This window comes from Haliotis rufescens, unplaced genomic scaffold (genome assembly GCF_023055435.1).
Source record: "Haliotis rufescens isolate VD_foot unplaced genomic scaffold, xgHalRufe1.0.p SCAF_7, whole genome shotgun sequence".
Taxonomy (NCBI): Eukaryota; Metazoa; Mollusca; class Gastropoda; order Lepetellida; family Haliotidae; genus Haliotis; species Haliotis rufescens.
Genome location: NW_025964361.1, coordinates 52,570,554 through 52,714,732, shown reverse-complemented (window position 1 = coordinate 52,714,732; position 144,179 = coordinate 52,570,554). Strand labels below are relative to the sequence as shown.

General features: G+C 40.1%; 7 protein-coding genes across 8 annotated transcripts in view; 5 read left to right on the top strand and 2 right to left on the bottom strand.

Annotated features, from left to right (window-relative positions):
* Positions 1–9,528, top strand: part of LOC124133668 (acid-sensing ion channel 4-B-like) — a 14,371-nt gene extending 4,843 nt beyond the window's left edge. The window contains exons 2-9 of the mRNA XM_046498128.2: positions 342–510; positions 2,646–3,189; positions 3,999–4,097; positions 4,788–4,968; positions 6,706–6,762; positions 7,298–7,460; positions 8,250–8,341; positions 8,828–9,528. Coding sequence (XP_046354084.2) covers positions 347–510; positions 2,646–3,189; positions 3,999–4,097; positions 4,788–4,968; positions 6,706–6,762; positions 7,298–7,460; positions 8,250–8,341; positions 8,828–8,973 — 1,446 coding nt within the window. The 5' untranslated portion in view covers positions 342–346 and the 3' untranslated portion in view covers positions 8,974–9,528. The remainder of the gene's footprint in view (positions 1–341; positions 511–2,645; positions 3,190–3,998; positions 4,098–4,787; positions 4,969–6,705; positions 6,763–7,297; positions 7,461–8,249; positions 8,342–8,827) is intronic.
* A 20,589-nt stretch (positions 9,529–30,117) lies between these two features.
* On the top strand, positions 30,118–42,826 carry LOC124133748 (acid-sensing ion channel 4-B-like). The gene is made up of 9 exons (XM_046498271.2): positions 30,118–30,358; positions 33,009–33,177; positions 35,374–35,917; positions 36,708–36,806; positions 37,315–37,495; positions 39,273–39,329; positions 39,986–40,148; positions 40,954–41,045; positions 41,583–42,826. The coding sequence occupies exons 2-9, from the start codon at positions 33,014–33,016 to the stop codon at positions 41,726–41,728; spliced, it is 1,446 nt and encodes a 481-aa protein (XP_046354227.2). The 5' UTR covers positions 30,118–30,358; positions 33,009–33,013; the 3' UTR covers positions 41,729–42,826.
* A 13,531-nt stretch (positions 42,827–56,357) lies between these two features.
* On the top strand, positions 56,358–66,196 carry LOC124133746 (acid-sensing ion channel 1A-like). Its single transcript, XM_048388214.1, has 9 exons — positions 56,358–56,512; positions 58,938–59,500; positions 60,960–61,023; positions 61,123–61,294; positions 61,619–61,799; positions 63,203–63,259; positions 64,066–64,228; positions 65,355–65,446; positions 65,856–66,196. Exons 1-9 carry the CDS (start codon positions 56,358–56,360, stop codon positions 65,999–66,001), a joined length of 1,593 nt encoding a protein of 530 aa, XP_048244171.1. The 3' UTR covers positions 66,002–66,196.
* A 9,333-nt stretch (positions 66,197–75,529) lies between these two features.
* Positions 75,530–81,404, bottom strand: LOC124133666 (gem-associated protein 8-like). The gene is made up of 4 exons (XM_046498126.2): positions 81,295–81,404; positions 78,652–79,428; positions 76,607–76,669; positions 75,530–75,833 (listed from the first exon to the last, which is right to left on the bottom strand). Exons 2-4 carry the CDS (start codon positions 79,412–79,414, stop codon positions 75,619–75,621), a joined length of 1,041 nt encoding a protein of 346 aa, XP_046354082.2. The 5' UTR covers positions 79,415–79,428; positions 81,295–81,404; the 3' UTR covers positions 75,530–75,618.
* Positions 81,405–81,412: 8 nt separating this feature from the next.
* On the top strand, positions 81,413–118,074 carry LOC124133665 (WD repeat-containing protein 17-like). Its single transcript, XM_048387603.1, has 27 exons — positions 81,413–81,521; positions 84,673–84,838; positions 87,263–87,674; positions 88,523–88,774; positions 90,534–90,838; positions 92,599–92,712; positions 94,469–94,615; positions 96,628–96,710; positions 97,638–97,724; positions 98,143–98,231; positions 100,126–100,201; positions 100,733–100,935; positions 101,688–101,837; positions 102,317–102,447; positions 103,383–103,508; positions 105,334–105,489; positions 106,021–106,085; positions 106,826–107,056; positions 107,481–107,580; positions 108,566–108,702; positions 109,428–109,539; positions 109,912–110,053; positions 112,293–112,395; positions 112,614–112,715; positions 113,297–113,407; positions 114,935–115,088; positions 116,535–118,074. Exons 2-27 carry the CDS (start codon positions 84,722–84,724, stop codon positions 116,652–116,654), a joined length of 3,825 nt encoding a protein of 1,274 aa, XP_048243560.1. The 5' UTR covers positions 81,413–81,521; positions 84,673–84,721; the 3' UTR covers positions 116,655–118,074.
* A 4,137-nt stretch (positions 118,075–122,211) lies between these two features.
* On the bottom strand, positions 122,212–130,355 carry LOC124133664 (spermatogenesis-associated protein 4-like). Of its 2 annotated transcripts, none has more exons than XM_046498123.2 (6): positions 130,180–130,355; positions 129,199–129,328; positions 126,073–126,191; positions 124,594–124,756; positions 123,225–123,411; positions 122,212–122,835 (listed from the first exon to the last, which is right to left on the bottom strand). In XM_046498123.2, the coding sequence occupies exons 1-6, from the start codon at positions 130,329–130,331 to the stop codon at positions 122,696–122,698; spliced, it is 891 nt and encodes a 296-aa protein (XP_046354079.1). In that variant the 5' UTR covers positions 130,332–130,355; the 3' UTR covers positions 122,212–122,695. The 2 variants fall into 2 exon arrangements, with proteins under 2 accessions (XP_046354079.1, XP_046354080.1); XM_046498124.2 differs by having other exon boundaries at positions 122,212–122,811.
* Positions 130,356–130,532: 177 nt separating this feature from the next.
* On the top strand, positions 130,533–140,451 carry LOC124133663 (MIT domain-containing protein 1-like). The gene is made up of 6 exons (XM_046498122.2): positions 130,533–130,883; positions 131,848–131,949; positions 135,502–135,638; positions 136,739–136,825; positions 137,803–137,912; positions 138,288–140,451. The coding sequence occupies exons 1-6, from the start codon at positions 130,736–130,738 to the stop codon at positions 138,454–138,456; spliced, it is 753 nt and encodes a 250-aa protein (XP_046354078.2). The 5' UTR covers positions 130,533–130,735; the 3' UTR covers positions 138,457–140,451.
* The last annotated feature ends 3,728 nt before the right edge of the window (positions 140,452–144,179 follow it).

Below are 144,179 nucleotides of genomic sequence, written 5' to 3'. Positions count from 1 at the left end.
GTGACCATGTTTTCATTCATTACATCTTTGTTAGATAACTACGAAGAAATTTGGACATATTGTAATGACAAAAGTAACAGTGAATAATAATGATTACGACACGTTTAGTCAAGTCAGTTTTAAATATTGTTTCACCATCTTGTTAACAGTGAATAATAGCAGATTACATTTCTTTGTAGTCTTATGCATAACAGTTGAAAATGATAATATCAGGTGCCAGCGTTGTGAGTGAAGTTCAAGCTGTTTGAGTATGGTAAAATGAACCTACTTGTAACTATATTAATCATGAATATATCTGTATTTGATGGGGGCCTCACCACGAAATAAACTTTCGCCTACAGAAACAATGAGTATGGATGAAAAGAAGACGGAGACTGTCAAGTTTGATGCAGACCGGCGTTCGCCAAAGTACGGATTTAAAGATCTATGGATCGAATTCTGTCAATCTACAGGCCTACATGCAGTTGACAAGATTAAACCTCCATCGATCAACCCGTTTAGCATTCGTGGGTAGGTGTCGTTGTTCTTAACATATACATGTTTGTTTGTTTCTTTCTTTCTTTCCTTTTTCTTTTTTGTGTAACGCCACATCTATATAACGGTGGCCTGTAGTAATCGAGTCGGGGAAACAGAAATATTCGGATAATATTTTAATGTCCGTATTTGAATGAGACTTTATTAATCTTAAGATTACCACTACCACATACAATTGTTTTCTTAGATACACTGAATTTCCACTTCATACAGTAAAGATAACTTGTCCCCAAATTAACAGTATCAGTAGCTAAATCAGTTAAAACAGTATCCAACACATCGAACTGTCCTCATTAGAACACTAAGTGCTAGCACTCATATTCTGTACCAATGTAAAGAATTTATCTGTTGCGCTACTCCAGTTCCATACATTTTCGAATGCTTTCATAACGTCGATTAAAGCACAAAAGAGTTATTTTCTTCTTCTTAAGTTTACTAGTGCGTAGATGCATGTTATCTAACGTAATCCAACCTGTTATGATAGTTATATTGTGTCTCGTGCTCTTAGTACAAGTAAAGAACTTCCCGAGGCAACTTGTCTCCATTTTTCCTACAACTTGGTTCGAAGCATCAAGTTAGCCACTGCCCAGGCGCTGGCCCAGTTGAATGCAAAATACAAACATTCCCAAACAATCGATAATATTGTCGTTTTCACAACAATTAAGGTCTGTCGTCTGTTTTTGCTTGAATTATTTCATTACCTGTGTAATTTCGTCCGTCATGTATATTATCATAAAGATGTTACCTTTGTTCCCTTCTTCCAAATCATCACATTGTTTCATTTTGCTGTCATTCTTCTGAGTTTATGTCTTTAGGACCTTCATAGAATTTTTCGATTTTATATACTCCAACTTTCTCTTTATATGCTTTGTAGTATATTATTTTCAAATATCTTAAGTTGAGTATTCAGCATCACTTCTACATTTGTGATTTAGGGGACAGGCCGTCGACCGTTCTGAAGCTTTGATTTGTAAACAAGAGCTGATAACTCGAATCTGCCCGCCTTATGTTCTGCTCCATTGAGCACACCACATTTGTAGGACAACAACAATACAACAATCGCTAGCTCGCTGTAGGGCTTCGATGACAACAGGTGGAGGATAAGTACGCATATGAAAATAGTTGTTTTTTTATGTTTTAGGATATTTTCTCCTTGAACGTTGTTTACCTGAATATGTTGACTCATCTAAAATATAACAGATGAAAAACACATGAATGGACTGTGTAAGATTTGACGATGTGTGTAATCTGGACTTTGATTGACAATGGCTTCCTATCTAACATATCTAGCAATTCGTATTTTGTAACTCATCCATAGGAAAGACACGCGAGTCTTCTCTCCAATTTGCCTCAAATACATTTAACAAACATGACAAGCCAGTCTACTCTGCACATCGCTTAAGTTGTCAACTTCGTCGTGTGATGTCCTATTGTGTTTGTTCAAGAATTAAATGTGCATGATCAGCAAAACACACACAGAACCATCGACGAACTGTCCTTTTAAGTATGTAATTTATATGTTATGACTCCTTTATATACTTTTGAGAAGACTTGTGTATGTGTATTTGTGTGATTTGTGTATTTTTTAAACTTCCATTTTCTTGAAACGTTTTCTGGATTTTGTGTAATATTTTCTCATCTCTTGGCACAAAGGTCTATTCCAATTGCCTATTCCGTCCAAGTGAACGACTCTCTTTTGGATTGGGACTTAATCATCTTATCACTAGAATCCATGTTCTGATTTCTACACATAGGCCCACGTATACGAATCGATGAATGAGTTACGGCTATTGCAGTTCTTTGACAAAAAATGGAAGTTACGAAAACCTTTGTGTTTTAAAATTGCTTGGATTCTATATGTTGGAGAAAGGCCAACGTTACCCAAGATTATTTCATTTGGAATGACAATCAACCAGTCGCCATTTCGCATTTTATTTTTCACGTATTATATATTACAAGGTAGGGATACTACTTTGAAACTGCAAAATCCGCAGGTCGATCATTGGTGCATCTACTATAAATCGAATTACACTATGAAAGGCTCTGTGGCATACACAGGCCATACCCCAAACAACTTAACAATACTCACTCTCGTCATCTTCCATGGACAGATTGCTGTGGATGCTTGCTCTGTGTTCAAGTTTTGCGTTCCTCATCTATAACCTTGTGGGGGAGATAGGAAACTACTACAGCTACCCAACCGTCACCAAGGTCACTCCCAAAATCCAGAGCTCCATCGAGTTCCCTGCCGTCACCATTTGCAACAGATGCACTCTCAACAACACTCGTCTTGGCGTTTACCCAGAAATGGAGGACTATTTGTTCAATGTTTCTCTTGGACGGATACAAAATATCTCATTTTCTGCACCAACTTCAGAGGTGTTTCAGGAACCGTTGTCTTTAGAATGGTGGAAGAATATGTCTATGGAAGGATCCAGGATGCTGTATCAATGCGCCTTTGGTGGTGAAGTCTTTGATTGCATGACCAAGTTCCGACCCGTGTTCACTACTGAAGGATTTTGCCATACCTTCAACTACAATGCCAGTGATATTGTCGAAGTTAGGACGGCAGGTCAGGATGCGAACCTCGTCATCATTTTAAACATCAGTCAGAACGACTACACATTCATGGGCAACATGGCCGCGGGGATTAAGGTAGATCACGTCTTCTCAAAGTGACCAAGTTTAGATTTACGCCCTTTGAATATGTGCCAAACTGACAAGTAAATATCTAAGATATCCTTCAGTATGAACACAAGGTGATACATTTCACATTGAATAAACTGTCATGGTTTACACCCCCCTTATACACTGCATTAGAACTGAGTGAATCTACGTTTACACACATAACATTATGTATGTCTTCTTATCTGCAAAATTGTACATACTGGGGAGTATATTATTATTTGCTACTCGAGAAGATCCGGGGTAGAATAGGTCTACAGCAACCCATGCTTGTCCGTAAAAGGCGTCTAACAGGATCGGGTGGTGCTTGGCTGATACATGTCACCGTATCCCAGTTGCGTAGATCGATGCTCTTTGTGTCAATCCCTGGATTGTCTGTTCCAGACTCATAATTTACAGACCGCCTTCATATAGCTGGAATATTGCTGGGTGCGTTAAACAACAAATAAACCAACGTTTGTGCATGTAGTGAAGTTAGTACTTTAATAGATTGTGCAATGCAACCACACGTTTCTAAATTGTTTCGGTTCAACTCTGTAATACCCTCGACCTTTATTTAGGGAGGGCGCTTCTGGTAGGACAGGAAGTGCTCATCCATAAACTGGTTCCAGCCCTATATCTGTCTCGTTAGACAGGGGCCAAATAAAACGCACACCCTGCAAACCCTTTAGTTTGGTATGAATTTGTCTGTTGTCATGTGATAGAGATACGTGTATGAATACCCTGTGATGTATTTTGGGTGTGTGGACACAGTAAGAAAGTCCTGGCTGTATATGCAGGTTTCACTCCATAATCCACGTCTACACCCAGACGCAAGCACCACTGTCGTGATGGCCGCTCCCGGGTTCTCTACATATGTTGCCTTGCAAAAAACTCAGGTTGGTACTTCTGAATAACTACTATGAATGCAAAGTGATATGTTCTGAATAGCAGCCTTTCATCAAAGACCCATCTTTGTTATGCCCAAGAAAAAGTTGACAGCTCCAATGAAGAATGGCCACAGTGAGATACTTTTGAATATCTCTTCCTCGGTTACCGAGCTTTATTCACACTTACATTACATTCATGACCAGTCTACTGCGTGCTTTACTTGTTTTACACATGTAATGTATATATTGTCAGTTCCAATTAACGATGTATAGTAGCTCGTCTCAGGATGCTATTGTTTTATCGCAATGCTCCAAACGATTTTCAAGGACTTCTGTACAAAGTTTGATAAATGACCAAACATTAGAGTCATATGCTACAATAATAAAAATCGTTCGTATCTTAATCTCCAGAAGATCCTGAGCAAATTTCCTAAGAGAGACGTTCGAAGAAAGGCTTGTGATGAATTAACCTTTATGCCTATATCAATTATCTCAAGTGGTTATTGGTTTCATTGATAAAATCACATGATCAATATCTATGAAATTTATTTATGTCTTTATTTTGAAACGGTTTTGTTTTATCTTACTGATACATTGTCAACACACACAAATTAACATTCTTCTGACCCTTGACATAGATGCATTTGACCCCACCTTGTAAGTCGGTGATTTCAAACAAACTTGTGGCTTTGTTTGTAGTATTTGTACCAGCCCAATCCCTACACGGCATTTGATGATATTAAATGTGTGGACACAAACAGTCCCGAGTTTGTCAGCCCCCTCAAGTACTTCTCAACCTACACCTACAGACATTGCTTCATAGAGTGTGTCCAGACGAAGGCCTTCAACAAATGTGAATGTATCGGACCTTCTGACCCACGTAAGTTTTTGACTCATTTTAGAAACGTGTTGAAAGAAGGCGTAATTCATATTGAATGGGATGCTGCAGTCATTTAGTTTTATGTTATAGGATTGATACCTAGAGACAGAAATGGTACAAGAACCGTTTGAAATAATACTGTATAAGAAAACAGTCAGCAATGGTGTTAATGAGACATTGTGTTCATAAAGATACTTCCCAAGCCATATGGCATTCCAATTCTCGCACCAACATTGACATCATCACCACCATAACAAATATCATCATTATCATAATTGCAACTACCTGGTCAAAAAGTCACGTAAATTAATTGTACTCTAGTGTACACTGTGGATTCTACCTATTTACTGTCACCCCAAAAAGAAACGAATATGTGATTTTCAAGGGATTCATTCTGTGACATCTACATGACTTAAAGGCGATACGCGGACATGTGTGTGTGTGTTTGAAAGATTACATATAAAACATCAAACGTAAACGGAGAAGGGTGTGCATGTGTCGGTAACGTAGCTGTGTCAACAGCAGTTGTAAAGCTTAGTACCATGTTTGTCCACAACTGGCCTAAATTACTGCACGACTCCTCCCACCGTGGAACCAGGAAGCCTGCGGGCGATACCTTATGGAATGGCAACCCATTCGTCCTGAAGAGCTCCTCCCATTTCTCTTTGAAGAAGGGAACAGGATTCGTCATCAAACCGAACATTATGCCAAAGTATGGAAGCCTCCATTGATAATGTAATCGACACCACTGCAGCTACTGAATTAATTTGATTAATCTGAGGTCAAATATCGTCAATATAGAGCCTTCTTGCGCGGATTCTGCTGCACATGGTGACGTGGGGTCTTCCTGATCTTAGTTGTGAAATGCCCTGCCACCAATGCTTGTGATTCACTGGCTATGAGTATTATTGCATCTTGGCATGATGATTTTTAAAATTCACTTCATTAAGAGAGTGATTTGTGAAAACAATATGTGTCATAAATAGAGAATACTATAGAGAATTTTGACAAGATACAGACAAGATGCGTAGACAGCCAATTAAGTCGACTGTGATCAATTACCACTGGAGTTAATTAACTCAACACTCTAATGAGTAAATAACAGGAAATAAACGCAGAGGGCCCATCCCTAAAATAAGTCACTAGGACAATAAATTAGACGAGAATGTCAGAATACTAAACTAGTCCAATCGACTAAAGGAAATACTAAAATTCCACAAAAGCTAGACAATCATGAATGTTTATCAACGGATTAATAGAAAACCGAGTATTGGAAACCCTATTTACTACGATTAGCTCAATACAACCAGAGTAAGGCAGTACTAGATCAAAGGTGCCCCCCAATCACTTCCAAAGTTACACGTGACCACCTAGTAGCGAGACAATCGTAAACGATCTGAGGAAACATGGGGGTAACGATACAAGATCCCGACAGTACCATACATACTCCGCGAGAAACTGCGCGCCGGACTTTGCCGAGCGGTGTCGGAAATAAAGCGAGGGAGGGAGGTTCGGTCATTAGACCATGACAATGGTAGATTTACGACATGCTCACACACACACACACACACACACTCACACGCAAACACACACACCACACATACATACATCTACCCATTCGTCACATCCCATACACCCCAACACATAAACATCTCCCAAAACCAACAACTTAGGAAAAAGCTCTTTGCACACTGTGCATTGAACTTTACTAGTAGTATGTTTTGATTTTCATTGTAGGGGATGGTCCTAGGTGCTCGTTGGTGAAACTGGAAAGTTGTTACAGGCCCTTTGTTAGTGAGTATACTGGCTATTTCTACATTTTCGTAGAACCACAATTTGGTTGTATTAACTGGCATTGACTGGAGTCACAAGCATTACAGGACGGGGATCGTCTTGAAGCTTCTCCCTTTCACGTTTCAAATCTACTCTCCATCTCATTGTAGTGACATGAGAAGGGGTATCCTTCCCTAGTGTTGTGTTTGTATCGGATTGTTTTTTGTTTTTGGCTTTTGGTATTAAGACCTTTTTCTGCAAGTAATCTCTTTACATTTCTCAAGTTTGTCCATTTTCCAAAGGGTCACAGTCCACTGCTTATTTTACTGACTTGTCACAGCAACACAGTCGCCCAACTGACTTTTTGTTGGTATACCTCCATGCCATCTTGTGATGTCCACATTAGAAGGTTTCCCTATTTCGCAAATCTTTCTTTATCAACTCCCGTACCTGTAATGGAACCGACAATCAAGGGCAAGCCAAGTTGTTGGTTTGGAAATAACCGAAACGTGTTACAGGGTATAATACATTGATAAATGCTATTTTACTTTACAAGGATCAGTGTCCAAAGACGGTAACTTCGTGAAGAGTTGCAGGTGTGCCAGCGAGTGCATGTTTGACAGATACACTGCCCAGGTGTCCTCCAGCTCCTTCCCAGCCAACATCTGGGACAACACCTTCCTCAACTCCACGCAGGCTCAGACTGAGGAGAGCTTGCAGTAAGACTTCTGTACAGTATAGCCTTTATTTTCCTAAACACAAACAACCGTGGTTGTAATGTTTCTCGCCATTGATGTTCCGAACGCTATTACATTAAAATACTCACAATAAATCTTCTATCCAGTGTTTCAATTTTAATCAATTTCGCCCAAAACTAACATTCTGGACATCGAATACGCAATAACAGCTGCAAATTTGAAACACATTAATCCTATCTTAACATTAATGCCTTAATTTGTTATTATAAGGCCAGTAAAGTACAGTGGAACGTTCTTACTCAATGGTTTTCCTCATTGAATAACCAGCAACAAACGGCTTCTGTCTGAGCACAGTGAAGATCCAGGGTAGAATAGGTCTTCAGCATCCCCTGCTTGTCGTAAAAGGTGACTAACGGGATCGGATGACTTGGTTGATGCACATTATCGTATCCCAAGTGTGTAGATCGATGATTATGATGTCAAATATTGGTTTGTCTAGTCCAGACTACAATATTCACAGGCCACCGTCGTTTTGCCGGAATATTGTTGAGTGTGGCGTCACATAAACGAACAAACGTACCATATGAAAATTTACTTTCGACAATGATACAAGTTTTTGGACAAGGAATGTGCCAGAACTGTCTAAGCAAAGATGTAACTTCTTGGCGCCACGATAGCGGGTTTGAATCCCAGTTTTTTCTCGATTATGATCCTTAATCTGTCAATGCCATGCCCATGATCATGGGTTTTCAAAGTAATCGATGGCCTAACTCCCAGATATATAAGTATTTGATGTTGTTTATTATTCAGAGACAACTTACTGGAGCTGAGAGTGTTTTACGACCAGATGATGGTGACATCCATCACACAACAACCTCAATATACGGTGGCCTCGCTGTTTTGTGAGTGTTTATTGTACCCTAGTGGTATTTTTCAATTGCCTAAGGAACTCTATATCATTCTGCCTTGAACGTGTGACAATGTGGCATGAAGTGTCGCAAGGTTAAGTAGGGACTACTTTTACTGTTAACAAACAAACATGGAGTAATTCAGGGATCGAGTCAGAATTAACCATCAGGCGTCTGGAGAAACTACTGGAATAATTGATATCATTATCAAAAGAATAGTCTAATATACTGAAAACCAGTGTCTAACTGTGGCGTAGCGAAGGCATTTTACAAGTTTGGGCAACCTTGCAGAAATAAATTGCGAAACAATATTGCGAGGGCACTAGTCCTAGCCAAGCAGGATCAGTAGCCATATCTGTGTTTGTAGACCTCTACAGCTTGGAACCTTTTCCACAAATTAAAATAGTTGTATTTGACGGAAATATGTTTGAATTGTTACCTTGTTTCGTTTTTGTTATTGATGTGGGTGTTGTTTTACAGCCAATATTGGGGGTCAGACGGGTCTGTGCCTCGGAGCCAGCATCTTGACAGTCATGGAGATCACGGAGCTACTGGTGTTCATCCTCCTCTTCCTCTGTGACAAGTGTAGAGGAAGAAAAGCCCGAAACAGAATCAACAACCGGTAGACAGTGCAACTTACATGATAACAGCCATATTATATTGTATCCCCGCACATCTGGTAGACAATACAACTATTGGGTCCATACATAATTTGTAGACCAATTACTGACAAATGGATTGAGTGAAAATACATACGTCTATGGAGAACCATACGTATGATATGGATTCAGTCATGAAGTATTAACTATGTGCACACCCTCCATCGTGTTTATCAGGCGGATTTAGTACTGTACATGGAACTTTTTTTTTCAGGAAACAGCAAATGCCCTTGCTATTCATAACTTGAGGAACTTAAGATTATCTTTACAGTATGTAATCTTATAGTTCCGTGGATTCAATACTGTGTCTGGTCTGTGTTATTGAAGTCGCTCTAAACGAAAAACACTCCAAGAACATATATTAACTTTCATGCAGAATCACCTTTTGCCGCAACATACACTTTGTGGATGTGGATGTATGATACAGTAGTTCTTGGTATACGTAAAACCAACATTAGCTTGTTTTGGGGATTCTTGAGATTCTTGATTTATCAAGTCTTTGCACTACTTGATATAACACTTCATTATTGTTATAGAAGTCCAAAATAAACAGAAATTGTAATCAGAGTACATTTAGTAAACCTTGTCTATCGTAAGTGTCACCTATCTTCGTTATAACACGATCTATCTGCAAATGTCCATTCACAATTTTCATATTAAAGCAAATAATAAGATTATAGTATCATAGATAATTACCTGGAAATGAACTTCATCTATCTGAATCAACTTTGTGGGTCATGTTCACTGTTGATAGCTATGTTTATCTATCACTGAACGTTCGCGCGAGCAGCACTTGTCAGGCATGACCTGATTACCACTGTGTGTCACTACGCTATTTACATCCATGAATAATATATCTACTGTTATCATTATGCACTATTATTGTACAGGTTGATGCATTCCATGTTACCATGTTTGTTCACTGTTTGGATTCATGATGTATTTTGAGTGATAAGAACAGTGTTTGTCAGGGACTATTTCTTGTATACACTCTTGCATCGTGGCTATTTTTAGACAGTAAGTTGACATTTGATCTAGATAAACAATGACCTAATACACTGGTTATTGAAGATTTTCCAATAACTTTCTTGCTCTAAAATGTTTCAAAGTATATTTCACTTTGGATATTAATGATAATTACACTTGATCTCACTGAATAACTAATTTGATCTGTTTGACATTTCTGAGGTTACGGTGACCTGTCAATTATGTTTACGCTTGGCATAGTGACTGTTTATAACTTGGATGTCCGTTTTCACACCAAAGTCATAGATTCATGATAAAGTATTTTCCTGCAGTCTAATCTAGATTTGCAATATTCAGACACATAGAGGACAACATATACGTTCCCATATTCCTTGCATTTGTACCTGCAATATGACAGTCGTTCTGTGTTATGACATTTCATTGCTGACAGTTCTAGGCAATATTGACAATCTGTTGTCCGTTTCTCTGTTAATAATTGCCGAGTATTTTAATGAATCGTGTTACTGTCCAAATTATTAAAGGACATATAGGACTACATCAATACTTGGAATGAGGGCATATTTTCTCCTATAGGCCTATATTGTCAATGGTCTTAGCGTACGTTTGACGTCTGTCAAACTGTCCTCCCAGTCGCTTGGTCTGAACCTATCCTTGTCCTAAATATCATTGTATCAGATATTAGCACAAATTCTGTTTGTTCAACATGTTCGATCTATTCGGACACTTTGTACAGTATAAGGACAATACCAATTGATAAAAGAAACTGATGGTTTTGTAAATTTCACTTGTAACGGAGATGACCACCAACCAAGATGGCGGCCACTGACGCTACGTTGGCATAAAGATATTGTCCATTTAATTATAACAAATTGTCTCCATGTCCTGATTATTTCTACTGTGTCCTAATTGTATTCGGACAAATAGGACAAAACAAGGACATTTTGTAATCACTTACTTGTGTTGGAAATGACATTACCTATGCCATGCTTGTGATATGAAAGCCATCCAACTTGTGTTCTGATTGGCTAAGAAAGGTCACATGACCTGTTAATGATGCCTATAAATACGATCACGGGTCAAGGTCTGACACACCTCCACTTATCATTCACTACCACTAGGTACACCTTTTGATACATTTTTAGGCCAAATTTAGAAGAAATCTCTTGACATTTTATTACTTATAATAACATTTTCTCAAAACAATTAAGCTAATATAACTTAATATTATTACTTCTTTGGAGACTGAGCCCTGTTAATAAAATCTGATAGACTTAATAGTAGCTGATCAAAACTGGGGGTATTTATTGGCATCATTTTCCATCACATTGTTAATAATTTGTGTCCACATTGTTGACATTTAAAACCAAAATTAAACATAAAGTTTGTAAACGCCATTACAAACTTGGACTGCTAAACTTCATCTTTGCTTGTGTTATTTGTGTTTTCACTAGCACCCTAAGGGTGTTACAATTTTGGTGTCAGAAGTGGGATACTAATTTTCTTAATTAGTATCCAGTGGTCCGAATCCACGGGTTGGTCGATTCCTGAGACGATGTCAGAGTCACCAGACCCAGATGTCCTATTCAAAACTATGGATGCTGTGGGGGAATCTCTTAGTGTAGATGATGACCAGATGTCCCAAATCTCCAGTGTCAGCCATGACTCAAGTCTTAGATCTGTATCTAATGATAGGATACCTATGAGGCAGGGAACTCCACATCCTGGGGCACAACATTTTCGCTCCGAGGGTGATGTGCTTCTTGGGTGTCCCAATTCATCTCCAAGGAGAGGACATAGGAACAATAACATAATAGCTGATGGTACAACTTACGTTCATAGCCATGGACAAATGTTTGCTCCCCCAGTTGAGGGACTGATGCCAGACTCGTCTGAGTTACCCCATGTAGATGTTCCTGACGATTACTTACTTCTCCCTAGACCCAATCACCCACGGCTAAGACCTATCACTAAAGCAAACACGCAACACATTAAACCAAAGGCAGGTCTGAACTTTCATCCTGACTCATACGATGGTCATGGTGATTGGGAGGAATACTTGTGTCACTTTGAGGCATGTGCTGAGCTTGGTAGGTGGGAAGACCAGGACAAGGTTTTGGCCCTTGCAGCTAGTTTAAGGGGTCCAGCACGTACCTTCTACATAGGTCTGTCTCCAGATGAGAGGAGGAACTATACTTACCTAGTTAGGAAAATTGGTGATAGGTTTGGTAGTTCACGTCAACAAAGTCGTTGGCTCTCCCGGTTAGAGATGAGGCAAAGACGACCTAATGAGTCAATTGCTACTTTGGGAGATGATTTGAGACAAATGGCACAACGTGCTTACTCTAATCTTGGTGCAAGGGCTCAGGAAGCCCTAGCTCTAAACCAACTATATAAGGCAATACCTCTTGAGATGAAATGTAGATGCATGGACCGTGACTGTCGCTCTGTCTCTGAAGCTGTTGATGTCATTGAACGCTATGAGGTTATTATGGATGACACGAGGGAGAAAAAGAAGCCATCTGTGCGTTACATTAGTCCAGCATCAGCTGAATCACCAGCTGATAAAGGTCAATCCCATGGTCTTGAGATGTATCTCAAGGACATTGCCTCTAGTATATCCAGGCTTGAACACAAGGAGTATGAGTCAGCCAGGTCCAATAGAGAACAACACACTGTACCTACACCGGCTGCTAGAAATTACACCGCTGAGGCTCAGAGACCTGCACGGCGTTGCCTTGTCTGCAACGAAAATGGGCATCTGCTCCGGAACTGTCCCATTTACAATCAGATGTGCCAGAGCTTTAGGCAATCTCAGTTAATGTATGCCCAAACGCCAAGGACACAAACTATGCCTCAGATGCCTATGATGCCACCTAACTCTGGGATCCAGGCTCCACAACAGAGTCAAAGGCAGGCAAACTCTAAGGGACAGGGAAACTTCAATCTGTCAAGGTAGAGGGCCGAACCTTGACAGGGGAACTAAGGCTTAGTAACAAAGCCATTCCTAGAATAGGACAGGTTAGCGAACCTATCCACAAACATGATAATGGTTTCTATGTAACTGGCATCTTAGACACAGTGGAGGTGAGGTTTCTTGTTGATTCTGGTTCCACAGTGACTATTTTGTCTAAAGCAAAGTATTATACACTGGCTTGTAAGCCAGAACTAACACCATGGACGTCAGATATCCAGGGTGTCAATGGTTCTACACTAGATGTTTCTGGGAGAGCACTTGTTCCTATTGACTTAGGGGATACGACCTATCTTCATGAGGTTTTGGTGTGTGACATAACTCCTGAAGGGATCATTGGTCAAGACTTTCTTACCAAACACATCAGTAGCATTGACTACAAGAACATGACGCTTAAAACAAACCAAGGTTCACAACTGGTCTGTGGAGCTGGAGGGGAAGCTATACTCTCTTGTAGGGTACAAGTTAAAGAGGCGGTCACACTTCCGCCTCACTCTGGGTCATTGGTTCCCGTTGTACTTCCTCATGGCCTACACATGGCTAAAAATGGCATCATCGAGGCATCCGAGGACCTGTATGAAAAACAAAGCATATGTTTAACCAGGGGTATTATTGATACAAAAGCTTCCAGTATTGCTGTTAATGTAGTTAACATGGGGGAGAAGGAGGTCATCCTACACCCAAAAATGAACTTAGGAGTATGTGAGGCTGTACTGCCAGAGACAAAGGAACCTACCTCAAGTGCACCTATTACTCCATTTGTTGATGAAATTCAGCAACAGTATCCATCTACTGTTCCTGATCACTTGAAGGAATTGTGGGAAAGAAGCTCTATACACCTTTCTCCCACAGAATCAGATTCCTTATCACGGTTACTTATCAAGTACCAAGATGTCTTCTCAAAGTCTCCTGATGACCTCGGGCGGACCGGTCTGGTTGAACACCATATTGACACAGGCAATGCTAGGCCCGTCAAGCAGCCTCCGAGGCGGTTACCATTTGGCAAGAGGGAAGCTGAAAAAGTTGAAGTTCACAAGATGTTGGAACGTGGAGTCATTGAACCTTCAAACAGTCCTTGGGCAAGCCCTATAGTGTTAGTGAGGAAGGCTGATGACAGCTGGAGATTTTGCATTGACTACAGGCGTCTGAATGAAGTCACGTTAAAAGATGCATATCCTTTACCAAGGACAGATGAGTGTCTTGATGCACTGGCCGGTTCAACATGGTTCAATTGCATGGATCTGAACTCTGGTTTCTGGCAACTGGGTGTTGAAGAAAGTGATAAACCCAAGACTGCGTTTGCCACCAGCATTGGTCTGTATCAGTTTACAGTAATGCCCTTTGGTCTCGTAAATGCTCCATCAACATTTCAAAGATTGATGGAAAATGTCTTTGTTGGCCTGCAATGGGTTGAATGACATGGATGATGTGATCGTTCCTGGAAACAGTGTTCCCCAGTGCCTTCAGAAGTTAGAACATGTTTTCCAGAGGTTGTTACAAGCTGGTTTGAAACTGAAACCTTCCAAGTGTTCATTCTTCCAGAAAAGAATAAAATTCTTGGGCCATATTGTATCTGCTCAGGGAGTAGAAACAGATCCAAAAAAGACTGAGGCAGTAAAAGACTGGCCAGCACCTACTCGAGTCAAAGAGGTTAGAAGCTTCTTGGGGCTGTGTTCCTACTATCGGAGGTTTGTGAAAGGGTTTGCTGACATTGCCAGACCGCTTCATAGGTTGACTGACAAGAAAGCACAGTTCAAGTGGACTGACGAGTGTCAAAGCGCTTTTGAAACTCTTAAGCTTGCTTTGATTTCATCTCCCATACTGTCATACCCCATCCTAGGCAAGAAGTTCATCCTGGACACCGATGCTAGTGACAATGCAATGGGGGCAGTACTGTCTCAGGAACAAGATGGGTCAGAAAAGGTTATTGCCTATATGAGCAAAGCAATGAACAATCATGAGAGGTCTTATTGCATCACCAGGAAAGAGCTTCTTGCAGTTGTTACAGCACTAAAACACTTTCACACATACCTGTATGGACAAGAAGTACTGCTTAGGACTGACAATGCTGCAGTTTCATGGATGAAGAACCTCAAGAATCCAACTGGACAAGTAGCAAGATGGCTTCAAGAGCTGGGAAATTATAACCTGTTGGTCACCCATCGCCCAGGCAGACAGCATGGGAATGCTGATGCCCTCTCAAGATCACCATGTGCCACATGCACAAGGCAGAGTTTGAATCAGAGTCCAAATGATGTTGATGGTGATGCTGAGCCAGCGCAAGGTAGCATCAAATTTGTTGCTGACAATGCTTCTACGGAAACAAGCAATTATGTCTCACGGGCTATTACAAGACAAAAATCTACAGAGAATGGATGCCTCACCAAAGCTGGTCTTCGTCTGCTCGATGGATGGCAGATAACACAACTGAGACAAGAGCAGTTACAGGACAAAAACATAGGTATTCTTCTTACTGCTAAAGAAGATGGCTTGCAAAGGCCAGAATGGGATACAATATCCCATCTTACCTCTTCTCTGAAAACTCTGTGGAGACAGTGGGAAAGACTTGAGGTTCACATGGGACTACTGTATCGCAGGTGGGGAAGTGAAGATGAGGATCAGGAAGTTCTGCAACTAATAGTACCTGAATTAAAAAGGGATGACGTCTTGAGATGTTGTCATGATGTTCCTTCCTCTGGGCATTTAGGCTCTGAAAAGACTTTGGGGAAAGTCAGACAATCATTTTATTGGCCAGCAATGAAAGATGATATATCCACATACTGTTCTGTTTGCGACCGGTGCTCTGCCAGAAAATCTCCTACCCTCCAGAGGTCTCCACTGGGTTCATACCAGGTTGGTGAACCAATGGAACGCGTAGCCATTGACATAGTAGGACCTCTACCCAAATCTCGGAATGGTAACAGATTCATTTTGGTAATGGTTGACCATTTTACAAAGTGGGTAGAAGCTGCTGCATTACCAGACCAAGAGGCAAAGACTGTCGCCAAAGCCTTCATCGACACCTTTATTAGTCGTTTTGGTGTACCACTGCAACTGCACTCTGACCAAGGGTCAAATTTTGAGTCTGCTGTTTTCAAGGAAATGTGTGACCTGTTCCGCATTGATAAGACTAGAACAACAAGTTTGCATCCACAGTCTAATGGTTGTGTGGAGCGGTTTAACCGCACCCTAAAACAGATGCTGACCATGTATGCAGAATCTGACCAACGGTCGTGGGACGAATTCCTACCTCAAGTCCTGATGGCTTACCGAGCTTCAGAGCATTCAACAACTGGTAAGACCCCAAACATGATGGTCTTAGGCAGAGAGACTACTCTTCCAGTCCAAGCTCTGATGGTACGCCCCAAAGATAAGGATCTGGAGCATGAGACCCCCGACACCTATATCAGTCATCTGAAGCAAAAGCTAGTCGACATCCACAACATTAGCAGAGAATGCATGAAGAAGAGAACAACTTACCAGAAGCGTCACTATGACCTCAGAGCAAAGAAGCGTGTTCTCACCACTGGACAACCTGTTTGGCTTCTAAATCCAATTAGGAAGGTTGGCATCTGCAGCAAACTTACCTCACCCTGGAAAGGTCCATATGTTATCCTCAGGAAGTTAGATGATCTCACTTACCTGGTGAAGAAGTCACAACATCAGATGGCTAAGGCAATCCACATTGACAGACTACTTCCCTACCTTGGAAGAAATGTGCCTAGGTGGATCATCAGACACAAACCAAGAGACTAGGCTCATGATGTTATGAGATTCTGCCGACTGTTGCTGTTAATGTTAGTTCAATAATCATTATTTTTCACGTGACCAAATTCTTACATTCGGTTGACTGATTTGCCCTGATTTACCTGGTTGTTCACATATCTGGAGATGTTCCATCCGCTATCAAAGCAAAGGAGGCTATGTCATGTTCACGTGTTCCTGACTGAGACGATGATGTTATCCTGGGCTGTATTGGAGAAGCAACTTTTTCTGTTGTTCATCTTTTTGAACATTATGGTTTAATGGCGAGTGCAACTCACTGGGACAAATATACCCCTTTTTCCCGAATATGTGAGAGGGCACCTACCAGGTTATATACATATCTGGAAGTAGAAATGGATATCATATTTGGAGCTTCTTCAGGGAACAGATATTTCTTTTTGTCAGGGATAATGTTAGGAACGGACAGATGGTGTTGGAACTATGGAACTTAAAATGGGCAAATTGAACATACTTGACAGGGCTCATCTCCATGAACATTACATGTGATGATTGTATCAACCATGGTCAACTGGTAATATTTTCCAATTTCTTTTTCAGTAATGGGGAAGTTCACATGTTGGCTATGTGATACCGCCTGTGCCTCCAGGAGGGAGCTAAAGAATCATGTCGCGCGTGATGACCATGGTGCACTGCGAGTTTTATGCGTATGGTGTGATGACGGAAGAACGTTTCGACGATCATGTGATCTGAAGCTTCATGTTCAGGCTGAACATCCTGATGAAGGAATCGAGGCAGCCCTACTCACAGAGGCCACAGGGTTTTGGTTTGCCTTACAGCCCAAGAACTACAAGCGTATAGTTGATTATACACCAGGTACAGCTCCATCAGCTATCAAAGCAAGGGAGCTTGTTCTACAGTGGCTCGAGGATGGCAATGAAGATGAGCATATGCACCGCACGAGGAGGGACTGGGAGATTGGTTGGGACCTCTCCTCTCCGGACGAAGATGTTTTGTCCATCGAAGTCGCACCGGAAGATCTTTCCATAGATGAAGACATCCGCAGGAACCCTACTGTAGAGGCTTACGATCCGGAGTCCCCAAACATTGAACGCCCAAAATACACTCTCCAGGCTCTACTTGTGGGAAAGGTCTATATAACAATGGATTATCAGGTCACCGGAAGCCAGATCAGTTGGATTCAGCTGGACTTGGATCTTACCATGTTACGGAACACATCAGTGGGAGAGGTCCTAGCAAGGAACCTTTTTAACTTGGTTGGGAAAGTAGTTCCTCCACGACCGTCAAAGCCTGGGACTCCAGTAGCTCTGATGCAGCTTGGGAAGATATTGGAAGGTTGTAGCCAGGTGATAGGGTTTGGAATTCAACAAACCATCGTTAGACGGGCTTTCTCCTGGACGTCTAACAACACTATTACCCCGCGTCCCACGAAGCGCCATGCCCAGAGAGAGAGGAGTGCCACAGGGTCAAAGAAGACCTGCACAGTGTCTTCATCAGCATCTTCAACAGTGTCTTCATCGGCATCTCCATCAGCACCTTCATCAGATATTCGACCATCAGCATCCTCAGAACCTAAGAATACCGTTGCAAGAACATCACCAACTACGATGAAGAAGGCACAAGATCTTCTGAAGACAGGAGCTATGCCACAAATCCCATCAGCCAGGCGGGAATGGACCAGGCGTGGGAATCCCCTTCACCTGGGCGAGACTTCAATCCTTTGGCCACCTAAGGGATGGACGTCCATGACGCCAGACAAGAAGCTGCTTAACTGGGAGTATGCCGCCATGAGATTTGAAGAAGAATTACAGGGGTGCCCACCTACCATAGGCAGACAGGACCTGTTGGATAGATACAACTTTCTGGGACTCCCTGGAACTGGCGATGTTAAATTGGAGTTAACAGAACTGCATAAGATGAGACTCTACCAATACAAGTTTCTCGTGATGGTAGCGCACGCTGACCAGGAGACAGACCTGCCCCCCACAGCGGCCAAGCAAGTTGACATGATGCTCTCTCTAGCCACCCTAAGGGATACTGACCTCGACCCTCTCGTGCAGCAGCTAAATGACGTTCCACTCCGCCTTGATGTTTAAGAGAAGAATTTTTCCAAATACAGGAGTATTTAAGATCTTTAGTGGGATGGGGGAAGTGTTATAGAAGTCCAAAATAAACAGAAATTGTAATCAGAGTACATTTAGTAAACCTTGTCTATCGTAAGTGTCACCTATCTTCGTTATAACACGATCTATCTGCAAATGTCCATTCACAATTTTCATATTAAAGCAAATAATAAGATTATAGTATCATAGATAATTACCTGGAAATGAACTTCATCTATCTGAATCAACTTTGTGGGTCATGTTCACTGTTGATAGCTATGTTTATCTATCACTGAACGTTCGCGCGAGCAGCACTTGTCAGGCATGACCTGATTACCACTGTGTGTCACTACGCTATTTACATCCATGAATAATATATCTACTGTTATCATTATGCACTATTATTGTACAGGTTGATGCATTCCATGTTACCATGTTTGTTCACTGTTTGGATTCATGATGTATTTTGAGTGATAAGAACAGTGTTTGTCAGGGACTATTTCTTGTATACACTCTTGCATCGTGGCTATTTTTAGACAGTAAGTTGACATTTGATCTAGATAAACAATGACCTAATACACTGGTTATTGAAGATTTTCCAATAACTTTCTTGCTCTAAAATGTTTCAAAGTATATTTCACTTTGGATATTAATGATAATTACACTTGATCTCACTGAATAACTAATTTGATCTGTTTGACATTTCTGAGGTTACGGTGACCTGTCAATTATGTTTACGCTTGGCATAGTGACTGTTTATAACTTGGATGTCCGTTTTCACACCAAAGTCATAGATTCATGATAAAGTATTTTCCTGCAGTCTAATCTAGATTTGCAATATTCAGACACATAGAGGACAACATATACGTTCCCATATTCCTTGCATTTGTACCTGCAATATGACAGTCGTTCTGTGTTATGACATTTCATTGCTGACAGTTCTAGGCAATATTGACAATCTGTTGTCCGTTTCTCTGTTAATAATTGCCGAGTATTTTAATGAATCGTGTTACTGTCCAAATTATTAAAGGACATATAGGACTACATCAATACTTGGAATGAGGGCATATTTTCTCCTATAGGCCTATATTGTCAATGGTCTTAGCGTACGTTTGACGTCTGTCAAACTGTCCTCCCAGTCGCTTGGTCTGAACCTATCCTTGTCCTAAATATCATTGTATCAGATATTAGCACAAATTCTGTTTGTTCAACATGTTCGATCTATTCGGACACTTTGTACAGTATAAGGACAATACCAATTGATAAAAGAAACTGATGGTTTTGTAAATTTCACTTGTAACGGAGATGACCACCAACCAAGATGGCGGCCACTGACGCTACGTTGGCATAAAGATATTGTCCATTTAATTATAACAAATTGTCTCCATGTCCTGATTATTTCTACTGTGTCCTAATTGTATTCGGACAAATAGGACAAAACAAGGACATTTTGTAATCACTTACTTGTGTTGGAAATGACATTACCTATGCCATGCTTGTGATATGAAAGCCATCCAACTTGTGTTCTGATTGGCTAAGAAAGGTCACATGACCTGTTAATGATGCCTATAAATACGATCACGGGTCAAGGTCTGACACACCTCCACTTATCATTCACTACCACTAGGTACACCTTTTGATACATTTTTAGGCCAAATTTAGAAGAAATCTCTTGACATTTTATTACTTATAATAACATTTTCTCAAAACAATTAAGCTAATATAACTTAATATTATTACTTCTTTGGAGACTGAGCCCTGTTAATAAAATCTGATAGACTTAATAGTAGCTGATCAAAACTGGGGGTATTTATTGGCATCATTTTCCATCACATTGTTAATAATTTGTGTCCACATTGTTGACATTTAAAACCAAAATTAAACATAAAGTTTGTAAACGCCATTACAAACTTGGACTGCTAAACTTCATCTTTGCTTGTGTTATTTGTGTTTTCACTAGCACCCTAAGGGTGTTACATTATGCTGTGGAATCTGATCTAATGCTCAAATATAAACTTCTACTGATCTGACGCATATTACGAACGCTTTTGGGGATCCGTCCATTTACTGAACATAGGGTGTACATGTGCCTATGACGAACTACGGTTATAACGTACTAAAGTATGTGGTCCCTCATCCTTGACGTCCTCAGCAGAGATGCCCAACACCCCTTACTCACCTCCTTCACATGGATGACCTTGAACTTATTGCCAATGGAGGATCCCCTCTAAGAAAACAGATTCTCCTTGTCAAGTACTTTCCTAATGATATTATCATGTCCTTTGGACTCGACATATGTAACATTCTTCATCTGAAACGTGGCAAGGTAGACGAGGTAGGATCAGTCAGTTTACTTTGAGGAGGAGTTATTGACCGTCTCGCGGAAGGTCAGGCCTATACGTACTTAAGTATGCAGGTTCGGTACAAACCCCAGAATGCCCATATCAAGGAAAAAGAAAATCTGGAGTTCAGAGCTGAACACTCGAAATAAAGTTAAAGCCACAAATACTGCTGCTGTACGTCCTTTCATATTCTTTTGATGTTCTTGACGAAACAAGACATTCAGGGTATTGACACCCTCATACAAAGGATCATGTCAGATAATAGTTTCCACCACCTTCACTCTTACCTCAATCGCTTATATTTACCAATCATAATCGAGGGCGTGGTTTGATTAACGTTGGGGCTCTTCATGATGGAATTGTTTTGTGCACTTTTGCACACATTAATTTGCCTGATGATCCTCTTGGGAAGCATGTCAAGATTCACGATGAAAACAAGGCATTCCACAGTTCACATAAACAAGCTAAGGATGTGGGACATAATCTCAATGTGAGTGTTGATTTTGTTGATGGTTCTGTACTGCTGGACGGTACAGAAATTAGTTTCAACCAAGCAAATTTCCATATCAAAAGGGCCAAGACAGTTTTTCAAGGAGAGGCTATCTGAATATATGAGTCCTTTGCCTGGATGAAGTGGCCCTAAAAGAAGCAGAAGGCTTTCTGTTTGCTGCTCAGGATCAGTCACTTCCCAGTCAAAACCGTCAATGTGTGATTTTGCGTCAAAATGTAAATATGAAATGTAGATTATGTAATGAATTAAATGAGACTGTCCAACACATTGTCCGTGGATGCACAGCTTTGGCACAAACACAGTATCTTAAGCAACATGATGGTGTATCCCGTTCATTTTATTACCGTCTTTGTCATGCTCGTGGTTTTGTCACAGAGGTCCATCCGTTTACGACGAAGAAAAAGTATGTGTCACAAATGATAAATGCAAAATCTTCAGAATAAGCCCATTTACGACCTCAGACGTATCCAGGCCAACAAACCTGATCTTGTCCTTTTTGATAAATCCAGTGAAATCATTTATATCATTGAATTTTCTAACACTTATATGATTGACAAGATTCAGGAAAAACATGGCTAATATGCGAACCTCACTTTTGAAATATCAGCTTGCATCCCAAGTACCAAGTTGTCCAACTCCCCATTGTTCTCGGTGCCTTAGGTGTGGTACCTCCTAATCTGTTGACAGACATTTGGTGACTACCTGGGTTTGCAGCCAGGATTACAGCCCTTCTGACAATCTGGGTAATGCAGAAGGCTGCAGTGTTTTTCGATTTCTCCGAATAGTTTGCTGTCTGGGCTGACTGTAGGGGGGGCAAGAGCCCTAAACTGATGATTAGCCTGACCAGCCTGACTCTGCCAGGATCACTCAAACCCTCTTTGCTGCATTTTTTGTTTTAATCTGTACAATATAAAAAATAATACGGGACCGACCACTTGATTTTCTTGACAACTTGCGCATTTTATCGATAAAAAGAATTCTCCCCAAAATTTCTTGAAGAAAAATAATTATGCTTCTGTTGAAAAAGATTGCCCACCACGAAAATTTCATTGTTTCAAGGTGTTGTTCTTAAATAAAAATTCAGCCTCATAGTTTAAAATAAAACAAATATGATTTTGTAGCTCTAGCTGAAAATACCTAATCTGGATACAAAATCCCAGTCCACCAAACCCCCACTACCACCACCCCACCTCTCCCCTCGTTATAAAGATGATATGATCCATAGTGGTCTTTGAATCAGAATGTCTGGATGTTCTTTTTTAAGGATCCGGTTGACTCCACGGTTGGAACTTTATCTCTATGTTCATAGCCTTGGAGTTTACTCTCGGATCTCAAAGAGTAAAGTTGTCTGTATTCTTCCAGAAGATCAGTCAAGTTAGCCCATCCTGATGGAAACACTTGTAGACTAGACTAAGGATATTAAAATCAATTCTGGCTGACTAAAGCATATGCAGACGGAGTAAGTTCAGCTTGTATTGTCTCATCTCAACCATCCTTGATCCAGGTTTCTGTTATGAACAGCATGTCTAAGTCTACAAGTTGGTCGTAAAACTAGGTTGTCTTGTTTTGCGCACTGCTGAAATTCATTATGCACGTTTTGAGAGTATGTATCTCATCAGTTATAATAAAACTAGGGCTCAAGTCAATACATTGTTGACCTTTCTTTTGTTTCCATCTTCAAGCTTTTTTCCACAATTTGTCTTGCATTTGTGCTGATTCAAATATGATTTTGTGAGTAAAGCAATTGGCAGACGAATAGTTTCAGTTAAGAAAGGACAACTGATTTTGATCAGAAAGAACTTCCAGGTAGGTATGTACGTAAGTAATCCATATAGCTTGGCTTGCTTCGTTGTGTAGCTATTGTTGGTCGTTGTCCTGGCTTGTGGGTGACTTGGTCATATTGAACTTACACTTGATATTTGAAAAAGTTGAGATTGATAACAAAATGGTAAAGGTAAATCAACATTTTCCAAAATATTTAAACTTCATGAAATGTGGAAAAAATGTTAAGAATTCTACCATGACATTGATAAAGGCTTGATTCTGATTGGTAAAAAAAGAGGTTTCCATTCTGCTACGGAAACCCCTTTCAAATATATTAGGCCTTTTCACCAAACAAAACATGCATGTGAATACATAGATAGCCTACATATCGATTCATAGGAAATGGCTGCCGATCAATCACCCCCATAAGAACTGTAGAACATATCTATATTTCCTCTAATACACTCTGTGTCTCCAATACCAGCTAGGTCTCTAATACACGCCGAGTCAATGGCTCTCGCGAAATTAATAGACAGCGTAGCGTCAAATAGAGGAAATACGGTAGTTTGATATCGAATGTTTGGGGCGTTCTAGGCCGCAACCCTGACTGCTTCGATGGTGACATTAAAAGATTTAACGAAGGCATATCCATTCACACAAATGAAATGTTTATGAAACTGTTGGAGAAATGTTCTATGGTCACCAGAATCGGAACAATTTAAGCTATTTCCTCATTGAAACAACCGACAATGAGAGTAAAATATAACATTATAAAAATCGTTTGAAAAAACTTTATTCATGACAACATGTTGTTTACAAACCTTTTTCTGATTGATATTCTTTGCCATGTCAGAACTGAAGTGACAGCTTATCAAAATTGATTAAATTCATTTCAGAACACGCACAATTAAGAAAATTGTATACGGTCCACTATTTCTGGGACACAAATGTCTAATTTCTGTCACTATTTGGCTTTGGATCCGTGAACGTTTAGCATTTTAAAACCTTTTTTCTGTCTGGTCCAGATTATTTTACAGACCGCCGTCATATAGCTGGAATATTGCTGAGTGCGGAGTAAAACAACAAACAAACCAACCAACCAACTATTACCCGTCACCCCTACAATAGAAATGATGGCATGTTCGATTTCAAAGAAATGACCTCTCTTACAAAATTCCGAGAAATGACAGTCAGTCCACAGTGTACAACAGTGTACAACAGTTTGGTAGAAATTATAACATCTCTCTGTGGACTAAGTTTGGAGTGTTATTGGTCATCTTCTTTTGAAAAAACTATGTGTTTTGACACTTATTATGAACTACTCACGACTATGGTGTTTTTAATCTTGAACTTTAGTAATAATTGTTACATGTATGTCTGTGGCCACTTTTTCGGAATGTTCTAAGATTGTGGACCTGTGCACCGGTGTTATAACGCGTTACAAGACAGCGCCGTTTTCAAAGCGTTGTTGCCATCATGGTAGAATGGAGATAAACCTACTGTGTTTACCTCTTTCTTTTAATTTGAACCTCGCGCTAAATTATAATAAAGAGGTATATATTCTATTCTAAAACGCTCGGTTCAAAATTATAACAAAGAGGTATCTATTCTACAGTGGGACTACATCAAATTTCAAAACTCAGTAGGTTTATCTCCGAAATGGCTTGCAAACCCTATGGCAACTTTTAGTGTCTGTAGTCTGTTGATAAATGCATGAATTTCGTGAAACACTGAGAGCTGTGAAACGAGCGTACTGCCTCTACATATAACCTAATCTACAGCAGAAACAATCTCTGCGAAAAGCAGAGTTGAGTGCATGAGATCATGAGCATGTGTTTATGGCACATGTGCATGGTTATGAGGCATGTGTACGGTGCTTCACACAACATAGAAATATCATCCACTGTTGGTATGTGACTATTGGACACATGTATTCTAGCTTTTGGTTAGACCTTGGGCATTCTGATTCAGTTAATCACAGGCTTCCAGAAAATAGGTCTGCATTGTATGTGGAGTTCCCATACTGTCATTTCCATTCGTTTCCCTTTATACCAAGTCCATGTCTTAAATGTTCTGTACAGAAAAAGACGCAGTCTACGCTAGAGTAACGCCTCACCCACTGAGAAGACGACTTGAAATTGTCAACAAGGGTCAACAGAAGATGACAAATCCCCCAGCCCCCACAAATTCGAAAGAACAAATCATCTGACTGTTACTTTGAGTCCAACTTAATGAGTGAATTTCTATCTAATCTGTCTGTCCGTATACATTCGTAGTTAGTGAGCTATCTGAACAGTACAATGGAATTAGGAATCCGAACTTTGTACTTCTTTTGTACACACCAAAGTCAAACTTAAAAATATGAATTCTAAAAATAGCTAAATAGCAAAAGTCATCAGTCGACAGTCTGGGTTTGGTCTGTGCAGTTTAAAAAAGCATACCTCTATATTTTAAAGATATGATCTGGACAAACACACCACTATGAACAGAGTCAAAATTAAACTTCTTGCCATTGAAACAGAACCAGAAACAGAAGTTTGGATGACAAATCTTGAAAAGGTCTCTAGTTCTGCTTTCGGAAACAACACCACCCTCAGCTGTCTAACTTGTTTCCGTGGAACAGGGCAAAATGAATTTTTGACAAAAGTCCAAAATAGCAAAAGGCACCAATTCAGCCTCTGGTTAATAAAAAATCATTTACGGTTTTCAAGTTATTTTCCGGAAACGAGATAGACGTATCAACAGATGGCCAGACAGACCAGATGATGACTACGAATAGCGAAAGGACGTGAGTATACAGCCTTGAGAAGACGAAAAATATATTCACATTTATGACCGATTGGTATTGATAAAGATTAACTAAACTGAAGTATAGAGATTTATTAACACTAATCAATAAACCAAGCAAAAGCATTAAATTTTTAAGTAGATAATATTTAAGCTGATACAAGGTGAACTCACACAGTCTAAAATACAGCTGCCAGGTGAATAGTCACAAGTTAGCAACACTGATAGCAAACTAGTTAGTACTAAGATACAACTGCCCTAATCTAAATACACAGAGGGAATTAAATCTAACTGGAATATACAGTTCCCAAAATGACAAAATCTGTGTCATGGACATCGGTTCAAACATCACCAGCTTATATCTTCACAGATTGGCAACAACTCCAGCCTTGGAACTTCTCCGGGGAACACACGCGGCAGTACAACTGAATTTCTCCCAGAGTCTATGTCACATAAACATTTTATAGGAGAGATGCGACAAAGCGAGGACGTTGGAGTACGCACCTCTGCTCTGCTGGGTTTTCCAACCTTTGTTATTATACTTCAATCCTCTGTTATGGATTAGCATTTCAACTAACATGAATAATAATACAATCATGAGGTGATGCAGAGTTTGCAGTTTACGAACATTTGTTCAAATAAATGCCCAAGTGGTTATTTTGTTATCGCCTAGAACGTAACTCAAACCCCACAGGAATTACATATTCCACATACAAAAGCCATAAAAATGTAGATTGGGGGTCCCTCAATCTGATCCTTGTCACAGATAGCAATAGTACAATAAATCTTTCTGACCCCCATATCAGAATAAAATACACTCGGATGCTGTGCACAGGCACTTGTAATTGAAACTTGAAACATTTCACAGAATGATCCATCTCAGGGTACTATTAGAATTATTGAAAGCCTTGGTGCTCCACATGTAGTAAAGTTTCTTCACAAAGTCCACTGGATTTCAAAATTCACAGATGTCTTCTGCACTCTGTTTATATAAAAGTCAAGTAATCTGATATAAGGCATACTTTGAATAGCATTTTGACATTCACATGGGGAAATTGAGAAGTCATCAAGTGCTTTGGCATTATTAGCTGAATAATTGGCCACTCTCAGTGTTGTGATCTGAATGTATCCTGCCCAGTCCATATGACCAAGCTCATGTTCTTCCGTATCGTCTGCACCATCACAACGTCTGAATGTGTTCCGATCAAATGTCTCCTGTCCATATGACCAAGCAGATGTTCTTCTATGCCGTCTTCACCATCACTGCGTCTGAAAGTATTCTGATCTGAATGTCTCCTGTCCATATGATCAAGCTGATGTTCTTCCATTTCATCCGTACCATTACAACGTCTGGATGTATTCTCATCTGCATTCATCCTGTTAATATGAACAAGTTCATGCTCTTCTGTTTAGTCTGTACGATTATAACGTCTGAATGTGTTCTGATCTGAACATTTCCTGTCCATATGACCAAGTTCATGCGCTTCTGTTTCGTCTGTACCATCACAACGTCTGGATGTGTTCCGATCTGAAGATTTCCTGTCCATATGACCAAGCTCATGCTCTTCTATTTCAATTTTCAATATCCAAAATTCCAAAGACCACACTTGCATGATCTCGGCCAGGACATTAAAATACTTATCAAATTACTACATTGTAGCAACAGCTTGTCAAACGGCAACTGACGCCATCGGGACTTAACTCATATTGTATCCTCCTATTTTAAGTGCTGCCAAGATAAACCATAATCCTTTATATTATCAAGAACGGATTTTCTTTATTTTCGCAGAAAGTATTTGAGAGAAGTAAAATTAATACCAGAAGGATTTGCTTGAAGTTTAGCGATTTGCCATTGGTGCAGTCTCAGAATAGAACCAAATCTGTCCAAAACCTTTGGTTTTCCACTTTGTACACTATTATCCCACACGGCAAGCTTCAGGAAAAGTTAATACCTTGATCCATGTAGCATTATCCACTCGTATCCAAGGTGTGCTTCCCTTTTAGCTGCTCTGCTTCCTTATGCATATAAATGGAGATTTCTGCTCGGATTTGCAAAAATCAACACAAGGGAAATTGGCCAAATGTTTAACAATCAAATAGCCAATTTCTTTCCACCGATTTACCTACTTGAACTAGAAGTAAAAGAAAAGAGATGCATGGGACCGCCTCATCATTTAGATCTGTGTATAAAGATTAAGAGGGACGAAAAGACTGTCAAGTGAGTTCAACTTTCCAATAGTCAACTTTCCCTCTATGTGGAACAATATTCCTGCAGCTCTAGCTTTTGATGTCTACATTTCACAATGTTTCAGGTACAAATCTGTTCTCCTTCTACGGAGGTTTCAAAGAGCATCATACGACGCTTGCTCAAAAGTTATTTGATCAAGATTTAAGGCCTCAGTAATGTTTTCAAAACGTTTCATGGTAGACACATGTGGAGGACATTTCTAAATTGACGCATCAGTGACATAAATTATGTCCTTTTTTATTTGTACCACATGTCCCCGTGTTTTTGTACGTCCAATACTTGACTTGCCTTTGCATGAAATTGTGATGGGTAGCAAAGGGGGGACAGGTAACGTTCGCTTTTCCAGGATCACCTGGTATCAGGCGTCTAATCAATGTGCAACTCGAAGTGGTTTTGTTGATTTTTTTTATTGATAATTGCTACCACAGCTTGGAGGCCACATACAAGCAAAACTCGCTTGCTTTTTTTAAATGTTTTCTCAGTAGTACTACTGCCAGTATCAAGAAGAATTTGTGTTGTGCAATCCGTGCTTGTCGTAAGAGGCGACGAACGGGCTTCAGTGGTCAGGCTCGGTGACTCAGTTTATTCAACAATGAAAACTGCCAGTACAATTGGAAACAGCACCAACATACTGATACCCTTAGTCCATCTATTCTGCACCCATTCTGTCGGCCATAGAAATTCGTCCAACGACCCCTTAAAAAATCTCTGAAACCATGGTTACCTGACGCGTCAGTAATGGTTGGTTGGTTTGTTGTTGTTTAACGCCGCACTCAGCAATATTCGAGCTACATGATGGCGGTCTGAACATAATCGAATTTGGACCAGACAATCCAGTGAGCGTCAGTATTGAAGAAATTGCCATCATAGATTATGGTCCTCGCGCATGTTCTCTTTTACTAAAAATCATAAACGTAAGAAGTTAAGATTCCTTAAAGAAATGTATCGAATATAAATTTCAGTCTCAAATTGTAATTGCTTTTCTCTGCTTTGTCTCTATTATTTGACTGTCGTTTTATGTGAACTTCGACATCATGCTTCTTAGTTTGTTCTTAATGTCATAATGATAAAGTTAAATGACCAGGCTCTCGTTGTTAATAGCTGCAAAACTGCTGATGCTGGATAATGCAGTATTAATTCAGTCAGTCAACTATGGACATCCTCTCTCTTAGACACATTTTGCTTTCAACTCAGCTTTTCAGTCAAATCCCTGCTGAAGTCCTACCGGGAATGATATGTAAAACACTGGGCGGCGATGCTAGGCCTTGCGATGACCTACACATTGAGTTTTAACTCCCCTTACAAATGATCCTTCCATATTTTATTGCTATTGGGTGAGAGGTAGGTGGAACAGGTAGAGCAGAACAGGCTCTGCTTGATCACTTCACTGATTTTCAATGATCCATTCATTTCTTTACCATCTGATTGATATTCAAAGTCAGACACTATGGACAGAGACAAATGTCAAACAGCCTTTGGGAAGCTCAATACCAATGACAAACATATTTTCTTCAATCCGTCTCCAAATTAGCTTTCATGCACGAATCATGGCCGTTGTCAGTGTTTACTTTACGCATGGGAAATTGAACCATTAGTATGCTCTTCTCATTATTGTTACAACACTCTAAATTTATGCTGGGTGTATTTGTGTTCGTAAAAATCATTTATTGGACGGTATTGTCTCTCGTTCGTTCAATATTTGTTGATCAGTAACCAGCTTCAGCCGTGACGGTTGCAAAATGCATTTGAATCTCTTGGGTCCATCCAGCACAAGTAGTTTACAGACCGGCTGTTGTAGATCTGTCAGACAACACTGGCGTCCGTGTAACATACATACCTGCATTGAAGGTCGGACTGAACTTAAGCGGAGTAGGAAGTGAAAACAGCCGAGAAAAGGTAAAGTCAATAAATTTTTAACAGAAGCAGATCCTAGTTTCATACTTAGATTAACTTTGACGGTGCAGTGGTATTCAAACACCATGTAAGTTGTCAGTCTTTACGTTATATACAAGATTGTAAGTAGTTTTATATTTACATTAACTTTGGTGGAATAATGACATTCAAACAGAAGGTAAGGTTTTCGTCTCTTTGTCATATATATGAATATATTGTTCACAGTTATTCTAGTCATATATTCACACAAATGGTGTCATGTCATATATAGATAGTAAAGGTGTCCTATTACCTACACCCATCTACACTATATGCACATAAAGCAGAATACTAGTCTTAAAGGCTACTTATTGGAACAGAGTTCGTCCATCCCTCCGTTCCTCATTGGGGACGAATTGTCTCAAAACCTAGTTATAGAAATGAATTTGTACACACTCATGTTACTGGTCACGATCTCAAACGAGTTTGAAAAGTGGTGTCTTATAGTCAATACCACAGAGTTATGGCCCTTGATAATTTTTCAACTTTGTGCATACTGAGTGAATGGGTACAAGCTTCTCAGGGACTTCTGAAGTTACATGCTTATGTAAGAGATACTTGTCAAGAATGAGCGGAAAATTGATGCGTTAACTTAGTTTTGGGCCAACAGTTTTGGGCCTTCTTATCATTTCATAGTGCATAGTATCCACAATGGGGACAAGTTTTCTCAGAACCTACTGAAGTCACAGCTGATCTAAGAGAACCCATACTTATCATGACTTGAGTTCGAAGATTGGTGCCATAAAATATTTATTCCAGAGAAGGGGCCTTGTCACAACTTCTTGTGTTCACCTAACCTTAGTGTAACTGTGGACACTAACAACTGTTAGTTGTCGTTTATGTAAGATCAAAACCGTTGCAGGAAGAGAGGAGGTCCTGGGTGAGGTTTAAGTATTTGTGGGTTTGCAAGTGAGTGGGAGTGGGAGTGTGGGTGTGGATGGGGGAGCGGGTGAAGGGTGTGGGTTGTGTAGCCAAGGGCAGTAGGATTGATATAAGGGCCCAAGGTCAAAGCCGCTTTCACTTTGGTATTTTTAGGGACATTGTTCTAACTCTCATATTGTGGTCGTAAATTGATGAAATTGGTGCTTCTTATAATATTTTCGAGCTTGGGTACGTTACTCTATCTTGGTAAAACATGTTGAGACGAGTGTTCCCAACACCCAGCAAGTTTGCCCGTTTCTCAGTTATTGACAAGAAGAGAAAAGAGAAAAATCGAACACATTGACATTCCAGTGATGGTGGTCTTCAACATTGCATGCGTCAAACGCTTTCCCTCATGACTCATATATGGTATATCATGGCCATAAACCTTGAGGTAGAGAATAAAAATGCGGCGGTGGTGGCGTATAAATCCTGTCAAAAAACATGTGCTTATTGTGGCTATTTAAATAGGACTCTTATTGTTTGATATAAAATAGTAATATCAAAAGAAGGTGTACAATCTTTTGAGATGCAGCACTACTTTACGAAAAGATGAATGGTTATGTTTTAAAATGTTATACACATTTAAAACAAAATAATCACACATTTTATAAATGTTTTTTCATATTTTAAAAGAACAAATGACGAGAGTTATTTTGGGGGTATTCTGAGCAGTGATACAAGAAATTCAAGGATTTTTTGTCAATTTTCTCAACATAGAAAGTTAATAAGTGAATTGTAATCTGCTTTATAAGGTCCAAATGTCCCGAAGACCAGTTTCACCTCTCACCTGAGAAAATGCACGATGTATGCACAGCATCAACCCTTAGTGTTCAGTAGTTAACACAAGCGGTTGCAATATCAACCCAGAGTGTTTCAGTGACACAAACAGTTGCGCATGTAATGCTAAGTATTCACGTGTTTACACTAGGGAATGCAGTTGTACCCGTTAACGTTCAAAGGTACACATAGGTTTAGGTGAACACTAGGGTTGTAGCAGGGCCTTTTGCGTGGCGTGGACACTGGTGGCCCAGTCGTCTAAGGCTCCGCAATTTGCTGTGCAAGGTTGCGTCCCTTTGGCGCGCCAGAAACCTAAAATCATGGATTGAAATCCCGGTTCGCCCAATTATGTTCCTAGGTTTGTCAGTATCATACCCGTGTCTGCGGGTTTGTCAAATGTGGTAAAACCTACATTACTTGACCTTTCCTCCGACATTAAGCTGACACGCCGTGATATAACTGGAGTAATGTTCAAAGCTGTGTAAACTCACTCACTCACTTACTTGGCGGGGGGATGGCGATAACGCTGTTTTCTTGATAGCCATGGTATTGTGCAGAATAATATATAGCATATATTCAGAAGAACGTTTGAAGTGCCCGATGAAATGTGGACATAAAATGACGAAAGTAACTGTGAATAATAATGACGATACGTTTAGTCAAGTCAGTTTTAAATATTGTTTCACCATCTTGTTAACAGTTAATTATATCTGATTACGCTTATTTGTAATCTTATGTATAACAGTTGAAAGTGATAACACCAGGCGTTGACCCTACGAGTGCCAGCGTTGAGATTGAAGGTCAAGCTCTACCTGTTTCAGTATGGTAAAAATAACCTACTTGTAACGATATAAGCCATGAATATTTCTGTAAGTGATTGGGGCCTCACCACGAAATAAACTTTCGCCTACAGAAACAATGAGTGTGGATGAGAACAAGACGGAGACTGTCAAGTTTGATGCAGACCGGCGCTCGCCAAAGTACGGATTGAAAGATCTATGGATCGAATTCAGTCAATCGACAGGCCTTCATGCAGTTGACAAGGTTAAACCTCCTTCGATCAGCCCGTTTAGCATTCGTGGGTAGGTGTCGTTGTACTTAACCTATGCATATTTGTTTCGTTGTTTCTTTCTTTTTTTCTTTCTTTTGTAACTTCACAGCTATATAACGGTGGCCTGTAGTAATCGAGTCGGGAAAACAGAAATATTTCTATAATATTTTAATGTCCGTATTTGAATGAGACTTTATTAATCTTAAGATTACCACTACCACATACAACAGTTTTGTTCATAGATACACTGAATTTCCACTTCATACAGTAAAGATAAGACATTCCCCAAATTAACAGTATCAGTAGCTGTAGTTAAAACAGTATCCAAAACATCGAACTGTTCTCATTAGAACACTAAATGCTAGCACTCATGGTTTTAAATGATCTTATTCTGTACCAGTGTAAAGAATGTATCTGTTGTACCACTCCAGCTCCATACATTTTCGATTGCTTTTAAAAAGAGTTATTTTCTTGTTCTAAAGTTTACTTGTGGGTAGATGCATGTTAACCAACGTAATCCAACCTGTAATGATGCAAAATACAAATATACCAAAACAATCGATAATATTGTCGTTTTCAACACAATGTAGGTCTGTAGTCTGTAATTTCGTCTGTCATTTATATTATCATAAAGATGTTACCCATGTTCACTTAGGGGCGGTCGGGTAGCCTAGTGGTTAAAGCGTTTGCTCGTCACGCCGAGGACCCGGGTTCGATTCCCGACAAGGGTACAATGTGTGAAGCCCATTTCTGGTGTCCCCCGCCGTGTTATTGCTGGAATATTGCTAAAAGCGGCGTAAAACCATACTCACTCACTCACTCACTATGTTCACTTATTCCAAATAATCAGTGTCTCATTTTGCTGTCTTTTATGTTTATGAGTTTATGTCTTTAAAGCCATCATAGAATTTTTCGATTTTATATGCTCGAACTTTCTCTTCATATGCTTTGTAGTTTATTATTTTCAAATATCATAAGGTGAGTATTTACCTTCACTTCTACGTTTGTGATTTAGGGGACAGGCCGTCGACCGTTCTGAAGCTTTGATTTGTAAACAAGAGCCGATAACTCGAATCTGCCCGCCTTGTTTTCTGCTCCATTGAGCACACCACATTTGTAGGACAATACAACTATACACATCAACTTGACTATCGCCAGCTCTCCGCTGGGCTTTGATGACAGCACATGGAGGATAAGTACGCAAATGAAAATAGGTTTTTTTATGTTTTAGGATTTTGTCTCATTGAACGTTTTGTTTACCTGAATGTGTTGACTCGTCCGAAATGAAACAGATGAAAAACACATGAATGGACTGTGTAAGATTTGACGATGTGACATAGAAACTTGGCTGGCTCTTAGGAACTGTGGGTGGCATATTTACAATGTAATCTAGACTTTGATTAACAATGGCTTCTAATCTAACACTTATGGCAATAGGAAAGTCACACGAGTCTTCTCTCCAATTTGCCTCAAATACATTTAAGAAACACGACAAGCCAGTGTACTCTGCACATCGCTTTCGTTGACAACTTCATTGTGTGGTGTTCTATTGTTTTCGTTCAAGAATTAAATGTGCATGATCAACAAAACACACAGAACCGTCGACGTACTGTCCTTTTAAGTATGTCATCTATATGTTATGACTATTTTATATACTGTTGCGAAGACAGAACATTCGTGTATTTTCTAAACTTCCATTTTCTTTTAAACGCTTTCAGTATTTTGTGTAATATTTTCTCATCTCTCTGCAAAAAGGTCTATTCCAATTGCCTATTCCGTCCAAGTGAACGACTCTCTTTTGGATTGGGACTTTATCATCTTATCACTAGAATCCTTGTATTGATTTCTGGACATTGGCCCATGTATACGAATCGATGAATGAGTTACGGCTATTGCAGTTCTTTGACAAACAATGGAAGTGACGAAAACCTTTGTGTTTTAAAATTGCTTGGATTCTATATGTTAGCGAAAGGCTAACGTTACCCAAGATTATTTCCTTTGGAATAACAATCAACCAATCGCCATTTCGCATTTGTCTCCTACAGCGTTGTAAGTATTAGATATTACAAGGTAGCGGTACTACTTTGCATGTGTAACTGCAAAATCCGCAGGTCGATCATTGGTGCATCTACTATAAATCGAATTACACTATGAAAGGCTCTGTGACATATACATGCCATACCCCAACAACTTAAGAATACTCACTCTCGTCTTCTTCCTTGGACAGATTGCTGTGGATGCTTGCTCTGTGTTCAAGTTTGGCGTTCCTCATCTATAACCTTGTGGGGGAGATAGGAAACTACTACAGCTACCCAACCGTCACCAAGGTCACTCCCAGTATCCAGAGCTCCATCGAGTTCCCCGCCGTCACCATCTGCAACAGATGCACTCTCAACAACACTCGTCTTGGCGTTTACCCAGAAATGGAGGCCTATTTTTTCAATGTTTCTTTTGGACGGATACAAAATATCTCATTTTCTGCACCAACTTCAGAGGTGTTTCAGGAACCATTGTCTTTAGAATGGTGGAAGAATATGTCTATGGAAGGATCCAAGATGCTGTATCAATGTATCTTTGGTGGTGAAATCTTTGATTGCATGACCAGGTTCCGACCTGTTTTCACTACTGAAGGACTGTGCCATACCTTCAACTACAATGCCAGTGATATTGTCAAAGTTAGGACGGCAGGTGAGGGTGCGAACCTCATCATCATTTTCAAGATCAGTCAGAACGACTACACATTCAGGGGAAACATGGCCGCGGGGATTAAGGTAAATCACGTCTTCTCAAAGTAACAAAGGTTAGATTTACGCCCTTTTAACATCTGCCAAACTGACAAATAAATATCTAATGTATCCTTCAGTGTTAAAACAAGGTGATACATTTCACATTGCATAAACTGTCATGGTTTACACACCCCTTATACATCGCATTAGAACTGAGTGAATCTACGTTTACATACATAAAATAATGTATTGGTCTTCAGCAACCCTTAAAAGGCAACTATGCTTGTCGTAAGATGCGACCAACTGTATAGGGTGGTGCTTGGCTGATGCATGTCATCATATCCCAGTTGCGTAGATCGATGCTCTTGGTGTCAATCACTGGATTGTCTAATCAAGACTCGATTATTTACAGACCGCCTTCATAAAGTTGGAATATTGCTGGGTGCTTTAAACAACAAACAAACAAACATTTGTGCATGTAGTGCAGTTAGTACTTTAATCGATTGTGCAATGCAACTACACGTTTCTCAGTTGGTTCAGTTCAACTCTGTAATACTCTCGACCTTTATTGAGGGAGGGTGCTTCTGGCAGGACAGGAAGTGCTCATCCATAAACTGGTTCCAGCCCTATATCCGTCTCGTTAGACAGGAGCCAAGTAAAACGCACACCCTGCAAACACTGTAGCAGTTTGGTATGAATTTGTCTCTTTTCATAGAGATACGTGTATGAATACACTGTGACGTATTTTGGGTGTGATAAAAGCAGAATAGATGTGTAGATCACAATGTAATAATGTAAAATGGACACAATAAGAAAGTCCTGTGTGAATATGCAGGTTTCACTCCATAATCCACGTCTACACCCAGACGCAAGCACCACTGTCGTGATGGCCGCTCCCGGGTTCTCTACATATGTTGCCTTGCAAAAGACTCAGGTGGGTACTTCTGAATAACTACTATGATTGCAAAGTTATATGTTTTCAATAGCAGCCTTTTCATCAAAGACGCATCTTTCTTATGCCCCGGAAAAAGTTGACAGCTCCAATGAAGAATGGCCACAGTGAGATACTTTTGAATATCTCTTCCTCTGTTACAGATATTTATACACATTTACTTTCACGTCCAGTCAACTGTGTTCTTTACTTGTTTTACACATGTAATGTATATGTTGTCAATTCCCATTGATGATGTATAGTTGCTCGTTTTAGGATGTCATTTTGTATTTAATGCCATAAACGACTTTCAAGGACTTTTGTACAAAGTTTGATAAATGACCGAACATTAGAGTCATATGGTACAATAATGAAAATCTTTCGTGACCTTATTATGAAACGGGTTTTGTTTTATCTTACTGATACAATGTCAATACTCGCACATTAACATTCTTCTGACCCTTGACATAGAAGCAAAGAAAATATGAATAACTTGTGGCTTTGTTTGTAGTATCTGTACCAGCCCTCTCCCTACACGGCATTTGATGATATTAAATGTGTGGACACAAACAGTCCCGAGTTTGTCAACCCTCTCAAGTACTACTCCCCATACACCTACAAACATTGCTTAATAGAGTGTGTTCAGATGAAGGCTTTCAATGTGTGTGGATGTGTCGGACCTGTTGACCCACGTAAGATTTTGACTCATTTTAGAAACGTTTTTATTAGTGTTCAAAGGAGACGTAGTTCATATTAAATGGAATGCTATAGTCAATTAGTTTTACCTTATAGAGTTGATACCTAGAGACAGAAATGTTTGGAGGAATTTAAGTAATACTTTATATGAAAACAGTCAACAATGTCGCAAATGAGACAATATGTTCTTAAAGATACTTCCCAAGCCTTATGGCATTCCAATTCTCGCAACAACATAAACATCATCACCACCACAATCACCGCCACAATATACATCATCATTATAATCATTGTAACTACCTAGTCCAAAAGTCGAGTATATGAATTGTTCTCTTGTGTACACTATGTATTCTACCTACTTAGGCCGTCATATAGCTGGAATATTGTTGAGTGCGGCAAACAAACAAATCTACCTATTTACTGTCACCCCACAAAGAAACGAACATGTGGTTTTAAAGGGATTCAATCTGTGACATCTACATGACTTAAAGGCCATACGCGGGATATGTATGTGTTTGAAAGATTACATAGAAAAGATCAATCTCAAATGGAGAAGTTTGTGCTATCTCAAGCACGGCAGTCGTAAAGCCTAGTACAATGCGTGTGCACTACTCGCCTGAAGAACTGCACGACTCCTCCCGCCGTGAAACAAAGAAGCCTGTGGGTGACACCTTGTGGAATGTCCGCCCATTCTACCTGAAGATTTTGGTAAAATTGCTGCACATTAACTGGCCCTCGTTGACATTGACGTACACTTCTGTCGTGCTGACATAACGCTTATTCTGTCATTGATACACAAGGATCCTCCCATCTCTCCTTGAAGGAAACATAATTCGTCATCAAACAGGATGCTATGCCAAGCCTCATTTGATGATGTAATCGACATCACTGCAACTACTGAAGTTGATTAATCTGAGGTCAAATATCGTCAATATAAACCCTTTTTGCTCGGATTCTGCTGGTGATGTAGGGGCTTCCTGATCTTGGCCGATCTCTAGTGGTGCCATGTCACCAACATTGCGCCCAAAGTCGACAAATCTTGCCTGGGCAACGATGAAATGCCATACCACCAATGCTTGTGATTCACCAGCTAAGAGTTATATTTCATCTTGGCATGACGATTTTCAAAATTCACTTCATTAACTGAATGATTGTAAAAACGATATATGTCATAAAGTTGCCCAAGAAACCTGTGACAAATTCCATGACTTTCAGTTTCAGTTCACCTTTTCGCGGACACCTTGTATCATCACTGTGTGATAGTGATTCTTAAACACATGCTCGTGATAAAGTCGGAATCGTGCAATCGACACTTTGGAAGATATTTATTATGACTATGGTGAGGCGAGGTGAAATGGGGTTTAACGTAGCATCCAAGATTATTGCACTTACATCGTGACGTGGATGCACGTGTGTTTGTTTGTGTGTGTGTGTGTGTGTGTATGTGTGCGTGCGTGCTTGTACTTATGCAGAGTAATGTCGATTCTATAGTGTTCACCCACTGAGATACCACACACACACACACACACACACACTGTCACGGCTGCGACATTATAGCGAATTAGCGGTGACCGTGCCAAGATAAGATTTAAGACACCTTGACACACATACATACATACATACTTACATACATACATACATATTTACATACATACATACATACATACATACATACATCTACCCACACACCCCAACACATAAACACTTTGGAATAAGCTCTTTGCATACTGTTCATGACACTTCACTAGCAGTATGTATTGATTTTTATTGTAGGGGATGGTCTTATGTGCTCGTTGGTGAAACTGGATAGTTGTTACAGGCCCTTTGTTGGTGAGTAGAGTGACTATTTACTGGTAACATACCAGTCTTTCTCGTACAACGAGGTCAGGCCTCTTGCATTTGAAGATTACTGTGATGCAAGCACTCAAGAACGCAGAATTCCTGCAACATGAAATCCTGGCCTTGTACATTCATCTTCATAGGATAACAATTCCGTTCAATTAATCGGCATGGCATGGGCTGGAGGTAGATGTTGCTGAAGCTGCAAGCATTACAGGACGGGGGCGTCTTAAAGCTCTCCCTTTCACTCTACTCTACTCTCCATCTCTTTAGGGTTGCATGGGAAGGGGCATCCTGCATCCTTCCCTAGTGTTGTGTTTGTATCTGATCGTGTTTTTATGGCTTTTGGTGTTGAGCCCATTTATCTGCAAGTAATCACTTTAAATTTCTAAAGTTTGTCCATTTTCCAAAGGTCACATTCCCCTGTTTATGTTACTGACTTGTCACAGCGAAACAATTGCTCAACTGACTCAAGCTTTTGTAGGCTATATACCCAGATGCCATCATGTAATGTCCACATTAGAAGGTTTAATATTAAGCAAATCTTTCTTCATCAACTCCCGTACCTGTAACAGAACCCACAATCAAGGGCTAGCCAAGTTGTTACAGGGTATAATACATTGATAAATGCTATTTTACTTTACAAGGATCAGTGTCCAAAGACGGTAACTTCGTGAGGGAATGCAGGTGTGCCAGCGAGTGCCTGTTTGACAGATACACTGCCCAGGTGTCCTCCAGCTCCTTCCCAGCCAGCATCTGGGTCAACAATTTCCTCAACACCACGAGGGCTCATACTAAGGAGAGCATGCAGTAAGACTTCCGTACAGTATAGCCTTTATTTTCCAAAACACAAACAACCTTGGTTGTTATGTTGCTCGCCATTGATGTTCTGAAAGCTATTATATCAAAATACTCACGATAAATCTTGTAACCAGTGTTTCAATTTTAATAAATTTCGCCCAAAACTACATTTCTGGAGATCGAATAACGCAATAACAGCTGCAAACTTGAAAACTCATTAATCCTATCTTAACATTAATGCCTAAATGTTGTTATTATAAGGCATGTATAGTACAGTGGAACGTTCTTACTGAATGGTTTTCCTCACTGAATAACAAACAAAAAACGACTTTCCATCTGAGCGCAGTGAAGATCCAGGATAGAATACGTCTACAGCAGCCCATGCTTGTCGTTAGAGGTGCCTAACGGCATCGGATGGTCAGGCTCACTGACTTGGTTGATGCACATCATCGTATCATAAGTGTGTAGATAGATCATCATGATGTCAATCATTGGTTTGTCTGGTCCAGACTTCAATATTCACAGGCCACCGTCGTTTTGCCGGAATATTGTTGAGTGCGGCGTCAAACAAACGATCAAACGTACCAAATGAAAATTTACTGTCGACAATGAAACAAGTTTTGGGACAAGGAAAGTGCCGGAACTGTCTTTGCAAAGATGTAACTTTTTGGCGCCACGATAGTGGGTTTGAATCCAAGTTTTTCCTCGATTATGATCCTTAGTCTGTCAATGCCATGCCCATGATCATGGGTTTTCAAAGTATCGATGGCGTAACTCCCAGATAATTAAGTATTTGATGTTGTCTGTTATTTAGAGACAACTTCCTGGAGCTGAGAGTGTTTTACGACCAGATGATGGTGACATCCATCACACAACAACCTCAATATACGGTGGCCTCGCTGTTTTGTAAGTGTTTATTGTTCCCAAGTGGTATTGCTCCATTGCGAAAGGTACTCTATATCATTAAGGCCTCGAAGGGTGACAATGTGATAATTCCTGAAGTGTCGCAATTCACTGTGTTTAGCTACGTCCCTTAGTCATGAAAGGATACACTATTAATTCTGTTAAAGCCAACTTACAAAACCAACAGTTCAAAATTTCAAAAGAGTTCTTAATCAAGAAAAATATACGTGTTTTGGTATAGCTCCAAATTACATGTACAGCAGGATTATGTCCCCCATAGTTCCATGTAACATGTCTGCAACATATGACGACCATGTAGCTCTTATGATATGTTGGAGTTTGATTGACTGAATGGTTGAGTTTGGTTTAACACTGCTTTTAGCAATATTCCAGCATTTTACAGTGGGGGACAGAACACATTGTACACCTGTAGGGTATCGACCCCAGACGTTCGACGTGACGAGCGAACGCGTTAACCACACGAGTTTAAATGATTGTTATTGATGTAGATGTCCATGCAATGTGGGTGTTGTTTTACAGCCAATATCGGGGGTCAGACGGGACTGTGCCTTGGAGCTAGCATCTTGACAATCATGGAGATCACGGAGCTACTGGTGTGCATCGTCCTCTTCCTCTGTGACAAGTGTAGAGGAAGAAAAGCCCGAAACAGAATCAACAACTGGTAGACAAAGACAACTAACATGAGAACAGCCATACTATTATATCCCCGCACATATGGTAGACAAGACAACTGACAGGACTCTGAGGAGAACAGCCAATCTATTGGGTCCTCACACAATTTGTAGACCAATTATTGACAAACGGATTGAGTGGCAAGAAAATGGTAAAGAGAACCATACGTGTGAAGGTGGGATATGGATTCAGTCATGAAGTATTAACTATGTGCACACCCTCCATCGTGTTTATCAGTCGGATTTAGTACTGTACATGAAGACATTTTTCAGGAAACAGCAACTGCCCTCGCTATTCATAACTCGATGAACTTTAGAATAAGTTTAAAGTATGTAATCTTATAGTTCTATGGATTCAATACTGTGTCTGGTCTGTGTTATTGAAGTCGCTGTAATTGAAAAACACTCAAAGAACATGTAATAACCTTCATACAGAATCTCTTTTTGACGCAGTATACATTTTGTGGATGTGGATGTATGATACAGTAGTTTCTGGTATATGTAAAACCAACATTAGCTTGTTATTGGGATTCTTGTGTTTTCGTTGCCTCAGTCATCACGTCTTTGCAATGCCTGATATGACACTTCATTATGCTGTGGAATCTGATCTATTGCTCAAATATTAACTTTTACTGAACTGTTTTGGGGACCCGTCCATTTGCTGTACATATGGTGTATATGTGCATGTGACGAACTACCGTTATAACGAACTATAATAAGTGGTCCCTCATTATTGAGGTCAGCACAGATGCCCAAAACCCCTTACTCACCTACTTTACATGGATGACCTTGAACTTATTGCCAATGGAGGATCCACTCTAAGAAAACAGATTCTCCTTGTCAATTACTTTCCTAATGATATCGGCATGTCCTTTGGCCTCGACAAATGTAACATTCGTCATCTGAAACGTAGAGGTAGAGGAGGGAGGATCAGTCAGCTTACTTGGAGGAAGAGTTACTGACCGTCTCGTGGAAGGTCAGGCCTATACGTACTTAGGGATGCAGGTTAGGGACAAACCCCAGAATGCCAATATCAAGGAAAAAATTCGGGCAGGGTACAAATGTAGGCTTAAGAAAATCTGGAGTTCAGAGCTGAGCACTCGCAATATAGTTAAAGCCACAAATACTTCTGCTGTACTTGTCCTTTCATATTCTTTTGATGTTGTTGATTGGACGAAACACCCTCACACGAAGAATCATGTCAGATAATAGATCCCACCACCCTCGCTCTTCCCTCAATCGCTTATATTTACCAATCATAATGGAGGGCGTGGTTTGATTAACGTTGGGGCTCTTCATGATAGAATTGTTTTGTGCACTTTCGCACACATTTATTTGTCTGATGATCCTCTTGTGAAGCATGTCAATACTCATGATGAAAACAAGACATTCCACAGTTCACGTAAACAAGCTAAAAATGTGAGACAATCTCAATGTCAGTGTTGATTTTGTTGATGGTTCAGTACTGCTGGACAGTACAGAAATGATTTTAAACCAAGCAAAGTGACATATCAAAATCGGCCCATACTCAGTTTTTCAAGGAGAGGCCATCGGAATATCTGAGTCCTTTGTTTGGATGAAGTCGACTGGCCCTATAAGTGAAACAGAAGCCTTTCTGTTTGCTGCTCAGGATCAGTCACTTCCAACTCGAAACCGTCAATGTCCGATTTTGCATCAAAATGTAAATATGAAATGTAGATTATGTAATGAATTAAATGAAACTGTCCAACACAATGTAAGTGGATGCCCAGCTTTGGCACAAACACAGTTTCTTAAGCGACATGATGGTGTAGCTCGATCATTTTATTTCCGTCTTTGTCATGCTTGTGGTTTTGAAACAGAGGTCCATCCATGGTACGACGCAGAATATGTAGAAGGCGTCATGGCAAATGATAAATACAAACTGCTTTTGAATAGGCCCGTTTACAGCCTCAGGCGTATCCAGGCCAAAAAAACTTGATCTTGTCCTTTTTGGATAATTTATTTGATTGAATTTTCTGACACTTATATGATTGGCAAGATTCAGGAATAACATGGCAAATATGCGGACCTAACTTTTGAAATGTCACGCTTGCATCCCAAGTACCAAGTTGTCCAACTCCCCATTGTTCTCAGTGCCTTAGGTTTGGTACCTCCAAATCTGTTGACAGACATTTTGAGAGTACCCGGGTTTGCAGCCAGGCATACAGCAATTCTGACAATCTGGGAAATGCAGAAGGCTGCAGTTGTGGGGAGTCTTCAAATTCTCTGAAACGTTCTTGGAGGATTCGACTAGACAGCGCTTCCTGGGAGAAATCCCATTCGCTCTCTGGGCTGCGTGTAGAGGGGACAAGAGCCCTGAGCTGATGATGAGCCTAACCAGCCTGACTGTGCCAGGATCACTCAAACCCTCTTTGCTGCATTTTTTAAATTTTAATCTCTACAAACTATACTGAACAACAAAAGTTCCTGTGACATTGAATAAGATTTAATGCAAAGTTATGTTTTTTACCAAATCTGAAACAATTTCGGTTTGCAACAGATAAAAGACTACTGTAAGTGTTCAAATGGTTTAATTTGCCATACTGACTTAAGAAAATGTGTGATTTCATAAAAAACATGGACATGCCAAAATGTCAATTTACAAATCAATAGCATGTATATCCACCTCTGGTTCAGATGCAAGCAGCACATCTTCGTCTAATGGAATGGACCAGGCGTTGCGGATATCCTGTCCACTTCTGCTGGAGCATGTTTCGAAGTTCCTGGAGTGTCTGTCGAACGCGTGGTTGACGTCGAAGGCACCGATCAATCTCATCCCACGTGTGCTCGATTGGTGAGAGATCAGGGGAGCGAGCCGGCCAGGGAGTCTCGGCTTGTGGGTGACTTGGTCATATAGAACTTACACTTGATATTTGAAATAGTTGAGATTGATAACAAAATAGTAAAAATAAATCCACATTTTCCAAAATGTTTAAACTTCATGACAATTTGAAAAAATGTCCAGAAATGGCTTGCAAACCCTATGGCAATTTTTAGTGTCTGTAGTCTAATGATAAAAGCATGAATTTCGTGAAAAACTGAGAGCTGTGAAACGAGCGTACTGCCTCTACATATAACCTTATCCATAGTAGAAAAATTCTCTGCGAAAAGCAGAGTCGAGTGCATGATTCTGATTGCCATGTGTTTATGGCGCATGTGCGCGGTTATGGAGCATGTGTACGGTGCTTCACAGAACATAGAAATATCATCAAATGTAGGTATGTGACTATTGGACACATGTATTTTTGGTTAGATCTTGGGCATTCTGATTCAGTTTGTAAATCACAGACTTCCAGAAAATAGGTCTGCATTGTATGTGGAGTTCCCATACTGTCAATCGTGATTTCCATTCGTTTCCCTTTATAACAAGTCCATGTCTTAAATGCTCTCTACAGAAAAAGTCGCCGTCTAACCCACTGAGACGCCGACTTGAAATTGTCACCACGAGTCATCAGACGATGACAAATCCCCCAGCCCCCACAAATTCGAAAGTACAAATCACCTGACTGTTACTTTAAGTCCAACTTAATTAGAGAATTTCTATCTAATCTGTCTATCCGTATACAAGCGTAGTTAGTGAGCTATCAAGACAATACAACGGAATTGGGAATCCGAACTTTGTACTTCTTTTGTACACACTTAAGTCAAACTTGGAACAATACGAATTCTAAAAATAGTTAAATAGCAATAGCCACCAGTCGAAAGCCTGAGTTTGGTGTGTGCAGTTTTAAAAAAGAGTACCTATTTGTTTTAGGGATATAATCAGGACAAACACACCACTATGAACTGAGTTAAAATTAAACTTCTTGCCATGGAAACAGAACATAATTATAAATGTTAAAATTCCTAAAAAGAAAAAAGCCCCACTGCAGCCCCTAATTGATACATGTCTCAAGTTTTGATGACAAATCTTGAATAAGCTTTTAGTTCTGCTTCGGAAACAACACCACCCTCGGTTCCAGCTGCCTGACTTGTTTCCATGGAACAGGGCAAAATGATATTTTGAAAAAGTCCAATATAGCAAAACGCACCAATTCAGCCTCTGGATAACACATGTACTAACTTTTCATGAAAAATCTTTCACGGTTTTCAAGTTATGTTCCGGAAACGACGTACAGACGGACGGATTGACCGATGGTCTGACAGACCAGATGATGACTACGAATAGCGAAAGGACGTGAGTATACACCCTTGAGAAGACGAAAAATATATTCACATTTATGACCGATTGGTATTGATAAAGATTAACTAAACTGAAGTATAGAGATTTATTAACACTAATCAATAAACCAAGCTAAAGCATTAAATCTTTAAGTAGATAATCTTTAAGCAGATACAAGGTGAACTCACACAACGTGAAATACAGCTGCCAGGTGAATAGTCACAACTTAGCAACACTGATAGCAAACTAGTTAGTACTAAAATACAACTGCCCTGATCTAAATACACAGAGGGTATTAAATCTAACAGGAATATACAGCTCCCACAATGACAAAATCAGTGTCATGGACATCGGTTCAAACATCACCAGCTTATATCTTCACAGATTGGCAACAACTCCAGCCTTGGAATTTCTCCGGGGAACACACGCGGCAGTACAACTGAATTTCTCACAGAATCACATAAACATTTTATAAGAGAGATGCGACAAAGCGAGGACGTTGGAGTACGCACCTCTGCTCTGCTGGGTTTTCCAACCTTTGTTATCATACTTCAATCTTTTGTTATGGATTAGCATTTCAACTAACATGAATAATAATACCATCATGAGGTGATGCAGAGTTTGCAGTTTACGAACATGTGTTAAAATAAAGGTCCAAGTGGTTATTTTGTTATCGCCTAGAACGTAACTAATAACCCACAGGAATTACATTTTCAACGTACAAAAGCCATTAAAATGCCACTTTGGGGGGGGGGGGGGGGGGGGGGCTCAATCTGATCCTTGTCACAGATAGCAATAGTACAATAAATCTCACTGACCCCGATATCAGAATAAAATACACTCGGATGTTGTGCACAGGCACTTGAAATTGAAACTTGAAACATTTCACAGAATGATCCATCTCACAGTACTGTTCAGAATTATTGAAAGCCTTGGTGCTCAGCATGTAGTAAAGTTTGATGTCGACCTTGACACAGCCTTGGTGCTCAGCATGTAGTAAAGTTTGATGTCGACCTTGACACAGCTTCCAAGTGGCCTTGAATCCACAACTCTTACTAAAACGACCTCTATCCAGGCATCTGAACACAGACCTATTGTTTTCAGAAAAGAAAGTATATCTGAATAAGGTCTCCCTGTTATATTGTCACACCTGACAAAACTTGTGCTGTTGCGCATCACAATACAAACAGGGATTCATCAATGATCGTGTTTGATAGTGGTATAAACTACAATTCCTGCCTCTCTGGTCACCAGCTGTGTGTTCATCTTGTGTCTGTTCCTCTGTATTATCTGTATTAACCTAATTAGCAGCAAAGGTATACCCAGTCTTGTTCGCAGATACTGTTTTCTTGTGCACCATTTTTCCTGTGTTCTCTCCTTGTCTGGGAGCATGTTTACCAAAGCTTGTATCATTCGCTTTTCTTGCCTCTTTCTTCACAAAGTCCACTGGATTTCAAAATTCACAGATGTCTTCCGCACTAAGAGTCAAGTAATCTGATAAAAGGCATACTTTAAATAGCATTTTGACATTCACACGGGGAAATTGAGAAATCATCAAGTGCTTTGTCATTATTGGCTTAATAATTGGCACTTCTATAAGTGTTGTGATCTGAATGTATCCTGTCCATATGACCAAGCTCATGTTCTTCTGTGTCGTATGCACCATCACAACGTCTGGATGTGTTCCGATCAAATGTCTTCTGTCCATATGACCAAGCTGATGTTTTTCTGTCCGTCTTTACAATCACAACGTCTGGATGTGTTCTGATCTGTATGCATCCTGTTCATATGACAAAGCTGATGTTCTTCAATGTCGTCTGTACCATCACAGCGTCTGAATGTGTTCCGATCAAATGTCACCTGTCCATTGACCAAGTAGATATTCTATTTCGTCTGTACCATCACAACGTCTGGATGTGTTCTGATCTGAAGATTTCCTTTCAATATGACCAAGTTCATGCTCTTCTGTTTCGTCATTTTAATCAACAGTCAAAAGCTTTGAAAACAGCAACCATAAATGTGTGTCGGAATATGTAAATGTACTTGCGCTGCGACTTCATTTGTTTGTTTGTTCAGAGCAGTGAGCAAATCGAGCAAATCAACACCTCCCTTATATGTGATATACATCCCAATAATGACTGGGCATTGTATCTGAAAATACACATTGGAAGACTTGTCCCATCTTCGTACAGGAATACCGTGGAAAGGGATGAAAAGAAGTTATTTATATTACACAAGAAATGCATCATCGCAAAGAATGCAAATAGAGTAATTCATACCGATTATTCCGTTTCCTGCTGTTCGAAATACAGGGCAGGCAGGCGGCTAACTTCTCACCAAAGACATACACCTGCCAAGGTATCCACTTTGTAACAACTATGACTGCAAAAATCTCCACAATAAATCACAGCTATATGCGCTGGTGTTAATCGTACTGTCTCGGACAAACCAACAAAAGCAAATGAATGGCAAATAAATAGGTAAATAAACAAAAAAAATACCAAAAACATAAATAAAATAGTTTGGTCTTACATTAATACAGAATCGTTATGTTGTTCTGAGTTCTAGTGTGATTAATGCGTTTCCTCAACATGGCGAATTCGAAGGACTGGGTTCGATTCCTTAGGTACAATGTGTTACATGATATTGTTGGAATATTGCTAAAAGCAGCGCAAACCCATCTCCCTAACTCATAATGAAAATAGAAATGGAAGTGTTTACTGGTCAGATATAACAGAAGATATTTTCAATTAACTGCCAAATGTTTATTGCGCTTAAGAGGTGTAAGCAATGTCAAGTCTTGTGATCTTTACAAACATTATCAGGTGTAAGGTGTTTAATCAATAGCAGTTTTGTGTAAAACCGTAAATGCAAAAAGAATACTTATAATCGACCGATTTGAAGATATCTTACGATCCACGGAAGTACCCTTGCATTGTAAATCTGTGTCTTTCCTTCAAGTGATACTTGCATATATATACATATATATAAGGTACATGGTTTAAAAAAGCAGACCTCAAAGCCCCATTGATATTCCACTGTGAAATTGTTCCCAAGTGCCACATGCTTGTCAAAAGAATCGACAAATGATTATCGTGTGTTAAAGGTTCGGTGTGATATCTTAGTGCCCCGATTGTCTGGATCGTTGCTCATAACATTTTCATAACTGGTTTGTCTGGTGGTGATTATGTGAAGGATAAAACACGTTCCGAGGTTTTGGTTGAAAATGTAAACCCGCCTGGGAGGGATTATCCTAAGGGCCGAAGCTAATGTGGACAGCTTACAGTCGAGTTTCATTTAGTGGCAAGATGTGGGAGAGAGAGGAAGGTGACGATTTATTTCTCACACAAACGAAAACTAAAAAAGCAGATGACTGTGACGAAGAACGGCCCGATGAAGATGAATTTGTAACTTCAATTAAAGTGAAGAAAATCTAGTATTGCGGGGTTTTTTTAAAATAAAGGGTGTGGAAGTCCTGGGGGCTTACTGTGAAAGACCCAGGGACTTGATCTGAAATATGTAACTTTTTATAACGATGAAATTCAAGTCCCCGGGTCTTCCACAGTAAGTCCCGGGTTTTCTACGCAAGAAAAACCTCATGTGGGTCTTTCTCAAGTTTGAAGAAACCTAACGATCAATACAAATGAACACTCTGAGGTTTATAAGTGCAGTTCCCCGTGATATCCGTGTGGCTTGAATCTTGTTTACCGGGGCGCTAGACACCACAGCCCTATAAATCGTTATAACCATTGTCTATAGTGATAAATATTTTACACCAAGGAACAACTGTTCAGTGAGCATAATGTTTGTCATTCTTCTCTTCTATTTGATGGCCCGGATCTTTTGTCTTTTACCTTGCAAACCTTGCAATGCGCTGCCTTATTCAACATTGATGATCTCCAAGTAATATTTCTTTGAAAAAAACGTTTGTTAATAGACCAACATAATGACAGATTCCACAAAGTAGGTATGTCGTGGTTTGTCAAATTGAGTTTGCATAGCGCTTATTAATATTAACTACAATTGTTTGTTTCAAGTAATATCGTTTCACCATTTCCAAAGGAGCTAGTATATCGATTTTCCAACATTACTGTGTAAACAGAGGCTATAAAATATCAGGTTAATGAAGTTGATTTACCGGTTAGTGTCAGTTTCAGTCGTCATGCATACAATATTGTCACGCTGCAAAGCTAACACGCTATTCACTATTGTTGCGTTAACCAGTCATTAAATGACCACACTTGCATGATCTCGGCCAGGACATTAAAATACTAATCAAATTACTACATTGTAGCGACAGCTTGTCAAACGGCAACTGACGCCAACAGGGCTTTACTCATATTGTATCCTCCTATTTTAAGTGCTGCCAAGATAAACCATAATCCTTAATATTATCAAAAAAGGGCTTTCTTTATATTCACAGACAAGTGAAATTAATACCAGAAGGATTTGCTTGAAGTGTAGCGATTTGCCATTGGTGCAATCTCAGAATAGAACCAGATCTGTCAAAACCTTTGATTTTTCCACTTTGTACACCATTATCCCACACGGCAAGCTTCGGGAAAACTTAATTCCTTGATCCATATAGCATTATCCCCTCGTATCCAAGTCGTGCTTCCCTTTCAGCTGCTCTGTTTTTTTATGAATATAAATTGGGATTTCTGCGCGGATTTGCAAAATCAACACAAGGGAAATTGGTCAATTGTTGAACAATGAAATAGCCAATACCCTTCCCCCGATGTATCCACCTGAACTAGAAGTAAAAGAGATGCATGGGACCGCCGGATCATTTAGATCTGTGTGTAAAGATTAGGAGTGACAAAAAACTGTCAACTGAGTTCAACTTTCAAATAGTCAACTTTCCCTTTATGTGGAGCAATATTCCAGTAGCTCTAGTTTTTGATGTTTAGATTTCACAACGTTTGAGGTACAAATCTGTTCTCTTTCTACGACGGTTTCAAAGAGCGCCATACGACGCTTGCTCAAAAGTTGTTTGATCAAGGTTACAACATTTTAGGCCTCAGTAATGTTTTTAAAACGTTTCATGGTAGACACATGTGGAGGACATTTCTAAATTTGACGCATTAGTGACAAAAATATGTCCTATTTTGATTTGTACCATATGTCCCTGTCTTTTTGTAAGTCCAATACTTGACTTGCCTTTGAATGAATTTGTCCGGTAGGACAGGTAACGCTCGCTTTTTCACGATCACCTGGTATCATCATTATTTGATTGTGATTAATAAACACATGCCCATCATACAGTCGGAATCTTACCACATGGCTCAAGGAATGAAGCTTTGTCTAATGTTTGTAGGAAGGGATAGTGGTGTATAAAGTTGAAAATTCAAATGCTTTGACCGACATTCTTTTCACAAATCGAATCCAAGGATATGTCTGTTATAATCGTCTCCCCTGGAAACCTTGTTCACAAAGACGTTGGAGAAATGTCAGAAAACATTTTGGGAAATTCACGTCATAGTGGCCATTATAGATTGCAATGTTGACATATTTGTTTTCACAGAAAATCTTATCAAGATTATAATTCTCTGAATGTTTTCAGGGAATCAGTTTAAAGCTTGTGACAATTTGCCAGCATGCATAACAAAAAAGGTAAGTGAACTGAAGATAGCAACTTTGCAGATCCTAATACTTTAGGGTATGCTAAGCTGAAATGCTTAATTTAATGAAATCCAAGAAACGTAAATAGCAAAAATAAAAAAAACAAAGATAAGGATAAACTGTCACCCAAACGAAATATCCCTCACTTGGGTTCAAACGGGTACATGGTGTTTGTTGCGCTGTCTGCCCGCTTCCACCTCGTACTTTTTAATCAAATTACGGGGATTTAATGTCTGTTACTCGTTTTGATTACCTGATCCACATCTTGTGCAAATAATTATAAGCAAGTGACAAGCATTCATTGAGTAGAATAGGACAGTAGGAAGAAGGTTGTTTATGGTTCCCAAACAGGATGCTAGTCATAAAAAGCTACTGACAGACATGATGAACACACAATGCCATTTCGGAAAGTGGTCAAATGTAACAAATGTTGGGAATAACACTTTCTGAGTAGAGTACAGATGTGGGTTCGAATCCCGGACGGATATGTACGATAATCTGTACTTTACTCAGAAAGTGTTATCCCAAGTATAACAATTTGTGACAGACATGACTTGTTATTTCAATTATTCACAATGTTAAGACCGCGGGTCGTTTCACTTACACAACAGTGTATGCAAAGTTGTTATTTTTGTAGGATTAACAGAAATAATCGTACCTTTACATGTTGTCCCAGTTGATGTTCGAGTTGCAGCTGACCACTTCCTGGTGTATCAGTATAGCTGCTAAGAATCACAAGATAGATTATATAGTAGATACATGCGTTAACCAAGTCTACATATCAGCCAAATAGGTTGGTTTGGAAGCCTATTACGTAGCATGTGATTTCAGAAATCGTTTCTTCTTGAAATACCATAATGGACAATTTGAAAAAAAGAAACAATAAACATGAACACAAGAATAGAACTAGCAATCTTCCTGTACAACAATTTTGAACCCCCACACAACTGCGCTAAATGGTTTCTCTTCACACTCTAAACCTCTAACAATGTGTAAACTGATTAACGTCAATAAGTGCTTCTTGCACATACGTTCCGAGAATTTGCATCCGGACCTCAAAGCACATAACGTCCGGGAACGCAATCTACACAAATGTACATCAGAACACAGATAATCACCTCATGGTGGACATCTACTACTCACTACTATTCTTTGCTGGTAAAAATAATTCAGACATTTTGGAATGAACTGGATTTAATAAGGGCATTCATTTTGTGAAAGAACACTAAAAGAAGTTTATCATGCTACATCACCACAACACTACTCGTTATCATCATCCAGAGAATTGATCTGAAGTGGCTGGATTATTTTATAAAATTATGAACTGGCGACTTCATTAATGTCACCATCATTAAAATGAAATTTACCTTAATGCGGTAAACATTTAAACAGTGAAAACGCTCTCATGGAGTGTAATATGTATCATTCTCTTCCATTATTTGATAGATCACGTCTATTTTCAAGTATGGAATGCACTTCTTTTTTCCGAATCGATACTACAAATAAAACCGATGAGTGTTTTTTGTTGTGTGAAAGCAACCGCAAAGTGTATTACATGTACCATTGTGTGGTTAATTTACTTAATTTAGTTTACACAGCACACATAAATGTTTACGAGAGTTGTTCTAAATCAGTTTCTTTGTTGCATCAGTTTCAAAATCCATTAACCGAGTTTCTGTTTAATGCCACACTCTCTCTCTTGGGAAATGATGGTCTGATGCATGCTGGTGGCGACTGAGGTCACCATGAATCTTGTCACAACAGTTATTATTAAAAATGCATACTTAAAGCAATAATCCTTTACAAGGTATTAAATGAAATGACGAATAATGTGTACTTGACAATGCTGAACATCCTCAACACTCTCTCTCTAAAGTTACAAACATCTGCAAAACAGTTGTCTCGAATACATTGGGATAGAAAATATATCAATGTGTCGACTTCGAGCTCATTCATGGTAACAGATTCGCGCATCAGCAGTCCAGGTCGTGAAAATTCTTGAAAATAGACATGTCCATATGTTTTCAAAATAAATCATTTCAGTATAAAAATACAACGTATAATAGGGTATCACATTAATACAAAATGTGTGCAGGGATAGTTCATGATTGTGCATGACAAATTGTTATAATGCTCCAGTTTTGTTTGTTTAACGTAGCACTCAGCAATATTCCAGCTAAATGAAGGCGGTCTGTAAATAATCGAGTCAGACAATCCAGTGACTGACGTGATGAGCATCGATCCACAATTGGGATAGGATGACATTCATCAACCAAGTCAGCGAGCCCGACCACCCGATCCCGTTAGTAGCCTTTTTGGACAAGCATTGTCGCCTTTTACGGCAAGCATTGGTTGCTGAAGACTAATGCTCCAACTTCACCTTAACTTTTTCATTTACCCAGAAATGAGACAGTTATATTTCCACTATTAATTTAGGGGAAATCACCAAGAATGTTTCGCATTATTTTACCCATGTAAGAAACAAACCCGGGGCTTTGGTGTGATGAGTGAACGTGTAAACCACTAGGCTACCATGTTGGCAAGGAGGGACTACATCATTGTTTCGCACTATTTGAATTATATCCCTTGAATTTGTCTAGAGTGGTGTCTTGGCTTTGTACTTTAGATTGCCATGAGTTGTGTCTGTACTTAACCTTTGCCAATGAAACTTTTCCCCGGTCAGAGTACTCCATCCGACCCCTCTCATGTATTGTGAATATGGAAAAGGTTCTGCCGTTTTTATTTATTAGAATGTGTGCATACAACATGCTCATTTATACTTATCATAAAAATACAAATTTAACATTCTTGAATTAAATATATCAAATATAAATTTCTTCTATTGTGGGTCTTTTTCTGTGGTTTGTCTGTGCTATTTGACTGGTGTTTCATGTCATCTTCGACATGTTGATTTCAGATTGTTCTTTATGTCCAAATGGATAAATGTTTATTAACAGGCTCACGCTGTGTGTAGCTGCAAAATTGCTGATGTGGTGTAAAGCTATATTCATTCAGTCGGTCAATCACATGATCATACCGACCGTCTCTCTAAGAACCATTTTGCTTTCAACTAAGCTTTTCAGTCAATGTTACACCATCAAAGCCCTGGTGAAGTCCTTCCAGAAGTGATATGTTAACACTCAGAGACATGATTGCTGGCGATGGCAGTGTATTGCTATTGTGTGGGTGGATGGAAGGTTCAGCCGCTACAGCAGGACATCCTTACCCTCTGCTCCATCACTTGCTGTTATCACAGATTTTCAATGTTTCTATCATACGATTTGTTATCACTACTTTGTCTTTGACCCCCAATGGAATCTATTTTGGTAGATATTCAAGACTTAGTCTTCACTGAAGTTGACGCAGCTTGTCGCAGTGTAATTGTTGAAACGTCTCCTTGCAGTCTCAATGATATTCACAATCAGAAGCAAATGGACAAAGGCAAATGTCAAACTGTGGTATGGGAAGCTCAAATCACAATCATATTTCACTTCAGTACTTCTTCAATGTAGCCTTTGTGCACAAATAATGGCTGACCGCTGCAGTCGGTTTTGATTTTACTCATGGGAAAGACAATTTGTATGCAACATTTGTGATTGTCACATCTCTTTTTTTTTAATGTGCTGTGTATCTAATTTATTGAAAGGTGCCGTCTCTTGTTCTAACGCAGTGTATTGATTGATTAGTAATCAGCTTCGGCAGCAAGTGTTGTCATTGTTTATATCTCTTGGGTAATCAACGGAACACACATACCTGCATAGAAGGTTAGACTGAAGTTCTTATCTACAGCGAAGTAGAAAGGTAAAATATCCCACAGAAGGTAACGTCAATATATTGTTAACTGAAGCAGATCCTAGTTTCATGCTTTGACGATGTAGTGGCATTCACATACACAGTAAGTTGTCAGTCTTTACTGTAGGTACAGGATTGTTACATGTATTGATTTTAATGGTATGTGGCATTCAAATAGAAGGTAAGGTTGTCAATCTCTTATATGTATATATAGATAAATTCTAGTTTTATATTTACATACATTTTCAAAGTGTGATGTCACATATATATATGGTAACGTCCTATCATCTACACCCATCCACATAGTATTCAAAATACTATGTGTAGACATGATTAATGTCCAGGGTAGTGTGCAGGATGAGATTTTTAGACTCACACCAATTCATGTTATACCATACATTCAGGAGAACGTATGACTTGCCCGTGTACTAGTACTTCATACTTTACTTCTTTGTTACGAAAATTACAATGAAAATTGTTCGTATTATAATACCCAAAGCAATTGTAAATCAAAATGATGTATTTATTCAAGTATGTTAAATATTCTTTGACCATCTTGATTACATTTATAGGTTATTGAATTACATAAAGGTATTCTAAGCATTCACCACAATTTCCAATTTCTTTCATATTGCTGCCATGTAAAGATAGTAACATTAGCAAATAAGCATGTGTATCATAATTATTTTTGCTGACTTCGGCATAAGATAAGAAACGTGAAAGAGTTTTTGTATGTCCCTACGGGAAAGATTCAATCTTCTTTGCCATTTACAACGCTAAAACTCTAATATAAGGGTATTCAAATTTGAAAAGGCTGACACTTACTTTCTTAAGCATAACAGTTGAAAGAGATGTCTCCAGGTCTTCACCCTGACAGTGCCAGAGAAGGCCAAACCCGTACCTGTTTGAGTATTGTAAATGTAACGTATTTGTAACCATACTAACCATGAACATGTTCCTACTTGTCGCTCACCCTTCGGATGTGGTCTTACCATGACATATACTTCGCCTACAGAAACATTCAGTATGGATGAGAAGACGGAGACTGTCACGTTTGATGCAGACCGGCGTACGCCAAAGTACGGATTGAAAGATCTATGGATTGAATTCAGTCAGTCTACAGGCCTTCATGCAGTTGATAAGATTAAACTTCCTTCGATGAGCCCGTTTAGCATTCGTGGGTAGGTGTGGTTGTATTTAACAGATGCATGTTTGTTTGTGTCTTTTGTAATGCCACAGTTATATGACAGGCCTGTAAATATTCCAGTCCGGGCAAGACAAACTATTCTTATAATTATATTTTTATGTAATTTAATACATAGATGTACCCATGTGACAATACCATTAACAAACAGGACATTTCCCGTCGTCGATATCTTGACACTGAGTGTCCATTTTATACAGTAATCTTAGAAGCATCTACGGATAGGTAGGTTATCTTCACATAATAATAATAATAATAATAATTAATATTTACCAATCATTATGGGAGGACGCGGTTTGATTAACGTTGGGGCTCTTCATGATAGAATTGTTTTGTGCACTTCTGCACACATTTATTTGTCTGATGATCCTCTTGTGAAGCATGACTCGCTAAGGATGTGGGTCATAATCTCAATGTCGGTGTTGATTTTGTTGATGGTTCTGTACTGCTGGACAGTACAGAAATGAGTATCAACCAAGCGAAGTGCCATATCAGGTCGGCCCAGACTCAGTTTTTAAAGGAGAGGCTATCTGAACGACCACTGCATCGAGTTTATGTGCAGTGTGTTGAGAAGATCAGCAATCCTGCAGGGTCTTTCGCTTGGAAAAAGTCGTCTGGCCTGAAAAGTGAAACAGAAGGCTTTCTGTTTGCTGCTCAGGACCAGTCACTTTCCACTCGAAACCGTCAATGTGTGATTTTGCAAAAAAATGTAAATATGAAATGTAGATTATGCAATGAATTTAATGAGACTGTTCAACACATTGTCAGTGGATGTCCAACTTTGGCACAAACACAGCATCTTAAACGACATGATGGTGTAGCTCGATCATTTTATTACCGCCTCCGCCATTCTTGTGGTTTTGACACAGAGGTCCACCCTTGGTACGAAACTGAATATGTAGAGGCCGTCATGGAAAACGATAAATACACAATTCTTTGGAATAGGCCCATTTACAGCTTCAGACGTATCCAGGCCAACAAACCTGATCTTGTCCTTTTTTGAAAAATCAAATGAAATCATTTATATCATTGAATTTTCTGTCCCCTTTGACACTTATGTGATTGACAAGATTGAGGAAAAACATAGCAAATATGCGGACCTCGCTTTCGAAATGTCACGCTTGCATCACAAGTACCAAGTTGTCCAACTCCCGATTGCTCTCGGTGCCAATCTGTTGACTGATAATAAGTGCAACAGTCATTATTAGAACAATGTATACTAACACAGTTGTATTTCCTTTCAATCAAGTAATAAATCCAGGGGATAAATTCTCATTTGCCTTATTTCTGAGTTGCTTGCTCCGGCGGAAAGGCTCTAATTTAAGTATTGTTAAGTACACTAGTTTAATGTAATATCATATATGTTCTGTGCCAATGTGAAGAATTTATCTATTTTACCACTCTTAAATAATTTATACCAGTCCATTATCGAATGGTTTGGTGAAGTCGAGTCTTAAGTTTATTATTGAGAAGTTGCATGACATTAATGTTATCTATTGTGGACAAGTGTTTATGAAATCAAACCTTTACTGGAGGTTATATGGAGGTACTGGAGGTATTTACTGAAACGAGTAATTTCGTCTCGCGTTTAAAATACTAAAAAATGATAGCTATGCGATAAATCACAAAGAACAATGTAGAACGAATCTTGTTTTATTTTACGATAAAACATTGCTCTATCGTGACGTCATTTCTGGAGATTCCAATATGCGCTCGCAACTTGATTACGCCATATATTGGATGACGTTATTTTTTAGAGGGAAGTGTCTAGTGAGTTGTCTCCCATAGATGTAGCTGGGCTACGTAGATAACGTAGTGGCCGAACGATCGTATCCAGTAGTGGGAGAGATATGACAATTGGTAATGGAGAAATTGACATGAGGATTGTGAGAATATGCGGTAAATACCAAACTTAACCCACCTGTTAACAAAATGGACTTATCCAACATTGCCGACGTGGGATTACTAGTCTGGTAGTCGGGACTCGTTTTTGGAAAGTGACTTCATCACCTAATCACCAGAATTTACTGATTTGTAGACATCGTTTACAAATCAATTTTAGAGCTGAGGCTACTGCAATTATGGACAAAAAACAGAAGTAACAAAGGCGTTAGTGTTGTAGGAGGGCCAACTATACCCAAGATTATTTCGATTGGGTGTGGTCTCTCATATTTAGGATAACAATAAACCCGACGCTATTCTGTCGTGGCATCCTGTGCATCTTTTTATTACAGAAAATTGAATAAGGATTAAGTTTACTTACATATTACTGGGTAGGGGTAATACTTTTCATGAGTAACTACCAAATTCTAATCCAGATCACGCTGAGAGGCCCCATGACATTAACAGTCCATACCCTTGACAACTTTACAATACTCATTCTAATAATCTTTATTCGACAGATTGCTATGGATTTTAGCTATGTGTTCAACTTCGGCGTTTCTCGTTTATAACCTTGTCGGGGAGATAGGGAACTACTACGACTACCCCACCGTCACCAAGGTCACACCCAAAATCCAGAACTCCATCGAGTTCCCTGCCGTCACCATCTGCAACAGATGCACCCTCAACAAATCACGTCTTGATGTTTACCCAGACATGATGAACTATTTCTTCAATAGTTCTATGTTGCGGATGAAAATAATCTCATTTTCTGCACCAACTTCAGATGTGTTTCAGGAACCATTGTCTTTAGAATGGTGGAAGAATATGTCTATGGAAGGATCCAAGATGCTGTCTCAGTGTGTCTTTCAAGGTGACATCTTTGATTGCATGACCAAGTTTCGACCTGTTTTCACTAAAGAGGGATTGTGCCATACCTTCAACTTCAATTTGAGTGAAATGGTCAAAGTGTGGACGGCAGGAGAAGACGCAAACCTCGTTCTCTCTTTCAACATTAATCAGAACGACTACACATTCAGGAAAAACATGGCTGCAGGGATTAAGGTAATAACGTCTTCCCTAAGTAACTGAGTTGGCATAAACATCACTTTGAGCATATTTCAAACTGAAAAGGAAATATCTCAATGTAGGCTCGCTGACTTGGTTGAAGCATGTCATCGATCCCAATTGCGTGGATCGATGCTCATGTGATACATCACTGGATTGTCTGGTCCAGAATCCATTATTTTCAGACCACTGTCATATAGGTGGAATATTGCTGAGTGCAGCGTAAAACAACAAACCAACAACAAGAAAGTCTCATAATGTTGAACTGTATAAGAAACCCTCAGATCTCATTAGAACAAGAGGCTAATTAACGTTCACTTAAGAATTGACCTTCATTTTGTAGGAGTTCATTGGAGTATGAACCTTCATAGAGTGAGGGCCAAACTGTATGAACGTCGGAGCTTGCGAAAGTGAAAGTCAATTCTTATAATTTTATATCACAATTTCTTACCTCAAAGGATGTAGGCCAAGATCTAAACACAATTTTATTTAGTACGTGTGACTTCAAGTTTACACTGACAGCCATACAATAACCAACTACATCGCGGATTAAAATAGTTCCTCAAAAAGAGAGGTGACATGGGCGTATGGGTGCACAACTTGCTCTTCAGAAACATCTTACGCAGCACATGTATTCAAATCATATCCTCATTAGATCAGAAAGGTCTGTAAAGAACTACCTCAGTAAGTCAGTCACAATGACAGCGCGTCGTAATACATTTACATCAAGTAGACGTCAAAATGGCCGACACGATAAACGTGACGGGAGAGATTTCCGGAGTTGTTAATGAACCTGTGGCGTTTACATGTGTTAGTCATCATTGATCAACTGGTCGATCATTGAAAGGTGACTAAAGATGCGTCAAACAGACACTAGATTGCTGGCGACGGTCAATGTCAGCCTTGACACGGATCGAGTCGATTCTACGATAGTTTAGATGTGCATTTCTTCGTTTGTTCATTAGGATAGGCCGCAGCGAGGATATTCGTGAACAATCATGCAGTCACGCTCTCTGACATTTCTCAACGTATACTGAAACGCTAAGACCAAGAATAAAGGTTCTAAATGATCAGAAAGAACGCTTATGTATGTTTTCGTGCTAGGGAATTCCGCAGGGGTTTCCCTAGAAATGTGGAAGTAGTCTGTCAGTGTTTACGTCATTTCAAGAACACGGTCTCGTGAAAAACGTATGAACGTCAAATTGTGTCGTTCATACACTTATGAACGTCAATTTCGCGGTCATGTGACTGACCTTTCGTCCAATTGAAAAGCCGTATATCGTGTAAACTTCAAATAAAAAAATTATATACATATGTATGTCTACTTACCTTACTCTAATTTTTACGAGTACGTTTGTACAAGCAGTTGATATTTTAAATAGTTTGTGCAATGCACACTTTCCTCAGCACGTAAATTGTTTCCATTCAAGTCCAAAATAACCTCGATCTTGATTTGAGTTGGACATTTCCCGCAGGACAGGAAGTGCTCACCCATAAACTGGTTCCAGTCCTTGACCTGCCTCTGAATATAGGAGCAAAGTAAAGCTCACATTCCGCAAACACAGTAGAAGTTTGGTATGAATTTGTCTCTGTTTCCATGTGATAGAGATAAGATTTTGAATACCCTGCTGTTTTTAGTTTTAGAATGGATTTCAGATCACAATGTAACAGTGTAAAGTGGGCAGTAAGAAAGTCCTGTGTGTATATGCAGGTATTACTCCATGATCCACGCGTACACCCAGACGCAAGTTCCACTGTGGTGATGGCCGCTCCCGGATTCTCTACATTTGTTGCTATGCAAAAATTTGTGGTGGGTACTTCTGTTGTCAATAGCAAAGGCTTTGCATCTAAGATCCTATTTTAAGTTTGAAGGGGAACAGTGCGATATCATTTACCTTAATACCCACAAAAATCTCATGTTGTTTAGGACTCGAAGTGTGAATCAATGAATTTTATTTGTGACCTCATTATGAAAAAGTATATTTTTTCTTCCTTTTCATGCTTCGTCCTGTATTTGCTCATTACATCTAGGGCATTGTCGACACCCATACATTAACAATCGTCTGGGCGTTTGGCCCCACATTCAGTCGGTGATTTCAAAGAAAACATCAATAACTTGTGGCTTTGTTTGTAGTATATGTACCAGCCCCATCCCTACACAGCATTTGATGACATGAAATGTGTGGACACAACCTCTTCCAAGTTTGTTAACCCTCTCAAGTACTACTCCCACTACACCTACAACCATTGCTTCATGGAGTGTGTTCAGATGAAGGCCTTCAGTGAGTGTGGATGTGTCGGACCTTCTGACCCACGTAGGTTTTTGAGTCCTGTGCATATCCAAAGTTTATAAGCAAAGGAATGTTGCAGTCAATTTGTTTTACCTTAATGGGTTCATATTTGGAGACAGAAATGGCACCAGAAATATTAGGATGAATTTAAGTCACACTGTATAGGGAAAAAGTTACTTTTCATGCCATATGACATTCCAACTGATTCATTTTTGTGATTTCTACAAGACTTAGAGGCGATCTCTTTAAAAGATTACAAAAAGTAACAGTTAATTAAACGTTGAGGGGGAGATCTGTGAATGTTGTGCTTATGTCAAGCACAGCAGTCATGAAGCATAATACCGTATGTGTCCCACACGAATCTGAATGACTGCACGACACCACCTGCCAATATAACCAAGTCTGCGGATGACACCTTGGGTAGGGGAAGCAAATTCGTCCTGAAGACCTAATGTAGCCGATTATGTAGGCCTGAGTGTCTGTCTAGCTCATAATCGTACGATCGTCCGAGATTTCTTATGAACATGGAAAGGGTAATTTTCATCCCCAAACGATCGGGTGTAAACATCTAAATGTGTCAAAAGCTGATTTTTTAAAAAGTATTTCTGCCAGTACTGTTCTTATTGAAATCCTCTGTCATTGTTTTACTCAAACAAAACGGGAAATCGTCCACCATCATCAAAACCATCACTTGCATTTATCAGTTCTCATGGCTTGAGTATTCTGAACTTGGTATAAAAATAAGTCATCGTCATCTTTATTCCACACAATCTCATTAAAAAAGATCTTAGTTCTTGTTCCAGCAAAACTAATATCTGAGGACATTCAAATACGGGTCACTTCAGAACGACCTTGCATTCGACTCATCAGAGAGTCGCTTTTATTCTGGATTGGGAAAGTGACATGCAGAATGTGTTTTCTAATCACGCAAACTTAAAAAAGGTCAACACGACAGGTAGGGATGGTACTTCTGACTGATTCCTCATTTCTCTCGCTTCAATGAGATCACTATTTAAAATACATACTTTCCATTACCGGCGGTAAGTACTGCCATACAGTCTCGACCATCTGCGAGACATTCCAATATTTTCTTTTGTTCATTTTTAAATTTTGAATCAATATTTTCAAAGCGTAGTCTAGAATGGAAGTCAAATGTTTTAAACTTGTACCAAAAAGCTTGAGGAAGCTGCTTTCTGATTGGTTAATGCTGACTTCTTCGTTTGTCGGTCGGTCAAAGTTCACGAAAGGCTCTGATGTAACCTGTAATGGGATGTCCTGAGATCGATGTTAAGTTTGCAGGCACTAGGATCTGAGTTAAACGAGATTGTATTACTCATCACCTCATGTCCAAACACCTTCAACTGGAAAAAGATCTTTGCATACTGTTCTTGACACTTCAAAAGCAGTATTTATTGATTTTATTGCAGAGGATGGTCCTAGATGCTCGCTGGCAAAACTGGATAGTTGTTACAAGCCCTTTGTCAGTAAGTATACTGTCTATATACCAATAATAGTAGAGTCCTTCTCGTACAGTGAGGCGAGGACTCTTCTGTTTTAATATTGCAATTCACACACACAAGAGGCAGATTTCATGCAACCATGAAATCCTGGTCTTGTAATTTCATCTTCGTAGGACAACAATTAGACACAATAAAAGACACGAGCTGGAGTCACAAGTCAGTGAAGAAAAGAAAGTACAAGTTAGACATTTGGGGGTTAATTGATAAGTTCTGAGCCTCACATGGAAGGAATTACATAATAGTGAAATCTTTTGTTGTGGGTGATCTTATAATGGTCTGTGTTACATGATGTCAATTGAGTCAAATGGAAAATGGACAAACTTGAGGAACATGCTTTGATCAAGTAAGCACTTGGAGATAGTTGCTTGCATATACTTTTCATCTATAGTCACAAATCTTTGCAAAAACCTTTCTGGATCCGCTTCAAACATTATCGACTTTAACGAGACACATTGTGTTAGCTGCGTTTTTCAACAGATGTCAGAAGTGTTGGAACTCAACGATGTTTTCATTGCCAAAGTTTCTGTGATAATGGTATGTACGCTTTCCTGGGAAATGCCTACTGAACTAGCAGTATGACGTTCACACATTCTCCAGTCAGTCATCACCGTGAATTCTCTGGATCATTTCTGGTGTTGCTAACGTGACAGGCCTTCCATATCAGGGGTCGTCTTCAAGGCCTCCCTACCAACTCTGTAGGAAGTACTTAATCACTGCTTATGTATCAAATATCCAAAACGTGTTACATGCATTTATTGTTTTAATACTAGGATCAATGTCTCAGGACGGTACCTTGGTGAGGGAATGTGGATGTGTCAGTGAGTGCACGTTCGACAGGTACCCTGCCCAGGTGTCCTCCAGCTCCTTCCCAGCAAACATCTGGGACAACACCTTCCTCAACATCACGAGGGCTCGGGACAAGGGCAGCATGAAGTAAGACGTCCATACAGATCATGCTCTGTTTCCCAAACATAAATGTTAACAACAAACCATGGTTATTTTATTTCCCGCCATTGATGTTCTGAATGGAGGTAAGAAATTAACGGGTAAGACATTTAGGCAAGAAGTAGGCATCCCCACTGGCACCAATTGTGTTCCCCTTCTTGCTGATGCATATTTTTCTTCATGCATATGAATAGGTATTTGTGTTCGGATTGGTGGAGTCAAAACAAAGCAATCTGGACAAGAAGTTTAACTTAAGCTCAAGTATATCGATGATCTGATATCGTTCAATAACCACTAAAAGAGCCAATTCCCTTCCACTGATTTACCCTGAACAAGAAATAAAGAAGACCAGTGAAACCACCTCATATTTCATATTCAGATCTATGCATAAACATTCAGAGTGACAAAACAGTTTCCACAAGACTGTATGACAAAAGGGATGTCTTTTTATGGTAGACATGTGGAGGACATTTCTAAATTTGACGCATCAGTGGCAAGAATGATGTCCTTATTTTGACTTGAACCATATGTTCCCATGCTTTTTCAGGTTAACAATTGGCTTGCCTTTCCATGTAATTGTGATGCATTCCACCAGAGGGGACAGATAAGCTCACCTTTTCTAATGAATACGAAAAAACTTTTATCGCTTTCATTCAAATACTCACGATAAATCTTGGTTTCAAACCAATATTTCAGTCTTAATCAATTTCGCCCGAAACAAACTTCCCTGGCGTCAAATACTCAGTAACAGATCTAAAAAAGAATGCTGTATGTTTTATTAATAATCAAGTACAGAACAATGAAAAGTTCTTTCGGGAAGGTTTTGCTCTCAGAATAACAAACGTTTGCCAGATAGCATTAAAACATGCCTCGAACCATGTGAACCGTTACTGTTGATAGTTATACAATATCTGAGTCACGAAATGCTCCGGAACTGGCGTAGCAGTTCTTTTTGCGCCAAGATCGCTGGTGACTGATTTGATTTCCAGTTTCAGCTCGATTTTTATCCTTAGTATGGAAAAACCATGTTCGTGGGTTTTAGAAATGTCGGTGGCGTTTCTTCCAACAGATTTTCAAGTAGGTGTAAAAATATTTGCTGATGTCTATTATTCAGAGAAAACTTTCTGGAGCTGAGAGTGTTTTACGACCAGATGACAGTGACATCCATTACACAACAAGCTCAATATACAGTGGCCTCGCTGTTTTGTAAGTATCATATTTTTTCATTTCCAAGTGATATTGTCTCATTGCAAAAGATTCCTTAAATCATTCAGCCTCGAACGAGTGACAATGTGGTCTGAATCGTCGCAATTCACTGTGCAGAGTTACAACCCTTAGTCACGAAAGGACAGTGGGCTCTAATATCATATTCTCGTTGTTTATTACGTTTGGTCTGTCAGCAAAATAGTATAAAACCCAAATTACATACTCAACAGAGTTCAGAGTTTAAAGAATATTTAATCGAGAAAAAGGTATTGGCGTTTTGGATATTAACGCTAGCAGTTAAATAGCTCCACATTGCAAATAGAGCAGGACTCTGTCCCCATATCCTGCAGTCCCTCGTAACAGAGGTTGTTTTCTGATTTCCATTGTCGATGGGGTATTGTTTTTACAGCTAATGTCGGGGGTCAGATGGGACTGTGCCTCGGAGCCAGCATCTTGACAGTCATGGAGATCACGGAGCTCCTGGTGTTCATCATCCTCTTCCTCTGTGACAAATGTAGAGGAAGAAAAGCCCGAAACAGAATCAACACCTGGTAGACAATGACATCTAAGAGTATAACCATTCTATTAACCAGCACCCAACTGGTAGACAATACAACTAACATAGGAATAGACATTCTGTTTTGTTTGCTTCTTGTTAAACACCGCACTCAGCAATATCCCAGCTATATGAGGGTGGTCTGTAAATAATCGAGTCTGGACAAGACAATCCAGTGATTGATATCATGAGCATCGATCCACACAATTGGGATACGATGACATATATCAACCAAATCAGCTGGCCTGTCCACTTGATCCCGTTGGTCGCCCACTTACGACAAGCATTGTCGCCTTTCATGGAAAGTATCAGTTGCTGAAGACCTATTGTACCTCAGAGAGTCACAGGTCTATAGCCATTATGTAACATCCCCACACAACTGGTAGAGAACGCAAGTAGCATGAAGATAGCCATTATGTAACGTCCCAACCCAACTGGTAGATAACACAAGTAACATGAAGATAGCCATTATGTAACGTCCCCACACAACTGGTAGACAACACAAGTAACATGAAGATAGCCATTATGTAACGCCTCCACCCAACTGGTAGACAACACAAGTAACATGAAGATAGCCATTATATAACGTCCCCACACAACTGGTAGACAACGCAAGTAACATGAAGATAGCCATTATGTAACGTCCAAACCCAACTGGTAGATAACACAAGTAACATGAAGATTGCCATTATCTAACGTCCCCACACAACTGGTAGACAACACAAGTAACATGAAGATTGCCATCATGTAACGTCCCCACCCAACTGGTAGATAACACAAGTAACATGAAGATAGCCATTATGTAACGCCGCCACCCAACTGGTAGACAACACAAGTAACATGAAGATAGCCATTATATAACGTCCCCACACAACTGGTAGACAACGCAAGTAACATGAAGATAGCCATTATGTAACGTCCCAACCCAACTGGTAGATAACACAAGTAACATGAAGATTGCCATTATGTAACGTCCCCACACAACTTGTAGATAACACAAGTAACATGAAGATTGCCATTATGTAACGTCCCCACCTAACTGGTAGTTAACACAGGTAACATGAAGATTGCCATTATGTAACGTCCCCACACAACTGGTAGATAACACAAGTAACATGAAGATAGCCATTATGTTACATCCCCACACAACTGGTAGACAACGCAAGTAGCATGAAGATAGCCATTATGTAACGTCCAAACCCAACTGGTAGATAACACAAGTAACATGAAGATAGCCATTATGTAACGTCCCCACACAACTGGTAGATAACACAAGTAACATGAAGATTGCCATCATGTAACGTCCCCACCCAACTGGTAGATAACACAAGTAACATGAAGATAGCCATTATGTAACACCTCCACCCAACTGGTAGACAACACAAGTAACATGAAGATAGCCATTATATAACGTCCCCACACAACTGGTAGACAACGCAAGTAACATGAAGATAGCCATTATGTTACGTCCCAACCCAACTGGTAGATAAAACAAGTAAAATGAAGATTGCCATTATGTAACGTCCCCACACAACTGATAGATAACACAAGTAACATGAAGATTGCCATTATGTAACGTCTCCACACAACTGGTAGATAACACAAGTAACATGAAGATTGCCATTATGTAACGTCCCCACACAACTGGTAGATAACACAAATAACATGAAGATTGCCATTATGTAACCTCCCCACACAACTGGTAGATAACACAAGTGACATGAAGATTGCCATTATGTAACGCCTCCACCCAACTGGTAGATAATACAAGTAACATGAAGATAGCCATAATGTAACGTCCCCATACAACTGGTAGATAACCCAAGTAACATGAAGATAGTCATTTTAATACCCACAAACAACTATATACATTGCTTAACTTCACTATTTGTACTTCGGTATGCATTTTTGTAATTAAGCTGTTGTGATAAGTGGAGATTATCTCTCGCTATAAAGTGTATCCTGTATATAGTCGCAACTTTGACTTGTACCATATGTTCCCGTGTTTTATGTGAACAACATACATGCCTTAGCCTATGTTTTTGACGGATGACACCTGTAAGGCAGGTGACGCTCTCCTCGTGGTATCATCACTCATTGATGAAAAAGTCGGAATCGTGTAATTGATTCTTATGATTATGGAAATGGTTTCATCACTTTTTTCATGATTTTTTTAATGATTATATATAATATTGTGTATAGGGGTGACTAAAGACGTCTATCACATTTGAAGAAAAAAAGGATCCTTAAATCAAAAGAATCTTCAGGGATCTAGCTATCAAAAGGGTAAGTGATACCTTTACCATAGTAATATCTGGCGCTTATAATTATTAACAAGCGTTTATATTCCACAGGACAATTTGTAACATATATACATTGAATAAATTGTTTCTCTACATATTGTTTTCTCCTAATTCCCACTTTCCAGTGTAAATGTGAGGTATTCATCGTGTAATTTCTTCATCTTGAGCATTAATGTTTGTGAACACAACAGGGGACATCAGTACATTAGTATGTATACGAGTAATGGAGTCAAGTAGATAGTTCAAATCATCTGATTTGAACAACACAGACAACACATCCATATATTGGTATAACCTACAATCACTGTGGTGTAGTGGACAGTGTCTGCCAGAGAGCAGGAGGTCGATGGTTCAAACCCGGTCGAGTCATACCAAAATATGTAAAAAGATGTTACTTGTTACCCCGCCAGGCGCTCGGTGTTTTCGGGAATTAAACTAGGACTGGTCGGCTTGGATTTATTATGTGCGAGTTTCCATGTTTAAAATGGGGCATGGTATCTCAGGGGGCTAGCACTATAACACCTGCATTAGTGCGGACAAGTAAAAGCTGTAGCAGACGATACACACTCTTGAAACCGACGTTACACCCAAGTTCACATTCTCTCTTGTTTATGTTCCATCCATATAAAAACCTTCAGTAGTATTCACTTCTGTGGGCAGAAATATTATATTCTTGTTTCTCATCACTGTTTAATAAACAAAGTACCTCATCACACAGCTCATGGGAACAATACAAAGCAACAATGTGACAAGACGTCTGGGAGTGCTGAATAGACAGAAGGGATTGAGAGGGGTGAGGAAGGAGTAGGATTGTTGAGGAGGAGACTGCAATACACAAGAACAGATAGCCATTGGGGAAATACATAATAAACATCTACTGCCCCATGGTATAATAAATTGATGCAAGGTGGCAGCCATGGGTTCAAAATAACAGACTGATAACATATAGCATTACACTGATCCAAGGCAGGAATCCAAGGCAGGAATATTTGAACAATGAGGCTGAGATGTGAATGTGGGAATATTACTGGTGAAATCGACATCATATGTCTTGTTCAGAACAAAAACAAATTGTCTTTCTCGCGTTAGTTGTACCGTCTCTTTATATTGACAGTAGCGTGTGATCTCGCCTAGATGAACTCCACAAAGCTTACTGTCGTTTATCTCCCGATGAACGTCAATATGTCGCGTGATTGCGTTGGCAATCGCGTCTAAAGACTTACAAGATACCGACAAATAGGAACGATATCATTATACAATTTCCTTCAGAGTGTGCGCATACAGGCAAAGCTAATGCCATAATCTAAGTATTCAAATAAAAAATGAAGTTAAATGTTCCAGAACTTACCAAATATAGCTCCAAACGGTCATGTAGGCCAATCATTGCATCGAGAAATCCGATCGCGCGGCAATCCCCGTAATCAGCAGCTTATTTTGCCTAAGTGTGACTCAAACACTAACACAAAGTTCACAGAACGTTTATATTAATCCATTTTCACCATCAACCGGGTCTGGGTTTCTTTCGAGTTCCAGCTTTACTGGTTGCAACTTCTATTTCAAGTGAACCAAGCAGCCATTTTATGACTTTCGTAAAACCAAGGAAGATAACTCCCAACGGAATTTACAAGCTCCTTAACAACGCGTGACACCTTCGTTACACTCTCGGTATAGAGAGCTCCGCGAACGGGCTATCGCTGTGAGGAGGTTGCGGAATTTCTGTGACGGATGACGTCAAAATATGGCTTCTCCCTCTGCGTTTGAAATAGTTAAAATTTGGTGTTTATAATGTATGAATCGGTATTAGATGATGAACGTCAGCAAATACAACTTTGATCCTTGAACCTTAGCTCTGCTATCAACCCTTTTATGCGTAATGTATTTAAATTAAATCCAGACAACTGCATTTAAATAAATGACACATTTGCACTTCAATATGTCCATACAATTCAATGGTGACTCCAGCATGATAATTTCTTTTTTCTTCAAATGAAAGCTTTCATAAATTCTAATACAAACAAAGGCTTATGAATGTATTTATTTCTATGATAACTCCCTTCTAAACGATGATGAACTGCATGAGTGTGAAAACTATTAGCAGCAGTTCAAGAAGACAGGTTATGAGATAAGATACCTACAATACTATAGACTAGTGCAGTAGGTATACTACGCCCGATGCCTCATTGCAAGAGGAACCAACACAGCTACGGCGAGCGCCGATGGAACGCTGGTCTGAGTAGTTTGTTTGAATTGAAGACAAAACTTATGTTCGTACGCCGCCCTTGTTGAGGGCCAATATCAGTTGATATGAATTTAAAGGAAACTGTTGGTGGACCGGCCTTGTTCAGCGCCAGCCTCAGTTGTTTATATGAATTAAAGACAAATGTTGGGGTGCAGGTCTCAACTAAAATTGTTTATATGAATTAAAGACAAATGTAGGGGTGCAGGTCTCAATTAAAATTGTTTATATGAATTAAAGACAAATGTTGGGTCGCAGGTCTCAATTAAAATTGTTTATATTAATTAAAGACAAATGTTGGGGTGCAGGTCTCAATTAAAATTGTTTATATTAATTAAAGACATGTAGGGGTGCAGGTCTCAATTAAAATTGTTTATATTAATTAAAGACAAATGTTGGGTCGCAGGTCTCAATTAAAATTGTTTATATTAATTAAAGACAAATGTTGGGGTGCAGGTCTCAATTAAAATTGTTTATATTAATTAAAGACATGTAGGGGTGCAGGTCTCAATTAAAATTGTTTATATGAATTAAAGACAAATGTAGGGGTGCAGGTCTCAATTAAAATTGTTTATATTAATTAAAGACAAATGTAGGGGTGCAGGTCTCAATTAAAATTGTTTATATTAATTAAAGACAAATGTAGGGGTGCAGGTCTCAATTAAAATTGTTTATATTAATTAAAGACAAATGTAGGGGTGCAGGTCTCAATTAAAATTGTTTATATTAATTAAAGACAAATGTAGGGGTGCAGGTCTCAATTAAAATTGTTTATATGAATTAAAGACAAATGTTGGGTCGCAGGTCTCAATTAAAATTGTTTATATTAATTAAAGACAAATGTTGGGGTGCAGGTCTCAATTAAAATTGTTTATATTAATTAAAGACATGTAGGGGTGCAGGTCTCAATTAAAATTGTTTATATGAATTAAAGACAAATGTAGGGGTGCAGGTCTCAATTAAAATTGTTTATATTAATTAAAGACAAATGTAGGGGTGCAGGTCTCAATTAAAATTGTTTATATTAATTAAAGACAAATGTAGGGGTGCAGGTCTCAATTAAAATTGTTTATATTAATTAAAGACAAATGTAGGGGTGCAGGTCTCAATTAAAATTGTTTATATTAATTAAAGACAAATGTAGGGGTGCAGGTCTCAATTAAAATTGTTTATATGAATTAAAGACAAATGTAGGGGTGCAGGTCTCAACTAAAATTGTTTATATTAATTAAAGACAAATGTAGGGGTGCAGGTCTCAATTAAAATTGTTTATATTAATTAAAGACAAATGTTGGGGTGCAGGTCTCAATTAAAATTGTTTATATGAATTAAAGACAAATGTAGGGGTGCAGGTCTCAATTAAAATTGTTTATATGAATTAAAGACAAATGTAGGGGTGCAGGTCTCAATTAAAATTGTTTATATTAATTAAAGACAAATGTAGGGGTGCAGGTCTCAATTAAAATTGTTTATATGAATTAAAGACAAATGTTGGGGTGCAGGTCTCAATTAAAATTGTTTATATTAATTAAAGACAAATGTTGGGGTGCAGGTCTCAACTAAAATTGTTTATATGAATTAAAGACAAATGTAGGGGTGCAGGTCTCAATTAAAATTGTTTATATGAATTAAAGACAAATGTAGGGGTGCAGGTCTCAATTAAAATTGTTTATATTAATTAAAGACAAATGTTGGGGTGCAGATCTCAACTTAAATTGTTTATATGAATTAAAGACAAATGTAGGGGTGCAGGTCTCAACTAAAATTGTTTATATTAATTAAAGACAAATGTTGGGGTGCAGTTCTCAATTAAAATTGTTTATATTAATTAAAGACAAATGTTGGGGTGCAGGTCTCAACTAAAATTGTTTATATGAATTAAAGACAAATGTAGGGGTGCAGGTCTCAATTAAAATTGTTTATATTAATTAAAGACAAATGTAGGGGTGCAGGTCTCAATTAAAATTGTTTATATTAATTAAAGACAAATGTTGGGGTGCAGGTCTCAACTAAAATTGTTTATATGAATTAAAGACAAATGTAGGGGTGCAGGTCTCAACTAAAATTGTTTATATGAATTAAAGACAAATGTAGGGGTGCAGGTCTCAACTAAAATTGTTTATATGAATTAAAGACAAATGTAGGGGTGCAGGTCTCAACTAAAATTGTTTATATTAATTAAAGACAAATGTTGGGGTGCAGGTCTCAACTAAAATTGTTTATATTAATTAAAGACAAATGTAGGGGTGCAGGTCTCAACTAAAATTGTTTATATTAATTAAAGACAAATGTTGGGGTGCAGATCTCAACTAAAATTGTTTATATCATTTAAAGACAAATGTTGGTGGACTGGCCTCGTTGAGGGCCGGTCTCAGTTGTTCATATAAACTGCTTCAATAGATCGAGTGAAGAGAAGAGTGGTCTGTTCATAGGTTTCTATGTTTTGTCACTAGATGCTGAGGACTACTGATCAACCCGTTAATATAGTCTGCCAATTGGCTAAAACTCATAAAATATTTTCAATATCTAGGTCTCTCCCTTAAACCTCCATATGTGTACTATTTTTTCACCGCCATCATATAGCTGGAAAATTGCTCAGTGTGGAGTTAAACAACAAACAAAGAAAGTTGGGTTTAACCCTGCTGTGAACAGTATTTCAATTGTATCACTTCTGGTTCGTTCAATGAAGGACAAATGATTTGTGATTGGTATGTGATTCGGAAATGGATGCCACCAGAAAACACTTTGGACATGTTAACAAATCAATACAAATTATTTCCCACAAGTTATACCAAAGCAATATAATAGTGTGTGTGTATATTTTATTAGTTCCAGTATATATACCTTCACAACCAATAACGTTAAAACACAACAATCGATAAACATCTCCCTCGATGTCACACTTATTTAACTCCTCAATGGTAACATAAATATTTCATCACTAATGTGCATACCAATGTCTTCAGGTACAGAAAGCCTCCAACCCCGCATCTCTGATGGACCTATCCTCTACACTGATTAAACACACAGCCAGCTACGGTCCCTAGTGAGCTCTCGGAGTTGACAGTCATTATCTGATCAACATTAGGCCTGGAATGATTCATACTGGACTCTGTTAACAACATTTAAATAGATACGATACACAACATGTTTCTCCCCCTGGAATGTGCCTCATTAAATACCAATGTTTGTTTTGTAACCTGTTCTTAACTGTCTATTATTCACTAGTTGTTAACTTGGCTACTTGTTTAGGTACAATAAGCAATCTCTATGTGGATGAACACATCGTACAAACCAATTCCCTGGGGAACAGTCATCAACCATACTCAAACTGCTTTTGTTTGAAGTGTGTTAGATGTGGGCTTATCATGCGTAGTGTAGTATTAGTTGTCACTGGGGCGAGTATGTAAATTACACTGGTGAATCTAGGTGGGAGGGGTCACGGGGACACTGGCACTCCCTCTCCATTCCCTTATAACATATGGAGCCCAATCACAAACAAGAGTGCTCTGAGGGCACAATATCCCCCACATGAATTTTTTTAACGAGTTTATATTTTCTTTGTATTTTATGACAATCCACATTTTACCACAATCAAATTTATAACGACTGCGATATGTGTATCAATAACACATGTTGTGTGTAGAGCGGCATGTGTTTAGAGCGTCAGGGATATTCCCTGAAAAATGTAGTTGACATCACAAAAACAGTACCCTCTCTCACAGTTGTGCAAATCGAGCTTCATAAACCAAGGGCAGTAACTCTCTCAACATGAAAAGAAATGAAACGTGACTGTGATATGGATATATTAAACGTGCACATTTTAACTGTAGGAGGAGTTGATTTCACAAGCTTAGTACCCTCTCTCACAATTAGGCAAATGAAGATCCGTAAAACAGGGGCAGTAACTCTGTCCAAAGACGTATACGTCCGTGCTCTGTCAAAATTTGTCGAAATGAAACGGGACTGCAGTATGCGTATCATCAACATGTCGACATCTTGTGTGTAGAGTGTCAGGGATATTCTCAGGAAACTGTAGGAGGGGTTGATTTTACAAGCTTAGTACCCTCTATGGGACGGGCGGACGGACTGGACATAATCCCCCTTCGGCCATTCTGTCCCGGCAGGGGATAACAAACCTCCTCATGTTGTTAATATACTTGAGTAGAATATTGTCCGATCATCGTATAGCGGACATCCTTTTGTGCTTATCTTATTTCTTTCCAGGGGGGGGCATGTGTGGCCCAGCTCTCTAAGGTCTGCATTTCTCTGTGCAGAGTTGCATCCCTTGGGCACACCAGAAACTTGTGATTTCGGGTTCAAATCCCAGTTCACCCGCATTATGTTTCTAGGTTTGTCAGCACCATTCCCATGGTGAGGTGAGGTGAAATGGGGTTTAACATCACGTCCAAGATTATTGCACTTATATAGCGACATGCATGCACATGTGTTTGTGTGTGTGGCTGCTTGTACTAGTCCGGACTGATGCCGATTTATAGTGCTAGATCACTGAGATACCATGCTGCAGTATTACATGAATACCCTACTCAGACACAGTATACTGACTCCGAGCCGACCAGTCCTTGTTTTAGCCTCTTAATGCTGAGCGCCAGGCAGGGTAACAACAAGTACCATCTTTTACATCTTTTGGTATGACGTGGCCCGGATCGAACCTTGGACCTTCCGCTCTCTGGGCGGACGCTCTACCACTAGACCACGAAGGGTTTCACCAAAGTGGGAGACATCTAAGACCTGCATCACTTAAGGCTTTCCTCCCAAATTACGCTGACACTCTGAGATATAACTGGAATACTGTTAGAAGCTGCATTAGAACCAACTCACTCATTCACTCACTGTATGTGGATATTTCCAAAAGATACATGGAAGATTGGGATATATGAAAAATAAGGCTGGGGTGATGCTTAACCTTTTTCCATGTGTATATACCCCTCATTGGTCTGAACAAAGTTGTTCAATCCAACACATGATGATTACAAAGATTATTTATTGGAAAAACATGTAATCCAAGTCATTTGTCAACAACTCCCGAATATAGTCACAAATGAAACATCAATTTCTAAGCATCTGAAAAGTGGACTCTCAGAGGCATATTTGGCCAATACTTGGGCTGATTGGCATCAAGGTGTCTGTCGTATGTCATCTGCAGAGCTGTCTCCATGCCGTGAATCATGGCAGCACCTTTTCCATACAACAGCTTCATTTCCGATGTACGTCGCAGGCCTGGTCTCTCACTGGGAGCTTCTGATGTCCGCTCACGCTGCTGTCCTCGCACTGTGGTAGACATTAACAAAATGCAGTAACTAGTAATGCCTGATACACATGGCTCAATTGGAAAGGTGAGCTGGTGAAATGGGGTTTAACATGTGTTTAACGTCGCGACCAAGATTATTGCACTTATATAGCGATGTGCATGCACATGTGGGTGTGCGTGCGTGCTGCCCTGCCCTGCCCTGCCCTGCCCTGCCCTGCCCTGCCTGCCTGCCAGCCTGCCCCTGCCCTGCCCTGCCCTGCCCTGCCTGCCTGCCTGCCTGCCTGTACCAGTCCGGACTAAAGATGCTTTTTTAGTGCTAGCCCACTCAAATACCGTCCCGCAGTTTAACATTGATACTCTACACATACATTACACTGACTCCGAGCCAGTTTATACCCTTGCTACCGATCGCCAGATAGGGTACCAACAAGTATCATCTTTAAATGTCTTTTCAGTTTGGTAGAAAGAGGTCAGGCTTCCAACAACTGAGCTTCTACTTTCCAGACAGCTAGTATCCATCCACTAGACAATGGAGGCGGTCTGTTCTCACAGAGTTATGCACAAATACAAACAGGAATCACTTAGAGAGTGGTATCAATCCTAGGGAGATTGAAGGATTGGCCTATCCTGTAATATTAATAGAGAGAACCACAAAACAAAATGCAAAGATTGGACATAATATTAATAATAAGTCCATTTATAATTCACCAAGTAAATGTTCATGGAATTACATTGATTTTCATTCTCAGCTCCCTGGGCAATGTACAACCCAAAATGACTGTTTTCCCCTTACCATCTTCAATGTTGATCCTTTTATCTTTCTTTTCCCTCGCTATTTCTTCCTTTTTCTCAGCTTCTGAAAGACAAACAATTATATGTAAGGATTTAGCTTCACACTTTGTTAATAAACATGGCACATGTAGCCTGCTCGTTTCACCATTTGTAAACATTGTTGGACACCTGTAGCCATTTTAAATTTGCTGTCTGCTGTATAGGTATGTAACCTACACCTAATAAGTATACAACATGACGTGCTACTCAATGTATAACTGTAATATCCTATACTGTTTTGAATAAAAAATATTTTTAAAAAACAAAAAAAACACACAAAAAAACAATTATATGTATAACTATGAACGAAATTTCTTCATGTGACAATGGTGAGTAACTTTCTAGGGTTTAAAGTTTAAATTCAACAAATTTACAATATTTTACAAAATAAAATGTATTATTTGAGGGTCAAGAATGTAAATAAAACAATAGTACATACAGTCATTGACAATTATATGTGTTCAATGACATGAAAGAATTTGTAACAAAATAATTTTTTTTAAAAATCAAATTTGGAGTAAAATTATCTAAATTCGAGTAATATGAGCCTTTTTTTTAACAGCAAATTTCACTTCACATTTTCTTTCACGTCCCTACTTCTTTCAGTCTTTAATTTTGTAGGCCTGAATGTTGTTCTGTGTCGCAGTCACCAATATCCCCAGCACTGCAGCCTCTAATGGGGTTGACTGCAAATTCAAGGCTTTTCAAGCTATTTTGGTGGTCTATTCATGGTCTTTTCAAGCCTGTACAAACCTTGCCATAAACATAGGGTAATACAGTTCTTATGTACCAAGGAAACCGATGAACATAGGGTATTGAGGGGCTATCAAGGAAAACGATGAACATAGAGTATTGAGGAGCTATCAAGGAAACCCATGAAAATAGGGTACTGAGGAGCTATCAAGGAAACCTGTGAATATAGGGTACTCGGGACCTATCAAGGAAACCCATGAGTGAGTGAGTGAGTGAGTATGGTTTTACGCCACTTTTAGCAATATTCCAGCAATATCACGGCGGGGGACACCAGAAATGGGCTTCACACATTGTACCCATGTCGGGAATCGAACCCGGGTCTTCGGCGCGAGGAAACCCATGAACATAGGGTACTGAGGAGCTATCAAGAAAACCAATGAACATTGGGTTTTGAGGAGCTATCAAGGAAACCCATGAATATAGGGTACTGAGGAGCTATCAAGGAAATCCGTGAATATAGGGTACTTGGGACCTATCAAGGAAACCCATGAACATAGGGTACTGAGGAGCTATCAAGAAAACCCATGAACATAGGGTTTTGAGGAGATATCAAGGAAACCCATGAATATAGGGTACTGACGACCCATCAAGAGAACTGTTGAACATATGGTATTGAGGAGCTATCAAGGAAACCCATGAACATAGGGTACTGGAGACCTATCAAGGAAACCCATGGACATAGGGTACTGGGGACCTAGGAAACCCATGAACATAGGGTACTGAGGAGCTATCAAGGAAACCCATGAACATAGGGTACTGGGGACCTAGGAAACCCATGAACATAGGGTACTGAGGAGCTATCAAGGAAACCCATGAACATAGAGTAGTAAGGAAATAGTAAACCCATGAACATAGGGTACTGAGGAGCTATCAAGGAAACCCATGAACATAGGGTACTGGGGACCTAGGAAACCCATGAATATAGGGTACTGAGGAGCTATCAAGGAAACCCATTAACATAGGGTGGTAAGGAAATAGTAAACCAATGAACATAGGGTATTGAGGACCTATCAAGGAAACCTATGAACATAGGGTACAAAGGACCTATCAAGGAAACCAGTGAACTTGGGGTACTGAGGTCCTATCTTACCTTTTGTGCATTCATCTCCATGACCTTCAGGAGTATGGTACAGAGGACCAGTTTTCCCCAACATCGCCATGTCATTACTAGGCTATTACTAGGTACTTTAAGCGACCAAAGCCATATCCCCTGATGTAAACACCATCACTGATCTGATTAGAAACTGTTCATACCTCTCTGTTTCCTGTGTTTTTGAGATGTTGCAAAAAAGTCCAACATTTCATCAGTGATCTCCAACTCCATCCTGCAGGCCACATTCTCCTCTCGCTCCGACGTCTGTGACACATCACATGCCACATCATCTCCTGCTTCAACTGCATCAGCAAAGTCACTGTCTACGTCCATATTCATATCTCCTTGTTTCCTCTTAACAGGCACAGACCGCTGACTCAGCACCCTAGACCTGTCTGAAGTCGCCCTCCCTCTCCCCCTTCTTGACCTGACTGGAGTCTGTCTGTGCATGTACTGAGCATGAGAGAAAGGGTAGGAGTAAGGCTGGTATGAGTAAGGCTGATAAGGATATGCTGTGTGGTATGATGGGTATGATCGATGATAGCTCAGCTTCCTTTGAAGAGACCTCTGCACATGACCGTGTTTCTTATACCAGTTCATCACATAACCATAGTGACTCCAGTATCTATTGAAACATTTGTGTGAATACCAGTCCTGGGTGTCAAATTTAGGTAGATTACTAAAGATGGTCTTCTTGTCATCCTTTGTGTCAGTAGATGCTGAGGTGGTTGATGAAGAGGTATCTTGTGTTGTCTTACAAGAATCTCTTGTGAGAGCTGCTTTGGGGATGTTTTCTCTCACTAGACTTACACTAGAAGATAATTTGTCTTCAGTGCCTGAGTCTGCTGACATATCCTCGGTGCTGCCACCTGGTGGCTGTGTTTCACCAGACATTTTGGCTGTTAAGATTTGAATTTTTTTCATCCTGAGATGGTTATCTGAAAATTACAAAATAGTACATGTATATAATTTTCATGAATGTTACTGATGTCATATCATCACTCAAAAGTCTTTGTTTGTTAGTGATGTGGGTAGAGATGAAACTCTAATACCGTATTCGACGTAATAAGCGCCCCGCTCTAATAAGCCCCCACGGCAATATTTGCTAATATATTGGCTAGTGAACAATCCCAATTAGCACCCCTTCGATTGATCAATGTAACAAGACCTATTTATTCGTGTATAATACACACTCTTGTGTAATAAGTACCCTCAATTATGGGCAATTAAATTCTGGAAAAATATATCTGTCGTATATAAACATTTCAGGCTGTCAGCATAAACCACGAAATTTATCTTTCAACTCTGTTTTTTCACCAAAATAATATTTCTAATTTTGAGAGCGCCCTGGGCGCTTATTTCATCGAATACGGCAATAATTATTATGGCACTTGAATGTTTGCAATTGACTCTTCTTTGGTTTTGTTTTTACATGCATTGATCATGACTCAATCATAAATAATTAATCAATCTATTGTGTGGATGTGCGATAAATTGCATCTAGTCTTTTGCAAGTTGTCTCCCTTAGGTGTGATTTTACAGCTTTCTTGTATTTCATCAGAGTTCCAGATAACTTTTTGAGCAAGTTTTTTACTCTAGGGTTTCCATTTTAAATGGGTTATTACATTTTTCATTGAGTAACCAATATTTTTTCACTTTTCACTCATCTAGTGATTACTATTGGGTTTCTCCCAAAATTAGTGAACATTTTAAGGTTTAAAAAAAATTGAAATGTTTCAGGTGTATATAACTGTTTTAAATATATAGGTTTGATTCGGAAAGTAAATTAGCTCATAAGCGTGTTTGGGAAAATTAGCTCCTTTGTACACATGTTGCAAAAGCTTCATTGGGTATTTACGCGTGCTGTTTTTATACATTTGAGTTTTTCATTTAATGCATGCGTTTCTGTACGCAAGTGAATTGAAAGTAATTGGGTTTTGAATATTTTGGGGGGTACTTTACACAAATACGCTGCATATCTGCAGCTCTGACTTCACACATTAAATTTTAACAGTGTAATAGGATGAAAACTTTTGCTGGGTTTGTCTCATTGAGCGCTGATTTGGAAGGGGAAAGGACACTAAAATCCAATGTACTAGTTTCTGTTCACAAGGACTATTCACCTTATTTGACACACATGAAAAGAATTGTAACTCTTACTGAACAGAATCCAATTCTTGGGAGGTAACCCATGTTGTCTTTTCAATATGGCAGTAATAGTTCGAAGGCTAGAAAATTTTAGATGCATTTTCTCTTTTAGTGACAATAAGTTGAAAAGGTTAAAAATGGAAAGCGTTAATTTCTTTTGTTATTTCTGGCATTACTACTTCTCTCATTTCAAAATGGATCTGTCTTGAATTTTAGCTTGAATACGGAAACTAGAGACCTGCTTCACTAGTGAGGTAATGATTTGACTGGTTTTCTTAACACAGCTTAATCCTGATGTTATATCTCTATGAATTGCAAATAGTGTTTAGGGGTAATGATAACTAAGATCTGATTGGCAGGTTGGGTGTTCAAATGTTTTTTTCTCAACCTTTTGATCAAAATTATTATTGTCAGAAGCTTTAAAAACAGGTCACAACTGTGTACACGTCAGGGAAGTCCAAAGCGGCGCTGTGTAGGTTTTTCAACGTGCGAAATAACCTGACATGCAAAATGTGGTACTGGTAGTATGCATGGGCCTACGGTACCACTACCAGTACCACGAAAACATGTGACGGTCATCTTTCAGACAATGTCATTATTAATGGGCAACTGATCTGATACCATTCAACATTTGGAAACAAGTATAGTTTACCAACCAACTGATCTGAATGTCTTTGATTAAAAACCAATAGGCCCGATAGCAAGTTTATCACTTCGAAGCAATACGTTTTCCGTCACCGGAAGTTAATACAAGCGGAAGTCAATGTGAACATGCGCTTTGGATATGTTTGATCACGTGATTCAAATGGTTGCGAGCAGAAAGTGTTGATTATACTCTTTGTATGAGATATCTTGGTGTTGACAGTCAGCAGTGCACAACCAGGTACATGACATTTATCTTTTGACAGCGTTTATGTCACCAATGTGTGCGATATAATACAGGTTATCACTGGTTAAAGATTCCAACAGAAACCCAGACAGCAGTCTGCTTTGCCATAGATAGATCTGTCGATCTACCTCAGTACCTGGTTAACTTTAGACATCAGCAACCTTTTTGACAGTTGTCGAACGATGTATCTCTCCAAGTATATCTTCCCTTATATCAATGTCTTTGATCACCTTCGCATTTCCATTATTCAGTTTGTGGTTATCGTGAAAGGTACACATAGGATGTGGCGATTGATTTACATTTTTTTTTATAGATTTTAATAAAAATCAAAGCAGACTATTGTGCTCTTTGATTGGCTGATGCTATCTAATCATGTAATTGTACCAATCATACCTGCTGTTGCATACAAGCAGATTTTTGTGTGACATTGATGAAATGCATTACATATACTGTGCACAGCCACAATGTGGGTAAAATGATTATATTGTTCAGCAATAGAAACTAACAGCTTAGTCCACTAGTCCAAGTCCATGACAACATACAGCAAAACTCTTAAAAAAGGGCAAGTTTCTGCTAGTCTTTATAATACCTTAACTAATGGGCAGTTTGGCAAGGACTATAGGACTAGTGCCAATTTCTAATGCTGTTTTAAAGTATCAATACATATGTGTACGATAGGATGGTCATAAAGAAATGCCAAGTATTTTTTATGTTTATGCGAATCATCCCACCCTTAATCTGCCATGCACATGTAGCGGCCATAAAATTTCTGAGTCCCGTGATGGGACAAGGTAAGGATGTCATCTGTGGGATGACTCCACGCCCTGCTACATACTCCCCCGTCAACAGAAGGCACGTCCCGGGCCGCATAGTAGGGTACTGAGGCTTATTTTGCTCAAATTTAATATGAACGTGCTCAGTCCCACGTTGGGCGCCAATGTAGCGGCCATAAAATTTCCGAGTCCCGTGATGGGATTCGAACCACGGACCTTCTGATCCGAGGTCGGACGCCTTGTCCACATGACCAAAGAGGTTAACCCCGTCAGCAAGCTGACAAGGTAAGGATGTCATCTGTGGGACGACTCCACGCCCTGCTACAGACACAGTGTAGCATAATAAAGAGTTGCAGGGATCAAGCTCTGGATTAATGATATTAATGTGCTGAGTAGATTGTTTTAAAAAGCACTTAGTTGTGGTAGGTATACCAGTACACCCATGGACTTTACCACAAACAAAGACGTGACAGTGAAAGGTTTTATCATGTTTATGTGACTTTTAGTAATATGCTAGCAAAGTAACAGAAGGGGTAACAAAAAATGTGCTTCTGTGTAACCAAACTCTCCTTTGGTTTAAAAACATGGATGAGAAGGTGCCTTATGCACAGAGGCTACCCTACCATACCTGGTGATGATTTTTAAAATTGTTTAGTTCAACTTCATTTGATACTGAGTTTTGTGTTTTCTACTCTCAAAAAATTATTCCCATTTTACTTATTTGTTCTTTTGTGTTACAAATGTTATATTTGGGATGACACTTTCTTGGTTAAAGTACAGATTCTCGTACTTTTTTGTGTTGTGATCTTTTCGAAAAATATATATCAATTTGTTGAGCATGTGGATTTTGCGTACATGATATAGTCTCCTGGTATGTCGGGCTTGAAATAATCCCACAGCCTCGGGTGATAATTTGATTATCCTACATCATGGGGATGATTATCCTCAATTTGGACTGTGGTCTCAGGCGATATATTATAAGGATCTCTTGTCATGCAATATTTGTACTTCAGTGGTCATGTCATCATGGTTATCTGTATATTAAGTTTCCATAAATGAGATGATATGTATCAAAACAGAAAATATATATTAGGTTTATTTTCTGAACACTGCTTTTCAACATGTTCAAGTAATTTAATCATGTTAATATAAGTATTAGTTTCAATTGTGTCACATTGTCAATGTAAATTTGTTAATAACAGTAAAAATACATTGGGCTATCACAGAACTATGCAGGTATAACCAATATACATTACTTATGCAGTGTTTGTTTGCCTGACAACAACAAGTCCTTCCTCGTTATTAAAAAGGCAAAAATGGTCAACATGTTTAATTAGTCAGGATATTGTATGTTGCATGAACAGAAATCTCAATAATCATGATAATGGTAGGAAGCCAATCAACGGTTGGTCGATATTCACTTAACTAAAAGTCTCACGTTCAAACTGGTGCGGTGGGGTAGCCTAGTGGTGAAAGTGTTCGCTTGTCACGCCGAAGACCCAGGTTCGATTCCCCACATGGGTACAATGTGTGAAGCTCATTTTCTGGTGTCTCCCGCCGTGATATTGCTGGAATATTGCTAAAAGCTCAACCATACTCACCCACTCACATTCAAACTATTTTCACACTCTCTATACTTTCCTTTGTGTCATGTTGCATATGGAAATACAGGTAGTTCTACTTGTTGTCCAGAGGGATTTGAGACAATCCAAACTCATTAGACATTTTGGCAGGTCCTTACACAAACATTAATGATTAGCCTGATTTGTTATTGATTAACATTATTAGTGGCCATTGCCAGTCAAGGCTCCTCCATTGAATTCATTAGTCACCTATGACTGTGATGGCTTGCAGCTCCAGGATAGCTGTGCAATTATGGCAATGAATAGGAAACTGGTGGCTTAGTTTGAGTTTGTCTTTGTTCGACATAATCAATTAATGATTAAACCATGCCATAAGTCTTGAGGTGTTATGGTTTATATTTCCATAGGTGCATGACAAAGATATTTTTTTACCCAATATGTATCGCAAATTCGCAATACAGATCACTGTATTGTGGTATTGTGATATCTTACAATACGATTTTTGTGGCATTTTGCCAACCCTAATAGCAGCAAACATCAAGGAAGTCAAGGTCTGTTGAAGAAATGAAAGCCTTGTTGTAAATTACAACTTCTTTAATTACTGTAAAGGCAACGTTCAGTATAGACCTATCCTTATACCGTTGTCAAGTTAGACTGGTAGTCCAGTCTGACAAGACCAGCTGTGCTTGACAACAGTATAAGGATCTTACCGAAACGTTGCCTTTACAGGAATTAAAGAAGTTGTTATCTATCAATTGTGTCTACTTTGACTTGAGTTGATGGTTTCAGCATGTGTGTGCCAGCCTACAGGAGGTATGTCTAGCCGGAACACAGGAAGATGGTGAAGCAGGTGGGCCTATTGTCAGCGGGCTGCCAGCCCTGGAACCACGATGTGTGTGACTCCAGCCATGACCGCTTCGCATACTGCGCTACGCTGGCTATATATGTCTACCAGGTATGTCCACACGGGGACTTCAGGGCAGAATACACACTGTGTGGTCGTGGCTCTGGGGATCAGGTGGTCACAATGTCAGCGTTAGAAATTGGCACTAGTCCTGTGGTCCTTGCCAAACTGCCCAATAGTTAAGGTATCATAAGGACTAGAAGAAATTTGCCATTTTTAAGGGTTTTTCTATAAGTTATCATTATAAGGACTAGTGGACTGAAACTGTTAGTTTCCACCTCTGAATGTAGGAATCAGGTCGGTCGATCAGATAACAGATTTGGTACCAAGACATATGTGACTCCAGCCATTTACAGCGGTAGAAACTTACAGTTTTAGTCCACCAGACCTTATAATGATAACATATAGCAAAACCCTTAAAAATGGCAAATTTCTACTAGTCCTTATAATACCTTAACTATTGGGCAGACTACAGGACGAGTGCCAATTTTTAACTCTGCTTTTAACAAAATGTAGTTTTCCCATTACGGTTAGTTACTCAGTCTTTATTAATGGATCACTGTATAATTATTATAGGTCTGTGGATCAGTTTGTGAAATGTGTAGATTTTACAGGATTTAATTTCACTATATCCAAACTGCACCAGTGCAGGTACATCATTTTTAGTGCAGGTAACTTTCAGGGATAATTCTAGGGTGGGGCCTGTTGCTTTTAGCTCCTAAATATGAAAAAAAAGTCCACATTTTAAAATGCAGTGGGCATTTTAACATTGTGCTGTATGGGCAAGTGTGGGTGTACCACTGGAATACTTGAAATTTTCACATAAAGGGCCCATGTCAGAAATTTCCTAGGGTGAACCCTGAACTTTTATTGTCAGGTTGCACCAGGTGCAGTTGACTTTTTCCTCAACAAGTGCATTTATTTGTATAACTTTCCCATGAATAATGTCTACTCCTATCGTGTGTATCAGGTTAAAATCAATTGCAAGAACTAAAAAACTGTCCTCTTACCCATAAATCAGTTACATAGACAAAATGTTGTGTTCACAATCTTGTGACGTAGAAGGTCAGATAGGTCACAGTAGTGTCTGTGGTTATTAGTTTGTGCACACAATCTTGTGACATTTCATGCAAGGTCAGAATGTCAGAAGCCAATGTGTAAAGGTCATGGGTAATGTCAGACAAGTTGAATTTGCCGACATATTTTCTCACAAATTTATGAATGAAAATGTCAGTGGAAAGCAACGATCTATCAAAACATTCTTCCAGACATCCTGTGTTTTGAGCAGCACTGGAGATAGTGAAGTTGGTCATGGATAGTGAAGTTGGTCATGACTATCCCTCTTGGTCTTCTGATAAAGAATAATGTGCTGCCTGGATATCAGTAATGATATCAAGAAGGAGGTGAAAACTAGAAATAGTTGGACTGAGAAGGATCAGCTTCATTATGAAAAAACAGACAGCTTCATCATGTTGATGTACTGTCGAATTTGGCAAAAAAGTGACAAAAGTGGAAAGCTGAGTTCTTTTAGACCTGGCTGCAAATGTTTTAGGTTTCAGGAAATAAAAATCCATGAGAACTGTGAAATACACAGGAGGTCTAAATGCAGGGAACTTGCAGAACTTTGTGCCAAGACTAATTCTTCACAATTGCCACTAGACCAATGATGCATGAGGTTACAATCACAACAAACAGACACTTTGAAACTTTTGTTTAAGGTTGTTTACTTGATGGCAAGATGTGAGTTGTCATATACTGATTTAACCGCCTTGTGGTCTTGTGGTAGAGCATCCGCCCAAAGAGCGGTAGGTCCGATCCCCAGCCACGTCATACCAAAAGATGTTAAAAGATGGTACTTGTTATTACCCTGTCTGGCGCTCGGCATTAGGGGCTAAAACAAGGACTGGTCGGCTCGGAGTCAGTATAATGTGTCTGAGTGGGGTATTCATGTTAAACTGCGGCATGGTACCTCAGTGAGCTAGCACTATAAATCGGCTTCAGTCCGGACTAGTACAAGCAGCCACATACACACACACATACACACGTGCATGCACATCGCTATATAAGTGCAATAATCTTGGACACAGCGTTAAACCCAATTTCACCTCACCTCAACATATATATATACTGATTTCCCCCAAATTCTGGAGCTCTTGTCAGTGTTTGGAATTGACACAGGTCACAGTTATGTGACAGATGAAAAAGCCAGGGAGTTTGTTAACAGCATTAATGAGGTACTAATGAATAACATGATCACAGAGTTGAAATTGCTATTGGTTTCCAGTATAAATTTTTTAATAAAATGTACTGAGAATAAAATACTGGAACACATTTTCAAGTTTCATTTCACTTTCATTTTATTTAATATACAGTACTTCAATTCATGATCATGATGATAACTTGATACAGCCTGCAAAAAATCAAATGACCTATCAACATGATCAAGCTTCATGATGTATGTTGTCAACCTTTCAGCTTGACAGACGATTCAATGAATTCAAAATGGTGTCCATCATGTCAGAACACAAGAAGACCATCACAGCCTTCAGCTGGAATCCCCGTGACCCAGACATCTTTGTCAGCACAAGCGCCGACCACAGGCTCATCGTCTGGAACGTAGCAGAACAGAAAGTAGTATCTTTACTTTCCAACACCAAAGAGGCACCTTGTTCTGTAGGCTGGTGTCCGTACGATACAGACGTCATCTCCTTCATCGCATCCCGAGGCCCCATGTACTCCTGGAACTACAAGTCAAACAGCGCGGTGACGGTGGTCAAGGAGGCTCAGAGCTTCAACTGTGATGTGTGTCAGCTCAGATGGCACCCCAAGAGTCTGGGCAAAGTCGTGTTTGGTCATGTAGATGGGAGTATATCAGTTTGTATCATAGGTAGGTTATTATCCCAGTTCATTTTCTCCATGGGGCTGAGGGCAGAAAAGGTCCTCAGTACCCATGCTTGTCTCCCCATGGGGTCCAGGGCAGAATAGGTCCCCCAGTACTCCATGTTTGTCTGCCCATAGGGTTCAGGGCAGAATAGGCCCCCAGTACTCCATGTTTGTCTGCCCATAGGTTTCAGTGCAGAATTGGTCCCTAGTACCCCTTGCTTGTCTTCACATAGGTTTCAGTGCAGAATAGACCCCAGTACCCCTTGCTTGTCTCCGTTTGTGGGTTTGGGGAGAGAATAGACCCCCAGTGCCCCATGCTTGTCTTCACATAGGGTTCAGGGCAGAATAGGCCCCCAGTACCCCACAAGTGTCTCTGTTTGTGGGTTTGGGGAGAGAATAGGCCCCCAGTACCCCTTGCTTGTCTTCCTATAGGATCTAGGGCAGAATAGGTTCCCAGTACCTCGTGCATATCTCTCTGTTGGGTTCAGGGCAGAACAGTTCCCCATTACCCCATGCTTGTCTTACCATAGGGTTCAGGGCAGAATAGACCCCCAGTACCCCTTGCTTGTCTTCCTATAGGATTCAGGGCAGAATAGGTTCCCAGTACCCCATGCTTATCTCTCTGTGGGGTTCAGGGCAGAATAGGTCCCCATTACCCCATGCTTGTATCCTTGTGTGCAAAAAAAGAATCTGAAGAGACAGTATGAGACTATGTGACTTATGAATTTAGATTTGATGGGTTTTATACAGTTTTGTTTCAGGTGTATGTGGTGGTTTAAAGGTATTTTACCTGTTTTAAAAAAAACATTATTATTATTTTTGTTATTGTTATTGTTTAACATGGTTCTTCAGGATCCAAAGGGAAGAAGCATGTGTTCAGGCCTGAAAACTTGGGGGATTCAGAAGATATGGACCCTGTCACCTCCCTGGAGTGGGACCCCTTGTCAGCAGAGTACCTGCTGATGGCTAACCTTCACTATGGGGTGCGGATGGTGGACACAGCATCCCTGGTGGTCATCATGATGTTCCAGCTCCCTAGTGCTGCAGCTCATATTCAGACTCTGTCCTGGGTCAATGGGGCACCTGGCATGTTCCTTACTGGGGGTGAGTAGCACAGGTCACCTGCTTGTTCCTCAAGGGGGAAGTAGAACAGGACACCTGGCATGCCCCTTACTGGGGGTGAGTAGCACAGGACACCTGCTTGTTCCTCAAGGGGGAAGTAGAACAGGACACCTGGCATGCCCCTTACTGGGGGTGAGTAGCACAGGACACCTGCTTGTTCCTCAAGGGGGAAGTAGAACAGGACACCTGGCATGCCCCTTACTGGGGATGAGTAGCACAGGACACCTGCTTGTTCCTTACTGGGGATGAGTAGGACAGGACACCTGCTTGTTCCTTACTGGGGATGAGTAGCACAGGACACCTGCTTGTTCTTCAAGGGGGTGAGTAGAACAGGGCACCTACTTGTTCCTAATGAGGGAAGAAGAACAGGGCACCTACATGTTCCTTACTCGGTGAGAGTAGAATGGGGCAACTGCATGTTCCTAAAGAGGGAAGTAGAACAGGGCACCTACTTGTTCCTCAAGGGGGAAGTAGAACAGGGCACCTACATGTTCCTAAAGAGGGAAGTAGAACAGGGCACCTACTTGTTCCTAAAGAGGAAAGTAGAACAGGGCACCTACTTGTTCCTAAAGAGGAAAGTAGAACAGGGCACCTACTTGTTCCTGAAGAGGGAAGTAGAACAGGGCACCTACTTGTTCCTGAAGAGGGAACAAGAACAGGGCACCTACTTGTTCCTAAAGAGGGAAGTAGAACAGGGCACCTACTTGTTCCTAAAGAGGAAAGTAGAACAGGGCACCTACTTGTTCCTAAAGAGGAAAGTAGAACAGGGCACCTACTTGTTCCTCAAGAGGGAAGTAGAACAGGGCACCTACTTGTTCCTCAAGGGGGAAGTAGAACAGGGCACCTGCTTGTTCCTAAAGAGGGAAGTAGAACAGGGTACCTACTTGTTCCTCAAGAGGGAAATAGAACAGGGCACCTACTTGTTCCTAAAGAGGGAAGTAGAACAGGGCACCTACTTGTTCCTCAAGGGGGAAGTAGAACAGGGTACCTACTTGTTCCTCAAGAGGGAAGTAGAACAGGGCACCTACTTGTTCCTAAAGAGGAAAGTAGAACAGGGCACCTACTTGTTCCTCAAGGGGGAAGTAGAACAGGGCACCTACTTGTTCCTCAAGAGGGAAGTAGAACAGGGCACCTACTTGTTCCTCAAGAGGGAAATAGAACAGGGCACCTACTTGTTCCTCAAGAGGGAAGTAGAACAGGGCACCTACTTGTTCCTCAAGAGAGAAATAGAACAGGGCACCTACTTGTTCCTAAAGAGGGAAGTAGAACAGGGCACCTACTTGTTCCTAAAGAGGGAAGTAGAACAGGGCACCTACTTGTTCCTCAAGGGGGAAGTAGAACAGGGTACCTACTTGTTCCTCAAGAGGGAAGTAGAACAGGGCACCTACTTGTTCCTAAAGAGGAAAGTAGAACAGGGCACCTGCTTGTTCCTAAAGAGGAAGTAGAACGGGGCACCTACTTGTTCCTCAAGGGGGTCGAGTTGCACAGGGCACCTACCTGTTCCTAAAGAGGAAAGTAGAACAGGGCACCTACTTGTTCCTAATGAGGGAAGTAGAACAGGGCACCTGCTGTTCCTGACTTGGTGAGAGTAGAATGGGGCAACTGCATGTTCCTTTATGGTTGAGTGCGAACAGGGCACCTGCATGTTCCTCACAGGAGTTGAGTAGAACAGAACTATCGTTGTCAGTTATATGTCATGTATATACAGCCATGAACACCTTCAGGTTAATCATGTTCTCAGATTCCCATCATGGCACATTACGGATATGGAATGTCTCCAAAAGTACCCCCATTGAAAATGTCCGCTTGAAGAAAAGCGGGTTCCATTCCCTACAAGTAATCTACAACCAGTCCACTGAAACAAGAGAAACAGTTTTTTCATCCCGAGAGAAGATTATATCATCAACCAGTCAGGCCGTGGCTCCGTCCAAGACCACCCAGTCCAACTTTGCCCTCCCCCCAGCCAGACTGGTCTGTACATTCAGGGATGGGGGGATCGGCTTGTACGACCTGGGCAAGCGGAAGTGGAACTTCTTGAAGGATCAGGTACATGGATAACAGGTTTTAACATGTTTACCAGCACAAGATTCAAATCACGCAAAGCAAAATAATGATTGAAATATATGTAGGACTCACATCTATGTGGTGGGGTGTAGTCCTCTGCACAGTGCTCAGGTCACAAATGGGTAGCCTAATGGTCAAAGCGTTCGCTCGTCACGCCAAAGACCCGGGTTCGATTCCCGACATGGGTACAATGTGTGAAGCCCATTTCTGGTGTCCCCCGCCGTGATATTGCTGGAATATTGCTAAAAGCGGCGTAAAACCATACTCACTCACTCACTCACTCAGGTCACAAATCAGGTGAATTTATGCAATGTCAGTCGTTGAGAATTACAGGGATGTGAAATCTCCGCAGAAACGCGGAAACTCACGTTTTTTAAAACAGTAGTCCTTGGAAAAAATTACCTTCCACGTAAAATATAATCAAAGGTTTGAAGAAAAAAACACTCCAAAAAAATGATCAAAAACCGACAACCGTCCTGTTTACGATCAGGAATTTCAGCAGCATAGGTTTTCGGACATCATACGTTTTCTAATCAATTAGTTGCATGGGTGACCATGTTCGTCAGCTTGACTCTTGGGAGTTTCTAGGGCTTCAGTGCTGCCCGACACGTAAGCACAGGTGGTGTCTCCTTAGGCAAGTGACTTTGTTCGAAATATGCCTCTGTTCACCCACCAATAAATTGGGTACCCGGCAAGATGATATAGTATTGTGACTGTAAACCTTCTAGTGCCTGGCAAGTCACTTGGGTTGTATACACCCCAGGGAGCTGAGAATGAAGATTGAGTGCACATTGACCAGGGTAATAATGTTAGTGCTTTGAGCATGCACCTTCTGTATGGAGCCTAGCGCAATATAAATACACATATTATTTCTCTATGTTCTAATGAATGCATATATTAGTTTATAAATAGATCCACCATGAAGATCCTCGTTAGAACTGTTTTCAGTGACCCATGCTTGTCATAAAGGCGGCAACAGGATTGGGTGGTCAGGTTCGCTAAAATGATTGATGCATGTCATCGATACAATCAGTGGATTGTCTGGTCCAGACTTGATTATTTACAGACCGCCGTCATTTAGCTGGAACATTGCTGAATGTGGTGTCAGACAACAAACAATAATAAATATATATTTTGTGCCTTGTCCATGCACGAAAGCATGCTCATGGCGCTATACAATTGCTACCTCAATGGATGTGAAGTCAAATTCTCAGCTCCAGGGGCTCTCAAAGACCCCTAGCATGTATTAACGAAAACAATCACCCCCCATTTCATTGTCCTCCCCTTCTCAGTTCTAGTTGAGGGGCGGTCGGGTAGCCTAGTGCTTAAAGCGTTCGCTCATCACGCTGAAGACCCGGGTTCAATTGCCCACATGGGTACAATGTGTGAAGCAATTTCTGGTGTCCCCGACTCTGATATTGCTGGAATATTGCTAAAAGCGGCGTAAAACCATACTCACTCACTCACTCACTCACTCACTCACTCACTCACTCACTCACTCACTCACTCACTCACTCACTCACTCACTCACTCACTCACTCACTCACTCACTCACTCACTCACTCACTTACTTGAAATTAAGAGACTTAATATTTGTGGATTCTGGTCAGAAAATTCTTTTTTACAGCTTTATTTGGCACAAGAAGGCTTGCATTCACATAATCTCATCCTGCCGTGTCCCCAATCAATGCTGGATGACCAATTGAAGCCAATTTGATTATATAAGTGCTTATTTATTCCAGGGACATATGGAGACCATTTTTGACTGCAAGTTTAAGCCAGATAATCCTGATATGTTGGCCACCGCAAGTTTTGACGGAACGATCAAAGTGTGGGACATCAATGCAATGGAAGCTGTGAGTAGGCAGTGGAGACGATGTGCACTCAGGCTCCTTGTTCAACTTAGTATCAAAACTGTTTACGATTGTACTAGGTCACTAGCATTTGTTGTGTGTCAGTGAAAGAATGTTGTTTTAGGCCGCAGTAATCCACAATGATCAATATGACAGCTTCTCTGTGATGATCCGGGGTAGAATAGGTCTTCAGCAACCCATAAAAGGCGACAATGCTTGTCGTAAGAGGCAACGAACGGGATCAGGTGGTCAGGCTTGCTGACTTGGTTGATGATGCACATCATCGTATCCCAATTGCGTGGATCGATGGTCATGATGTCAATCACTGGATTGTCTGGTCCAGACTCTATTATTTACAGACCGCCGTCATATAGCTGGAAAATTGCTTAGTGCGGCGTTAAACAACAAACAAACAAACAAACAATATGTCAGCTGTATCACGGCAGCCTGTTATTCTAGTGTGGGACAGATACACAAGTGGCAGACAACATTAGCAATAGGGCTGGGATGGGTAACTCGGGTACTCTGGACCCGGGTACCCACAGGACTACCCGGACCCGTGGTTAGTCACATGATATAGTTTTATTTGATCTAGATCTCTATGGTTACTCAACAATTCACTAATGTTTGCATTTCTTTTTGACTATGCGCCCAAGCCTTCTGACTTTCATATGTTTGAATAAAGATTAAACTTCAGTCAACTTCAGTGTATGCATGACCAGATCGTTTTATACGTGTATCTAAATACATTTTGGCAGGGCCTACCGTCAAATAATTCTCAAATGGACCATTTTGTACCTGTCTCTTGAGACCTTCAGCGGGTATCCGGGTCAGGTCGGGTCAGGTCGCGTTATTGGGGTGTGGGTACCCAGGTAGTAAATTTGGACCCGTCCCACACTAATTAGCAATGATCCATGTTGTCTGGTTACAGTGACACACACATCAACCAAGGTCGTGCATTCTAAAAAAGCCTGTTGACTTAAAATAGTCACAGAAACAGGAGCTGACAAATATTGGTATTAGAGGTTGCCAGTGGCAGATTCCCAAGAGGAGCATGTTGTCTTTTGTGACCCATCTTCTATCATCTAGTGCATTGCCGACAGGGCTTGATTGAAGGAACTTGATTTAACTTGCACCAGGTGCATGCTGACATGAAAATCTAGTAGCACCAGTTAAAATCAGATGTCACTCTGGTCTCATAAATTTGTTTAGGTGCCCATTGTATGATGACTTCAAGCCCCCAAAAGTATGACAAATTAAACATGACACCAGGATAAGTGATGTAGTATTGTACATAAAGCTTAGAGGTATTGAATATGTTCAAAGATAGATGTAGCGTGGATGTGTATGGGTTAGACACAAATTTGGATGATGATGATGATGATGATGATGATGATGATGATGATGACAAGCTCTTGGAGCATGTAGACAAAAATATTTTGTTGCTTTTTTCCATATTATGTTGCACTGGTGCATGTTTTATATCGCTAAATCAAGCCCTGACTGGTATATCTCCATTCTATTATAAGTATCCTGCACTGATTATAATGTCCTTGATAATTGAGGATGCTCATTGTGCCATTCTACCCCCTTGTCTAAAGTATAACTTGTCATCGTTGTTCCTGTACAGTGATTACAACAATTTATCATCCCTCTGAAAGGGGATTTGTTTCATTAGTAGATTCTTTGAGTAGTATCTACAATGATGCCATGAACATATTCATGTGTGCTCTGTTTGACAGAAGTGTTTGTCTGCCAGGTGTTCTCGTCAGTAGGTAATGAGGGTGTGATATATCATATATCATGGGCCCCCGGAAACCTGGACTGCATTGCAGCGTGTACTTCCAAAAACGGGGTGTTTATATGGGACATTCAGAAAAGCAAGATCATTAAGAGATTCAATGAGGTGAGTAATTGTTTGTATGTTGTTTAAAGCAACAACATTCCTGGTATGTGACTGTGTCCTGTAAGTAAGCCTGGAACAGACAATTCAGTGATTGCTAACATGCACAACGATTTATGCAGGGCTGAACAACAATCAGAAGTTATGTTATGTTGATCGAAGCTCCTTCCTCAGCCTATTCCAGAGCTGATAACTTATACTGAAAGATGTTTAATATTGACAAAATATTGCGAGTAAATATGACCCTTGCACTCACTCCTTACTTCCTAGGGAGAAACACAATCATTCAGTCTGTTTATAAATGCTTATGTCATATGACCAGTGTCTGTATGTCAGTCTGTTTATGCTTATGTCATATGACCAGTGTCTGTATGTCAGTCTGTTTATGCTGATGTCGTGTGACCTGTGTGTGTATGTCAGTCTGTTTATGTTGATGTCATATGACCTTGTGTGTGTATGTCAGTCTGTTTATGCTGATGTCATATGACCTGTGTCTGTATGTCAGTCTGTTTATGCTGATGTCCTATGACTTGTGTCCCTATATCAGTTTGTTCATGCTGATGTCATATGACCTGTGTCTGTATGTCAGTCTGTATATGCTTATGTCATGTGACCTGTGTCTGTATGTCAGTCTGTTTATGCTGATGTCATATGACCTGTGTCTGTATGTATGTCTGTTTATGCTGATGTCATATGACCTGTGTCTGTCTGTATGTATGTCTGTTTATGCTGATGTCATATGACATGTCTGTATGTCAGGCTGTTTATGCTGATGTCATATGACCTGTCTGTATGTCAGTCTGTTTATGCTGATGTCATATGACCTGTGTCTGTATGTCAGTCTGTTTATGCTGATGTCATATGACCAGTGTCTGTATGTCAGTCTGTTTATGCTGATGTCATATGACCTGTCTGTATGTCAGTCTGTTTATGCTGATGTCATATGACCTGTGTCTGTATGTCAGTCTGTTTATGTTGATGTCGTATGACCTGTGTTTGTACGTCAGTCTGTTTATGCTGATGTCATATGACCAGTGTCTGTATGTCAGTCTTATTATGCTGATGTCATATGACCTGTGTTTGTATGTCAATCTGTTTATGGTGATGTCGTATGACCTGCGTCTTTATGTCAATCTGTTTATGGTGATGTCATATGACCAGGTCTGTATGTCAGTCTGTTCATGCTAATGTCATATGACCTGTGTCTGTATGTCTGTCTGTTTATGCTGATGTCATATGACCTGTGTTTGTATGTCAGTCTGTTTATGCTTATATCATATGACCTGTGTCTGTATGTCTGTCTGTTTATGCTGATGTCATATGACCTGTGTTTGTATGTCAGTCTGTTTATGCTGATATCATATGACCTGTGTCTGTATGTCTGTCTGTTTATGCTGATATCATATGACCTGTGTTTGTATGTCAGTCTGTTTATGCTGATATCATATGACCTGTGTCTGTATGTCTGTCTGTTTATGCTGATGTCATATGACCTGTGTTTGTATGTCAGTCTGTTTATGCTGATATCATATGACCTGTGTCTGTATGTCTGTCTGTTTATGCTGATGTCATATGACCTGTGTTTGTATGTCAGTCTGTTTATGCTGATATCATATGACCTGTGTCTGTATGTCAGTCTGTTTATGCTGATGTTATATGACCTGTGTGTGTATGTCAACCTGTTTATGTGGATGTCATATGACGATGGGGTAGCCTTGTGATCAAAGCATTTGCTCGTCTCACCGAAGACGCCACATGGGTACAATGTGTGAAGCCCATTTCTGGTGTCCCCTGCCATGATACTGCTGGAGTATTGCTAAAAACGGCATAAATCCATACTCATTCACTCACGATTTGACACTGTGTTTGTATGATCTGTTTATGGTGATGTCATATGATTCTGTGTCTGTATGTCAAAGTAAAGATATAATACGCCTCTCTCAAGGAAGGTTTGTTTTGTTTATCCCTCTCCACAAATAAAGCCAGTGATGAATCTGCTGTACCTTGTGTTGCAGCATGGGAAGAGCAGCGTGTACTCTGTCAGCTGGAGCCAGAAGGACTCCAAGAGGATCATGTCCTGTGGCGCTGATGGATATTGGTAAGTTTTCTCTATACAATATCTTGTTGCATCAACAATCTTCAACATAAAGAGCAATGATAATGCTCTGTAGATACAATGCTGATCAGGGGTTCATACATCTTATTGCCTGAGGGGCAAGTAAATTTGAAGCAGGGCAAGCAAAATTTTCTGTCACTACTTGTTTGTGGGTTAGTGAGTCATTTGGAAGTTAACGGATCCACACTGTAGTCCACATTTATCCCTGTGAAGATCCGCGTTTACAAAACCCATGCTTGCCATAACAGGTGACTATGTTTGTGGTAAGAAGCAACTAAAGGGATCAGGTGATCAGGTTGATGCATGTCATCGAATCCCTATGGTCATGATGGTGTAGATCAATACTCACGATGTCAATGACTCGTTTATTTACAGACTGCTGTCATATAGCTGGAATATTGCTGAGTGCGGTGTTAAACAACAAACAAACAAAGTACACATTTTAGTCCTCTTTTTATGCTATATGGTTATAAAGATAGTTCAGTGTATATATCTGGATTGATGTTTTTAATCTAATTCATTGATTTTATTCAAAGTTGATCTGGTGGTCAGACTCAACGAAGGTGTCGATCCTTGCTCATAATATCAATGCCAGGATTGTCTGATCCAGACACGATCATATAGCTGGAATATTGCTGAGAGACCTTTAGATCAAGATTAGATATGAATACAATTGCATAGATATCAACCTGCAAGCAATGCGTGGAATAATAACCCAAGTGAACTGTTCTGGCTGTTGAGTGAGCAGAATGAAACGTCCCATAGTTGACCATGTCAACAAAACCGATAAATACATAAACAATGTCAGTTTAAAAGGTGTAACGTTAGTAGAGTCAGATGTTTTCATAGCACCGGTAAGACATTGTGACTATCCTCATCATCCATCTCTTGTTGTACCTGTGTCATCAGCATCGTGCGGCAGGTGGATGGACAGGTGGTGCAGAAGTACCGGCACCCCGGGGCCGTGTTTGGGGGAGACTGGAGCCCTAACAACAAGTACGTGTACACTCCCTAGGGAGCTGAGAATCCAATATGAATGCACACAGTGCCTGTAAAAATAAGTATTAGCATGCTTTGTGAAGATGGTGAGACTGGTGTTTTGTTGTTATTATTGAAGACTGGTGTTTTGTTGTTGTGGTAGTGAAGACTGGTGTTGTTTTTGTTGTTGTTTTTCCCCTATGTGTAATTAAAGCTATGTACCAGAGATATTCTAATGCAACACTAAGTTTTAGCTCAATAACTGCCAAGTTGACAATGCCTTTGAAATCTGATTTCCTGTGCTAGTCACTTTACTTTAGCTTTGTGGCTTTCTTCAAGCGCTTAAAGTGTACGCTTATGTCTAAATATTCTCCTAGTTTTCTTGTCAGCTAGTTATCAAGAGTATATAGGTAGTGACATGGTTCTCCTGTTCTAGAGACATCCTGGCCACGGGGTGTGAGGACAAGAATGTGAGAGTGTACTACCTGGCCACCAGCAGCGACCAGCCTCTCCGGGTCTTCACAGGTACACACACACTATACCCACACACTCATGTACTTCAGGTGGGTGGGGGGACAAGAATGTGAGAGTGTACTACCTGGCCAGCACCAGCGACCAGCCTCTCCGGGTCTTCACAGGTACACACACACACACTATACCCACACACTCATGTACTTCAGGTGGGTGGGGGTGGGGGGACAAGAATGTGAGAGTGTTCTACCTGGCCAGCACCAGCGACCAGCCTCTCCGGGTCTTCACAGGTACACACACACTATACCCACACACTCATGTACTTCAGGTGGGTGGGGGTGGGGGTGGGGGGACAAGAATGTGAGAGTGTTCTACCTGGCCACCAGCAGCGACCAGCCACTCCGGGTCTTCACAGTTACACACACACTATACCCACACACTCATGTACTTCAGGTGGGTGGGGGCGGGGGGACAAGAATGTGAGAGTGTACTACCTGGCCACCAGCAGCGACCAGCCTCTCCGGGTCTTCACAGGTACACATACACTATACCCACACACTCATGTACTTCAGGTGGGTGGGGGTGGGGGGACAAGAATGTGAGAGTGTTCTACCTGGCCAGCACCAGCGACCAGCCTCTCCGGGTCTTCACAGGTACACACACACTATACCCACACACTCATGTACTTCAGGTGGGTGGGGGTGGGGGTGGGGGGACAAGAATGTGAGAGTGTTCTACCTGGCCACCAGCAGCGACCAGCCACTCCGGGTCTTCACAGGTACACACACACTATACCCACACACTCATGTACTTCAGGTGGGTGGGGGCCGGGGGACAAGAATGTGAGAGTGTTCTACCTGGCCACCAGCAGCGACCAGCCTCTCCGGGTCTTCACAGTTACACACACACTATACCCACACACTCATGTACTTCAGGTGGGTGGGGGTGGGGGTTGGGGGACAAGAATGTGAGAGTGTACTACCTGGCCACCAGCAGCGACCAGCCTCTCCGGGTCTTCACAGGTACACACACACACACTATACCCACACACTCATGTACTTCAGGTGGGTGGGGGTGGGGGGACAAGAATGTGAGAGTGTACTACCTGGCCAGCACCAGCGACCAGCCTCTCCGGGTCTTCACAGGTACACACACACTATACCCACACACTCATGTACTTCAGGTGGGTGGGGGTGGGGGGACAAGAATGTGAGAGTGTACTACCTGGCCAGCACCAGCGACCAGCCTCTCCGGGTCTTCACAGGTACACACACACTATACCCACACACTCATGTACTTCAGGTGGGTGGGGGTGGGGGTGGGGGGACAAGAATGTGAGAGTGTTCTACCTGGCTACCAGCAGCGACCAGCCACTCCGGGTCTTCACAGGTACACACACACTATACCCACACACTCATGTACTTCAGGTGGGTGGGGGTCGGGGGACAAGAATGTGAGAGTGTACTACCTGGCCACCAGCAGCGACCAGCCTCTCCGGGTCTTCACAGGTACACACACACTATACCCACACACTCATGTGCATATAGCTCACACATGGTACATGCACGCACACAACATCTCGCTTATCGTAACTGAGACATGCATCACTAAGGTTATGCAACATGTTACTCACTTGAGGCAGCACACAAACATATGTTGGGCGGTGGGGTAGCCTAGAGGTTAAAGCATTTGCTCATCACGCCAAAGACCCGGGTTCAATTTCCACATAGGTACAATGTGTGAAGCCCATTTGTGGTGTGATATTGCTGGAATATTGCTAAAAGGACCATACTCACTCACTCACAAATATATGTAAATTATAAGTTACCTGAAACAACCTGGAATATGTTTGTGTTTAAAATATGGAGAGAGAAAAAGTTTGTTTAATCATCCTGACATTTTACTTTCTGCAGTCAAATGTATTTGCTGTGCATCTCTCCTGTCACAGGCCACACTGCTAAGGTGTTCCACGTCCGATGGTCGCCGCTCAGAGAGGGCATCCTATGCAGTGGATCTGATGATGGGTTGGTTTACTTCTGTTTGATAGAACCATCTCACTGTGTTTTGTGTGGCATCCCTTGACAGACATATATGGGGGTTATTGCTTTTAACCGGGGCGGTTGGGTAGCCTAGTGGTTAAAGCGTTCGATCGTCATGCCAAAGTCCCGGGTTCGATTCCCGACATGGGTACAATATGTGAAGCCCATTTCTGGTGTCCCCCGCCGTGATATTACTGGAATATTGCTAAAAGCTCACTCACTCATTAATTTTCTAAACTGTAAACATACACATATGATAATTCAATATTGCTTTTTGGAAGAGACTGACTGTTTATAACTGGTATTGGTAAAATACAAATATATCTTCTTAGTATACATACCAATACACATCATCATATCAGGATGATTTGCAGCCCTGTCTAACTGGACTGCTTTAGGGTTTTTTTTTAATTTGACCACCAGAGGCGGGGATTTTTCTAAGGCCAATTTCATAAATGTTATTGACCAGCAGGACATGATTTACTAAAAGTTTTTAACAAAATATCTTTGTGTCAGTACGATACGAGTGTGGGACTACACACAGGAGCAGTGTATCAACGTTCTAACGGGGCACACAAGCCCTATCCGAGGTCTGCTGTGGAACACGGAGATACCGTACATGTTGATCTCCGGCAGTTGGGACTACTCTATACGTATCTGGGACACCCGAGACGGAGCCTGTATAGACACAGTGTTGGACCACGGAGCTGACGTGTATGGTGAGTGAGTGAGTGAATGTTGTTTAAACTATCTGGGACACCCGAGACGGAGCCTGTATAGACACAGTGTTGGACCATGGAGCTGACGTGTATGGTGAGTGAGTGAGTGAATGTTGATTACCTATCTTGGACACCTGAGAAAGAGCCTATAAAGACACAGTGTTGGACCACGGAGCTGACGTGTATGGTGAGTGAGTGAGTGAATGTTGTTTAAACTATCTGGGACACCCGAGACGGAGCCTGTATAGACACAGTGTTGGACCATGGAGCTGACGTGTATGGTGAGTGAGTGAGTGAATGTTGTTTAACTATCTGGGACACCCGAGACGGAGCCTGTATAGACACAGTGTTGGACCATGGAGCTGACGTGTATGGTGAGTGAGTGAGTGAATGTTGTTTAACTATCTGGGACACCCGAGACGGAGCCTGTATAGACACAGTGTTGGACCACGGAGCTGACGTGTATGGTGAGTGAGTGAGTGAATGTTGTTTACCTATCTTGGACACCTGAGAAAGAGCCTATAAAGACACAGTGTTGGACCATGGCGCTGACGTGTAGGGTGCGTGAGTGAGTGAATGTTGTTTCAACAATATTCCAGCTATATGACGGTGTGTGTGAGTGAGTGAGTGAGTGAGTGAATGAATATTGTTTAACTATCTGGGTCACCTGAGGTGGGGCCTGTATAGGCTCGAAATGCATGTTCTTATCCTCCAGATATATGGGTTGACTTATAAGTCCTATGTGTTCACAGGTCTGACCTGTCATCCAAAGAGGCCGTTCTTGCTGGCTTCCTGTTCCAGGGATTCCACAGTGAGGCTCTGGTCCTTGACCTCCCTCATTCAGCCAATAGAATTACACATTCTAGCAGGGAAGCCAATCAGCGATGTTGTTGGTATTTCAGGTAAAATGGACTTGTAATCGTTGCAGCACTTACATTAATAAAGGCACATCAAGCAAGATAAATCTTCAAGAATGCATTCTCTTATCTCCCTTTGCTTTTTTTAGGGATAATTAAAATGGGATGAGTTTTTTAGGATAATTGAAATGGGATGATGCTAGCAATGTTTCCATTGTATTACGCAAATGACAAGAAGGACCTGTGAAGATCCGGGGTAGAATAGGTCTTCAGCAACCCAGGCTTGTCGTAAAAGGCGACTAACGGGATCGGGTGGTCAGACTCGCTGACTTGGTTGATGCATGTCATCGATCCCAATTGCATGGATCGATGCTCATGATATCATTCACTGGATTTTCTGGTCCAGACTCGATTATTTACAGACCGCCATCATATAGCTGGAATATTGCTGAGTGCAGCGTTAAACAACAAACCAACCAACCAACAAGAAGTGATTTTCTGTTTTATGCTGGCATGTGTTACAGACTCTGCCATGTCCCTGGGCACGTCCCCCATGTTGGCTGGGAAGGAATCTAAGGACCTGAAGCAGCACATAGAAAACATGCCAGGGAAGGCTCTGGCCAATCAGATCAAGTTCTTCTCCAAATTTTTTGCTGTGAGTTCAAGACATATTCAGAAATGTGCTAACATCCATGGTTACATTTAAATTGCAAGAAATTATTTTGAGGAACAGAATCAACCCTGAATCCTCCAAACACAGGGTTTATTCTAGTTGTTAACAAGTTGCCCATCAATGACAATTATAGATGGGGGGGAAGGGTGCTCAAGGAAACACAGAAAAAATCATTTTCTTGTAACAAAGTCAGTCCGAGATGAGGCTTGCTTGGCGACTATGCTTGTCGTAAAAGGCGACTATGCTTGTCGTAAAAGGCGACTAACGGGATCGGGTGGTCAGACTCGCTGACTTGGTTGATGCATGTCATCTATCCCAATTGGCTAGATCGATGCTGATGATATCAATCACTGGATTGTCTGGTCCAGACTTGATTATTTGCAGACCGCCGTCATATAGCTGGAATATTGCTGAGTGCGGCGTTAAACAACAAACAAACAAACAGTACCTCATCCCTAGTGCACTAATCTGTGAGGTTAAAGAAGGTGTCAGGCAATAGAATAGAGCTTGCTTCGTCCCCTGTCACATGTCGGGGATATTTCTTGCACCGTGCTCTCAAATGAACTCTGCAAGCAGTTGTTCGTAAGCAAAATGTTTCTTGTCTGTGTGGAAGAAACTAGATATTACAGTCAACAAAATATACACATGATTTTGAGAATTTCATTTAATCTTTGAAATAGCATTGTAATCAATTTTTAAGAAGATTAATCTCCTTCATGGCAAATTGTTTAATTGCAAAAGAGAAATGTGAAAATTTTGGGTGACAGAAAATGAGCGGACAACTGTTTGCTGTTGTATATATTAGGCAATTGAGGAAGGAACATAGATGAGATGTATAATAATGGTGACATAGAGTAAGAGAAAGAAATGTCCTCTTGAGCAAATCCACCATTGATCTTGTGTGGATGGTGTTTCAGCAACCGACCGGTACCAACAACCTGTGGGAGTTGGTGTCCGTGGTGATGGGGGCAGACAGCTCACTGCTGTCTCCGGAGTACAAGACAGGCATCTTGCATAGCAAACATGTCACCATGTATAGAGCAGTGAGTTGAGACAGGCGCCATGCATAGCAACATGTCACCATGTACAGAGCAGTGAGTTGAGACAGGTGTCATGCATAGCAAACATGTCACCATGTACAGAGCAGTGAGTTGAGACAGGTGTCATGCATAGCAACATGTCACCATGTACAGAGCAGTGAGTTGAGACAGGCGTCATGCATAGCAACATGTCACCATGTATAGAGCGGTGAGTTGAGACAGGCGCCATGCATAGCAACATGTCACCATGAACAGAGCGGTGAGTTGAGACAGGCGTCATACATAGCAACATGTCACCATGAACAGAGCGGTGAGTTGAGACAGGCATCTTGCATAGCAACATGTCACCATGTACAGAGCAGTGAGTTGAGACAGGCGTCATGCATAGCAACATGTCACCATGTACAGAGCGGTGAGTTGATACAGGCATCATGCATAGCAACATGTCACCATGTACAGAGCAGTGAGTTGAGACAGGTGTCATGCATAGCAACATGTCACCATGTACAGAGAGGTGAGTTGAGACAGGTGTCATGCATAGCAACATGTCACCATGTATAGAGCGGTGAGTTGAGACAGGTGTCATGCATAGCAACATGTCACCATGTATAGAGCGGTGAGTTGAGACAGGTGTCATGCATAGCAACATGTCACCATGTATAGAGCGGTGAGTTGAGACAGGTGTCATGCATAGTAACATGTCACCATGTACAGAGCGGTGAGTTGAGACAGGTGTCATGCATAGCAACATGTCACCATGTATAGAGCGGTGAGTTGAGACAGGTGTCATGCATAGCAACATGTCACCATGTACAGAGCGGTGAGTTGAGACAGGCGTCATGCATAGCAACATGTCGCCATGTACAGAGCGGTGAGTTGATACAGGCATCATGCATAGCAACATGTCACCATGTACAGAGCGGTGAGTTGAGACAGGTGTCATGCATAGCAACATGTCACCATGTATAGAGCGGTGAGTTGAGACAGGTGTCATGCATAGCAACATGTCACCATGAACAGAGCGGTGAGTTGAGACAGGTGTCATGCATAGCAACATGTCACCATGTACAGAGCAGTGAGTTGAGACAGGTGTCATGCATAGCAACATGTCACCATGTACAGAGCGGTGAGTTGATACAGGCATCATGCATAGCAACATGTCACCATGTACAGAGCGGTGAGTTGATACAGGCGTCATGCATAGCAACATGTCACCATGTACAGAGAGGTGAGTTGAGACAGGTGTCATGCATAGCAACATGTCATCATGAACAGAGCGGTGAGTTGAGACAGGTGTCATGCATAGCAACATGTCATCATGAACAGAGAAGTGAGTTGGAACCATCAGGAAATGGTCCACGATGTTTGAATATGCATAGATGCCTGGACAGAATGTTTGCGAAGATATGCATTTCTTAGTCCTCAATTCATCGATATTTTTTTTAAATTATTGTTGTCAAAAAGCATGTTCCACCATTGAATTTCTGCTTGTCCTCAGCACAATTTGGTAGTCTTGGGCTCTTGGACTAGCATGAATTTCAAAGGCTTCTAAGCTACCAGGATCAGTTGTCTTTGGTTCATTGCCAAATCACAATTGTGATCCTTGGCCTGTCAGGATCACCATGCCTATGGAACTCTTTCTCAGTCTTCATCACTTTCCTTTGACTCTGAACTGACTTGCCAAGTTATGAATGAAACAATGCTGTAAGCATGGTAGTGTGAAGCCAGGATATTGCTGAAATATTGCTACACGTGACAGAAAACCTAAATCACTCACTCACTTTAAGCATGGTAACTCAAACTGACTCTGTCCCCATTCTCGTGCCAGTCTGAAGCCCAGGAGCTGGAGATGGTGAAGATGTCCCGGCACGGCAGCGGTATCGGGGCCCCCAGCAAGGAGGAGTCGCTGCGGGAGGCAGCGGCCACCCACATCAAGCTGGGCAACATACAGCGCTACTGTGAAGTCATGGTGGAGGTGGGCGAGGTACGAACACGTTGACATGCAGAAAAACATAAAAGAGGAAATCAGGATAGAAATTCTTCATCAAGTGGACTTAACAGGCAGATAATTTGTTCTTTGGAATTTGTATGGGCCGGGGGATTTGTCATCGACTGATGTCTCTTGTTTAAATGGGTTCTTTCCTGTTATTCCCATTGGCTTCCATGTTGTTATCTATTGTTATCTTTGTACATTAATCCTGCCCTTTGTAAACATATCAGCATGTATATTATATTAATTTTATCTTATCCTGACTCATACTTATACTCATGTGTATCAGTCAGGATAAGTATAAATGATATTTTTACTCTCAAAAATACATTATTATATTATATTTATAAACTCAATACGCTTACTCGGTATTCACCTGTTTAAAGGGCAAGAGGTCACTCTAAAACTTTATTACAACGAAAAAATAAGTTATCTATAGAAAGTTTCATGTCTTCAGATTTGTATCTGTTGCAAGAAGTGCCTGGGTCTAGTGTGTGTATATCTCTGCTACATTGGTTGTTCCAGTGGCACAAGGCTCTCATTGTGGCTCCCGGTGTCTCCATGAAGTACTGGAAATCTCTGGCAGAAAGGTGAGATGCAGTCTGTCTCTGATAACTTGGCTGACACCCGTCAGATTCCGGGTTAGAATAGGTCCCCAGCAACCTATAGTGGTTGTAAAAGGCGACCAAATAGATTCAGTGGTCAGGCTCAGTGACTTGGTTGATTGTGTGTCATCCTACCCTGACGGCATGGATCGTTGCTCCCAATATCGATCACTGGATTGTCTGGTTCAGACTTGAATATTTATAGGCCACAAGTTGAGTGTGGCTTAAACATGTTAAACAACAAAGAAACAAAAATTGCCAAATCACAAAAGACCCGTGAAGATCCGGGGTAGAATAGGTCTTCAAGCAACCCATGCTTGCCATTAAAGGTGACTATGTTTGTCGTAAGAGGCAATTAGAGGATCAGGGCCCACTTGCACAAAGCGATCTTAGCGCTAAGACGATCGTAACTCCCATACTTTAACATAGGCTTACAATAGTCTTAGCGCTTAGATCGCTTTGTGCAAGTGGGCCCAGGTGGTCAGGCTCGCTGACTTGGTTGATGCATGTCATCGATCCCCATTGCGCGGATCGATGTTCATGATGTCAATCACTGGAATGTCTGGTCCAGACTCGATTATTTACAGACTGCCGCCATATAGCTGGAAAATTGCTGAGTGCGGCGTTAAACAACAAACAAACAAACAAATCACAAAATGTAACCATCTTTGATGTCCAAAAAACTGCATCCATGCTTTCTAATTTTCATCCATGATTCTTTCAAGATATGCACGGTCCCTGATGATTGAAGAAAAGGATGACGCAATCCCATTGCTGGTATCCACATGTAACAGTGAAGGCCTTGTAGACTACCTGTCTTCTAGAGGTCAGATGACTGATGCATTGCTGACTGCCCAGGCGGCGTGCGAGGGTTCCTACCCACAGTGTGTCGGGACGTCAGCGGCGCAAGGCTCAGCTGTCAATGGCTGTGACTCCCCCTCTGAGGAGCAGCTCAGGTAGGAGGAGATGAGACCCGTAGTAAGGCTCAGACATAGTCTAATTATGATCAATACATCCTATCTGCCGCCAGGAATCCGAGAATGGCCAACTTGAAAAAGACACTCAAGACCTGTCTCTTCAAGCAAACCTTTGACTTAATCAATACTACTGTAAGCACATTTGAGCAGTTGTTAATTTGAAATTTTAATTTTAATTTCAATTTCAATTTCAATTTTAATTTTAATTCTCAAGAATTTCTCCAGTACCCATGCTTGTTACATTGGAGCCAACGAAGAGTTGAATCATGCTGAGATATCAGGAACATTGTTTATAAATATATTTCAAAATTTTGACAGCTTGTAAGGAAGCGCAAATGATTCACTAAAAGAAATGAATCTGAGTGATGTTGATGAATGCATGTGTGAACACTGTATGTTCCAGTCTGGTCCAGCGTGCTACCACCCAGATCGCCGAGTGGTACTTTAACAACGGTCTTCCAATCCTGGCAGCCTGCTGTCATCTGGCTGTAGACGACTGCCAGGTAATGTCACATCACAACCACCTACTATGGTACTTCTTGTTTCCCTGGAGGGCACGGGGGGCCCAGTCGTCTAAGGCGCAGCGATTCGCTGCGCACAGTTGCGTCCCTTGGGCACGCCAGAAACCTATGATTGTGGGTTCGAATCCCGGTTCGCCCCGAGTATGTTTCTAGGTTTGTCAGCACCATGGGTTTCACCGAAGTGGTAAACGTCTGAGACCTGCATCACTTCAGGCTTTCCTCCCACATTAAGCTGACACGCAGTGATATAACTGGAATACTGTTAAAAGCGGCGTAAAACCCAATCCACTCACTCACTCTTGTTTCCCTGTTACCTTCTTGTGCTTGGCAGAGCCCGATTTGGCTATATAAAACATGCACCAGTGCAACCCAGAGCATGTAAAAAAAATTCATAGTTTGTGTCTGACTAACCCTTACCAAACATGGAATAGATCTTTGAATACAGTCGATACCTCTGTTTTCCATACTACATCACTAATCCCTGTGTAATTTGTCATACTTTCTTGGGCTAGATGTCATCAAATTGTGGGTACTTAAAGATTATGTGCACATGATCCCATAATGTTTTACAGCAATACATCATTAACGTATGTGACACTGGAAGAAGACCGGTCTATGTTTCAACTTTGATAAATTTATAAGACCAGGTCAGCAGAGTGCAACCTGGTTTTGTTTGGTGCAACTTGGTTTTCATGGCAACATGCATCTGGTGCAAGTTAAATCAGGTTCCTTAAATTGTGCCCTGGCTTGGCATTAAGGGGATAAAACAGTGTCTGAGTGGAGTATTCATGTTAAACTGTGGTATGGTATTTCAGTGGGCTAGCACTATAAAATCACAATACAAGCAGCCACCCCCACACACTTACACACACACATTCACACACTTGCAATAATCTTGAACACAACGTTTAACCCCATTTCACCTCACCACACCTTGTTTGTAATTTTCTCATATGCCATGTTTCAGAGTGCCATGTCAAAACTTATCCAAGGCAACGAACTAGAGCTTGCAGTCGGGGTAGGCACAGTCCTCCGTTCAACACCACAGCACCTCTCCATAGCAACAGAGCTGCTCTCACGTCGATGTGAGGCGCTCGGAAAATGGTAGGTAATTTTGGGTAGGAATCAATTGTGTTATGTTTGATCTCTTGAAAAGTTGACCTGAAAAATAGTTGATCGGGAGTAAAGCCCGCAGTGATGCACGTCTCAGACTTTTACCGCTTTGGAGAAACCCTCAAATGGGTATGGTGCTGACAAACCTGGAAACATACTCAGGCAAACTGGGATTTGAAACCGCAATTATAAGTTTCTGGCATGTCCAAAGAATGCTACTCAAAATTACTAGTGCCTCCGTGCCCAGACTTCATGCATAAATTATAAAATGGCACAATTGAATTTTATATATACAGTACCTCTTGGGCATGGTCATTTTCATTAAGGTACTAACGTTACTTTTTCTTTTTCATTTCTTTGTGAAATGAAAGAGTTTTCCCTGATAGCCTGGTTGTATGATCCACTATCGCAATAAATCCAATCAGCATTATTTGGTGATTTCCGCTGACTGTATCCTACAGACATTTTCTGAGGTGTTCAAGATTGCATGAACTACATTTGAATGTAATCGCTTCTTTCCGTATTTTGACAGAATATCGCAAATATTATGTAGATCGTGCTTTTCAAACAGAAGTGTTTATTCATGTTGTGGAGAACCTAGCAGACGATCGCTGTTTGTCAAAATAGAAGTCTAAAGAGAAAATTCCACTTTTTTTTTACCCTCCAGTTGTGGAGAGTCTGTATTTTAAATGAAGCCTTGAACTTTTCCACACAAGGGAACTTGCTGTGGAACTGTTGAAGACACTTCCAGACAGTGACCTGCTGTTGGCCAAGCTGTGTGCTCGCTGTGCAGCCAGCATGGATGAGATCAACTTCCTCCACAAAGCTGTGAGTTAACTGGACTGCAGCAGTTTGACATTATCACTGTGGAATACTGTCTTCATTAAGACCACTCTTGGCTGCTCTTCTCTGCAGAGCCACAGTGTAGATCAGATCATTTCATTTCTTGTTTTTAGAAACGAATATGAACTAAATTTAGAAAAAGTCAAAGAATTGTGTTTGAAATACCTTTTTTTAATTAGCTGAACAGAAAGATTCCAGTAATTGTGCCTCTAAGAACTGTTCACAGAAATCAGATCCAATTTTACCCATGGATGCCAAAGCAGCCATGTTGGAATCTCAACTTTGCCCTAAACCCATCAATAGTATGTTACATATCTATGGGGTCATACAGACAACACATGCGCTCCTCTTCTGCAGGCTGGCTTCCCCTCGATGGACGGCTGCCTAGGGGAGGCCGAGAAGTTGAGAACCAAGGTGGACATCTTCAACTGTATCAAGTACTTTCTCATGTCCACCACACCAGAAGTTGGACTAGATGTCGGCCTGGGCCATGTCAGAAGTAAGTACTATCTACCACACCAGAAGTTGGACTAGATGTCGGCCTGGGCCATGTCAGAAGTAAGTACTATCTACCACACCAGAAGTTGGACTAGATGTCGGTCTGGGGCATGTCAGAAGTAAGTACTATCTACCACACCAGAAGTTGGACTAGATGTCGGTCTGGGGCATGTCAGAAGTAAGTACTATCTACCACACCAGAAGTTGGACTAGATGTCGGTCTGGGGCATGTCAGAAGTAAGTACTATCTACCACACCAGAAGTTGGACTAGATGTCGGCCTGGGCCATGTCAGAAGTAAGTACTATCTACCACACCAGAAGTTGGACTAGATGTCGGTCTGGGGCATGTCAGAAGTAAGTACTATCTACCACACCAGAAGTTGGACTAGATGTCGGTCTGGGGCATGTCAGAAGTAAGTACTATCTACCACACCAGAAGTTGGACTAGATGTCGGCCTGGGCCATGTCAGAAGTAAGTACTATCTACCACACCAGAAGTTGGACTAGATGTCGGTCTGGGGCATGTCAGAAGTAAGTACTATCTACCACACCAGACGTTGGACTGGATGTCGGTCTGGGGCATGTCAGAAGTAAGTACTATCTACCACACCAGAAGTTGGACTAGATGTCGGCCTGGGCCATGTCAGAAGTAAGTACTATCTACCACACCAGAAGTTGGACTAGATGTCGGTCTGGGGCATGTCAGAAGTAAGTACTATCTACCACACCAGACGTTGGACTGGATGTCGGTCTGGGCCATGTCAGAAGTAAGTACTATCTACCACACCAGAAGTTGGACTAGATGTCGGCCTGGGCCATGTCAGAAGTAAGTACTATCTACCACACCAGAAGTTGGACTAGATGTCGGTCTGGGGCATGTCAGAAGTAAGTACTATCTACCACACCAGACGTTGGACTGGATGTCGGTCTGGGGCATGTCAGAAGTAAGTACTATCTACCACACCAGAAGTTGGACTAGATGTCGGCCTGGGCCATGTCAGAAGTAAGTACTATCTACCACACCAGAAGTTGGACTAGATGTCGGTCTGGGGCATGTCAGAAGTAAGTACTATCTACCACACCAGACGTTGGACTGGATGTCGGTCTGGGCCATGTCAGAAGTAAGTACTATCTACCACACCAGAAGTTGGACTAGATGTCGGCCTGGGCCATGTCAGAAGTAAGTACTATCTACCACACCAGAAGTTGGACTAGATGTCGGCCTGGGCCATGTCAGAAGTAAGTACTATCTACCACACCAGACGTTGGACTGGATGTCGGTCTGGGCCATGTCAGAAGTAAGTACTATCTACCACACCAGAAGTTGGACTGGATGTCGGCCTGGGCCATGTCAGAAGTAAGTACTATCTACCACACCAGACGTTGGACTGGATGTCGGCCTGGGCCATGTCAGAAGTAAGTACTATCTACCACACCAGACGTTGGACTGGATGTCGGTCTGGGCCATGTCAGAAGTAAGTACTATCTACCACACCAGAAGTTGGACTGGATGTCGGTCTGGGGCATGTCAGAAGTAAGTACTATCTACCACACCAGAAGTTGGACTGGATGTCGGTCTGGGCCATGTCAGAAGTAAGTACTATCTACCACACCAGAAGTTGGACTAGATGTCGGTCTGGGGCATGTCAGAAGTAAGTACTATCTACCACACCAGAAGTTGGACTAGATGTCGGTCTGGGGCATGTCAGAAGTAAGTACTATCTACCACACCAGAAGTTGGACTAGATGTCGGCCTGGGCCATGTCAGAAGTAAGTACTATCTACCACACCAGAAGTTGGACTAGATGTCGGCCTGGGCCATGTCAGAAGTAAGTACTATCTACCACACCAGAAGTTGGACTAGATGTCGGCCTGGGGCATGTCAGAAGTAAGTACTATCTACCACACCAGAAGTTGGACTGGATGTCGGCCTGGGGCATGTCAGAAGTAAGTACTATCTACCACACCAGAAGTTGGACTAGATGTCGGCCTGGGGCATGTCAGAAGTAAGTACTATCTACCACACCAGAAGTTGGACTAGATGTCGGTCTGGGCCATGTCAGAAGTAAGTACTATCTACCACACCAGAAGTTGGACTGGATGTCGGTCTGGGACATGTCAGAAGTAAGTACTATGTAGTTATAGGCTGTATGGGGGAGGGCAGGTTGAGGCCAATGCCTACAGTACATGTAGTATGGGGAAGATAGGTTCTGGATAATGGTGTGCCCATCTATTGCAGGTTGTATGGGGAAGCCAGACTGGACAGCCGGTGACCTGTTTGACCTCCTGCAACTGCTGGGATGTATGAAGACTGACAAGCTGCAGCAGCAGAAGTGTGAAAAGTAGGTCCTAGCTCACAGAGCAAACATAACAGTTTGTGCAGAACTAAACATCAGTAATGAGTGTGGATTGAATGACAATATGTAGTTAACATGGTATAACTTGGATCAGTTACTTCCTTCATTGGGCTGCTTTTTCCATACAAAAAATAAAGTGATTCCTCTAAAGGGGCTCATTTATACCTATGATTTGTCAAGCATATCATTGACCTTTGTTTCAGAAAGCGACTTGAACTACTGGTGTACAGTGCTTACATTGGTGGGCTGGTGGCCATGAGGAGGGAGTACAGCCCTATTGTACCAGCTCTCTTCTCCCATGCTATGTGAGTAGACCTCCCACAGGAACGGGGAGCAGTTTGCTTGGCGGAGTTGTGTACCTTATCTGTGTCAGGATCTGCTGGTTGTTGGTTCGGAAGATTCTCTGAATAGTGATCAATGGTCTGTCAGCACCATACCATTGGGTGCCGTGAAATAACTGAAATGATCTTCTTAGTGGTGGTGAACCCCACTCGCACGCTCACTCACTCATTCACTCATCCACACTCTTTCACTCACACACTCATCCACCAACCCATTCACTCACTGTCTGGGGTGGTCCGGGTTCAAAGAAGACCTGGGTTTGATTTCCAACATAGGTACAATGTTTGAAGCACATTTCAAGCTCCCCACCCCCCATGATACTGCTGGAATATTGTTGCTATAAGCGGCGTAAAATCTCTCACTCATTCACTCTCACTCACTCACTCACTCACATGAATGGCCGATGCAGACAAAGAGATTTTGTCATAATGTCTCAGTCTTTTTCCAATGATATTTGTCCATTTCCATTTTAGGTCACATAGAATATGCAACAATTTATAATGTTTATGTTAGCTTGGATTAAAGAGAGGAATTTCTTGCACAGCGATCTGATGTCGAAGGAAAGGTTGGACCTCCCCTTTACAGAGGCTGACTTGACCTCCACACTGCAGATATGGAGAGATGCTGGGTGTGTCACTGGACATACTGACCACAGGTAGACTAAGAGGGCTTGTGTTGTTTATTTTCTGTGATCCAGGTTTGCTCTGATCCTGATTCTAGTTGTATCAGCACCATACAGCACAGTACATGCCTGAGACCAACAACATTCAGGCTTTCCTCCCACACCAAGCAGAGATGCCAACCATTTACTTTTGGCGAAATAATTACGCTTTTGAAACTAAAACGTCGCTATTATGCTTATCCTCCCCAAATTTTGGGCATGCCAGAAACTGGTTGTGGGTTCGATTTCCGGTCCACCCCAATTATGTTTCTAGGTTTGTTGGCACCATACCCGTGCTCATGGATTTCACCGAAGAGGTAAACGTCTAAGACCTACATCACTTCGGGCTTTCATCCTACATTAAGCTGACACGCTGTGATATAACTGGAATACTGTTAAAAGCGGCATTAAACCGTTAAAACCGAACTCATTCACACTAGCGAACTTATCAAAATTTACATATGGATTAAAACCTGGCATGCCAGTTTTTGATGATGTCACTAACAACAGCTGTTTTATGACTCTACTTCTTGGTACTTCCCAGACATACAAAATTATACAATCTTGGCATAAAAATGCATTTGAATTATTGTGGCACTGCTCTTGGTTGTATTTGTGCTTACAGTTCAGGGCTCGTGGTAGCCATATAAAACATGCCCCAGTGCAACCTATTATTGAAAAATGCTAGCTGATATTTATGTGTACATGTGTGCATGTAAAAATCATGTTTATGTCCAACCCTTACTTGGCCACACAACATCGTTCTTTAAACTCATTCAATACTTCCAATATATATTTACCACTGTGTTATATATAAAGCTAAAAATAATAATAGTCTTGGTTCTCAGGCACCGCCCACATCATCATAAAGTCTGCCGCACGTTTCGTTTTTATTTCCATTTTTAAAAGAATTTAAGAAATCCTAATACTTTATAACAATGCGATCCAATTAGCATGCATTTACTTCCCTTTACATGCGCACTGCTTTACTGCACATCTCGTGTTATGGTCATGGTGGCAGTAGGAGTTTGTATGCTTGTTTATGTAGGAAAGCCCTTTCCCAGATTGATGGTTCACACCTGTTTATTTGGTTACATTCTAGTTTGATCAAACCAAATAAAGAAAACCACCTCCCGCCCGCCCGCACCATATTTTCCAAAGTCATTGCCTGAAAACCAATTCTTTTTCTGTTTTTATGCCTAACTTGTCATGCTTTCTTGGGTTTGATGTTTGTTAAATCAAGTTCCTTAAATTGAGCCCTACAACATGCATGTCCATCTTGATATCATCAGTAGACTGACTGTAGATTCTACTTTAAAAGGGCGGTCGGGTAGCCAAATGGTTAAAGCGTTCGCTCATCACCCCGAAGACCCTGGTTCGATTCCCGACATGGGCACAATGTGTGAAGCCCATTTCTGGTGTCCCCCGCCGTGATATTGCTGGAATATTGCTTAAAGTGGCTTAAAACCAAACTCACTCACTCACTCTACTAACATATTAAAAATTGGTCTGTGTTGACAGAAATGAGAGATCTGATGATGCGTACAAGATGTTGATGAGACGTGTTGGTACTGAGACGTACGTGATAGATCCCGGCCCTGACTGTGTTGCAAGTTCTCAACTCCCGTCTCACTCTGATGTGCATGTCTCGTGTCTCACCAGTCAAAGGGTGCAGGTCAGTACTGCAGCCACCATGTGCAATAAATGTCCCGAAACTAGGAACTCCACCCTGTGGCTGGTTCTTGAAACATTGGTCCTCCAATATCCACGGCTTGTCCTTTGCTTGCCCCCTTTTATTCCAAATTTTACTGCCTGTGAAGATCTGGGTTAGAATAGGTCTTCAGCAGCCCATGCTTGTCGTAAGAGGCAACTATGCTTGTCGTAAGAGGCGACTAACGAGATTGGGTGGTCAGGCTCGCTGACTTGGTTGATTCATGTCATCGTATCTCAATTGCATGGATCAATGCTCATGATATCGATCACTGGATTGTCTGGTCTAGACTCAATTATTTACAGACCACCGTCATATAGCTGGAATATTGCTGAATGCGGCGTTAAACAACACACAAACAACAAAATTAAACAGTGCTTTTAGATGATTTTTATCTCACATTATTTCAACATGTCTGTGTTTGATTCAAGTGTACTACTCTGTTTAATATCCATTGTCATTGCCATCGAAACTATTGTCACCTACAAGCATGCAAAGCCAAGTCTCTACCAGTATGCCAAAAGTTGAATATTGCAAGAGGTAAATGCTTGTATTTCCCTGTAGTTGTACCCTTTAGGACGTCAGTAACCTATGGTCGTGGGTTCAAATCCTGGTTAACCCTGATAATGTTTCTAGGTTTGTCAGCACCCGACCCATGCTCGTGGGTTTCACCGAAGTGGTAAACATCTGAGACCTGTATCACTCCTGGCTTTCCTCCCACATTAAGCCCACATGGCGTGATATAACTTGAATACTGCTAAAAGCAGCATTAAACTCACTTGCTCACTGTAGTTCTGACACCAAGGAGCTGTTATATAGGAATGTTACAAGCTAGTGTTAATGGTACCTTATATTGTCTTGACATCAGGAGCTGACTATTTGTTGCTGTATAAGGTCAGGGGTCACGGGTGGCCCAGTCGCCTCAGGTGCCGCGATACGCTGTGCAAAGTTTTGTCCCTTGGGCATGCCAGAAACCTATGATTGTGGGTTCGAATCTCGGTTCACCCCGATTATGTTTCTAGGTTTGTCAGCACCATACCCGTGGTTGTGGGTTTCACTGAAGTGGTAATCAACTGAGACCTGCATCATTTCGGGCTTTCCTCCCACATTAAGCTGACACGCCGTGGTATAACTGGAATACTGTAAAAGCAGCGTTAAACCCAACTCACTCACTCATTGTATAAGGTGACATTCTGCGTTAGGACATTAGTATGCTTGGCGAGATCTGTGTACATTCAGTAAACGTAATCGTTTGAGTGAGTATGGTTAAACGCCCCTTTAAGCAATATTCCAGCAATATCACGGCGTGTGACACAAGAAATAAGCTTCATGCATTGCAGTAGATGTCAGTAGACCATCTTAATGTGTTTTGTGTTTGTAACAGAATCTGTGTAACCTGTTGCTTTTCAGGGTCTTGCTTTCTTCCTGGAAGACGGGCAGTCAGCACTGTCTGTGAATGAGGCTCTCATGTGGGCCAAGGTTAACCCCTTCTCCCCTCTTGGATCGGGGATGAGGATTAACCCTTTCTGAGGGCATCACCCAGTCAAGATGTAGTTTGTGTTGATAGTTATTTTCATACAGAACAAATATTCTGAACAATAGTATGACGTTTTAACTTGCTTTGAATATGCATATTTGAGATCTACACATATATGCCAAATTATTGTTAACGTGTTAATGCATAATGTGATTCTGTACATATGTTTTTGCTTATGCATGTGTTGCTTTTGACTGCCAATATGGAACATCACTTGAAAAATGATAAAATGAAAATAAACTCAACTTGACTAAGAAAAGTTCTGCCAGATACTTCGGAGATAAACATTATGTGTTATAGAGCACTTGGGGCATTGAAATTTGAATTGGAACCAAAAGGGTTAATCTGTAATGCTATGACACCATCTTGCAATGGATGACGCCATGTGCTTTTATGATGACTGTATCCACCTGGTGAGCAGAATGTGAAAAAAAATCAATTTTTTTTAAATGAATATTTAATTATGTGGTATGCAATTCGCCGAGCCAAAGGGTATGTATTTTATACATTTGACGTTCCTTTGTACAGTGCCATGATTGTGTTTTAGGAAAATGTGTTAGTCCTATGATTTACATGTCCGTCCTATGATTTACATGTCCGTCCTATGATTTACATGTCCGTCCTATGATGTACATGTCCGTCCAAACATTTTTGTTTGAAAATATTATCATGATGTTGCTAGTTGTTATGTTTATTGACAACAGATCTGAATGTTTATTTTCATCACTACAAATACATAATAATGGCATGTTGTCAGTGTCATCCATGATAAACGTTGTCTACAAAATCTCTTTTTGAGGTGAATAATTTGGGCGATGTGAATAAGCTGTCATTTAATTTTAATGTAAGTATGTTGAAATATGGTGTGGAGTGTGATAAAAGAAATATAGCACATGTATGTGTTTTGAAAACAGAGATAATTTCAGTCTGCGACTTAAGCCGCTAGCCTGACACCAGAGTATTGTAAAATTCTGTTTGGCTTGTAAGATTAGCCAATAAAACGCTGTATCATAACAGTAACATGTACAAACAGGGATATTAAATGCCAAGTTAGGAGGCTCAAACGTTTTTGCACAGACTGCACATTTTGTCAAGTCTTTAAGTTGCATTTAGAAGTAAAACACACAAGGTAGAGAATTTATGGATGTCAGCTTCTTTATGATGAAATTTCACCTGATGAAGGAGTAGGTTTTTATACTCCGAAACATAGTGTTCCTCATAATAAAGAAGGTGACATCCATTAATTTTCTTCCTTATGCGTATTTAGTATCAATCTTCGGAACCAATATACTGGTGAAGATCCGGGGTAGAACAGGTCTCACCAACCCATGCTTGCCGTAAAAGGTGACTATGCTTGTCGTAAGAGGCGACTAACAGGGTCGGTGGTTAGGCTCGCTGACTTGGTTGAAGCATGTCATCAATCCCAATTGCGTGGATCGATGCTCATGATATCGATCACTGGATTGTCTGGTCCAGACTCGATTATTTACAGACCGCCGTCGTATAGCTGGAATATTGCTGAGTGCGGCATAAAACAACAAACCAACCAAATCTGAACTAATATTTCATCTTCAAACACCAGCTGCTATATTTTTTAACATTATGTCTCTTAAGGTTTATTTTTATCATGTTTGGGGTCTATTTGCTCTTGGGAATGTACAGATGAAAAAAGATATATCTTGATATGATGTCTCATCTTATCCAGTGCTCACAGTATTTGTACAAGGATACATATTAAACCTTCCCCAATATACGGGTCTATTTTAAGTCAGGTGGGCTACAGAGCCTTATGACTCCAGTTGATACATAGATCAAAGCCTGCATGTTTGGCCTTTCCTTGCTGTAATGAGACTTCTCATGTTTTATAGGCAGAATATCCTTTTCATCGTTTTACAGATACCTTAAATATTTCAAAATTTATAAAATATAAAATTTTGATATTTGATAAAAAAGAAATCAAAGGATGTGTTTTGAAAATATACCGAACAGAATTTTGGTTTGTTTTTGTGTTAATTATCTTCAAATTTAAATTTTGCTTCTCTGAATCAAGTTGATTTAACCAAATTATGTTTCTCTTTCTGATATATGTGTTTCTGACTTTGGTTGTTGATGTTTACTGTTATAACCTGATCAGCTAGGTTTGCTTCACACTGATTGTCACAGGGTAGTGATTGTTATACCACAATGCATGTGAATGTTGTTATTTATCAGAAATGTATTTATGTTGTTTTTTTCTATATTTCTATGAGATGTATTCATATATAATGATTATAGTGACAACACGTTTCTATTTTACAAACGAAGAGTTACAGCTGACAAGTGAATGCTCATCTTGTATAGCTCTGATTGGTAAAAGGAGTCATTATAACCATGGTGTTGTTACCTATAGGTAGAAAAATCTTATTCTATTATGATGTTTTCAAATCCTTCAATCTGATTGTTCAGAAACAGTATCCAATCGATGTTAGACCACATCTTCCCAAGGCAAGGGAGTTAACTGATTTCAAAAGTTCAGTTTCCACTTTTGCCAAACAAGGCTGGAATTATGGAGTTATATTTTGGTTGGACTAACGTTTCTAATCATAGTCCAATCAAAATCCTGTAATGATATTGACATCCGGTTTCTAAACAACATGGCAACTGCCGTGTTGAATTGGTTTTATTGCAGGATTTACAGAGCATGTATACCGTCAATTTGGAGTTATATTTATTTCCAAATCTTTTCATGTTTTTAATCAAGGTGCTCAAGTGACAAAGCCTGTTTTATTACAATAAAAGTTCTTTATTATTGATCAGATCATCATGACTGGATACTTACTGTAATATTTAGGGGAGAATTATTTGTTAGGATATGAGTGAATTACTTGTAAGTATGTCAATGTTGGGCCAGTATAAATTAATCTTTAGATTAGTGCTGCCAGCACTGCCATTCTCCATGCCCACCGTCTTATCTTTTTGGGGCCATACATTTAGGAGGGGTACAGATTTTGGGCACTGACAGTTAGGTCAGGTAAAAATAAAATAGGAATTCCAATTTCAAATATATATATTTTTATTTCGGCAAAATGTAAAGTAGCTAAGAAAAAAAGTGGGGCCAGGAGTTTTTTGACAAATTTTCAACAGGTTTTGATTATGGTATTTTGAATAATATGTTTTACTTTACCTGACGCAACATAGTGCTTTAACTTCCCTACATTTCAGAATAAATGAAATGTTTTAACCTTACAAGACGCTACACCTTTAGGCCCACCCGGGCTGCGTGTGTCCATCTCCTCCTGGTTACCGTTTTGGCACCGCTGTCTATGCTGTGCCTGCTATCATAGCATGAAGAATATGAGGTTCGAGCCAAGGTGGGGTATCAGGGCACGGGCTATAGTCTGTTTCAACTGTCTCTGTTCCAGTGCTGCCTATTTGTTAAACGTAGGGAAGCTTGTAGCTTGAAGCTATGTAGTGTCAGATAAGTATAAAAACATTGCATTATTCCCAATGCTCATATTTGAATTGATAGCGAGAGTAAATGAGTGGTGTTTCTCTTTTGTTTTTTTAATTTTACTTACATCTGATCAGTTGTTTTAAGAAAACACTTTCCATTGGTTTATTCTTTCACATTTCAAATTTTTGGAGTCAGATTTGTAAACATATGTAAAAACGTCTGGCCTCATATTAGACTCAAGTTTTGAGTAATTAGTGCCAATATTACCCAGGTGGTTGTCATGCCTTGGAACCAATTAAATGACAAATGCCTCTATCTCACTTTTAAAGAAACATGGATAATAGTCTAATAGTTTACACTGGCTGATCATATCTAAGTGTTGTGGTAGCCATTTTGAATTTTGTACACAATGAGCTCCATCCATGTAGTCTGCTCAGTGACATTCACTGAGCATTTCGATGAAGAATGTGAAAACTTATGTTAAATGTTGAAAGATTATGTTGACCATACGGGACTTATTATTAGGATGGGAAAATATGTAGGGTGGAGATGAAACAAGATGACCTTCTCAAAAGAATGTCAAGAACGTGATACAGTTGCTTGTCCAATTTGTCATGGCTTTCCCCAAGGATGCAAGAGCGCAAAATGGTTTGTGGTCATACATTTTATGTCTATGTCTAGCCGTAAGATAAATGTTCATTTCTCTATTAATTGTGTATTTTTTGTTTTGTGACCTCCATATAAGGTCAAGGTCACACGAAGAAACATGTCTCAGTCCTTAAGACATTGCTGTTAACGTCACGAAACTTCAAAGCAGTTTAACTGTACAAACCTACTTAGACCTGATAATTAATATGGAAGTGCTAATATTTCATCATCTAAAGCTGTCAGTCGCACAGCTATTGCGTCTAATGATTCACAATCTGCTTGCAAGTTAGACAGTATTTTCAGAATCAGTTCTGGATGATGTTGCATTCTCAGAATCAGTTCTGGATGATGTTGCATTCTCAGAATCAGTTCTGGATGATGTTGCATTCCCAGAATCAGTTCTGGATGATGTTGCATTCTCAGAATCAGTTCTGGATGATGTTGCATTCTCAGAATCAGTTCTGGGTGATGTTGCATTCTCAGAATCAGTTCTGGATGATGTATTCTCAGATTCAGTTCTGGGGGATGTTGTGTGGTTATAAGTTCTGGATATACTGCCACTGTACAGTTTGCATGGAACCCTTTGTATCAGATTGGTAGTGAAATATAGCTCACAGCAATCTCCATTCAAATGTTTTAGTTTTGTTTGAAGAGATTGATTGTAATCTGTGTGGTGAGCCAAAGATAATACAATTTATTGGTATTTAGATATGGATCAAGAAGAATTGATCCAATGCCGTCTATATAGTGTTTCTTATGTAAATAAACCACTTCATCACATTCCATACCGCAAGACCACAGAAAATACTGTTAACTATGTGTTTTGATTGATGTAATAAAATTATACATCAGTAATTGTTTTGTGTTCACTCATTAATCATACTCTGTTATTGACTGTCTGCTCTCTGGAAGGTTTGCGGACAACACTCTGCATCACTTTTGACTTTCTGTGATGTTTTGCTTGTTTGTTTATTTGTTGTTTAACGCTGAGCATCGATCCACCCAAATGGGATACGATGACCAAGTCAGCTAGTCTGACAACCCGATCTCGTAAGTCGCCTCTTAGGACATTAGCATTGTCGCCTTTTACGGCAAGCATGGGTTGCTGAAGATCTATTCTACCCTGGATCTTCACAGGTCCTGTGATGTATGTAAATAAGATATACATATATGCATAAGACTGTAGGATGAGAAATGTTGATGTGTATGCAGTTGTGGATAGATGTGACCAGTGTAGGGGATACATTTAAGGTTGATGTTCAGAGGTAAAGAATTCCATAGATTTGTTGCAGCATGTTGGAACCTTTTCTTGCCAACTGGAGAGGTTGGGGGATTTGGGGGACTGTAAGGATTGGTCTTGTGATCCGAGAGTTCTAGCAGGAGTGTACTGAGTAAGGATCTCGGAGAAATACTCTGGGGCTTGGTTGTGAAGACATTTGAAGACAATGCATAGAAGCTTAAAATTCTTCTTGTGTTTTACATATTTATTCAGAATCATTCAATGTACAATGTGGAACATCAATGACTGATTATCATTATTTACAATTGTCTGTCACCTACAACAATTTCATATACAGTTTCATAACATCAGCATGTCAGCCTGACCGTGAGTACGACAACCACTTGTATCTACTTATGACAAATAGATACAAAATAATGTCAATACTTGCAAAAGACAAACAAAAAAAATTATGAAATGAAACCAAAAAAATGAATGAATTAACAAAAAAACAAAAAAATTAACATACCCGCCGGTGCCAAAATACTGACAATGATTTTAAGAAATTGGATATATCATACAACTTTTTCTTACCTAATTTGTCAATAATGAACTAAAAAGTTGCAAGAGTTGATTTATTATAAACAACTGACTGCTTGTTGAATGATCATATCCCAAAGTTTGACATGCTGTTGTAGGCAGAAGCTGACAGTCTCCCCATCACAAGACTGGGACTAGTAGCCCTGGATGGGCATGTTGTAGAAGGCTGATTTGTCCACTTGATTCACTTGGACTTCCTTGAAGTGGACACTTGGCTCTCGTGGCATTGACTGGAAGTTTGAAGTATCCGCTGAAACGTCATCCAAAATAGCAACTGTAATCATAGCAGTAAATAACATGTTTGTGAAAAATTTTCTGAGGTTATTGTTTTCTTTTATGTATGAACTCATCAAAGAAAATGACTAAAAACTACTGTTTTTTACCAAAAATATCATCCAAAATCATTCTTCTAACTTTTTCAGTTTCAAACAGTAATTACCAGTGTCTTGAGTGTACAACGTACCGCCACTGGCGGTTCCAGATAGGGTGTGCACATGGTCAAGTCACACGCACATGCAATCCTGGTTTTACCTCTAACAGATAAGCAGCTTTATTTTACTAATATGTCCTGGGGGATATCGCTTGACCTCACTTAAGCTATATCTCCTATGGAAGCCAGTTTGGGATGATAATCTTATGTATTCATAAATATATTCAACCTACTGTGTTCTCTAGCAGGCATACATTCAGTGTCTTCCAAAGCTTGACTTGCGTCAGACTTTTCCTTCAGTGGAGGTGGTGGTCTGCGTAGACTTTTTTCACCAATCGTTGGTTTGACATTAAACCTTTGTGGATCTTCAAATCTTTCCACCCTTCGGTGATCGATGTGATCATTGATTATTTTCTGTGACTGGAAAGATATTAAATACCACATTCTACACATATTTCAATTGTTTCAGTTTTTAAAGTGACTGCATGAGTATGTGTTTGGGTGGTACACAATAGGGTACGCGAAGTACATGTATGTTCACAAATTAAACCCATGTCGTGACGGCGGAATCATGATGGAATTCTGGAATCACTTAGCTATTGAATGACCATACATGAACATAGAGTTTTGAACTTCAGTATTAAAGGTAACATGTCTGTGTTGTATGACAGCCTCTGTGGCCTACAACGATAGAAACTAACAGGTTTAGCCCAGTAGTCCTTGTAATGATAACATATAGCAAAACCCTTAAAATGGGCAAATTTCTACTAGTCCTTAGGATACCTTAACCATTGGGCAGTTTGGCAAGGACTATAGGACCAGTGCCAATTTCTAACACTGGCCTAGTGGTAGAGCGACTGCCTGTAGAGCGGAAGGTCCGAGTTTCATCCTCGGCTTCTTCATACCAAAAGTTAAAAGATGGTACTTGTTGTTACCCTGCTTGGTGCTTGGCATTAAGGGGCTAAGACAAGCACTGGTCGGCTCGGAGTCGGTGTACTGTGTCTGAGTAGGGTATTCATGTTAAACTGCGGCATGATATCTCAATTGGTTAGCACTATAAAATCGGCATTAGTCTGGACTAGTACAAGCAGACACACAGACACACACATGTGCATGCACATCGCAATATACGTACAAAAATCTTGCACACGATGTTAAACCCCATTTCACCTCATCTTATATCTGTGTCTTATGTTTTTAACCTTCAGCTACCAATAACATCCTATTCTTTCACGGCTTCCTCTTAATATATTAATGACAAAGAATATTAGGAAAAAATGAATTTAGACTTTGTCTTGCTTTAACATAAAAAGCAAATTTGAACCATCAGGGCAAATATGGAGAATCTAACCAGAATGTCTTTTGATATTAAATATATCAACATGAGTCGATAAAAATGTATCTCTCAGATTTGCCAATGTCACAATGGTCTGCAACTCATTGTGCTGCAAAAAACTGAAGTGAATTCTCTGAGGAGATGCCGCTTGATCTCTCCCAAGTGATATCTCCTGTGGAAGACAGTTTGATGAATCTGCTTATCTCAAAATGATTTCTGTTCACTCACTTGTTGATAAATATTTATGTAAACAAAGAGGGGCAAACCTTTTGTGCACCGAGTATGAGGTCCTGATCGGCCATGATTTCTGTGATACGTAGATTATTTTTTATCGACTTTGATGCTGTGGATCTGGCATGCATTGGCAGCTTGCTCTGGTAGGCCTTGTCAGTGAAGTCAACCTCCACCTCGGATGGGACTTTTTTTACTCTGAATATGAAAATTTAACTCTTTAACAGCTCGATTGAGTCAAACAAACTATGATTGATTGATTGATTGGTTTGTTGTTTTACACCGCACTCAGCAATATTCTAGCTATATGACGGCAGTCTGTAAATAATCGAGTCTGGACCAGACAATCCAGTGATTGATATCATGAGCATCGATCCACGCAATTGGGATCGATGACATGCATCAACCAAGTCAGCGAGCCTGACCATCCGATCCCGTTAGTCGTCTTTTACGACAAGCATAGTCACCTTTTACGGCAAGCATGGGTTGCTGAAGACCTATTCTACCCCGGATCGTCACGGGTCCAAACAAACTATGAAACTGATCCTATGATCAGGCCTGATTTCCCCAAATAAACGTAAGTTTTGACTCAAATCTCAAACTCCGTTTGCAAAAACAACTCTGCTGAGTTTTTAACTCAATAGCATTTCTTGAATCAAACTCAGCAAAATCTCAGTAGTTGGACACAAGTGACACGATATATAGAATCGTTTCCATCCGAAACCTAAATCCAAGGAATAGATTTTCATCCGACATGTATTCCAGTGGGTGTTCTCGATCAGTAAGCACCCTAGAAATAACCTGTCTCCTTCTCAATCTTTGCTTACGTCTATTAGCAATTGCTATTTTTGTCCATATCAAAATTTAAGTAACCATTTAGGCTAACCAAAGTTTTACGTGGTTTCGAATTCAGTTCGAGTAAAAAATTGAACTCAGTTTTGTTTTAGGAAGGCATTTTGTTTTGTTTTCTCAAATTTGAGTAAAAACTCAGACTTAAGTTTGTTTTTGAACCTAAGTTTGTTTCTAAAAATCGAGGCATGGTCTACAGTATATTATTGTTGAATTGACTCAAGAAGCTTGAGGTTGAGCATGCACCAGGGCCCACTTGCACAAAGCGATCTTAGTGCTAAGATGATCGTAACTCCCATACTTCAACATAGGCTTACCATAGTCTTAGCGCTAAGATCGCTTTGTGCAAGTGGGCCCAGGTGGGAGTAATACAGCATCTTCTAGAACTTGGATCGATTCCAAGTTCTACGGCAGGTAAATTTAGATTTTGAGAACCACTAGGATGGATCCAGGGGTAAGTGTAGGTTTACCGAAATGTGAGCCCTGCAGATATATAGGATGAGTTACCCAGTGGTAGAAACTAACCGTTTTAGTCCACTAGTGGATAACATACAGTAAAACCAAAAAGAACGGCAAATTTCTACTAATACTTATGCTACCTTAACTATTGGGCAATTTGGCAAGTACTACAGGACGGTGCCAATTTCTGACTGGTTACCACTTACTTCCTGTTAGTGAGGATCTCGTACATCCTCTCTGTGAGAAGATTGGCAGCTCCCTCCTTGCAGTGAATGGTGCCTTCTATGTAGTCCTCAGGGATTTCAAGGTGCTGGCGTTTGATGAACTGAAAGGAGTTGAAAAAACAATTTGATTTGTCATCCTGGGAAGCGTTTTATCGAAGTATCATAATTGTGAATACACATGATATTGTGGATCAGATACTATAAAACTATCTGAATTGCTGCAGCACATAAAAAAGGTTATCAGGAACTAAGATAATATTTATAAGTTGTAGCCGTATCACTGATAAAATCACATATGAGTGATACAGCTACAACAAATTTATCTTACCGACATGTTTTAATCTGTCATTGTAAAAGAATTAAAACAAATTCAAAATTGTTAGAAAACAGTTGTTCGATCGAGCTGAGGTCAATTTGTGCTATGTCATGTGACTTTCATTGACTCGGAAAAAACATGCTGCTTTTTGCTTTGGGTATTCTTATGATTCAGCAATTCAAATGATGTTGGAATATCTTTGAAAGGTTTTTCATTTCCAGAAGCTGTCCATTCTAGTACCAATCTCATTAAAATCAGATCTTAGTTCTCGCTATCGCTAAACAAAGATCTGAGGACATCCCATTGTATATTCTTAGGCATTCATAAGGATATTCATGGATTGGAATAACACTGTATCGCAGTAAGTAAGAAATGTATGTACTCTGAACATGAACTGTCGTCTGTAACGACGCACCGCCATTTTGAAGAATCTGTCATCGGAACTGTAATCAAAATCATTCAATCTACCAGTGTATGTGAATACTTCTCATAACAAATATCATCGTTCACAAGAACTGGATTATTGGGAACACTTTTCTTGAATTGAAGATGTATTATTTGACATTATTGGAGCTTTCATGACATCTCAGAACGTTGGTTGAAAACCCTGCAAAAAGTAACAAGCATCAGAGTAAAATGATGTCACAAGATTGCCGGATATGACATACCGGACATAAGTTCTTCTTCCGGAAAAATGTAAACAAACACACATATTCATCTGGAAACTTCATAATAGTGACATTTCATAACCTTTTGAACTTTTGACTTGATCATTGACAACAATATGGATTTTGGACCTAAGATGGACTGGTCTAACCCAGACCAAGTGGGAGCTTTCAGATTATTTTGTCAGAAATGTGAACTTTATTTTTCCGTGAAAGAAACCAAAGTTGAAAAACAAGTTGACTATATTTTACTGTATACCAGTGATGAAGGTTTGAAGATGTTCAACTCATGGTGTTTGTCAGAAGAAGAAAAGAATAATCCAGAAATAGTTTGGAACAAATTTCAGAGTCAGATAGAGCCTAAGATAAACTTTCGTGTTCAACGATTTTATCTACAGAGACACAGACAAGGAGAAAATGAGAGTATTGATGATTTTGTAACAAGAAGTAAACTACAAGCATTCAAGTGCAGATTTACGGAAGCAGAGTTAATTATCGGCACGAGATATCCTGAATTACAGAAGGAATTGCTAGGGAAGGAACATACCCTTACATTAGAAAATGCCATTGAATGTGGACGTACTCATGAAGCATCAATTCAACACATGGCACAGTTACAGGATGTTCACACTCAACAGAATGGAATTCATGCCATACAGAGAGATAGACAGCAATGTGGATCATGCGGAGGATCGCACCATATCAAACAGAAATGCCCTGCCATAGGAACTAATCAGCGATAATGGCAGACACTTTGATAGCAAAGATTACAGAAAGTTTGCTGAAGAGTGGTGTTTCGACCACACAACCAGTTCACCACATTACCCCTAGTCAAATGGCTTCATAGAAAGGTCTATCAAGACAGTGAAGAGTACCCTAATAAAGTCTAAAGAAGACCATATGGATCCTTATATGGCGCTGCTGTGTCTAAGGACCACATCTATAGATAATTACCTACCATCACCAGGAGAATTACTCAGCGGTAGAAGACTGAAGAGTAACCTACCATGCAAGATGCACAACAACAAACATGACAGAGACAACATCCAAGCTAACCTGAAAATGCGTCAAGACTCACAGAGAATGTATCATGACAGGCAAGCCCACGACTTGCCACCATTAGCAACTGGACAGAGTGTCCGTATTCAAGATCAAACAACAGGACTGTAGACTCCTGGTACTGTCAAGCAGAAGTGCACAGAGCCAAGGTCATACTTAATTGAAACTCCAAATGGTCATGTATTAAGAAGAAATCGACGACACATCTTAGACTTAATTTCTCCAAGAAAGCAGGTAACCTTTAGAGAAGAAGAAACTAATGGACATAATGAGACTATAACACCAAATGAACACAGAGAAGTAATAGCTGACACAGGAAACAAGAACCAGCTGAACAACAAAAGAGTTCCTGATAGAAGCCCACAATGTAGAAGACCATGTGAGAGATGTGTTCCAATGACATTAAGTGACAGTGTCAGTGATTGTGATAGACATCAGTATCGAACCAGGTCAGGCAGAGCTATTCGCAGACCTGATAAATTAAATCTGTGACTGTGTTGAGTGAGTGAGATGGTTTTACGTCGCTTTTAGCAATATTCCAGCAATATCACGGCGGGGGACACCAGAAATGGGCTTCACACATTGTACCCATGTCGGGAATCGAACCCGGGTCTTCAGCGTGACGAGCGAACACTTTAACCCCTAGACTACTCGACCGCCCCTTGACTGTGTTGATACTCTAAGATCAAGAGTGACTGTTTAAAGCTGATGTTGATAATTTACAAGTTAATGATAAAGTTAGAGTTGTCTTAAAAGTTACAAAGTGATTAAGCTGAAAATTGTTACTCCCTGTGAAAATATCTTGAAGAAGTGGGATGTAACAGATTGACATTAATATACCTATAATAATATATGATCCATAATTATCCGTCAGGATACTAGCATCTTAGACTATTGGCATTGTACATGTATACGCATGCGCGGCGTGAGTCCCAGTAAGCCGTCAGCCTGTACAGACAGTGATTAACCAAACCCAGCGTTCGTTATGCAGTTCTCAGCTGATACAACAACCTGGGAATATTACACTCAGGCCACCACAAAAGTGACCCAATGGTAAAATAAACTCACATTTTTCAACAAAGACCAGTTTTTCTGTTTGGGATCTAGTGATGTTCCATTGTAGTATGAATGCATCTGTATTTCTTGTGGAAAGTACCATGAAAATATCTCGGCTACGAGGTAACCATTCGTCAAGTCCCTGAAACAAATCAATATATATATTTAACTCACCTGACTGACAGGTACAATACTAGAAGAACTAGTCAATATGTTAAGGGAGCAAGAATGCTGTATACCAGACACCGTCCGCCATTTTGGTAAGGGATGTGCACGAAGTGTTTATTGCAGTCAATGACACAAATTATTGGTAGAGAGACATTAATTATTGTTATGATACTGACAGTGATGTATAATACGGTATTCGACGTAATAAACGCCCAGGGCGCTCTCAAAATTACAAATAGGGGGCTCTTATTAGAATAACATTTTGGTGGAAAAAAAACAGAGTTGAAAGATCGTAAATTTCGTGGTTTATGCTGACAGTCTGAAATAATACAAAAGAAAAGTCTATGCGTATTATACACAACATATATACATTGATCAATCGGAAGGGGTGCTAATGGGGATTGTTCACTAGCCAATATATTAGCAAATATCGCTGTGGGCGCTTATTAGAGCGGGGCGCTTATTACGGTGAATACAGTAGATCATAAATGTGCTGTTTGTACATGATAGATCTGATCGGTAATTGTCAAGTTTTCAAGAAAAAAGTAGACATGTCACCAAAATCTACGTACACAAATTACGGTGTGATAATTGATGGTACACATTAAGTTTAGGGTATTTGTAATCCTAAAAATTGGGTTTTAACAAAATATTTCTCCCCCAGATATTTAAACAATGATGAATTGCCCGCATTATCATGCACCTTTAAAAGAATTGAATTTCAAACACGATTTGGAAAAATATTCATTGGAATCGGAAATTTTGTAGACTTCAAGTATGGGTACAAACACTGAAATCGCAATTGCTAGTTATTGATTAACATACCACTTCGGTGTTTTCATTTGCCATGTCAAATCTAGACTTTGGATCCACCTCAAAACTTCTCTGGACAACCCAGACATTATTAAAGCCACCAACAACGAGGTGTTATGAATGTGTGTTCTCTCTCTGACATACACCGCATTACACTTCTCCATAAACTTCCGTCGTTGCCAATGACAACGCCATGCTCCGAAGTGAATATTACTTCATAAAATTGTTTTTATGATTTTGAATACAGATTTATTAATCTTAAACATTTCTATCGGTGTTTTCAAGTCGAGTTACCTTTTTGTATGATATATGTATGTAGACTTTAGGCTCTCTTTTAATATTCATAAATTTCGCTTTACCTCGGTACTTGCGGAAGCCAATGACTTCCGGTGTGAACAGACGATTGACTCGACGAGCTACATGATCAATGTGTTTTGACAGTCTTTTGAAACTAGCTGTCATATAAAACAAAGTTACTTCGTGGCCGTTACTTCACAACATCAGTTCGATTTTTTCGTAAGTGATGATTTAACAGTTTTTACAGTGCATTAATTTTATGTCTTGAAACATGGGTGATGCGGCGAAGTTGGCAGGAGTGGAGGCTTCTGCAATAAGTCTTTTGAAAAGAGCTGTAGAGCTTGATTCGTCCAGGAGGTTTGACGAGGCAGTTACGTGCTACCAGGAGGGACTGCAGTTGTTATTAGAAGTACTCAAAGGTAATAGTTTTAGCCTCTTGCTAGTACATTCTCACAGTAACTAAATTTTGCCGAACGAGCACCAAACAGACGAATGTTGTTGATAGCTGTAGAAAAAAACAGTTACAAGATTCATTTCACAGACTCACTGTGTTAACTGCTTAGCAACTATTACACTTTACCTGGTGCACCTTTTCCAAATCAATTTAGGGATGCGTGGAAGATCGTTTGTCATTTGTAGCTAGGCTATGTTCCTGAGACAATCTTACTAGCCAACACTTTACCATGCGACAATGGCCACATGACAAATAATTAGTGCTTGTTTACCTAGTCATCAGCACCCGATAGTTTGCCTTGATATGCAGGTGTAATAGCCATGTTTTCCTGCAAAACTTCATAATATTTTTATGGGTTTACCCAATATTACATTATGTATCCTTGTGTTTTGTGTTTTCGCCCCTTACAAGTATTTCTGATTGTCGTATGTGTCTAAAAACAATCCCAATACACTAAAATTAGGTCTTACCTTTGAGAACATTTATTTCTGTCCATACTTGGATTGTTAAATGACCATGTTTCGTTATTTTTGTTAGAGATAAGTAGATCAGATGCCATCTGTAACTGTCACATGATTCTGTGCCCCTCCATAACAGTGAAGTTATAAATAGATGCACAACATGATCAGTCACATGACATTACAGACAGGACATTTACAAACAGCAGCCGATGCATTTTCAGTGCATACGATTGTTCTGATCCGAAAATATCATCAGATCAAGTTTGACTAAGATGTGCATTAGTGAAAAAGTAAGTTTGTGGGTAAATTTTCATTATTTATCATGCTTCTTGAATATCTTACCTCATGTAGCTTAATAAGCGCATATTACGTCGAATACTGGACATATTGGATCGTGAGCAAGGTATCATGGTACATATCGGAATGCACAGTTTTGTATCATCCCAGCCCTAATGTGTTGTTATACAGGTACTCAGGATGACACAAAGAAGAAGAAATATCGTGAGAAGATATCGGAGTACATGGCTCGGGCAGAAGAACTGAAGCAGCATGTCAAAGATGAAAAAGAGGGTAGGACAGTAAACTTGTCTCAAGCAACAAGTAATCTTTCAGAGTGTTTCTTCAGCCTAAACTTTACCATTATTTGTAGTATTCCTTCTCATAATGAGCATGTCATTTACAATTCCAGTCTGTGGTCAACTGGTAAATAATGTCATTACCACTAAAACCAGGGGTAACTGTTCATTTCTTCTTGTTTTTTTTAGAACCATTGATATGTATACTACATTCCACTCAAGTCTTCTCCCCAATGTCATAAGTCCCACAAAGAAATATTTGTAACTCGACGACATGCTTGATCTGTTTGTGCTGTTGATGAATACATATTTCATTTTTGATAGAACTTCCTGTTCTCAGTCTTAGAAAATCAATATTTTCAAGACTAGTCATGAGGATTGGTATAAATCTTATTTCAGAATCTTAAGAGGGGTTATTATATAACTGAATACATAAGTAGTCTAAAACATGTTAAAATTACCTGCAAGGCAGGTGGAGAAAAATTTCATGGAGCCAGACAGACAGAAAAGTTACCAGCCACGGGCAGGCGGGCAGTCAGTTATTTCGGACGCTGTTTAGCATGCTTAAGTGATGTAACATGCTTAATAAGACATGAATTACATTTTGTCTTGTAATATTCTATGTGTACATCATCTGTATCATGCTGTATGGTGTAATTGTTTGTCTCGATGGTGTTTTCTCTGAGCATGTTCAGTTGTTGAAAATATGAAGATATATTTCAGAGCCATTGGATGACGGTAAGGCTTTGTGGGACCATCTGTGGGTCACTGGAGTTGTCACAATTGTTACCATGGTAACAAACTGATAACTATGGGACAGTTTGTGCACAACATGGCTTTTCTTTAGTCTGCAAGATTTTATGTTCATGCTGTCACAATCTCATTGAAGTCAGATATTTTACTCAGATACGATACCTCTCTGCATGAATATTATCATGATTAGAGCTATAACAAACCCTTCAGTTGAATCTTCTAATTAATGTTAACAGTAATAATCCTGATATCCTGTGTTTGGAAATTTCACCAGGATCACAGTTGACAGAAATCCCATTATCACCATGGTTACAAAGAAAGAACCATTATATTTGAAAATTGGAGTTTCTGGATTGGCTCCATTTTAATTTGATCAATACTTGTCATCCTTCCTGACTTTGATTTCTGTTGGCCTTCTCAAGCTGAAAACACTTCAATGTATGATCTAGACTCTCCCAGGTTCAGATATTTGGCAGTAAGAATGTAAAGTCTTGTTTGCGGTTGTTTATTATTTCCTAGCTCTTACATGTTTTAGGTCTGTGAAGATTCAGGTTAGAATTGGTCTTCAGCAACCCATGCTTGTGGTAAGAGGCGACTAATGGGAGCTGGTGGTCAGGCTTGATGGCTCTGTTGATGCATGTTGACTGCTGTCATATAGCAGGAACCGTGCTGAGTGTGCCATTAAACAATGAACAACCCAGTTTGGGGGTTAACATTTCCCCAAAATCTCATTACCATGTTTATTTGCCAATGAAATTTCACATCATGTTGCATAGATTTCTATGCACAGAATATAGTACTCAACATTTAATTATGGTGAAGTCCTAGACGTGCTTGATGTTTGATTTATTTGAAGAATATTATTTATCAGGTTTGCTGGTGCTTCCAAACAAAAGTGCTTGTGTCAAGTTGTGAACAGTTCTTTCTAGTTTTACGATTTGTTTATGCCAGACCAATTATATAACATGTTTTACCATTGATTATTTAGGACAATACGCATGATAAGGAAATTGGTAAAACAAATCATGTAAATGGGTTCGAGTTGGTGTGAAAAAGGTAAAAATATACAGAAACAGTGTCCTGACGACTCATCAACATTTTCCTATTTTGTCTTGTGTTACCGTGACTACTGATGGTGCTGATGAAGAATAGTGCCAGAAATAGGTGTACAATGATGATTCTGTTTCACACAATCTTTTGTTGGGTACATCTTTACCAGTGGTTATCGGGGAAATCAGAGTGAACATGGTGAATGGGTATTTCTGTATCATGTGTATGGCAGTGGCTGTCTCTGTCTTCATGACCTGTAAAGATCCAGGTTACAATTGGTTACAATTCAGCAACCCATGCTTGTCGTAAGAGGCAACTAACAGGATCAAGAGGTCAGGCTCACAGACTTGGTTGATGCATGTCATTATATTCCAATTGTGTAGATCGATGCTCATGATGTCAATCCCTGGATTGTCTGGTCCAGACTTGTTGATTTACAGACCGTCGTCATTGAACTGGATTATTGCTAAGTGCGGCGTTAAGCAACAAACAAACGGACTCTGTCTTCATAATGTTCATTGCTGAGATTTTCATGATTTGGACTTTCATGATTAACCCAGTACATGCTTATCCTTGATGAGGAATCATTGACTGGCACAATCTCTTCCACATGCAGTGTTTTGTACCACAATAGCTTCAGAACTCCAGATAAGCTGTGTATTTGCATAATATATGCAAAATAAATCTTTACAACACAATTTATCTGGAGTCGCTTGTATTCAAAGTTTTTTTTTATAAAACAATAGTATAAGCATGATAACAACACTCTTCAAAATTATGTAGCCATTTCAACTTGTGTACCTGTTTGTCTTTAAAGATTTTGTTTATGGCAGGCACCACAAATGCATACTCTACTGCAGTGTATAATGCATAAAAAGGACATTTGTCTCCCTTATTATTAATCAGACATGTATCGCTGTTGTGAGCTTATGTTACATCTGACACATTTGTGGCAGCACTTGGTGCACCGGTGGCCAAGTCATTTAAGGCGCCTCTATTTGCTGTGCAGAGTTGCGTCCCTTGGGCACCCCAGAAACATATGATTGTGGGTTCCAATCCCAGTTCGCCCGATTATGTTTCTTGGTTTGTGAGCACCATGCCCGTGCTCGTGGGTTTCACCGAAGTGGTAAACGTCTGAGACCTGCATCACTTCAGGCTTTCCTCCCACATTAAGCTGACACGGTGGATATAACTGGAATACTGAAAGTTACGTGAAAGAGCATTTTATGCAGAATTTCTTTTTCATATGTCTCCTCAATTGTATTAAAATACCAAAGATAACCTTTTCAAGGTTGCATGAAAATTATTAGAAAACACATTCCGACTGTAACTTTCCTGACCTGGCTAGCGATGCTCTGAACGGTGGGATGAAAAGTCTTTCTTACATGACCCATAATGGGATGTCCTCAGATCTGTGTTCAGCGGTTGTGAGATCTAAGATTTGATTTTAATGAGATTGAAAATTATCAGTACCCAATGTAAAGATATCATGTGAATAAATACTCAGTTGTTCAAAACATTATCTGGAGCCCTGGAGCTAACCATATGTTTGCATTGGATGCTGATTATAGTGATTTTATATTTTCATAGGAGTATACATAATCTGTCATGGCTGGTGGGCATTGCAACACACAGCCTTTAACTTGTGGGTGTTCCTGAACTTGTTTTGAGTAGTATATTTCATTGTTTTGGGTTATTATATGTATTCTTTGACTTTGACACAACTTTTGTTTGTTAATTTTAGCTGGAAAATATCATGAGCAAATCCACATTGAGGCAAATTCTACAGGTCACACTTACGAGAACTTGTTCTCTCGCTTCATCGACAAGTCTGTGTCGGAAATAGAAGTGGAAGACCCCTACATCCGATCCCCTCACCAGGTAATATCAACACCTCAATCTTACATGGAAAGGAGTCAAGGAAGTCACCAGTCAATCATGATTGTTTTGGAATCATTTAATCATAATCGCTGTGGGGAAGAAGAGGGATGATTGACAAAGGCCTGATCATGACTATCAATCTTCCTTTTGTTTCATTACCTAGAATGATAGTGTCGTAAATATTATCAATGATTCTGATATATGAATTTGTTTGTTTGTAGTTTAACTCTGCCCATCGCAATATTCCATCCATGTGATGGTGGTCTCAAAGTAATCGAGTCTGGACCAGACAATCTAGTTGACATCATGAGCATCGATCCATACAATTGAGTAATTAGTTCACCAATTTCCCATTTACAACAGTAATCATGCAAGATATTTAACTTCATTTGTCAGTTGTTGACAGTATTGCCAAACACAACAAGGTCATCTGCAAATAGAAGTAGATATGAAAATATGAATAAATTCCGGATATAACTGAACACCAAAATGACAATTTTGTTCCATTTCTGTAACCAATTCGTTTATAAATAACTGAAACAAAAAAGGACTAAGCATACACCCTTGCCTCACATCCATGAAGGAATCAAATGTACCAGATACTCTGTTGTTTGAACGAACACAAGCTTTTACATTACTGTAGATGGTTTGTAACATTTTACCCATTTTAGAACTCAAACCATGTTTGTACAATAGCTTCCATAGAAGATGATGCTGAATGGAGTTGAATGCTTTAGAGAAATCAATAAATGCTACATAACACCTCTTTTACGTGAAAAGTAACGCTGAATGAAAACAAAACAGTTATCAATAGTTGAATAACATTTTCAAAACCCTGACTAACATTCAGATATGTTGCAGCTCAGTACACCAAGAGGCGACTAATGGAATCAGGTGGTGAGGCTCGCTGACTTGGTTGATGCATGTCATCATATCCCAGTAGCATAGAATGATGCTCATGATGTCAATCACTAGATCGTCTGGTCCAGATTTGATTATTAACTGCCGTCATATAGTTTGAATATTGCGGCGTTTAACAAAAAAAAAAGTAACACACATCATAAGGAGGATGGTCAGAGGTTGATTGTGTGTCTGTACAGGTGTACAACTTCCTGCGGTTCTGTGAGCTGGTTGTGAAACGTGGCCCCAATGTGAAGAAGATGAAGCTAATCACTGGAGCTGATAATGTGAGTTAACAGCGGTAGAAACAGTTTTAGCCCACTAGTCCTTATAATGACAACATATAGCAAAACCCTTAAAAATGGAAAATTTCTACTAGTCCTTATGATACCTTAACTATTGGGCAATTTGGCAAAGACTACAGGACAAGTCCAACTTCTACCGATGGTTAATCAGAGTACCAGTAGAAACTCAATAACCTTTGGGACACTGGTGGCCCAGTCGTTTAAGGTGCTGCAAGCCAAATTGTTGTTTCAGAAACCTATGAACGTGTGTTCGAATCCCAGTTTGCCCCAATTAGGCTAAACAAAATAATAGTCTTGGTTCTCAGGCACCGTCTGCATCTTCATTAAGCGCATGGCACGTTTCATTTTTATTTCCATTTTTTTTAAATTTAAGAAATCCTCAAATATTCTGCGTCTCAAACACATGACCCAAGCTACAATATAGCATGCAGTTACTTCCCTTTACATGCACATTGCTGTAGTGCGTATCTTGTATTATGGTCATGGCAGCAATAAGGGGTTGTATGCTTGTTTTGCCATTTGTAAAGTTGGTCAATGAAAACATGAAATTTACGATAAATCATCACTAGACATGATGATTACAAATTTAGTGGTATTTGGGTGCTGTATGCTGAACAGTGTTTCATATGCAGAGAATAAGATCACATGTGTATTTGTCTCGGGAATGGCAATCAGCTGTCGACACATTATCTATGCATGCTATGGGTGATTTAGTTCAAGCAATACTGGTACTTAATGTCTGCAGTACATTTCCTCCCACTTTAAGCTGTCATAGTGTGATCACTGAAATATTTGTTGCAGTGTTTTGCTAAACGTCCCTCACGTCCGTTCACCAATGATAGTGACAGAAAGCTGTGAAGCAAAAGATAAATATTTGTTTTCTTTTACCATATTTTTCAATGTGACAACTAGCAATATGATGTCAGCAATAATCGGAAGCTTTGGTTTCCTTGTTGCAGGAGGGCCAGGGGCAGCAGCAGCGACTACACCAGGTAGGGCAGAGTCTACACCAACATGGCATACAGCTGGAGGTAGACTTCTCCACAACACTACATGACAGGGAGATCAGGTATGACCTTGACCAACACTAACTTTGACCTTGACCAACACTAACTTTGACCTTGCTTAATTGTTTATACTTACTCAGGAATAATCTGGAGTTTTCATGGATCCTTGACCCATACTGTAACTCTCCTCTTGACTGATAGTTCAACATTTACTATGTTCACTCAAAGGATAATGTGAAATTTTCATTGATCATGTGTCAATGTACCAATTCATAATTTTTTTTTTTTTAAATGATGTTCAATTCCTTGCTTTTTTATTATTATTTTTGTTGTTGTTGATGTGAAACTGAAAGGAATTCAATATTACCATGATCACAACTTTAATCCATGGTACATGGCCTACCAACCTCACTAGCGACAACCTCTTGTGGTTTCAGATTCAACAACGGCTGGGTGATCAAGATTGGACGAGGGCTAGACTTGTATAAGGCCACAGAGAACAAGTTCTCTATAGGATTCTGTGACTTTGAACTGAGACACTGCCATGAAACAACTGTTGATATTTTCCATAGGAAGCATGTGAAATCTGAGCCTTCTGAAAGCTGACATGTGAGAGACCTGACCCTCTGACCCTGTCATGTGCAGTGTCAAGGTCGTTGCGTCTGTGATACTCAGAATTACAGCTTCCATAATTCAGTGATGGCGTGATGCAATGGCTGTTTTCTGCATATTTGTACACCATGAGTGTTGTGCGATGAATGACATGATATCTTGTATTCTTGTAAAAGTTTCAATTACAAACTTTATATCTCATATTCTAGAAAAGGTTTCAAATTTCAAGCTTTTAGCAACCAGAATTTTTAAATGATGTCAGTGCTTACATCTGTTAGCTGCCATGATCTCCTGCAGAGACCATATACCGGTATATGGTCTCTGTCTCCTGGTAGCGGTTTCTTCACAACATCAACATCATGATCATACCGGTGCAGCACATGGCTTTAGCCGACATTAATGCTGTGATAGAAATGAAACACCAATTGACAGTTATATCTTTTTCAAAAAGAACAAAATAGATTTTACCATTATTTAGGGTAGAGACTGGTAATTTATTAGGGGGGGGGGGGGGGGGTCATGAAATAATGTAGACCAATCTCGATCCTCTCTAATACACTGCTCTAATAAATGACCCAGTCTCTTATAACATGGTATAAAGCTCTCAATCTTGAGCCCGTCGAGATAAGATTTTAGGGTTTGATTCCCCACGAGTAAACATACTTGCCGTAAAAGGTGACTATGCTTGTCGTAAAAGGCGACTAACGGGGGGATCGGGTGGTCAGGCTCGCTGACTTGGTTGATGCATGTCATCGATCCCAATTGCGTGGATCGATGCTCATGATATTAATTACTGGATTGTCTGGTCCAGACTCGATTATTAACAGACCGCCGTCATATAGCTGGAATATTGCTGAGTGCGGCGTTAAACAAGAAACCAACCCCACGAGTAAGTTGTGTGAAGCCCATTTCTGGTGTTCCCAACCATGATATTGGTGATATGTTGCTAATTAAAAGTGACATAAAACATTACTCACTCACTCTCTTTAACAAAGTTTCCACTGCAGGGATTGTGGGTTTGTTGATGGTTGTAGTTGATATTCCATTATGTTTAGCTTTGTTTTAAGTTGACACTCATGTACCGGTATGCAGGACAGATGTCTTTGTATATAAAGTGGAGTTTTATTGTACTAGTACTGAAGACTAGCACACATTTTGATGTAGGAAATAAATATTTTATGATTATTGTGACAGATGCTTGTTGCTGGGCAACACTGTTGAACCGATTCCCTGTTTTATCACTTTCCATCCTTGACAGATGAATATATAGAGGTGCAATATACAGAGGTGGGATACGTATCTGAACACGCCAGAAAACACAAAGGCCATGAACTGTAATACTAATGTATTTCAGATGAGTGGAAAATGGCAACAGGCTGTTCTTGCTTGTTAAACTTTTCGGAGTCGTGAAATGTAACATGGAATCCAAAATGGTACAAAATAGCTGATTTGTAGGACCTGTGAAGCTCTTCAAAGCTTACATTTATTATATTTAGATGGGGTTATTCTTTCTTTAGGCCACACTTTTTTAATTTTATGTCTCACAGATTTATTACAGCTTTTCAAAAGAAAGTCGGTTGAAATTAAAATAAAATAAACAGCTAGCTCAATTATTTATTTATGTGAAATCATTCTGCTGTGGAGTAACTGCAGCTGGCTTCTTGAATCTGTGATACTGATGTAGACATGGAATTTATAATAACATTTTATATTGTGTAAGCATGGTAAGAGGGCCTATATAACTGGCTGGAATCGTAAATAAATTAAATCTTTTCATGTTAAATTTATTTCTTTTCCCGCTGCTTTTCAGTAGGGGCGGTGTGCCCGTGAAATGAAAAATATAAATTGTGTGGTCTTAAGTAAATATATCGTCATGTATCACTATAATGGTCCGTATGTATTGTGTACCATTTCAGAAGGCCATGTATTCAGGTGCATTGAGAGTTTTAGTGTTTCACCCATTTGAATAAATCATATTTTTGATGACAAGCTGTTTTTTTGTTTTCTCTCACCAAAACTGTTTTAACTCAGCTGAATGTATCGTTTACATGTAGCAGGGCATGAAGTCATCTCTTACCCCATCATGTTGCCGATGGGGTTAATGTCTTTGGTCATGTGGATAAGGCATCCAACCTCAAATCATAAGATTTTTTTTTAATCCCAATATTGGACCCAGAAATGCTATTGCTCATATCTTGTCGCCCAACATAGATTCGAGCCTGTTCATATCACCTTTGAGCTAAATATGTCGCGGTACCATAATATGCAGCCCAGGATGTGCCTTCTGTCAACACAGGAGTAAGTGTCACAGACGTCATCTCAGACACAGTATACTGACTCCGAGCAGTTCAGTCCTTGTTTTATCCCAAAAATGCCGAGTGCCAGGCTGGGTAATATTAAGTACCATATTTAAACATCCTTTGTTATGACACGGCCAAGGATCAAACCACCGACCTTCCGCTCTCTGGGCAGATGTTCTATCCTACAGCTATAGTCCACGGAGGTGGTCTAATTAACCACAGTTCTGGGTTCTGGATTCTACACCGTCATGCTGCAGTGTCATAGGTTATTACAACAACACAGATATATAATAAAAAGATCAACAGTTTATTACAAAAGGTAAAGTTGTATTTAACTATAAATATTAAAATTAGTAAAATAACATGTTTCTTGTTTACAATTATCACATGTCTTTATACATTCAACAAAACCATTGTCATCAGTTTGTCTGCATATGTGTTAGTATAAAAACTGTTAGTGTAGCCATTGTGAAACTGCTTTTGACGGATAATAGCCACTTCTGCCATTGAGTGAGTGAGTGAGTGGGTTTGGTTTGAACACTACTTCCATCATGTCACCTTGATGTGGGAGGACTGAATATATGAACTCTGCCTTACAGTTTCGATTGTTCATATGCCACAATGGTCAACAAAGCATGTCTCCTTGGATTTCACCCATTCAAAATCTCCTGTGGAAGCAAGTTTTGGATGATAAATGAGAATTCTTTCACACTGAAGGCTGTGATTTTGATTCACTTGAAGTTATATTGTGAAAAATCCACTATTCACATTACCTACTTTGATATTCCATCAAAATCATCCATTTCCATAAAAGGCAATTGCAACACAGAATTACAAGGTGTAAGTATAATATTAATATACATATCGACATTATTGCATGACATTAATACATGTATAAATGACATAAAATGCATTATCAATACTTCATGTGTTTGAGCAGTACTGGAAGTACAGTAGTTACTCTGAACCTTCACCTTGAACCTTCACCTTGACCCAAAATATTTCTTTAATATTATGCCTACCAAGAAACTAACACTCGGTTACCGGGAATGCACATATTTAAGCCCGGGGCTTAATAATAGGTTTTATCACAGTTTAGCTGATACTATAACATAGAAAACTAAGCCCTGAGATTAAATATGGAAAATATGCAAATACGACAGTCTCATCCAATTTTATGAACTAAGTCTTCTTAAATTCTGAGGTACAATAAAACACTAATGCTACCCTTAAACACAAAAACATCATGAAATTCAATTGAGGAGTGTGTATCATAAATAAGCCTTAAAAATGCATTCCCGGTACCCATGGACACAAATAAAATTAACATTATTTTTAATAATTCTCTCAGAGAGATATAAGTGCTATATGCTATATGTATTGCACATACTATATGTGTTGCACTTGATAGTCTATACGTATTGCACATGCAGTATGTGTTGCAAATGCTGGCTTACCACCATATTGTTTATACACGATAGGGGCTGGACTTAGTAACTGTTGCACCTTATGAAGGCATCTGTAAGGTGCACCTGTCATTTTCAGTAAAAAAGTGTTGGTGTGTCACGTATACATACACCACTTTCCCTTGACGACAGGTGTATCAGTCAATACACATCGAGAAAACCATGGCAATGAGACTGAAAGTGGGGTATAAGAGCCAATTAAACAGACCACAGTGATAATAATTTTGCAACAAAGCTCCTAACAGTGATACTTTTTTACCTTGATCTCATCTGGGTGGGCTAGGAAGTTGTCATGCAATGCTAGGGAGCTTGTATTGTAGGATGACCTCTTGTTCAAGTAACCACACACCCAAATTAAAGATTATGTATTATCCAAAGTAGAAATCTCACGATGCAGTGAACGTTCACCGTGAACACAAATATTATTGCACTTGTACAACAAAATCATGTTGATCAATTATGACAAATAGCAAAGATTTGTTGACGTGAAATTATGCAAAACAAATCGGAGTAACGTGGTAAATTTGGCTTCCACAACAGTGAAAAATAACAGCCAAAATATAAGGGGGGTAACTCTAACACCTCAAGCACCTTAATTCTACAGTTCGATCTAAATCCAAATGCTACGACTACACCTTACTCTATATAACTCCTGACATGTTCCTGGGAAACTATTCACAGAAGCATCATAAATTTTGAACAAAATGGACGTTATATCATGGACTGTTTAAAACTAAACTAACAACCCAGCGGAAAAATGTTGAATTAATGTTGAATCAATGTTGAAACAATGTTGTGCTTCAGTGTTGTAATTACATTGATTTATGGTTGGATTTGAAAGTTGATGATGTTGATGAAGTCGATGATGTTGAAACGTGGACATTGAATCAACATCAGATATCAATGCTGAAACAAATGTTAGATTTCAATGTGTTTAAAAATATCGAAAGTTAATGTTGAATCAATGTTGAAAAAAAAGTAACATTTCAACATATCTTCAAATATCAAATGATGAAACAATGTTGCTACAACGTTTTTCAACATATTAACCTCTGATCAACCAAATTTTAACCTTGAAACAATGTCATGTGCCTGCTGGAAATATCTTCGCTTGCAAACAATTACTCATCAACTTCTGTCACGTCAATCCCCTGTTTTCTACCATACTGCATGTGATTTAATGCATTGTGTAGCCAACATGTACAGGTAAGAGAGTCTGTGTGTGATTGAGGTTTGTGTGAATATTTTTACTTGGAAGCCTAGTGTCATGTATTTCATCTCACAATATTTATTCTGAGGAGACTCAGGCTTTCATGGGCAGAAGTTCCTATCTGTAACAGGATTCCATAAATAAAACAGTAATTACAACAACAAAAAACAATAAACATTAGAAATGAACAGCCAAACATACAGGTACAATTTTTGGCACCATCTGTTTTGGCATTACCAAAGCTTAAACAAAACAGCGAAATATATTTAAACCTTGTTAGTCTGGGCTCTGTTAAAAAAAACCCTGCCTCTCAGACATTTATTGTCGGCATTGTCTCTATATACATGTACTACTCAAAAGAAGTTAAGGAACACCCAATTATTTCAAGCAACGATAGGTTAACTATGGTAATATGAGTGGGTGAGTGAGTGAGTGAGTTAGGCATAACGCTGCTTTTAACAGTATTCCAGTTACATCACGGCGTGTCAGCTTAATGTGGGAGGAAAGCCCAAGGTGATGCAGGTCTCAGACGTTTACCACTTTGGTGAAACCCAAGAGCACGCGTATGGTGCTGACAAACCTAGAAACATAATTGGGGTGAACCGGGATTCGAACCCATTATCATAGGTTTCTGGCGTGCCCAAGGGACGCAACTCTGTACAGCGAATCGCGGCGCCTTAGACGACTGGGCCACCAGTGCCCCCTATGGTAGTATGAAAGAATTTTGTGTTGTTTTACTTC

Coding starts and splice junctions, on each gene's coding strand:
- LOC124133748 (XM_046498271.2), top strand. CDS start 33,014: ATGAGTGTGGATGAGAACAAGACGGAGACTGTCAAGTTTGATGCAGAC. Junction 35,918..36,707: donor ACATGGCCGCGGGGATTAAG/GTAAATCACGTC, acceptor GTGAATATGCAG/GTTTCACTCCATAATCCACG. Junction 37,496..39,272: donor TGTCGGACCTGTTGACCCAC/GTAAGATTTTGA, acceptor TTTTTATTGTAG/GGGATGGTCTTATGTGCTCG.
- LOC124133746 (XM_048388214.1), top strand. CDS start 56,358: ATGGATGAGAAGACGGAGACTGTCACGTTTGATGCAGACCGGCGTACG. Junction 59,501..60,959: donor GGTAATAACGTCTTCCCTAA/GTAACTGAGTTG, acceptor CATTTCCCGCAG/GACAGGAAGTGCTCACCCAT. Junction 61,024..61,122: donor CCTCTGAATATAGGAGCAAA/GTAAAGCTCACA, acceptor TGCTGTTTTTAG/TTTTAGAATGGATTTCAGAT.
- LOC124133666 (XM_046498126.2), bottom strand. CDS start 79,414: ATGAAAAAAATTCAAATCTTAACAGCCAAAATGTCTGGTGAAACACAG. Junction 76,670..78,651: donor AAAACACAGGAAACAGAGAG/GTATGAACAGTT, acceptor TTTGTCTTTCAG/AAGCTGAGAAAAAGGAAGAA. Junction 75,834..76,606: donor AAGGATCAACATTGAAGATG/GTAAGGGGAAAA, acceptor TGTCTACCACAG/TGCGAGGACAGCAGCGTGAG.
- LOC124133665 (XM_048387603.1), top strand. CDS start 84,722: ATGGTGAAGCAGGTGGGCCTATTGTCAGCGGGCTGCCAGCCCTGGAAC. Junction 94,616..96,627: donor TCATTAAGAGATTCAATGAG/GTGAGTAATTGT, acceptor CTTGTGTTGCAG/CATGGGAAGAGCAGCGTGTA. Junction 107,581..108,565: donor TGGCTGTAGACGACTGCCAG/GTAATGTCACAT, acceptor GCCATGTTTCAG/AGTGCCATGTCAAAACTTAT.
- LOC124133664 (XM_046498123.2), bottom strand. CDS start 130,331: ATGGAGAAGTGTAATGCGGTGTATGTCAGAGAGAGAACACACATTCAT. Junction 129,329..130,179: donor CAAATGAAAACACCGAAGTG/GTATGTTAATCA, acceptor GATTTGTTTCAG/GGACTTGACGAATGGTTACC. Junction 122,836..123,224: donor TATGCCTGCTAGAGAACACA/GTAGGTTGAATA, acceptor CTATGATTACAG/TTGCTATTTTGGATGACGTT.
- LOC124133663 (XM_046498122.2), top strand. CDS start 130,736: ATGGGTGATGCGGCGAAGTTGGCAGGAGTGGAGGCTTCTGCAATAAGT. Junction 130,884..131,847: donor GTTATTAGAAGTACTCAAAG/GTAATAGTTTTA, acceptor GTTGTTATACAG/GTACTCAGGATGACACAAAG. Junction 136,826..137,802: donor TAATCACTGGAGCTGATAAT/GTGAGTTAACAG, acceptor TCCTTGTTGCAG/GAGGGCCAGGGGCAGCAGCA.